The sequence below is a fragment of the Cheilinus undulatus genome, linkage group 8 (genome assembly GCF_018320785.1).
Source record: "Cheilinus undulatus linkage group 8, ASM1832078v1, whole genome shotgun sequence".
In the NCBI taxonomy this organism is placed as follows: domain Eukaryota; kingdom Metazoa; phylum Chordata; class Actinopteri; order Labriformes; family Labridae; genus Cheilinus; species Cheilinus undulatus.
This window is the reverse complement of record NC_054872.1, coordinates 29,933,651-30,042,135: the sequence shown is the minus strand read 5'-3', so window position 1 is coordinate 30,042,135 and position 108,485 is coordinate 29,933,651. Positions and strand designations below refer to the sequence as shown.

The window sequence follows — 108,485 nt, the reverse complement described above, 5'->3', positions numbered from 1 at the left end:
CTGATTCTGAAACTGAGTGTTATTTGCTATTCATGTCTACTAATTTACAGAATGTTATGGCATTGCATGGGTGTGAAATAGCACAGCACGGAGGGAGCGCCACATACACCAGGGATGCTAGATAACGGGGAAAATCTAAGTCAATTTTATTTTGATCTTTAATGACACTATGGTTATTACCCATTAATTTTCACATCATCTGCATCCTATGCATTTATTGAACTTAAACACACAGAGAATTTGTTTTGAAACTGATCAAATATAAAGCTGAAACATCTACAAAAAAATGTACATAATAAAAATAATAAAACTTAAATGAAAAAAACATTTTCAGCCAGTGGCAGTATGCTTTTATGGCCATAATATAACCACAAACTTTTACCACACAAATCAAAGCCTATGGACAAAATGAACACAACACAGCACGCAGCAAAGTGATCACTTAATCTTCATTAGCTTGCTTTCATGGTGGAAAGCCAAAATAATTGTAACAAAGAAACTTGATTGATTTCTCACCACTAACATGCACACACACACCCACACCCACACACCTACACACACACACGCACAATGGTATGCTCCTGACTCTTGGCTCTGCTGATCCTGATGCTTAAACCATTTTTGGGCTGTGTTGCTGGCTGCTTGAGGCTTTTTTAATTTCAGTGTGGTGCATTTGCTTTTGTTATTTCTTAAGAATGTGAATTCTGTGATCTTTTCCACAAAAATTAAGCTAATATGAATAGATTTGTATCTATGCGTTTAGGGTGCCAAGGATTCATCACAGGGCCCAATGTGCCACAACCCAGGACCAACCTAGGGCTGGTCCAGAGCCAAACTCGACGCATGTTGACATATACAGTATTTGCATTGCTCTGCAGCCAAGGTCGAGCTCAACAGCATCCCTTTTGCTTGGGCTTTTTCACCTCTGGTAATACACTCAGAGACCATCATGGTTTTCAGGTCCTTGGGACCTCCTCAAAACAACCTGTCACACCTGTGACCCCTACAATAACAGCATCAGGGACAGAGGATGTGGTGAAAACATCGATGCTGCACCAGGCACCATGTAGAAATGTACATTGTAAAGAGTTTTTACATCACAAATCTCACTTATTAGCTATGATTTTATTTTAAACTGAACTAATTTTATTGATTTTTTACAATAATAGATTATAAACACAACTTTAAATCAGTGACAATTTATCTTTGCTGTTTTGGAAAGCATGCTGGGACACCCCCTTAGTGTGCCCAGGGGTCGTGACTCTGAGTATGTGGACCACTGCCCCAGGCCATACTTACCACATCCACTCCTTACTCCACCCTAAAGGTGTGGACTTTATTATTTTTCCAACAGATTATTTTCCCACGCCCCTGGTAGTATATTTAGCCAGTCTTTGTGCCTTGACCAGAATGTTAACAGCAGTCCTGCCCTCAGATTTGTCTGGACCCCTGAAAACCCAGAGAATGAGCCCTCTCCAGTTGTTATTTATTGATGATTTCAATTTATGTGTGTTGGATTAGTAGCATTGGTGCTAGCATCCTGGCAAACAGTTAGCTCAGTTTGCAGCTGAAAAGTGTGTCAAACTATTATTGGGTTCTGATGGTGAAATTATTTATTTGTGACACTTTTTAACCCCTTTAAACCACTTTTCCCATCCATTCTGCCACTTTTCATCAATTTTGTGGACCTTTTAGCCTCTTCTACTTCTGTACCCATTTTTCATTACTTCCCTCCCATTTTTTCTACTTATAAAATCACATTCACTTCCTTTTCCTCACATTTTCACCACTTTTATATTTCTTTTGTCCTTTTTTAAACCCCTCTCCACTTTTTCTGCCCATTTTGCATCCTTTGACCCATTTTTGCCACTTTGTAATCCTATTATAATTTATTCTGCCCCTTTTAAGCCATTTTCCCTTTTTAAATCCCTTTTCGCCACTTTTCTGCCTTTTTTTGGAACTGTTAACCCATTTTTGCCACTATTAACCTATTTCATTACTTTTTATGCCCGTTTTTGCCCGTTTGAACCACATTTCACTATTTGTTACATCAATTTTTTTTTGTTTCCTTTATCCTCAGAAAGGGGGTTTATATTTTGAGGAAGACTAAATACTACAGCATAAATTACTACAGGATTATTTGATGCTTGGATCGGGGTGGTTATTTTTCATGTAATAAAAATGTGGTTATCACAGATTAACATTAGAATGGGCCTAATTTTGCTGATCTTAGTGGCCCAACATTTGACTGAGCCCCAGAAAGCTCTCTCCTTTATCCCCCTTATGGGCGGCCTTGGTTAACAGTCTGGTTGTTATTACTGACTGAGAAATATTGCCTAAAGTTAATTGTTTCTACAGCTCCAGTGAAGATGATCATACATGCTTTCGTTTCCTGCTGTTTGGACAAGTATTTCCTATTTCTTCTGTCCCAGTAAAACATCCCTGAATCACTGACAATTTCTACAAATGCTTCAGCTAGATACTCGCCAAGTCTTCAGGATTAAGATCTGTAGACCCCACTCACTCTTTAAAAGCAGTTTAAGCATGCTATCTGTTGGGCGTATAGGGATTTCCCCCCTCTTTTCATTGCTTGTGTTTCTTTAATGTTTTTGAAGAGCACTTTTAGACTTTCTGATTATCAAAAGTACTGTATAAAATCTTCTCTGCCTGTTTTATTTGGAAGCTTCCTTGCACCTGTCATGAGTGTGAAAGGACACCTAAACTGGCAACCCCATGTGACAAAAGCATTTTTCCAGTGAACAGTTTTCATATTAACAAAACAAATAATGTGAATGTGAACAATGTTTGTGGAACAATTTGGTTTAAAAATATCTGTGAATTACTAAAATAAAATCCCACAACACATGGCGTGGAGGAGTGTGTGGAAGCAGTAGGAGCAGTGCGTCCCTGTGTGCCTCTAGGACTCACAGACTTCTGTTTTCTGAGATTAAAATAAATTACAAAGAGAAATCTGGAGGGGAAACTGATGATATGGGTCATAAATAACCAAAATAGGGCAATGGATTAGCCTCATTGTTTCTCTTCTCTTATCAGCCAACTTTAGAGCTGCAGCATGGATTTGCCCTTGCAGTAATAAATAAAGTTGTGAAAATCTATCAATTATTAATTAACGCCTTAAGGGGAGAAAACAACAATTCTGATGTTTTATTTATGAGAGGGATTCTCTGATTTCAATCCTTATGGACTAATCAATTTATAATTCCAACTCTGAAGAGCCCATAAAACATAATCCCACGTAATGAGGCTATTCTACCTGCTTTAATCACTTTAAAACGATGCTTCTCTGTGTTCGTTATGGGCATCCTTAATCGGATGAGCGCTGACGTGGAATCGTGGGAGCGGATTAGACTGTTTTCCTCCTAACAGGTCAGCCTATCCTGCGATTATGCAACCTGACAGACATCAATAAAGCAAATCATATGGTATGCTGGATGATTCTGAGCATTATTTATACATCATAAGCCATATGTCAACACTTTACTCGCTCATCTAAAGTGAGAGCACTAATATGTCATCCTAGTACCATATGTTTCACCATGAATATCAAATTTGTTGTTGTTTTTTCTTCTACCTTTTTCTGTTAAGGCTCTTAATGTGCCCCTCTTGATTTGACAGAGGGTTATTCCTCCTTCCTCATGAATAGAAAATAAACACAGTTATGTGTTGTTTCTGCCTCAGGCTGATTCGTGATGGGTCAGTAATGGAGAGTGGCTGCTTCAACAAGCAGTAATTCTTCATAGAAAAGCCTGGAGAAAGGTCTAAGGTCAGATCTGGGCCATTCCAGATCACAGCAGGGACAGAGACAGTGAGACAGAGTGAAAGAAGTAGGACAGACATTTAAGCCTATGGAAATATGTTTTGAGGACTTGTTTTAGCTTTAGACATGCTGTGTCCACACTCTAGCAAGAGAACCAACTACAGCTCACGGTCTGGCCTAGAACTAGATCTAGCACTTAAGAGTAAGGCACCAACCTCTCCAAAAGGAAATGTGCAAAAAGGTGGAAAACTAATATGTAGAAATAACCAGAGAAGAAGAAGAATGGCTGAAAAAATGAAGGCAATACGAAGTGTAAAAAAACTGCAGTTCCTGGAGAGTCCACTTGAGGCCTGCTGCAGAAGCACCAGGAGTCACATACACATCCATGTCAAAATGTTGATTTTTACAGCAGGGATAAACAGGTTTACAACCTGGTATAAAAAAGGATTTTGGTCTGAATCGGTCACGTCAGTGCGGGCATGCATTGAGCAGTAGGGGTTATTTTTAAAAATGAGATATACATTATAAGTGTCATGTCTGATAGCGTATCTGTTTGGCAGGAGGCTTAGGAGCAATTTCCACATATGACAACTGTGCCCCAGTTTTGCTCCGATCAAAGGTGGGCAACCTCACCCACTGGAAGCCCGTCTAGAGCGCTGTATCGTGACACGCAGCCCAGAGATCACGGGAGAACTGCTAGATCCCACAGGAATAGTATGTCAGCAGCAGACTATTTTACCTTTTGGGCTTGATTTATCATCCATTTCAATACAAGTCCATGATAGTATTGCTTCTGCCACTGAATGAGTGCATTAGGAAGTTAAAAGGTTGATGTTTGCTTAAAGGACGTGTGGTTTTATGAGAAATTCTTTGGCTAGATTTCCTCAAAAGTTAACTTTCCCTTGTCAATGGCTCCATTGTAACTCTGTGACCCACTGACCTCCCAGTGACCCTTTGCTCTCGCTGCAGGATGAGGTGTGATGATGAGTGCAGAAAGTGGAACTGCTCTGATAGACTATGCTGGTATTTTGTAGTGACTGCCAACTACAATGCATTGAGGAAAACAGGAAAAAAAATGGAAATTTTGGGTAGACACCTGTCCTGTTACTTGTATTTGGCTCAACCGTGAATGAATTTCTCTTTCCCTTTGAGTCACTGCAGCTGCTACATCTTCCTGTTTTTTCTTGTATCAAGCTGAGGGTGGACTCCATCTTTCTGGGGTAAAGTAAGATAGTGGTTACTATGGGTGTGAGTTCATCCATGTAAAATTGTAGTTATTTTAAATGTACAGTTGTGGGTTGGTCAGCAGGTTTTGTATATCAACGCTGCTCATATTAGTTCTGTAAGTTAATTGCATGTGGTTTTATTTGCATGAATTTCATCACAGTTGCAATATTTTGACCCCCTGTAAAGAGCACCGTTTGCTTCTATATTATGAATTATTTACTTGTTTTCTTTAGTTGAACACTGGGGTTGGCATTGTGCAGCTCAGACAATTTATATGGTGTCTCCTCTTCTGCTTTCTCTTTTTTGTAAAAGACATCAATCAACTTTTCCATCCTTTTTGCACCTCATTTTAAGAGATGTCTTGATTTATCTCAATTTGGAGAGGATGAACATGCTCAGTGCCACAAAAACCTTTATTTGAACCATAATGGTTCCATCAGAGGTCTTTTCTTTTAACAAGGAGCCAAAACCATACTGCACATGTGGATATTTGACCACACCTACCATCATGATGCCTATCAGTCTATTGGTGCACATACTGTATCTAGACCTACATATGTGGCTCTTCCTGCAATTACCTGGGGGTGACTGTGACTCAGTGGTCAGTCTTCCCATGTTTGAAAGGTTCCTGCAGTCACATGTCGAGCAAGACACTTAACCCAAATTTGCACCCACTGCATTGTCGATGGTGTGTGAATGGGATAAGCTAATACTGATGGCCAATTCTCCAAAGTAACTTTTGCCATATCAGTGTGTGAATATGGAGTGAATGGGTGGGTGCGACCTGTGGTGTAAAAGCAGAAGTAGGACGACAAGAAAAGCACCACACAAGCTCAAGTCCAATTACCTGATTTGTGCATAGTCAGACTTTCTTTGAGTACTGAAGTATGTGTCAGTCAGTGAATGGACCTCTCTTTTACTCACATAAATCCAAGGTTTAAAATATGACTAAAGATCAGTATTTTTCCAACCCACAGTATTTTTTTAATACACTGATCATTTATAATTTAGAAGTTGTGTCATTTTAAAGCACATGTTCCAAAAAATGTCGAAACATTACAAACTGTAAAAAGAAAACCCTGTCACACCACTTGTATGGATGAAGAAACCTGATTTTGGAGCTTTTGTCTTGCTTGGTCCACGCCATGCACACAAAAGTAAACATTTCAGGATGCTGCCTTGGGCCTTAGGAAGACATTTACAAGTTTTCTGCCATTTTTTTCATCAAATATTTGATTTATTATCAAAATAAAGTAATAAGGAGATAAATGAATCATGGGCGTAGATAATTTCTTTGAAGGACTGAATGCAAAAGAAAATTTTAAAAACACAAGTGTGTGGTTGTGATTTTAGTTCTCACCTGGACAGCTGGCATATTCCTCTCATTTATTTTTTTTCCTTTATCAGCTAAAATAAAAAGCCTTCGCTTAATGATGAAAAAGAATAATTATGAAAACTTTAATGCCCTGGCAGCAGTTTCTTCACAGCTGCTCTGCCAATATAACACAAATGAGAGAGGGGGTGATTTGACCAACACAATAGAATATAATAAGATGAAATAAATGGGGCTGACGGAGGCCTGGGGACATTAGGACTGACGTTATAGAGAAATGGTGGCTGCACTACGCTGTATATCATTCAGGAGTCTTACTATTGTGGACAGAGGTTAGAGGGCAGCAGAGGAAGATGGAGAGTGTGGAGTAGTAAAAGCAGCAGGAGGGTGACAGAGGAGAAATGATGGGCCCATTGAATGAAAAGGTTAGTCCACAGTCCTGCCCTGCAGCAGACGTTGAATGTATGCTGAGAGAGGTATGTGAACGAGAAAGTGAATAATAGAATACAAAGAGGAGTGATAAAGTGGGACGACAGTTGCTATGCCAACAGGGTAGTATACAGATGAGTTCTCAGTCTATCTGATATCTCCATCTCTCTTTGTCTACTTTAGTGCTGAGGGCCGCATTAAGAGCTTGAATACAGGACATGATACTGTGGAAATCACACGTACAGCCACACAACAGGAGTGTTTGTCAAAACCGTTTGATCAGAGCTTTTAGGGGTTTTGTACTTTTTTCTTCTGATTTGGATTCCTCTGTCTATTTTTCTCCACATGAAACAAACTCCACTTCTGATAAACAGACTTTGATTTTACATCCTGTCTCTTATTATTTTATTTGAAACCTCGCTGTGGTTTAATATTGACACAAATCTGCAAAACATAGCAAAAAATAAATCATGATTGTAGCACTATTTCCTATTTTTTGATTGTCTTCTTTACTATTAATACATTATCCTAAAGAGATGAAAGTCTAACTTAAAAACAACAAAAAGACTACATGGACTTCATGGGAATATACAGGCCTAAACATGTGTGCATGAAGAGAAAACCTGACCACAGAAATGACTAGGCCACTGAAAAGCCCAGTGGATGGGTCCTCCACATCACTGTTGATAGTGGAAGCTATTTCAAATTTAGTCTTAGTCTCTAGATTAATCATTGAGACCAGCGTTGTACAATATCCAACTAGAAGAGACATGGGTTACAAAAATGTTAAATATGTTTTGAACCATAAATCTCAGCCACTTGCTTTTAAAAACAAGTGTCTATTTGGATTTATTGTATATTTTATTCATCATATACAGAAATTTCCCTCAATATCTTGAGCAGAAGCTCATCCCCAGAGGCAAAGCTGCTGTTTTCTCTCTCCAAAATGTTTTTTCTCTCACACTTGTTGACATGTGCTTCACTTAGTTGTGTTTCCGCTATCTTTCGATTTCTCCACTGAGTTTTATTGACAACCAATAAAGGGAGTAGACTAAGAACTCAAAGTAAATTTATACCTGCACAGTTTCTTTGTCTCAGCACCACAGACAGGGCTTTATTCATTCACACCAGGATGATGAGTGCTTTCCTCAATGCAGGTTCTCGCATTTTTGTCATTTCTCCTAAGTGGGCGTGGCAGACACACCCACACCCTCCTGGTGCAGATTTTACTGCCTCATTTTTCATGATTTTGAAATTAATTTTATAAACCTTTTAGATGCTTTAGTTGACTGAAATTTGACCCAGAGATTCATAACACAATGACCTATCATACAACAAACCTAAATACTGATCTATTTTCACTTTACATGGTTTTTAAAAGATTAAATCCACACCAGTATCTCTGACATTAACCATCTTTTTATCCAGTTTTTAGTCCATCTTTTGATCTTCCCTCCTGCTAGCTTAGCATTAGCCACCATAATGTTGTCCTACATTGGTTGCCACATGGTCTGTGACAACCAATGGCAGGCTGTTGAGCCATCCTATCATGCTTTCTTTATCTGTGCATATCTTAACAGTGGAGATGGACTGAATTGCTCATAATGGAGAGAAAGAGAGACAGAAAGCCTGTGATGTGTTCCTCTGTCTCTGCAGACAGGGACAGCTTTGAAAAATGACACAGAGTCAATGTAAAAAAAGTGCAAGGACTTTTTTCATAACGATTATTTTTTCACTTTTGGTCCCCAAGAGATGGGAGAACAAGTTTGTAAAAAAAGAAAAAGTCAGAGTCATTATTGTTTACTGTGTCAAACATAAAAAAATGGGGTTTTATTTCTGTCTAGTTCTTTCTTTTGTCTTTACAGTCCTATTAATTTCTCTATTCTACTGACATCACTGCAGCACACATACCCTTAAAGCCCAGGTTGTCCTGACAAAAGGATGTTTTAGAGCTTGACTGTGCTCCACAGGGTTGATATTTTACAAACTTTTAAGAAAATAAGTCCAGGTGACACAAAATGGTTAAAAGAGGGTTAAAGGGTTAATATATTTTAGTCAAGTTATCATGAACAGTATTTTACCACCACTAGCTTTCAAATTTTTGTATCATGACTCACTATCTTTACACATTTAATTGCTTTTATTCTACTTCTTACTTCTCTGATTCATATTCCTTTTATCCCCCCTATTATTTTATTTTATTGCTCTTACAGTTCTGGTCCTTAGGTCTCCTTTTAGGTCTCTTTTAGCTGGGTTCCTGTGTTGCCTGGATTCATCTAGGTTATTCTGGGTTTTTAGTTTCTGGGTTTTTAGTTTCAGTTATATTTTTATTCTTTGTCTTTAATTCCACATTGGAATTTCATATATCAAGGATTCATTGTGTACTTCCAGCTCGTCATGTTTCTGGACTTTGTAATGGGTCTACTAGGATGATAATGATGTTACATTGCTGGCCTTATCTTTCACGGGTTCCCTGTTGATGTGGTTTTGTCTTTATGTTTTTGCTTGTGTTATGATGATGCTCTGTTTTACTGTGTTTCTGCTTATTGTCAAAGCACTTTGCAAACCTCTGTTTTTAAAGGTGCTATACAAATAAAGTTATTATTATTATTATTAAGTTTTAGTCTACATTCAGTCAGCTAAAATAAAAAAGAATATAAGTCCAGATTTAAAAAGGTAGTGAAAGGACTGTGTTTTTCTGACCTTCGTGGGCTCCACAGAGCTGGGCCCCAGACATCTCCTCCCTCTTCCCTACTTATGAGCAGTTTGATGAAGAATGTTGAGTACTCTTAAAATGATCCTGCTGCTGGTAAAGGTTCTGCAAAGAAGAAATGTATTAGCATTACATGTTTTTTCCTGTACTGATGACTTATCAGTATTTATAAATAACTTCCCCCTGAAGTCAGAGCCTGACACAGACTGTACTATTTTGATAAACGCCAAAAAAAAAAGGGCAAGCACGAGTGAAGTGGTGGAGATATTACCCAGTTACAGTGATTATAGAGCGTTCAAATTCTTTTGAATTTTCCAGTATGAAAAGTTGCTGATTTTTAGACTTGAAAGGTTCAGGGCTGTTTGAGACAGTACATGGTGTATTAAGACATCTAAAAAAAACGAATCTAGATTTTGAAAATGGTCAGAATGGTTACTAAGAAAAGCATTGATGGGTTTATGAAAGGTCATATCATGTAGCTGACAGCTTAAAAAAAAAATCAGTTTTAATAAAAGTCCTAACAGGAAATGCATCTTCACAATATCTTCTCTGTTGTTTCTCACCATATCTCCCATGATCTTGACTATTTGTTTCCTTGGAGAGGCAAAAGCACAGAAACAGAAATAGGCTTAACTTACCTCATTAGTGTGGGCAGTAACAGCATGCAGTGTTGTGGTCCGGCCTATCACAGTGGCCAGACTACTATTAACCTGTTTTCACCAGAAAATAAGCTTTGTTGTCCCGGAAAATGAGGAGTAAAAATCTCCGAGAAAACAACCTGAATCTTCTCTTCGTCGAGGGAATAACATACTCGTTATCACAGGGAAAGGGAGTAAACAAAACGTATGAATGCAGGCATGCTTAGGGGTTCAGTAGATTTTAAACTTTATCCCCTGGTTGAAAGTATAATATGTAATTGAATATTTAAACATTTGAGAAGGGGGCACAGGTGGCCTAGTGGTTTCGGGAGCACACCATGTGAGCGGACAGCCCAGGTTCAAATCCAGCCTGGGGCCCTTTACAGCATGTCTCTCCCCTGCTGTCGTCCCTGTTTCAGACTCTATCTACTGTCCTCCTCTTGCAAATAAAGGCGCAAAATTGCCCAAAATAAAAAAAAATAAACAAAAAACACATTTGATAAGAATTCAGTCCAAATTGGACCTTCATAAAAACAAACATTTTTACTATTTTTAATTTCCTTTTGCTGTGATAAATCAATTTCTGTTGTTTTTTATTATGTTTTTGCACAAACAAGACTCAGTACAAGACAAATAAACGTTAAGAGACTAACAGAAACTGTACTAAAAACATGACAATACGATAACACAGGATCAGAACAAAAAACTACAACAAAAAGTCAGACTTGGCAACAAAATATGCAGCAAAGCTTCAGCCTCCTCGAAGCATATGGCAAAGGATATCCCAAAATTCATATCACCCAGCAGGAACTAGAGTTAAGAAGTGAAAACGTTAAGAGATCTAATAACTGGGCCCCAGACCCTCTCAAATTTTTCATTAGACCCATGTTTGTGGCTACGGAGCCTTTCCAAATGTATACCTGACACTCATTCTTTAATCCATCTTGACAAACAAGGAGCATTGACAGTTTTCCATTTCTTCAGTATGGTTCTCTTAGCTACTAACATACCAAACATAAAAGCCTGTTGAACAGTATATGGGAGTTTCAGAAGAGCTTTGGAGCACCCAAACAAGGTGATCAGTGCATCTGGTTGAATTTTTAAATTATAAATTTTGCAAAACCATCTAAAGATGTCCTGCCAAAAGGGGACAATCTTTGGGCATGACCAGAAAGTGTGACCTAGTGTACCCTTCCCAACATTACATCTGTCACAAGTGTCAGAGATATTAGGATACATTTTGCTCAGCTTTTCTTTTGAATAGTGTATTCAGTGCATAACTTTAAACTGAATCAGTTGCAGCCTTGCATTGATTGAGCCTTGATGGATTCTTTCCATCCCCTCCCTCCAAACATCCTCAGATAATTCAACACCAAGATCAGCCTCCCAGGCAGCTTTGATATGCTCATCTGAAACTGGGTTTTGTTTAGAAAACAATAAAACAAATTTTTACATGAGATGTTTTGTATCAGCTGGTAACTTCATTAATTCATAAAAGGGATGTTCGTTAGGTAAGCTCTCAAATTATTAAAGCTACTCTTGACAAAATGTCTAACTTGTAAATATCCAAAAAATGGGCTTGTGGGAGGGAATAGTTTTCCTTAAGCTCCACAAAGGATGCAAAATGATTATTCATATACAAGTCTGCAATTGTTTTGATTCCTTTTTGCCCCAGTGAATAAAAGCTTGGTCACACTTGGACAGAGCAAAGTTGTGATTAAAACAAACAGGTGAATATATAGAGAATTCAGGTGCATGAACCATCCTTTTCATCTGTTTTAAGATTTTGATTGAGTTATACAGGACAAAGTTTTCTTTAAAACTATTTACTGGGTAATCATTTGTTGCAAACATGAGAGCTGCAAGAGAACTGTTTTCCACTGCTTGAGATTCCAGTTGTAGCCACTTCGGTGTAGGCTTGTTGGGGGGTACTGGTCATGCCAGTATACTAAGGCTCTGGCATTAGCTGCCCAATAATAGTGTTGGGATACTGGGAGGGATAATCCCCCATTTTCTTGGATTTTTGTAAATGGGCCTTGGATATTCGATGGTTTTTATACCCCAAACAAATGGCAATATTATTGAGTCCAGAGTTTTAAAAAAATGACAAGCGGAGCTTAACTGGAATATTCTGAAACAAATACATTAACCTGGGGAGAGAAACCATTTTAATAGCATTAACACGCCCTATGAGAGAGAGTGGCAATGATCTCCAGAATTCAATATATTTTTTACGTTTGTCTAACTGACTACAGAAATTGTTGTTAAATAAGAGCTCTGGATTGATAGTAATAGACAGGCCTAAATACATGAACCGGTCCTTGGCAATTACAAAAGGCAGGGAACCAATGAAATGTGGATCCAAATTTTCTGTTAGAGGAATAAAGGCGCTCTTCTTCCAGATCACAGAATATCCAGAGAGGCTACCGAAGCAGTGTGTGTGAATGAGAGAAGAGGAGGAAGAGATGATTGGGGGTCCGTCATAAAGATCAATAAATCGTCCGCATACAAAGACAGTTTACAGTCAATATTCCCCACTTTGATTCCCTTAATAGCAGAATGCTGCCTTACGCTAATGGCCAAAGGCTCCAGTGCAAGATTAAACAACAGGGGACTGGCACAGCAACCCTGCTTTGTCCTGCGCATCAGGTTAAAGGGTGCTGACCTATAACCATTAGTAAGAATAGCTGCGTTTGGGCAAGCATGCATCATCTTTACTATTGATAGAAAAAAATGGCCATAACGTTTTAAAGCGGCGTGCATATGCCTCCATTCGATCTGATCAAAGGCACGTTCTGCATCCAATGAGATGACTACAGGTGTGCTGTTAACTTTATGTTTGGCATACATTATATTAAATAATTGACGTGTGTTAAAAAAAGAAAATCTGCCAGATACAAAACCATTTTGGTCAGGATGTATTAATAATGGAATGTGTCTATAAAGTCTGGTGGCCAGCATCTTATCTACCACTTTTTGGTCATAATTTAAAAGGCTAAGAGGTCTATATGCCATTGGGTCAGAGTCATCCCTCCCTTTTTTAAGTATTCAACAAATATTGGCCTCATAGAAGGACTGGGAGAATAGTTTTCTCTCGATGGAGTGATTTATCATTCTAAGCAGTAAAGGTGCGATCTAGTCACAAAAAAGACTTATAAAACTCTGCCCCAAACCCCCATACCCATCTGGGCCAGCAGCCTTTCCACTCGGAAATGATTGAATCGCCTCTTTAATTTCTCTTATAGTGAACTTTGAGTCCAGGTCAATTTTAGCTGATTCACTGATTTTAGGTGGATCAACAGAGTCCAGGAATTTTTCTATTTCATCATCTGATGTGGTGCAATTAGACAAATATAGCTGTGAATATAGACTACTGAAATAATTATTTATATTATGGGGATTGGTCAACAGCTCTCCATTTGTGGTCTTAATTTTCAAAATTGCCCTCCTTGCCTGTGCGCCCCTAAGTTGCCTTGCCAGCAATTTATCTGGTTTGTCATTTTGATTTTTTCTAAAAATCTTGACTCATTTATCTTATTATTTTGGCTGGTTGATAAGTAGGTAGGTTGATAAAGGCTGGTTTAGTAAGTAACTCCCTGAGATCTTTTTAAAACAACAAAAATTCACGTAACTATGGGAAAAGCAGAGAAGTATTTTTAGTGTCAAGATGAAATGCTTGTTCCTGGTCAGAGAATGAACGGACCAGTCAGCTTCATTTGTGGAGAAAGAGGCCATTTCTAGAGCTGTGGTTTCGCTGAAAGCGGTCTGGTATAGTTCAGTAGAGCTCGTTGTGGTGACTCCTGATCTTGCTTGGATTTCTACAGCCTATATCCATCCAGCCTCACTTGTGATGAGATCAGGGGTCTCATTTATGAATGTTGCGTATGCCCTAAATGGGGCCTGAAGTTGGAGCGCAACTTTCCATGCAAAGTATGTGATCTATAAAAAAAATAGACCTGAAAGTAAAAGGCTCACCTGTTGGCAAATTCTGACCTATGTGTATGAAGATTTTTTTGAGGCAGAGGAAAACTGGCAACACACGTACAGGTGGTGAATTGAAGCCAGTTTGTGCACTAGTTGTAAGCTGACGTCAGTGCCTTCACTGAAAGTTAACAGCCAGTTACACATTCTGAGTTTTTGTTCATTGTGTCAAATTTACAAAATCCATCAGCCACAGTGATCTAATGGTCATCAAAAGTGTCATAACAGAGAGATTTGTAAATATAAAACATTAAACAGTAAATATATTCCAAATGTCTCTCTGCTCTAACACAGAGCCAGACAGCTTTGCTCTAAGCAGAAGCATTTTTCCAAATCTGAGGGAATTATATGCGAGTCTGTAAGTACGTGAGTGGGCGTGGCTACAGCTCATTCAACTGACACACCCACACCATCCCAGAGCAGATTTTTCTGCCTCATTTTCATGATTTACAAGCTTAATTTTTATAAACTGAGAAATGTTTTTCTTAACTGAAATTTGTCCTGGTGGTACATAACACAGTGGCTTGTCATATAGCAATCCTAAAATAAAGTTTGTTTTTTATCACTTTACAGGGACTTAAAGAGAGAATTGGGTGAATTTGCACATGGTCAGTTTTAAAAATCCTAATCATTTTTGGCACAGGCCATTTCAGAGGTTTGGGTACATGAACACTTTTAGTCTGGATCCTACGTGCTGTCTTTTATAAACGAGACCCCTGAATCATATGGCACAGCTTAGAGGCACAAGAGGTTTCTTGGCTCAGAAACAGTTCTTCATTTGGTTCAATAATGACAAAAATGGAGAAAGGAAACTGGCATTCTCACAGGCATCACTCACAAGCATCAGCTCCTGTGGTTCATCTAAAAACTGCCCGTTCATGAATAACACCTTATAACTTGGCTGCTTACACCATAAGGTTTACCTGCCTAACACTGTTTCAATTAAAAGCATGTTTATAACAAAATGAGTGAGAAAAGCTGCTAATAACTAGCCTCTTAGCTCAGTATAAGACTCGTCAAGACTAAATACTTGATATCTACTGCTTCCACCCTGGCTAAATCAGTTAACCCGGGTGATAAATCTTCTTTTGTGAAGTGCTAGGATCACACCTAATGTAGGTTTATTACCTAGTTTCATCCTGTCTTTTTGTTCAATCTGATGTTTTTCCCCATTTAAGGTCCAAACTTCAACATTTCGCATTAATGAAATTGGAGTGTTTTAATTTTCTGGGTTGCAATTTCTCATAAGGGAGGTATTACTGGATTCTGAGGCTGGAACAGCCTTAGACCCGCTGCATGAGATTAAATACCTTAAGTGGCATCTGTGGAAAATATTCCAACATAAAAAGTAAAATCTAATAGGCTGAGTAATATAACCACGTTCCAATTGATCTCAGCTGTAAGTGCAGAGAGGAAAAAGAGGAGCAGATTTTTCTCCTTCTCTGAATCATCCAGATTTATGATAAACGACTGAGAGTGATGAGTGCATTGCATGGCTGCATGTCCCTTCTTAATAAACCCCTGTGCTCTATCATACCCAATCTATCAAACATACTCTAATTGCTGCTCTACACCGGCTCCACTGTATCCTAATGGCTTAGATTGCATTAGGGGCCAGGAGCTGCATGTGCGGGCAAACCCACAGCCTTAAAACTGGCCACATGTATGCAGATGGATCCCTGCAAAGCAAACAACACTCTGATCCTGCTGCCTGAGAGAGACTAATCAAATACAGAGAGCACAGACTGCAGGGGGTAAAACATACAGTACAGAGAGATGGTGTGGGGGGTGGGGTGGGGGTAGAGCTTGCAGAAGGCTATTAGTAATGTTGTACAAAACATATCGCCTACAAACAACTCTGCCCTTTGAATAAAACTGACACACAAGAAGGAAACACACACAGCATTTCGACACAGCTTTATTGGACTCCATGACAGTTAAGAAATGTATCAAACACCAAACAAAATACTCCCTGCTTCCTGTCAGGTCAGGCTTGATAAGAAGATACAAGGAAATAGAGCACCGTGGCCCCTGACCGTGGAGTCCATTAACAGAGGTTGCTAACAAGAGTGTGCAGCTGCCATGTTTCCAACATTTAAAAGTGTTTGAGCAGTTCAAAGGCTAACTACTGTTTCACAGTGTCAGCGTGATAGCAAAGTGCACGCTGTGGCCGTGCTGATGTCCTGGATGTGTGCGTCTGTGTCAGCTGCCATCTGACTAAAAGTCACTCGTCAGCACAGTAGTGACACTGCCGGATTTCCTTTCATGCACAAGCTTCCTTTTCCTTTCACTTTGACATTCAGGTCCTTCTTTATCCCCTCTGACGATTCATGGGCATTTTTGAAGATTGCCTACTGGACAGCGGTTCTCTTTAACTCCATTCCTACAGGGCCTGAAACCCAGCCATAGATCCGTTGACCTGACTTTGTTCAAGCAGCCCCGGTGGGTTTGAAAGATGCTGAGCTGTCACTTGTGAAACCTGATGAGATGATTTTTTAAAGCCCCCTATCACAAAACCAGAGATGATTGGACATCATATTTTCCAGTTGTCACTCACAATCCTAATTGTTGCTGTGGCCAAGAAGCCTCTCTGAAACACCTACCTGTCCAACTCTTCTCTGACAGCCTTCTGCCTGAAATTCAGGATGATGTTTCTGAGCATGGGCAGTAATGTTTTCTTTTTTTTTTTATTATGCTGCTTCTCCCAGTTTTGATGCCTCATGTCAAAAACAGGTAGTGAAACAGACACACTGCTTTATACAATGCATCAACCAGGGGTTCATAACTGTTCTGGGCATTCAGATACCAATCAATCAATTTGTGTATAGTGCCAATTCATAACCAAAGTTATCCCAGGACACTTCAGAAAGCCCTCACTAAGAGGGCAGGTCTAGACCATACTCTCTGATGTGTAATTGTAAAGACTCAACATGAATCACCATGAGCTCAGCACCAGCTGTATTTAGCCTTTTTCAGTGTTGAAGGAATCTCTTTTACCTCGAGCAGAACCAGACTCACGTTGACAGCAATCTGCCAAAGCTGCGCTGGAGTTGGAAAGGGGAAGAGGGGTGGGGTTTGGGGAGAAGCAGGAAAAGAGAAGAGGGGAATGCAGAGAGGGACAAGGGAAACAACAATACAACTAATGAAAGACAAATTTATGGCTGTCATGGCCATAAACTTATCTCCCATTTTGTAGAATATGGTTATAATGTCAATAATGATGGTAGCAATAAGTGGAAAATTCACAATAACACCCATGATTGATAGAGAACAGAGCAATGCAATATTAGCATTAGCAGCTATGATGACAATGACAAAGAGATATCTATTATTAATAACTATAGCAGTTAATTATTGCTCTAGTAATAATAATAGAAGTAAGAATGATTTTAGTAGGTGAAGCAGTTGTAGATGGGCGGCTCCACAGCAGCAAGCCTTTAATGGCTGTTATGACCAGCTCGTACAGCCATAGCATGAAGGGAAAGGGCCACAGTAAACTTGCATTTAAATCATGGTTTATTTAAAAGAAGCAACATCAAAACAGCAAAGGTCGACTGTCCAGGGAAAGAGAAAGAACCAGCTGAAGAAGATGCTTCTATGTACTTCCACCAGGTACAACGCCAGCCTCTTAGCTTGTAGCTAATTTTCTAAAATTCATTTTTATTGCCAGCAGCTTCTCTCAACACTGCAAGCAGGAAAACCTAGCCATGGTGACCTGCAAATTCCACATACACTGTGTCCACAGTGTTGCAGTTTGCTCTGACTTACAGAACATGCTCTCACATACTTAATGTGTTTTTGGATCGATGCACAGCCCTCAGAGACGAGAGACCACAAGATCATGGAGGAACTACATGATGTCTCTGTTTTCCCTCCAGCACTGCTCTGTGACCAGACATGGTTCTGTGGACCTCCAGTGTAAGATCGGCAATGTTGATTGAGCTGACTGACCCATGGCTCATGAAAGAAGAGGCTCAAGTAAGCTGACCTTGTTGCAGAATGCAAGGTGGGAGGAACACAAGACTCTACTTGGCAGAGGTGGGGACTAGAGGCTTTGAGGGAGACTCAGTAACATGTCTGCTGAAGGATCTAGGGCTACAGGGAGCCAGCCTGTATAAAGCAACAGGAAAGATCTCAAAGGAGGTTGAGAGGGCAAGTGTTTGGCTCTGGCTGAGGTGATGAGAGAAGGTTTGAAAAGCAAGCAATTCCTGGAAGTGTAAGAAAGATGTCCCTGTTGACTGACCCGCCACCAGATGTTCTGTGCTAAGGCAAGAAACATGGTTGAGGTGATGACCCTGCAGCTAACAAGAAGGCACTGCTGGAGCTAGGCCTAGAGCCTTGCAGGAAAACACCTACCTGTTGAGTTAAAAAGGACACATCTTGTTAGCTGTGGTAGCATACAGTTATATATTACTTCTTTTGTACTTTGTCTCGTTAGCTGTGGTCCTGTCATGTGTATGCCTTTGTCCCTGGTACTTTCATGTATGTTTTGTGTCAGTTTTATGTGGGACAACAGATGGAAATTAGCGACTCGCTAAATCTGGTGCAACCATATTTTCATTTACTTTGTATGAATGATCAATGCCATTGCACACTGTCCCTGGATAAAAATAAACATTTTCCTGAGATATGTAGATGTTAACTAAACCCAAATGGTTGGTAGATGGTTGGTACTGGATTGCAGCACAACCACTGGTGTCCCACTCCTGGCAATGCAGACTGTTGTCCTGTATAAAACACATGCTTTCAGAAAAGCCAGATCTATCAAAAAACCCAAGATCTGCATCTCCTATGTTTTATGCAGGGACATGAAATAAATACAACTTGTAGTAAAAAACATAGTTGAGAACAAAAAACCCATTGAAAGCTAAAGAGTCAAGAAGCCTAGGACCATAGATATAAACTCAGTAACAGATGTGGGACATACCGGAAGTAGGAACTTGGCGTATCCCAAGTGGCAACCTTGTCAATTTGAACTATCTGTTAGCGATGCTCTAATTGGTCAAATGTACTTCCCAGAGGCAACCACAGTTATCTGTCAATTCAACACCAGAGCAACTGTAATCACTCAACATAACTGAAATGTACACAGCCATTCAGTTCATTGAAATGACGGCACGTTGATCCATTATCTGGGCTTCAGCACAGATAAACAGCATAAAGCTGTGGTTGTCCCCCTCGTCCACCAACACTCCTCTTTCTCCTGATGATTGAAATGGCTGGGATGGTTGTGGTTATGGCAGGGAATTCTAGTGAGTGAGAAATCTGTGGCCTGTTGTGTGTCCTCAAAGTTCTTAGAAGTGGTGTTAAATTTAGTCTCCTTTTAATGTGTAGGTAGTTAGAAGTCAAGGTCTGAAGCTGTTTGACAAAAGGAATGCTTTATTGTATTTTATGTGCCATGCTTGACTGAGGAGGCAATTAGTTAAATATGCCTTCGAGTGTGTGCATCTGCCCTGATACTCACATTTAGAAGTGCTAAATAAGTTTAGAAGCTAATTACAGTTTCAAAGTGTCAGCATGATAGTAAAGTTTATGCAGGGTTGTTGTTTGTGTGTGTCTGAGAGGCTGCAGTGTGTCTGAGTCAGCTGTCTGCTATCTCTCAGCTAAGTGACATTGGTTGATTCTTGCCAGACTCTTTGTGACACTTTATTCCTTTAAAACGCAACATTATGCAGTCGAGTCAGTTCTACCCAGTCTTACCATTCATTCAGTATAGTGGCCAAATTTCCATTTACTGGCACTGCAATTACTTTTTCATTACTGAAGCATTTAATATGGAAACTCACTGTGTGATGAATAACCACCACCAGCCTCCAGATTTATGTAGGGGAAACACAAACAAACACCTTTAATGTTAAATATAGATATGATTCAGGCAATTATCCATCCCAAAATAAATCTTTGTAGTTTATTCTTGACCCTGGAAACTTCTCTATCTCAACATCTCTATCAGAGGGGGCTTGTTAGTCAGTCTTTCTAGACTGTTGCTGCATTTTCCATGGTGTGCAGGTGTTTTTTTTAAGGTATTTTGTGAGTCTTGTTAAGGCCTGTTTGGTTGGTGTTTATGAGTTGCAGTCATTGAACAAAATGTATTAACTTTAATTTATCCACAAAGGGTGAAAAGTCAAACATGTCCCACTTCATCACCAAACACAGACTCTTTTGAAGTTATGAAAGGCATGGTGGTGCTTGACCTTAAAACCATGGGCACATGTTTCACCCCAAAATCCATTTTTTATGAGTAGGGCGAGTGCTCCATAATGCATACAAGTATGGTATACTTCCTCAGCCCACGTACGGATGGAAGAGGTGTGATTCAGCATGCTATAGGCGCTTGTGCACATAATCAAGCACATGTGCACAGTGTGGACATGATGTACAATGAATACCATTCCTCACAACAATGGTTTTTAAACAGTGGCAAAGTTAGCACAACCACTAATTAAACCAATACACCAGGAAAAAAATGTTTAACAAACGGATTGCAGACATCCAGTCGTTAGTCTGAGATTTTTCTGTGGATATTTATCATGCTCGTTTTGAGCTTACAGTTATCATGATTTCACTGTATCCATGTTGGTAGTTTACATCCCACACATCAGGTAGCTCTGTTGGGCCCTCTAGTGGTGACCTTTAGTGACCTGGGTCTTACGTAGACAAGTATATTTGTAAGGATGCTCATGCAGTTGGACGCATACACCAACTCAAGGTAAGAAAAACATTATGTCTCTGGCCTGATAGGAGAATTGACATAAATGTAACAATATAGGTATGATAAATCAGTCTAATACCCACATAAAGTGTATTTCAGCAAAAGCCATAAATGTCAACCACCTCTCTGTCCCAAAAAAGGAGAAATCAGCAGACAAAGTCCTAAGATTTATCCTACAGCCTTACATTCCTTCTTTCATTTATTTAGTGTCATTCTGACCAGATCACACCATAGTGTGATTATTTTAGAGTAGCAGTAAAAAATGTCCATGTTTATCAGGTGTCATTATTTTGAATTAAGGCGGGTAAAATGGCAGTAGAACTGGGTTTATGTTTTTATGATAGTCATATTGCAGCATGGTTTTCCTTGTGGTATCTTCTTTTTCTTCCTGATACATCACACTTGACTGTCACACCTCTGATGGCAAATAAAAAACTGCACCTGGCTCCACAGGTTCTCATGATCTTGTGTGTTTTAGGCTTAGCTCCTCAGTTATTTCTCTTCACGCTCAACCTTCATGTATTCCCTCCTTCCCTGCTCTCATTTATTACCATTGGAGAGGATCGATTGGCTCGTTTAAGCTCTTCGGTCTGGACTAATATTTCACTGCATGCAGCCTTGTTGCCCTCGTCCATCTGCCGTGCTTTGCTCCTCTCCCTCTGTCATTAGTGTTTCCCTCCCACCATCCAAATACTTGACAGGAGAGATAGCATGGTTCCACCTTGATGGGTGAAGATCTGAATGAAACAACCCTCACTCTTGCAAAAAGGCCATTGGGATGATACCTAATGTTTTTTTATAATTAAACCTAGGCTGTTATACTTTGGGGAAAGTTTGGGGGGTTTTACTGTTTCACATCCTTCTTTAGCATAACACATTGTTCTGGGGCCATTAACAATAACTTGCCTGACACATCACTGATTAGCTGCCAATATTGCTGCCATTATCTTCTCCCCTGATAGAAAAACAATCACCGCTGAAGCGGAGACCGGATTTGACACTGATTCAGAATTAGACACTGAATATCACTATTTGTTCCTGGTGAGAAATCACACCAAGCAACAGCTCGAAATGGCTTGTCTAAATGTTCAGTGTTATTGCACCACATTGAGACACCGCTGAAACAGCGAGCACTATCAGTATTAAATATTCTCATGATTTGACAGCAAAGAGCCTTCTCTGTTTGGTAACTTCTTAACGGCATGTCTCTATATGCATTTTTCATGCATTCTTTCTAAACAGATACTACTTGGAGGTATTTGCTGCCTCAATGGCAACTAAGATGGATTAATTATGCACAATACTTGATGATACCCAGGCCTGCCTACAATATTGGATGGCCCCTGAAAACCCAAGACAATGAGCCTTCCAAAGTTGTGATTTATTTTTGATATCACTGCATGTGTGTTGGATCAGAAGCATTGGTGTTAGCACCCTTTCTAATAGTTACTTAATTTTGGAGCTCAAGTGTGCTATTGTTGGGTTCTGATGTTCAAATAAGTTACTTGTGCCACTTTTTAATTTTTGCCATATCTTTTCCACTATTACTTTTCCACATTTAAATGCTTTTACAAATTTTCCAATAACTTTTGGCCTTTTTTAATGCATTTTGCAGCTGTTATCCCATTTTTGCCACTTCAATCCAATTTATGTAACTTTTTAACCTCTTTTCCCTATTTTTTTCCCCACCCATTTTTGGCTTCTTAACCCATTTCTGCAGCTTTTACACATTTTGCCTTTAAACTGATAATGTTTCACCACTTCCCTGCCAATTTTTCCATCTAACTCCATTTTTGCAGCTATTATTCCTGTTTTGCTGCTGCATTTTTGACACTTTTTAACCCCTTTTCCCTGTTTTTCTGCCTATTTTTCCTGTCTTAACTCATTTCTGAAGCTATTATCCAGTTTTGCCTTTTTTTGTTCAAGAATTATTTTTGGCCTTTATTTGATAGGACAGTGGATAGAGTCGGAAACAGGGAAGAGAGCGGGGAGAGACATGGAGGAAATAGTGCCACGAGCCGGACTCGAACCCAGGTCGCCCGCTTACATGGCGCGCGCCCCAACCACTTGACCACTGGCGCGCCCAGTTTTGCCTTTTAACCAATATTTGCCGCTTTTAACTGATTTTTGCGACCTTAGAACTACTTTTCACCATTTTTCTATTTTTCTGTGTTAATCAATTTTTGCACCTATTATCCTGTCTTACCTCTGTCAACCTATTTTTGACACTTTTCAACACTTTTCCCCATTTTTCAGCCTAGTTTTGCCTTTCTTAGCCCAGTTCTGCAGCTATTCCATTTTGCCTTTCAACCGATGTGAACCCCCTTTTTGCTATTCTCTAACTGCTTTGTTTTTCCACTTTTCTGCCAAAGTTTGCCTTTTTAACCCATTTCTATAGTTAGTATCTTGTTTTTGCCTCTTCAACCCATTTTTGCCTTTATACCACTTTTTGTCGGCAAATTTTTTGCCATTTTTAATCCTTTTGCCAGTTTTGTTTTGTTTTTTCTCCTTTTTTGCAATTTTGTCATTGTTTTCCCCTTATAGTTATTTCAGTTTCTTCTACTTTATTCTCTGGCACTCTGATGTTTGAGCACACCATGGCTTAGATATGAAGTCTGACATTATTTCCCAAATGTTTTAGTCCATATGCCAATCCACATTGTTAACGTCAGGAAAAAAAGGTAATTCTGCTTTAAGAAAGAGAGTTTACATTTTTAAAAAGGCTTTTCTGTTTCTTTGATAAGAGTGGTTATCATTCTAGACAAATCTAAAATATGGTTATCACAGTTTACAATGGACTGTGATTTCTCTGTCCTCCATGGACATCCCATCTCCCCTTTATCCCCCTTATGGACGGCCTTGCTCATACCAACTGAGATACGTTGTCAAATCATGTCATAAACTTACAAAGATAAACATATGTGCATCTGCTTAAGAGATGGAATGTATTTGGTCAAATACTGTGTCATTCTAGGCCTCACACAACCTAAAAGCATCATAAACTAAACTTAATATTTTGTAGAATCATGTCAGCAATAAATTAAGCTAACATGCTCTTCATGCAGAATTTGGACTGCTGCCAAAATATAGGAGCTTCACTCCAGCTGGGAGGGCCAGTCAAACAGATATCTCACATCATTTGTTCCATTAGCGTACAGTTTTTAAATTAGCTGTAGGCATATTTACCTCTGCAACACACTAAGGATTAGTACGTCTCATATCTGCACATCTATCATGAGGACATCTATGGGAGCTCTGGCTGCATGCATTTATGTCTTTGTACATTTTTTTATTATGTGTATAGCCTGAGTGCAAACCAAATTGCCCCTCAGGGATCATAAAGATTTTCTAATCTGATACAATCCAACATACAAACTATTGACTGTAGTAATAGTTGATCTGAGCGCAGCACAGACCTTGATTTTGATCTGGTGCTGATGTCATGCAGCCTTTCTCCACAGGCACTTGCACACAGCCTCCGGTCCTTAAAGCAAGGACATGTTTCCATCTGCTGATCCTTTGGAGCATTGCAATAGGCTCTGCAGGCATGAGGAGAAAAAACTGAGAGCTCACACTGAGGAAAGGAGCCACTGCCAGAGGAGGAAAAATTACAAGACTACTCAAATAAAAGTACAGTTACTGTGGAAGAAACAGAAGTAAAATTACTGGCCTATAAATCTACTGAAGTAGAAGTATTTAAATTAAAATTTACTTTAACTGAGTGGTGATAATGTTTCCTTATTAGCAATAAAAACATAAGCATTAAATGTAATGAAGTACGATATTCAGCTGCAAATCTACTTTAGTAAAATTACTTATTTCAAAGCATCCTCAAAAAAGTACAAGTACACATAAAAGCTACTCATTTATATTACTTAGTCATTTGGGTAAACCTAATTACTTACTTTCCATCCCCTGGCCCATGCTTACAAAAAACAGTTAACTTGCATGTTGAGAAAGTACTAATAAAATAAAATTAGACTCAAATAAGAAAATACAAACACGTCGCTCCGTTAGAACATTCCTACTTATTTTATTTTCTTTGTTTTGGTAAAAAAACGGCATATTCATTGCATTTTTAATTAAAACAATGTTAGAAAAGCAACTGTAGATGATTTACAAAATATATACATTAACCCTATACATATACATACACACACAGACATTAACACAACATTATACATTAACATCCATTTCTGCATAGAGTTGGGGTCCAGAAGTCTGAGTCTGCTACTACTAACTGTGTTAATGATACAAACTAGAAAGCAAACATATATTATCTTCTTTTTAAGCTCATTGTTCAAACACATCTGAATCTGCCATCTTCAATTCTAATATAATCTTAAAGGAATTAAACAGAAAACCCTGTTTGTATTGTAATTTTGAACCCAGTGTAGTAACTTGATAAAGACTTACCCCTGAAAAAAGCTTTTGTCTCTTTATTCAAGTCAAACTTTTAAGTCCACAATCATGTTTATCACACCTGAAGGCAGCAATAAGGTCTGCTATTAAAGGTCATATATTTTACCCTTTTAAGACAAATTTATACTGGTCTCAGAGGTACCCAAAACATGCCTGTGAAGTTTGATGCTGACAAAACACTCCAGCATTGGATCTTTGCATATCTAAAAACCCCTCCATTTCAGCCCTGCTAGGAACAAGCTGTTTCTGTGGGTTTAATGTTGATGAGCTGTTTGACCCCGCCCCTCTCAGAGAATGGATGCAACTTGATGGATGTGGCTCTCCTGATCCTCTTTCTTCTTGGAACTTTCTTAACCTGGGGACGGTGCTAACTACCCTCATAATATCATGAGGAGAAAATCTGAGAACAGCTTGTTTCAGGAGGGGGGGTAATGGATTTTTCTAATTCTGGAGGGGATTGTGGACAGGCCAGGGGCACATATTTTTGTTACAAAAGTCCCAAAAAGTGTATTTTCTACATGCAACCCTTAAAACTTGAACTTCAGGGCTGAAGTAAAAGTACAAATTTTATATTGATTTCACAGAGGCATATCATAAAACGTTATGTTCCAGCTATAAAAAAGGCTCTGTACATACATCAAAGCTCCAACAAAGCATTTAAAGTACAATGGAGTGCTGGCTTGTTTGTTTTCCACAGTAGGCACCAAAAATGAAACCTCTGAGAATAAAGTAACCCATTGATGTACATCTCTCTTACAGGCTCTTTAGGAGTGCTTGAAATCCTACAAAACCGGTGGCTTTTTTCATTATGTTGTGTAGAACAGAGCCAAATTTTGGGGAAAAAAATTTTTAAGAATTCCTGAGCTCAGCTCAGACCAAAGATTTGTGACTTAACAAGTCAATTTTAGAAAACCACTGGTTTCAACTGCCTGAACCAGGCCATGGCAGCTAGAATAAGACTGTCGGATGCTGCTGCCTGTCATTCGGTTTGTCAAATCCCAAACAGCTGGGGTATTTTTGGACATTGCAAAATGTGTAATGGGAATCTTGTTTTGAAAGGCTATAAAATTCTGACAAATATTTAGTATCTCATTAGATAAATCACCATAAATCATCATAATTCACAATGAAAATTTGAGAGGGTTCTGGCTGCAGACCGTTCATCTGAGATACTGTATAACTCAGAGGGGAAGTGCCATAGTTTGCTGGTGGAACTTTATTCCAGTTTTAGATTTTTTTCAAGTTCAACTTTCATCATCATCATAAGCAAAGTCTGGTAGCTATATTCATGAATTAACCACATTGCAAACATTACTCAAAAAATATATATAAAATAAAGCAGAGAAAAAGGTCAGAGGCTTAATGTGGATTCAAATAATACACAGACCCGTTTTAGAAGCAGTTGCATGGGCTGTAGCTCACTTTAGCAATGCTAGCTTTAACTAAAGCTAACAGCTATGCTAGCTATGTAATTAATGTGAACAGATAAGCCAGTGTAGCTAAGTTAGCTTTAGCAACAGGAGCTTTACCTGTAGATAACAGAGCCTTTTTATATCATTGTAGCATTATGGAGATGAGGGAATTCCCCATTGTGGGTCAGTGGCATCACCAGCTCACGTATGTGAAACGGGTACAAAACCTTCTAAAACCAAAATTCAGTCACATGTAGATGTTGTGTTTTTATATGTTTACAGCAACCATATTCCAACATTTTTAGTGCGTTAAGACTAAGTCTATTTTAACAGGGTCTTTAACCCTTACCATAAACAGAAGTTGAATCCAATTTTATTTGGAAAGTTTTAGTGTGCATTTCCATTCTGAAATATAAAGCATCTCAGATGAACGGTCATGAGAGTGGCAATCAGAAATGAAGGGGCTGCAGCCACACTGTGAGTGAGAAATTCAAGGTTGTATTAGCAAAACTTGTTGGTGGGGGGAAAAAAAAAACATTCTCAGCAGACATTTCAGACACAGCTAGCAAAGCATTTTTGTGTTTATATGTGATTTTGCTGCAACACTACAATAGGGATGACAAAGGGGAATTAGTGATGAGCAAGAATCATACAGCTTAATGCTGAACATTATTATGATGAAAATATACAGGGGATTAAAGAGTTAATGTGCAGTACTGTCCTTGTAGAGACAGGTTTATTGCACAGTAACTTAAGAAATTAATCACTTTAAACTGAGTGACAGCAAGAGTCATTACCATGGAAATTATGCAACATCCCCTCCAACTGTGAACTGACTTTTAAAATGCTGAAGAGCAGCCTGTTGTAAACAGATTCAAGTTTCATTTAGTCACTCTGCAAATCTTTGGTCTCACCTGGGCTTTAACTGTTAAACCTTTTTTTCTTTTCTCACTAAATTGTAAAAATAAAAATAAAACTCTGCAATATTCAAACAGGTTCTGCGTTTCCCTCCTAAGAGAATTTTTTGACTCAGACTCAGGCTTTTAGACCCCACCGGCACCTGTGTGTCCATGTGTATGCATAAACCTGATGTATATATTGCACCATCCGTCTGAATGTAATCAAATAAAAACCTGCTCACATACTGTCCTAAACGACAACACTCGGAGAGTTCTCAGGAACTGGCCGTGCAAGGGAGCCTAAAAAGCCTTTTTTTTCTGATCAAGATGTATATGCAGACATGCTGCAGGCAGGACGTTTGAGACTTCCTGGGACTCTCTTTCATGGCAAGCTGCTGATGAACTTATCGACAGAAGTGAAAAAAATATATATTCAAAAACACACAAGAAAACATAAAAATGAACCATTGTAAAATGAACCATTGTAAAATGAACCATTGTAAAATGAATCATTGCCGTGACATCAAAAATTGGATACAAAAGCCCAAAGCACAGACAGTTTATGGGACTGATCAAAGAGGGCCGCTGACCTATTCTATGCAAATGGTAACCATGGCAACAACATTTTGGATGGAAGAACTGCTGAGGGTGTACAGATCATTTAAACTGTACTCAGAGAGGAGTCTGACCAATGGTTTTAGTGTGTACAAGATGCTGAATGTTTTGTTGGTCACTGATCAGAGAAACGTTTGCCTTAAATTCTTCTTATGTACACTGAAAGCCTCTGTTGGCTAATGTTAGCTGGAACTGTGCTGCAAAAGACCCATGTCCAAGTTTACCCATTATTCATAGCTAAAGTTAGTGCAATGATCAGAAGTCTTGCTCAGAGAGGCCCAGCAGCTGCTCTTTTTCCCATGCAGTCACATAAAACAAAAAATAAAAACACTTGATGGCAGGGGACTTAAACTCTAAATTAACCTAAATCACAAACACAAACGCTGCTACAAGGGCGGGCCATGTGAGTTTAAAGCCAGTTAGCAGTACTTGCCAGCTACTTGAGCTCTGGAGTCCAAATGAGGGTGCAAACAGTGGACTGAAGAGGCCAAATCAAACTGATCCAAAAATGAGTTCACACATTGAGTGGAAAAACATGGCAGCTCACACCAAACATTACAACAAATGATGTTTTGAAACCAGACCAGACTTATAAACAGAACGAAGGAAGCTGACACAGTACCTGTGATGAAACATAAACCAGCTCTGCTGCAATGTCTACCTTGTTGATTTATTGACTTCAGGCTATTACCTTTTCATGTAGTGTTTTTTTTTTTATTCTGTACAACTTCTGGACCTCTCCTCAGCATGTTCCTCTCCTTTTCTTCCTCTGTAGCTTTAAACCACATCCCATTAGAAGATACAGTTCTAGCCACCAACATCACTTTGATTGTCCTTCTTCCTTCAAATCCACATTTCAAACCCGTCGCTGCTTGTGCTTTCCCCCCCTTGTTTTTTTTTTTTTAAATTTTTTAAATCAACGCCCAAATACTCCTGCGCCGTTCTATGCTTCTTCTTGCTTGTACTCCATGGCTCCTCCATTTCTGCTGCTGCCGTATCCTGACGGTACACCTGCTCCATTATTCTTGTTTACCTCTCCCGCCTCAAAGCTCTTCTCCTCCAGGGGTTTGCTGATCCAGGCACCGTAGCCATGAAGGCTGAGAGCGCGGAAGAACTGCTGTTTGGCCTGCTGGAAGAACAAGGCCGACATCTTGGCCTGGGAGTAGGAGGGCAACGCGAGGAGGTCGGTGCGGCCGCAACGCTGGCACAGAGAGCGGAAGAGGCAGAACAGGTTGGACTTAGACACTCTTGACGTGCTCAGTTTGTTCCTGGAAAGACGAAAATCGGGGAAAATGTGGTTAGGAGTTTTTAAAGGGAGAGATGATAAAAAACAAAAAAAAAAAAAAAAAAACAAGAGTCTCCAGTCAATTTAAAGTGACAATATCCATCCATCTCATCCATTTGTCTTTTTAAATAAGAAGAAGTTAATCTTCTTCTGTTTGGAAAGTCAGCTAGTTCTCTTGCAACAACAGTTTGTCATGATGCCCCTAAAAACATCTTCCCTGAGCAGACATGGCTATCTCGCTTTCCCCACGTTGTCTGAGCCTTTGAATGACATATAAACAAGCTGTCTGTGTCAGCACTGAACTGAAAGCAACAAACTCATACCCTATTTGCACAGAACTTGTATAATAATTTGTAATAATTGTGCAGGGCTTCTGTGTTTTTAATCCCATGCAAATTAAATTTTGCTGAGTAGAAATTCTAGGGAAAAATTACCAATCATATTGTAGCGCACATATTGGTCCACAGGTAATTCTAATCCCGCGTATATTGCATCGGTGGAAATCATGTATTTTTAGGGTCTGCGTGGCTTTTTGAGCGCCTTTTTCTGACTGACGCACTTAAGCACATGTTGTCCCGTGGAAACTCTGAACAACAGTATGTACAGGACACAAGCAGGAAATGTCAACTGCAGACCACAATGTGTTAAGCATTGTATTTTTTGTATGAATTTAAAAATAAAAATTCCCTGTGAATTTTCAATGATGCAACCATACAGCACCCTCATGGTTTCCTTCAGAAATGTGAAATTTGAGTACATTATAGACTGCACTCATACCGAGCAAGTGTCCTGTACCAAACACTGATGTCAGGGGTAATTCAGAAATTATAAGAGGCCCGCATGTAAAACTAGGCCCATGCAAATAGTACTTAAGAGGGAGTTTGACTTCACTATTATTTCAGAAGGTCGTTACTTCACAATATATGTCCATAGAGTTTATCCAAATTCTTGCTATAGCAACATTCAGAATGCTGAGTGTAATGTCTTTAAATCAAATGCCTTATAACAGGACGTTGTTACTAGCAGTTAAACCATTGAGATGCACAGTGCTAACTGCAGTTCATAACCTTCAGTACGTTTTCCAGAAACCATAAAGTCTTCAAAATGATTGACTTGATCAATGTTAAATGATCAATAACTCATACAGACCACAAAAACCCACATTTTGATAGAGTGGAGGTGTAAACTGAGCCTTTGGAGAAATTGGCTCAAGTATCTGCTCAGGCAGATGATTTATGTGAGTTTGTGGGTGATTTCTACGAAGTTACTGTGAGCCATGAGAGACAGAAAAAAAACCCTGATCAGTGACAGCAGAACCCTATTTCTATTAAAATAAGGTGCTAAGACTGTTATTACAGCAGTGTTAAATTTGGCTGCTATTTTGAACTTAATCTTTAGATTAAAATGTTTTTAGTTTTTTTTTATATTTGAGTAATTTTAACCTTTAGATTTTTAGTCTAGTTTTAGTTGACCAAAAAAACAAAAACATTTTAATCCATATTGGTCAATAAAAATATTTACACTGTACTTTCAGTCACGTTTATTCTCTATGACAGTGATCATCAACTTGTGACCTGGGGGCCATATCCCATCCAGAACCCAAAAGGTTGCTAAGATCAATATTCCTGCTAGTTTTAGCAAGAGAGACTTAACATTTCATCTATTTCACAGAAATCCCCACACAGACATTATCATTTCATTTTATCATTAAATTAAATGCATGATAAACACATACTCCGCAAACCTGCCCTGATTAAATCTTTCTACTTAAAATTCTTTTCTTTTTTTTTTTCTTTTTTTTTTTTGCTGGAGAATTGAAAGGCCTGTTTCCTGTACGTGTTTTCAACCAATCATGGCACAGCGTACTAGTATCAAACTCAGTGATAGTCAACATGAGGGCCCCGGATATGTAGCCTGTAAGAGGGCTGCAGTATGGGCAGTTGGAACTCCTTTCACTGTTACTGCTAAAAATACTAACACTTTGAACAAAATATACAAAAACCAAAAGAGTAGTATGTCAATTTGAGCAAAGTGTTTATATTAGTTGAGTTTATTTGAAAGTCTGGCCCCTGCATCGTCTATCAAGACAAAAGCTGGCTCTTGTACAAATGTAGTTAATGACCCCTGCTGTATGAGCTAATTTAATCAGCCAAACTTTAAAATTAATAGAAATGTAAAACACTCATATCAAAGCACTATCAATACTTGACCATATACTAACAAAAATACTGGCATAATGATACTTTTTAAGGATTTATTTTTTGGCTTTTTCATGCCTTTATTGGATAGAGGAAGGACAGTGGATAGACTCGGAAACAGAGAGGAGAATGGGGAGAGACATGCGGTGAAGGGCCACAAGCCAGATTTGAACCCGGGCCGCCCGTGTACATGGGTAGCGCCTTAAACCACTCGACCATCTGCGCCCCCTGGCATAATAGTATTCTTGATGAAAAATAAGCTTTTATCACCAAGAATCTAATTGTAGCTAGTCTTAGTCTAGTCTTCCTAATGTAAACAAGGTGTTCGGCCAACAATTTTAGTTAGTTTCTGTTGATGAAATTAAATACCCGTCCCGTACCCGTCCAGTTTGCCTTTGGTCCCATCCAGCACCTCCACACTGTGCTGATCAGGAAAGCTCCAATTCACACTGGACTCCTTGGTCTTGCCAATGTGACGGGTGGAGTCATACACGCTCACCCTGCCCACCTGTGGTCCAACCAGGTGGTGTGGGAGAAAGAAGACAGAGATAGAGAGCATACTTGGTTCAATCAGGCTAGTTTAGCCCCTCAGTGCGAGTCAGCATTTCTAAACAGAGCGTGCATAATGGGTGCTGTAATGCATGTGTCAGTGGGACAGCTGTGTCACAGCATGTGTCGATTAAGATGGTGGATACAGTAAAGTCAGTGAGAGTGTAAATGAAGGCCAACAGTGTGCTCCAAATGGCTGAAACAAAGAACGAGGTGAATTTTGCTGGACTGCCAGCTTCTGTTTCTCTCAGTGACTTCATCGGCCGTGTGACAGTGACCTTACCTGCTTTTGGTTAATTGATGGATGAGCTGAATTTAAGAAAGACGAGCGGTGAAGAAACAGTTGTTTGGGCACAAATAAAAGTGTTGGCAGCCTAATTCATTATAATTAGTGAGATGACCTCAATACTCCTGATAAATGTCCATGTGTTATGCTGCCAAAATGTGTGCGTTTACCTCAGGGTGGTTCAGCACGTAGGGAGGAGGGAGGGTCTGTGCAAATGCTTTACCATCTCTGGCCAGCCTACAGCAGACGGCACGTGTCAGGTGCCCGTGGCTGTACAGGTAGCCTAAAACAGAAAACATTTGTAAAGAAAAATAAGTTTGAGTTTAGATACAAGGTAAAAATGGTGATTCCTCTATAATCATTAACAAATTTGTCACATTATTGGTTTTTTGATTAAGTAAGCTAGTTTTACCTAGTGTGATGGACTTAAGGTAGATGGGATTTAGGAAATGGGTAAGCAGCGCCCCCTGCAGACCCAATACGTTCCAGCGCATGATTTTGTCACTGCAGCTCATGGTTCGCAGTCTCTCTCCGTGCTGGATGCCATCCCAGGTGGGCACAATGTCACTGGACTCCACTGGAATAGTTCCCTCTCCTAAAACAAGCAACACACAAACACAAAGCTCATAAATCTTTCTCACAGACAAGAGAATGACTAAATTGCAACCGCATATTTATGAGTGTCAGTGCCGTCTCACCGTTCTCCACTTTGGTGCGGAGTTTGCCTTGCTTGTTATTCTCAAACAGAGGCTGATGACCCTCAAAGTCATCCCCTGCCTCACTGCACGACTTGTCAAACAGAGCGCCGTCCCCACAAGGTGCCGTGCTATCAATAAAAGAGAAAGAAGAGACATAAGATATTGATACGACACAGCGTAATGATCTGCATTTTAAAGGAGAAAGGGGTCATATTGATCCAAACATGAAACATTGATGTATCTGAGTGATGGGTGGGACAGGAGTGAAAGAGGAGAGGATGAGGGGAAGTCAAAGAGGAGGAGAAGAAAACCATCTGACACCCTCACCTGATGTAGAGATGAAAGGTAATATCAGATTTGATTTGCAGCTTGTTTGTCTCCGTTGGCTCAAAGATGCTATCTTCAGCGCCATCGTAATGTTTGAGAAGCTCACTGTACAGAAACCTGGACGCAAAAATAAAATGATGACCGAGATTTTTATATGAAGTCCAGCAGCCCCAAGATTGGAAGTGTTTTTAGAACTGGGAGAAAAATGTTCTCAGTGTGCAGGATCTACGTCTACCGAATGAATCCTCGTCTGGAGATGATTTCAGCGTGACAATCATTCACAGTCTCCCCTTTAAGGCTCAGCTCCTCCCCTTTGACACAGCGGTTTCCTGGCAAAAACAGACACACACATTCAATGTCAAACAACCCAACAATGAAACGCCTCTCAGTCCTGCAGTGACCCAATTCTGTTCGTCACATCACAGAAAAGTGCTGCAACAGATTTTTAATGCACCAACAAACTGTTCCTTACTAATAGCACCCTCAGCTTTGGATGGTTACATGCTTAAAGTGATGAATTTACCAGTTCCCAGGCTGACCACCGTCCCCAGGCCCTCTCCCCTCCTCATGACAATGGTGGCCAGAATCTTGCGTCCCAGCAGGCTGTGCTGGATGCGTGTGGTCAGGGAGTTGAAGCGCTGGTGGCTTAACATTGCTATCTGGTCGTGCAAAGTGCTGCCACTCACTGGAAGCTAGAGTAAAGGATGCAAACAAGACAGGACAGGCAAAGAGAGAAAAAGAAGTCTATTCTTAGCACTGCAAGGCAACTTTAAGAATTTGTTTGTTACTTTTATGGCCATCTGTCTGATTTGGTGTTATTTTGAAAGCTCAAGTTTTGACTTGATTGATTCAACTAAAATGGGGAAAAAAAAGACTTCGTTTATAATATCCAACAACCTTTTGATAAGTAGTTATTAAAGGAGTCTTTGCTAAAAGCATGCTGTTGGAGCCATTTTTTTAACTTGGCAGGCTGAGTATTTTATTCAAAGTACTCTTGATAGGCATGCACAGAACAGGATCACCATTTAGATAAGGCTGCTTCTTTGGCCACAGGGGCTGTCAAATTAATCCAACTCAAGGTTTCTCACATGCTATGTTTAGATGGAACACTTTTAATCTGAAAAATAGCCTGATCAGAATAAAATGCCTCATATAAACACCTCCGATGGAAGAGACCAGTTCAATTAGGCCCATTCAGAAAGAGATTTTATCCCTGTAATAACAAGAGTGCCTTGTATTTGATATTTGGGTTTTACTGCAATGCTAGTGTTTTGGTTTATGTCCCAGATTAAGCTGCTACATTTGAGTAGGAATTGTTGTTTTGAATCTGTATGATTCATATGTTTTTGATCCCGTTCAAGTTTAACTGTTTTGACTTCAGTTTTTTGTGACTAATACAGTCAAGTTAATATGTAACTTTATTTAGTATAGATGGATTATTTTAGTGAAACAGAGCTAATACACCATTTTGAATAAAAATGTGATTTTGTTTTATACAACAATTTTGGCTGCAGTAAGTTGAATGGAATAAGTTTGAGACATCTAGTAGTTATTCTGTTTACTTCAATTATTTTTGTAAACAGAAACAAGTGAAACTCTTGGTATCGGCAGATAATCAATATCAAAAAATCAGATTGAGGCCAAAAGTGCTGATCAGGACAACCCTACTATTTAGGTTTTTTTTCAGTTTTCTTATTGACAGACAAGTTTAGTTTTGTATTACCTTGACATGTTTCAACTGCTAAGCTCCAACAGTCTTCCTCAGAAGAGTCAAGTGATTTTGTTGTGACGTGTCTTATCAGCTGATCTTCACAGCGATACGTGACTCTTCTGAGGAAGACTGCAGGGACTTTGCAGTCGAAACAAGGTAACACAGAACTACTCTCTACTACTATACTACTACTGTCAACAAGAAAACAGAAAAAAAAACTGTTTGTGACGACAGTATGACCTTATTTGGATTAATACTCCATTTACAGTGGATGTAGACATTGAAGTTTATATTGGAAATTTGAATTATTATTATTATATTGATCATGTTTGTGTGTTTAAATCCAATCCAAATTCATCATTTTCTAAAGCTTTCACAAAGTTAAATCCTCCTAGTGAAGAGAACAATTTTGATTAAACATTATTCATTTAACACCCTCCACACCAAATCATAGACCAATTACCTCTAAGCAGTGTGACCATTTCCTGACTGACCCTGGTGTACCTCTAAATTTACATGTGGACATTTAAGTTTTTATTTTACAATTAAACCAGTTTTTCTCTTTTGAAGCTGTTGACTACATGCAGACATTAACTTAAATTAAGCCGAACTTAATCTTTACACACAGCTAATGAGGTAAGCAAAAGCCTTTGTTATGCTCCTGCTGTGTCTTTAATCCCATCATGTACTGCTTTATCCTCATGCTGAGTCAGACAAGTCTCTTTTTTTGTTGGTGCTTATTCAGGTTTCCTGGTCAAAATGTGGGGGAAAAAATCAGTACCTCAGCTGGAATAAGCTCCCCAGTACGAGCTGCCCTCTCAGCTTCTCCAATAAGAACACGTAGAGCAGCATCCGCTGCTTCCTGTTTACCCTGTTTCTTGTTGGATGCACACACTGGAGGGAACCAACGTCCGCCCAGCTTTGCCTGGTAGGTGAACCTGAGCCGGAAGGGCACAGAGAAACATAATGAGAGAAGATTTAAAGATGTTTTTCCACTTATAGAACAAAAGCTAAATTGCAACTTAAAAAACATTAGATCAACACCACTAAAGACTTTATATCTCCTTTGTGTACGTCAGTTGTTTATGTGGTGCACTTCACACATACTTTGGCTCATGTGCAGGTCCAGACTGACCCACCAGTCGGATCTCAGCAGCAAAGCCTCTTGCTCTGGCATACTCCAGAAGACCTGACACTGCATTGTTGTTCAGGTGGTTGATGAGGTCCCCTACTCCTGCTTCGTGTGCTACTCGCAACTCATCAGCAGTCAAAGGAGGCAAAGAGGGACACACAGACCCAGAACCAGTCCCTTCACTGTCACTGGAGGAGCCCAGAGGCAGCTGAGGCTGGAGGAATGAGATGGTGAGAAAAACAGAAGTGAAGCATACTGAGCAGAAGAACAGCTTTTTTCCCCCACCTATAAGCATAATACCCCTTCTTCTTCTCAGATATAGAACTCAAGTAACTCTGACTGCTCACCTTGTTGAGCTGCAGTCTCCCGTCAGCCATTAGTTCTTTGACAGCCTCCTCTGCAGCCAGCTGACGGGCCGCCTTCTTGCTTGGAGCCGAGGCCTCTGGAAACATGTTTTCTCCTACCTTCACCCTGTACATAAACCTGAACATGGGAGAGATACAGGCAGAGAAAAGGTTGGAAAGAACAGACAATGAGAGAACACATCAGTGGTGAATGCATATTTTGTTGAGTTAGCCTGAAGCATACTAGTGACCTAAACAGATGCATTCAGCCTTTCTTAAGCTGATCAGTAAAAACAAAAGCATGTTTTGTAATTTTCCATCAGAGCCCTAAATTGATGGGTTATAAAACAAAGAGTGATAAAGTGAACAAGGAGGGTATTATATCTCCGTCAGCTGACTACAGAGCTGAGGATAGATTAGAGCAGAAATTGCTTTCAACTGCTTCTTCTGAAAGAAGAGTATCACCAAAAAGAAGCTTAGTGTGGTGGAGGACAGATTCAGACAGAGGTGAATGGGCAGTACCTTGGGTCATGTGGTGGGCCGACCTGCCGAGTAATGATGAATTCAATGGGATTCCCACTGCGCTGGCTGTACTCCATCAGAACAGACACTGGATTCTTCCCCCCAGGCAGAGAGCGAGACAGTGGCTGGCGTGGTCCCTCTGCGTTCCCTTCAACACTGCCACAAATTCCTGCCATGCCTTCAGCTGCTCCCTGGTAGAAAGAAGAGATGAAAAATAACCATCTATAAAAGCTGTCTTTATTAGAAAAACAGTGACAATCTAAATGTTCCCTCTTAAACTTGTCTGTGTGTCAAATGTAGAGTTCTCCTTGGGTTATAAGCAGGAGAAGGGCTCAACTTTCATCTAAATTGAGGCTTCAGATACCTGATCAAGGATTTCCTCATCAAATTCTGACACAAACTCACACTGGTGTCCGAGAGTAGATCCATCACATGTTCCAAACTCTCTGTACTTCCCACTTCCCCTGTGTTTCCCCCTCCTTGCATCTCCCCAATCAGAACGCGCAGAGTTGCTGCAGCAGCGTCTTTTTTTGCAATCTTCTTACTGGATGCTTCTGCTACAGGAAACAGCCTTCCATTCAGCATCACCTGCATACGAAATCTGAAAATGAGACACAATATACAGGTGAGAGAGAGACTTAGATCTGATCCGCAGATACAAGATAAATTAAGCAGCAACTACTTCTGTCCAGACTGTTATGCTGCATAATGAGAAAAGTCATTTTAATTTCAAAGCAGCAGCATCACTGAAGCAGATTTATTTATCACAGGTTTGGAATTGATAGGTCATCAGGTGTTTAATAGAGGATAATAAATGTGCTCATGAAAAAACCAAAGCAACATTATGCACAACACAAAACGAAACTAGATGGGCAGCAGGAGGGTGTCAGCTTCATCCAATTGTCCCTTCAATGACAGAGTGGCCTGCAAGGGTGACCAATATATTAGTCTGATTCTAGTTTCATTGAACTTGACTTGGGTCTGCTCCAAACTGTAATAGATTCTTCTGTAGCCTTTGCTTCATCTTTTTACACTTTGGATTTGTGGGTCATATTGTGTCTGTAATCACAATGTCCCTTCTCCAAAAACCTTAGATCTGATTTAGACTAATCATATTAGTTATGTTAACTGAAGTAAAAGAAGTTTCTGGGACTTACAGGTGAGTCTGAGTGTGAATTAATATATGAAACTGATATAAAAACATTGAGCAAAATGCTGTATTTACTGTGGATTGGTCAATAAATGATTTCTTGATTTAAAGTGACTGTTGGCCAGGTGCATCGATGGTAATATTTCAACATTACAGCACAAATAAACAGACGAAGATCTGACTTTACAATGACAAACAAGACAAATAGACCAACCTTGGATCGTGGGACGGTCCCGACTGGTCAAGCAGAAGGAACTCACAGTTCTGACCCAGATACTGGGCATACTCCATTAGGCCACTGACGGGGTTCTTTAGTTTCAGCTCCTGTAGTTTGGCCCACAGGTTCTGTGGAGGTGGAGCGGCCAGCGACACAGCTACAGTTCCAACAGCATTACCTTTTTCTGCTGCCAGTCTCTCTGCATCTGTTTCTCTCCTTATGGCGTTGAGGAACTCTGGAATGTCATCTGTAGCCCACTGTCCTTCAGTAGTCTCTTCCTCTTTACATAGGATGGAGGAAGGGGCCAGGTGGGTGGACTGTGGGTGGAGAGGGAAAATCAGAAGCAACAGGGTTAATAAAATCAAAACAGAAGTCCAAAAGTGGTTTAAACTGAATACATATGGTGAAACAGGCAGTTAGCTTAGTGAAACACTTTACAGAGGAAAAAGATAAAGGGAAGAAATAAATCAACAAAGAAACAACATTAGAAGCCAAGACCCTCCAAGTCACCCCCTGTGCCATTTCAGTGATGTTACTGGTGCTGTTGGTTCTTTGCAATCACAAAAAATATACCCTATGACATATTATATCATATCATAATACAACACGAAGCATTCTATTTATGTGCCTTTCATTAATCTCCAGTAACATTCTTTATCAAGGATAACACAAGCTCAGCAGTTAATTGCAGTTTTATCATTATTAAGGAACATTTACAATAAACACAACACAAAAGTCTGTATTTAGCACAATGAATGCATCAAACTATAGACTGTATGCATGTTAGCCGTTGGTTCCCCTAGATTAATTTGTGCCAAATGTGTGCCTTAAATAGATTTAGTGGTGGTTTTCATGTTTTGATAAGGATTTCCTTATGATGTCTGGCGTATCTATGTTCATAATTATATTCATTAGACATTTAACCCACCTCTTCACTTTGACTTTGCTCAGGTGTCCAGGTCTCTGGCAGTGGCTCCAGGCCTGGTATTGGAGGTAGCGATGAAGACGATAGAAACATAGACCCTCCTCCCGTCTCGGCCTTTATCATCTCCTCAGCTGACACGCTCTGTGCAACTTTAAGACTCCTCTCCATCCTCTCTCTACGGCGATCAGAGAGCTCCCAGGTGGGTGGGTTGACCTCTCCATTCTTAATGACTTCACCTTGTTTCTCCAAGGCATAGAGGGTGGGATTGACCTGCTTAGCATTCTTAAGACCTAGATTCTTGGCTATGACGAGAGCAGTAGCTTCCCTACAAAGTAGAAGATACTGCAGAACCAGCTCCTTCTGTTCTGCCATCATGAGGAGATTAGGTTCCTGATCAGGGGCGTTGGCGGGGTCGGGATTTCGATTCTCCTCCTGCTGATCTTTAGCTGGTGACCGGGGTTCTTCAGAGTCGGACGACTCTAGCGAGGAGAAGTGAGAAGAACTGGAGTCGGTATCAGAGTGCTCTTCTTTGGTCTGTCCCCTGTATTCTGCTGTTTCTGTTTTTGGTTCAGCCTTGGTGTTAAACTGCTGTGAGCTCAAACAGTGATCTGAAGGTGGAGACTGTGCTTTAGAACTTTGGTCTTCCTCTCCTCTAACAGGTTCTCTGTAAAGACTCCACTCAGGAGGGAAGAGTCCTTGCTTAGAGGCCCTCTGCAAGCGCTCCAAACAGTAGAGAGCCCTGTTGACTACACTTTTGGGCAGGTGTAGCTTTTTGGCTAAAGACTTTGCAGGGATAGTTTCCCCAGGCTTTAAAGCAGTCAAAGCCCTGTGTACCTGCTCCTGGATGTCAGGAGTAAGGGTGATGCTAGTCTTAGTGTAGCTCAAACTCCCCGAGGTGCTGGATGAAGAATGTCTGTCAAATCTCTCTGCTCCTCTAGAGGCCCTGCTCTTATGAAGGGAAAGACTCTGAAAATCTTCATACAGAGAGTCTGCTTGGTTGCACCACGGCCTGTTGGAGTAGTAATTGTGGTTTTGATTCGGATGTAGAGGACTTGGGGGGCCTTGGGGTAATCTTAAAGTGGGTTGATACAGGGCACCCTGCGGCTGACCATACACTGCTCTACCTCTAGGGCTGCTTCCAGGGTTTGGATATCTCTGGATGCCCCTACCACCACCTCCTTGTGGATTGCCTCTGAACTGCGGTGCCTCACTGCTATAGCCTCTCAAGAACTCAGCCTGCTGCTGCCTGAATGAATTTGGACCAAGAGTGGGGCTGTTACTGGGATTATATGAGCAATGGAAAGGCACTGGTTTAAAAGTCCCTTTATTTTGGTTTGGCAGAGCAGACTGAGTTAGAGGTGGAGCTGAGGGCTGTATGGCAAAAGGATGGCCAGGACTGTGGTAGTAGCCTGGAAATGGGCTCTGTTGTGGGCCAGATCTGGGGTAGAGTGTTGCAGGACCAGGTCTATGGTAAGTGTCCTTAGCCTGTAGGTCAGGTGGAGGATGCCTGTGGAAGTGGTCTCTGGAAGGCCCTCCTCTACCTCTGCTCATAGCGCAGGGGTTGAGCGTGAAGGGGCCTCTGCAGCTGTCTGTGCAGCTCAGTGTGAGTGTACGTCCTCGAGCAACAACTGCAGACCCTGATGGAGAGTCAGGGCAAGACAACTGCACATTAAGAGCACCTGAAACACAAACAACAGTCAATGTCAGGACAATATCATTTAAAAGTAATGAACAGTAAGCTGTTTTTCACACATAGATAAAAATGCTGAAGCTTGGCAAGATTTGGGGGTTTACTGCATTCAAGAACGCAAATAAATAGTTTTGTTCTACCTATCTTTGCCAGCAGTTATTTTATTCTGCTGGGCCCCTGATAAATTTATGTGCAAAGTTGGGATGAGACAATTTGTGAAATAATTGGGAAAATTTACCATGAGCAAGAAGATGGTGTGATGACTCTTGCATCTTGTAACCAGTGAACAAGTATTCCTAACATTTAGTATGGAGTGGAGCTCCAAGGTCTATTCTGCTTACAGTATGCTCTTTATCACTAATTAGTTGACACGGTAAATGCATCCAGTTAAATTAACACTGATACAAAGTAAGGTAGTCATAATTTACACATTTTTTATGCTTTTAAATACTATGAAACAACACAATTTCTGTTAGTTAGATGAGTGGTGTATCAAAACGGCTTAAAGTTTAACAATTCCATCTATATTTAATGAGAGGAGCAGCGTAGGAGAGGACTTGATCTTAAAAAAAATTGCAGACCAACATCCTTCACACTGTCAAACTGCACAGCAAAAATGACAATGTTTCAGTGCCAAAACATTGCTGATGTTTTAGTGCACATTAGACAGTATTAAGGAGTTTGCCTGCAATATTGTATTCATTAAAAGCAAGAAATGACTCAGTACTGATTAAGAAGGATTTCTTTAGATAAAAATTTGTGATTGGTAACTGGTCACCAAAACAGGTAACCTATGGTTAATACTCAGGTGTCTGGGGCTGAGAGAAGCATTGTGTGTACAGTATAGTAAAAATACAGACTAAGTGAGGCAGGTAAGTCATCCTCATCCCCAAACTTTGTTGCAAGTCCCTTTAGTTAAAATGCTAATCCGATTTTGTAATCCATGTTGATATCTGTGTTGCAACTGGCAGAATAAAAGTTAGTTAGCCACCTAATTCAAGCACTATAACGTTACAATACAAAGTGATTGAGGTTGGGTCAGTAAATTAGGCAATTAGACAATGGTCAAATAAACACCGTCATGATCTAAAATTTAACTTCAAAGGAAGAAAATGTAGTTTTTTTAAGAGAAACTTGTATAGCGGAGTTGTTTGGGATGAAATCTGTTTTTTAGCAATGTAAAACAATTACATCAGTTATATAATGCAACTTGCTTCATGTTCTGAGGCTTATTGCCCTTTACAAATTTGACTATTTGCACTGTTTACCCTATTTTTCAATCTGCCAGAGCACCTCTAATCAATACTATTTAACATTAACTAGTATCATACTGAAGTTTAAAACTGTGAAACAGTAACAACCCTTACACAAATTAAAATAAAAACTGTCATACAGTGTCTGACGCTGTTGCAGATGTTCATGCTGAAAGTGCAAACATGAACTGTCAAGTCAGGAAGATTTTAGTCACACAATCCTACAATTTTCTAGAAATTTTTGGGGCATATGGAAAGGTTTCAGAAAACTGAGTAGAGTAAAAATGAGCTGCAACCAGGGTGGTGAGACAAAATGTTATTCCATCCATTAACACAAGTTCAGAGCCTTCTGGCGAGCCTCCAACCTGCTCAAGTATCATCGGGTAAGTCTGTGAATCTACATCAGCTCCAAGGACACAGTTTTTAACTTGAGCCAATGTACTAACCTTTCTGAAATTCAGAAAAAGAAAAGGAGGTAGACAGTGAAGTATATGAGGATTATAAAACAGAGGTTGTGTGTTAAGGACACACTCAAACACAACATCACTGTAAACTTTTCTGTGTATATCTTCAAATAATAACCTACAAGGATACTGCAGGGTGACATACTGTCCCTCCCAGTCACACTGAAACTTAATCCCCGGGTAAAAGGATGGTGATTAATAATTCAGACCTTCTTGTGACTATTCTGTTTTATTTCTGGCCTTACAAATTATTGCTGGATCTAGATCCATAGCGGAGAGGGAAAGTGAGACACTGATGCAGACAAAAAGGACAGTTCCCAAGGACACAGCGACGTTAAAGGGCTGCCTTGTCAGTGACAAGCTTTGTACTGGAAACCGTTCAAATGCTAGCTGACAGTTCTGACTGTAATGAATGGGATTTGCAGAGCAGAGGGGATTTATTCCTTCCTCCAAAAACCTACATTAAACACTTACTGAGTAGGAATATAGTCCAGAGTATGGCCCAGAATTTCAATATCCTCCTTTGGTACAACACACATTGATTCTGCATCGAATGTCATTTGTGACATCACTCAATAATGTCTATATCATTAAGGCTGAAAACAAGAAGACACCGAATACTGAGTCAGGTTTCACCCCCTCCAGCCCAGTCAGCATCACAGGTCTGTCACATCGCGCTGAGCTAACAGGCCTGAACGCAGACACGTTAATAGAGAACACCACAGTGTTGGTTCATCACTGTAATAGGGGCCGACAGGGCCAGCATCCCAGAGGCTAGACAGGGCTGCAGCTGACTCATCTTGACCCTTGTGCAAGGCAACAGTTGACAGTCGGAATAACATCACTGTGTGTTTCAAAATACACTGACATTATGCTCCTCTTTGTTTGGAGCCTGTGCAGAGTCACAAAGCCAAGACAGCCTACATGACGACTGATGACTAAACTGCTGAACTCTTATTTCAAGACCAATGCATGCAATGTTTGATTTTCAAAGTTACCCTCTACTGTCCAGTGTCATTCTCAGACCAAGCCGAACCTTGATTATCTCCAAGAAATTGTACAAAACTAACATAAGTACAGGCAGGTTATACTGTGATGTGACTGAAAATAACATGCATTCATACGTTTTCTCTTGTGTTATCAAAAAGTAAATATATATGCCATAGCTCTGAAAAGTGCATAAAAGTTGGGCAGGTTGAAGGCAACCTGTTACTATAACTAGCTACTTGATTTATTACTTAAATCAAGTAGCTTTTTGAGCACTTTTATCTCTCTAAATAATACCAGTAATTTTATTCTTATGCAAGTATATTTTGTACTTTGCTACATTTAAAACAGCAAATATTAGTGGGTGAAAATTTAAAAAACTAAAGGGAAATAAGGTAGATCCAAGCATTTAGTCATTCAGACTGACTGACTGATTTGTGTTGCCACAGGATTGTCAATAGTACACAGAGAGAAAACAGCATCCAAAATATCCTGCTGCACATGAAAGAAAGATGCTCTTAGTAAAATAACTAAATTACTTTTTACTTGAGTAGACTATAGAGCAGGAATATTGCTTCTATTTGAGTTAACTTTAATACAAGTAACTTTATATTACTAAAGCAGAAAACCACAGTACTACACCCATCCCTGTGTGCAGGACAAACTTGGGCGTCAACTTTATCCTATTCCTTTCTGAATACTGCCTATTTGCTGTGTGGTGGATATATTAGCTTATATTGTTCTTTGGGTTAGCTTTATTCTTGTTTGGCTATCGCTTTTTGTCATTTTTTTTCTCATGATGTGCAGTGCCACAAGCAGCAAAAAGCTAATATGCTGGGATGCAAATTTCTAATGTGTAAGGACAATGTTAAATCAGAGCTTTTAAGAGCTTAGTGTACTGCGCTTTGTTCTGCTCAAGTGTGGGGAAAAAGTACAGAAAAGTTAAAGATAGAAATGTACAAAGAGAAATGTATGTAAATGTATGTTCCCATTTACTGATTCATTAATTAAAATCACAATAATGCTAACTCAGCTCACACTAAGTGACATGGGGTGTTTGACTGTCTCATTGTGTTTTAATGTTATGTGAGCTGCTGTGGTTTTATGCTCTGTTGGCGTCCTTGTATTGAGAGTTTTTTACGCTGATATGAACCTGTGGGTCTGGAATAAATCAATGTAGCCTATCTTAATAAAGATGTTGTAAGTAAATATATTAGACAATTATAATTTTCACAGTGCAAAAGTCAAACCTTGACAGACACACACAAATTCAATGCACGTGATTTCCTTACCTAAAGTAGCTGAAATGAAAGTAGCACAGGTGATAAGAACCTGGTGATGTAAACGCTGCTTTTCCTGCAACGTCCTAATGAGCGAATGAGTAAAGCTTAGATACACGAAAATCACAATTACTTGTTTTTTTTTTAAACACAAGCTATTCAGCAATCCCGATGAAGTAGGGGTAGAGTCGGTTCGAGACTCACTAATTTGTTGTTTTGGTTGTAAAACACTTAAACGCACAGGCTCTTCCGCTCCGGATAACAGGTCCTTTCTGAAGCTTCAACAGAAACACATGAGATGTTTCTGGCTTTAAATATTGCATGAAGTAGAGTAAAACGCGTCACTGAGATGTAACACCACGAAAGCTAAGGAAACCCTCACAGTTTGACTTGTGCAAGAAAAGGGAAATAGGGTGCAACACTGAAGGAGTTAAGTTTCGTTTTCTTTTCTGGCGAGAAGTTAGGTTTCCATTGTTGGTCACGTGACCCGCTGACGAGGCACAAGGACACGGAAATAAGACATAAAACAGTCTGCCTTGCATGGAAAGTTTAAAAGTAATGATTTCGACGATATGTGATCTTATGCAATATTTCATTTTCCATGTTTGAAATCGTTTCTTTGTGTCTATCACAAACTATCAGTGTGCCGTCTTACTGAGGAGCTACAAGGACATCCTCCCGTGCTGTAGGCTATATGGTACACAGAGAGGGGAGACGCACTCAGATCAGATTCTCACATTAAAAATAAAACGGAATTAAGAAGACTGATAGTAATGTAATACATTGTGGCAGATACAAATATCACACCAAAACGTTCAGATCAAGTATCAGGATTGTATCGGGACAGGGGAACTAACGTAAGAGTACTATAAGTTAAAGAGCTGTCACAGGACCCGAATTTTTACTAACGTTTATGATATTAGTAACAATCAACAGCATCGACACCTCTTTCAATATCCCAGTAACAAACAGCAGTCATAGAGACTCAATACTGGTAGCTTTCTTATAGTTAATATTACTTTCATACACTGTCTTGACTGCACCAATACTTTGCAATGTTTTAGTATATCCTTAGTAGCCTGCTGTCATTCATTACAGATAAAGTACAGTTTAAACATGTGGTATCCAAAAGCATAAAAAAGTAGTGATGATACAAAATGACATCCTTAGTTCAGGGGTAACCCAACTACACATAAGGCGTGCACTGACAAAGCAATTAGTCCATGAAATCTAATATTACGTTGGATGAAATGACTTTATGTTTCAATGGGCTGATTCAACAAATTCCTGTACAGTGATAATGTGACAAAAAATCAAGACAAAATTCATTAAATTAAGCAAATAACCCATTTACAGTCTTCAGGTGTTTCGTTGAGAAGTATTCAACCCTATATATGAAGTATTCTGTGAAATACTGATCGGCATCTGTAAAAGTCTGTCCACAGTTTCATTTTGCGCATCATTTTCACAGTTAGCTCGGCGATTCAAAGTTAATCCGTGACGACGGTTTGATAAGAGGGCTTTTCAAAAACGGAATGGCCGGTGTATTCAAACACCGTGTACACGAGCAGGAGCTTTTTGAAGGTTTGTATCAAAGCTTCACTGAGGTTTCTACCACTTTATACAGAAGGGCACGCTCTTTCTCCCATATCAAAATGGTAAGATGTTTTTCTGAGGTTTTAATCACTTGCAGGTCAAAAGATGAAAGTCCTCTGTGTTATCCTTTCTTTACTGGCACATGCTTTGAAAGACAACACCAACCCTGCGTTTACTCTTTTTAAGAATACAATAGTAAAACTTAAACAGCTACAGGTACGGAAAAAAAATACTGAAACTCGCTTGAAAACACCATACATTTTTTGAGTGTCTGACTGAATACGTTACGGTAACGCCTGACAAAAGGGCAAAGTGAACAGCTGGCAGCAGACAACTGAACATCGTTTCTCCTTCAGCTAACGGGAGCTAGCGCGTTAGCTTATCACTGGCAGCAGAGCACCGCACTGGCACTGCACCATTTCCAACTACCGCCTGCAGCACCGCCAACTGCTTATATTCACTAAAACTACTCTTCACAACAGTCATACAAAATTATAAATAATATAAACGTAAGCTTTAGCTAGTTACCTTTACCCGAAGGGCTCCGTCTCAATGGGCTCGTGTTGCTGTGCAATATTTTAATGCAGGGATACAAACAATCAATGAACTGGTGCGGGAAGATGCACGCTAAATCCGTGCGACAGTTAGAAACTGCCGAACGTCGCGTGTGGATGACGCAGCCGCGTCGGCAAGGTTCGAATAGTTTTCGGATTGTCCCTTCGAAGGCGTTAGCGGCTCAGGCGTCTTCATTGAGATTTTTGCAATTAGTGTTTGATCTTTAACGGTAAACTGCAAAGTTCTTTGACCAAGCTCATCCTTTATTGTGGTCAAAGTGGCTCTCCTTTTTTGTTGTTAACATTTTAGTCACATTTAATTGGCTAGTTGTTCCGTAGCCAGAGCAACCTGTAACCCATGGGGGTGATAAGGCTTTGCATGTTGTCTCTGCCTCTTATTTGGACGAGAATGTATCCCCAGGTAGGTTTGAATTAGATTTCAGTATGTTTACATTGTACCCCACAACAAGACCGCCCAAAAGGGGGATAAAGGGTAAAGCATTCTGGGGCCCAGCGTCGTAGGAGGCCCATGGTGGTTGGCAATGAAACATTCTTTCTTGAATTGAACCAGTGATAACATTTTATTTAAATTCTTCCATTCAGTATTAGGCTACTCATTCAGCACAGTGCTAATTTGGCAGCTATTTTCAATTTTAGTTAAGTCTTAGTCTTTCGACAAAATGTCTTTTAGTTTTAGTCCCATTTTAGAAATTTCTGCCCTTTGTAGTTTTAGTCTAGTTTTAGTCGACAAAAACTCAAGGCATTTTTGTCTAGTTTTCGTCCATAAAACGTCCTCACATTTTAGTCTTTTTAGTCCAAGCATTTATTCTCTTGCCTGAATCTGGTACAAAGTCATGGTAGTGTGTTCTATACACTCTGCTAAATCTGGGGTCCCTGCTTTCTACATCTGAGAGACAGAAGAGATACAGCTGCATTGTTTTTTGACAGATTTACCACCAGTAGAGAAATATCATGGATTTTGTATGTCCAATGAAAACTTCATTACATTTTAGTCTAGTTTTAGTCATCTTGATGAAAACTTAACCTAGTTTTTGGTCAGTTTTGTTCATCACAGGTCTATTTTTGTTAGTTTTAGTCTAGTTTTTGTCATGGAATAAAAGACTGTCGACAAATAGTTTTAGTCATAGTTTTAGTCAATGAAATTAACACAGATTCAGCAACATAAAACTGACATTTCATTTATTTTTTCCTGTTTCAAATGTAAACCTGATCTTCTTAAAATTGTATGCTTTTATTTTGTAATATTATTATGGGTGGGCTCATTGGAGTGTGTATGTTTGAAGGGGGCTGGTGCTAATGCAGCAGATCCCACATGCATCTATTGATTATTAAATGGCATCTGGGGAGGGCCCATTTAGTGGCCCCTTTCAGGGGCCCAAACATTTCTTGAGGTGGGCTGGCCCCAGAAACAAAGTTTTATAACTTTTAAGCAATATGCTTGAGAATTGTCAAAAACAGCAATGCAACACTTCAGAGAGGCAAGGTGCAATCACCCTGGAAGTCTGCAATTATAGCAATTTGAGTAAATATAATTAGTTACTTTTCCTCCTGTAAATGTACAGTAAAGTGACTTTTATAGGCTTCATAGCTAATACATAATTTAAACTGAAGTTTGAAACAAATTTAAGTCATGTCTTGCACCTTACCAGTTTGTCCATTGGGTGTCAGCATTGCTCTTTAAAAACTCTACGTTGACCGTCTAATACACCTACACCAAAGAAAGTAGGCTGAAATATAACAGGCTGGGTTTAATTATAAAAAGTGAAAGTCATGAATGTTTTAATATGTTACATATTGCTTTATTCCTTCCCCAGGTTTTGACTTTTTCTCCCTTGGATGATTGAAACTGTATCATCAATGTCTGCAATTCTCTCATCTGATTGTCAACAGCCTATTGAAGAGGAAACAACCTGCAACAGGGAGTAAGTCCAGGTTAAAATAAGAGTGGATGACTGATGTGAAGACAGATAAGTGCATATCAGAAAGTCTGCAGGAAATAATCACTGAGCAAAGAAGCATGAAGGGTGACTCCGGCACACAGCGTCTCCCTCTTCAGTGGAGAAGTATTCATTTCACTGCATCTCTCACCCACCCTGTCTCCTCTCTCTCTCTCTCTCTCTCTCTCTCTCTCCCTTTCTCCTCCTTTCCCATCTCTGCCACTGCTGGTATCACACTCTCTCCACTTGTTTTCTATCTTCCTCTTCTGAGCTTGATCTGTCCCTTGCTGACATTTTTTTTTAAAACCTCCCTCATCTCTCCCTATTTCTCTGTCTTCCTCACTTTCTCTGAGAATAGAGAGGAATGCAGTATGTGGCAGGCTGTGGCTCTTTGGCTGTTGATACTTTCGACTCTGCTTCGGGGTGAGTGACTGTCATTGGTATCTGTGCATGAACAAGTGTTTTCTGCGTGTACCTAATATTCTTTGCGTGCTTTTTCATGTTGATGCACCTGGGTATTTTGTTCCTAATTACTGTGATCACACTGGCTTAGTTTGGCATGGAAAGCTTGTCTGTTAGTAGGCAGAGATGCAGAAATATGTTTAATTTTCAATATCAATGGAAAATATATCATTTTTACTCCATAGATAGATAGATAGGTAGATAGATTGATAGAGTCAGAGATACATAGATTGATGCATAAGATGATAGAAAGAGATGGGTGATAATGAGGTTGTTGGGGGGTAATTTACTATGACTGGATATTACACTGGGGCTATTAATCTGAATTATACCATCTGTACCTCCATATTGATGATAATAAAGGCCTTGTTAGTGAAAATTGATTTGACACTATGCTCTAAGTGCATAAATCCTGGACAGTTTTGCGCTGCATTTGGTTGTAGGCACACTAAAAACTATAATTTTTGTAAGTCGGCATGCCTTTTGCAGCTTTTTTGCTTTGATTTGATCCAAATGGACACTAGTTAGATAGAAGTATTCCTCATTGAGATTTAAAAATCTCTTTTTTAGTGAAGCCCTGACCAAAATAAAACACTAAGTTTCACAATGAGAACAAACAGTTGAGCAACAAGCAATGAAATATGTCAGGCAATACAATTTGCAGCCTTCAGCTGTGAAACTTTTATTGTCCAGACAGATGCAACACTCATCTTTAAGATGACTCTGTAGCTCAGATCAAGATGATGGAGCAAAAATTTGAAAGCTTCTTTTGCCAAAGACTGAGCAAGTTTGTGGCGTTTCATATTTGATGTGCCCCTGGGATTGAAGGTTACAGCTACTGGCAGTTTTATGATTCAGTAATGAACATAAGAAGGTGAGCCGCTAAGAAGGTGTACCTATGTTCATTCCTTCTTTTGTTCAGGACGACAAACCTCCTTTCATATTGAAGATGCAATAATGCGTGCAGGAACTCAAGTCCTCATTAGAGTTATTTAAAGAGCATGGTACCTTTTAAACTTGTTCTGAGCGCTTTCTACCTTCCACATCAAAGAGATTGCCTCATGCAGAATGAATCAAGAGTGAATCCAAGCAGGAGTTATAGGGCCAAGAATGACAGAGACTGTTGCCCGCTCTCATTGTCGTGAGTGCTGTGTGTGTCTTTCTGGGGTGTTTCAGTGTTTAATAGCCTCACTATTTCCTTCGTAGAATAGAAGTGACATTTTTATGGCTGTGGAAAGACTCCGACTGTCTGCTGATGATCAATCAGAGATGTAATTGATTAGGTGGAGGACCATTCTTCTTCTCTTTTCTCCTGTTCACTCTGTATTCTCTTCTCTTGTCCGCTCTGTCTCTCTGTTTTTGTAGAAGTGACCCCCATCTTTAAACCATTACCTTTCTGCTCTCAAAGCTTCATGTTTTGTTTTATCTTTAACGGAGTGTGTTCACTATCCTTCTATCATTGGAATCTTCTGTTTTATTCACCTGGCCTGTGATTTCTGCACCACTTCTTCTCCCACTGCCCCTCCTCACTGCTTTCTCCTCTGATATGGCTTTGTGTCTATCGCTTTCTTCTCTTGACCTTTTTTTTCTGAAAAGACTCCCCTGCATTAACACCCTGCTTCAGTGTCGCTGCAGGGTCCTCACCAGCGCTTTCTGCTGCGGGAGCTGCTGAGAGACTACAACCCTATGGAGAGACCAGTGGCCAACGACTCCCAAACTCTAACTGTTCAGTTCTCCTTCACTCTGATGCAAGTCATGGATGTGGTATGCAAAGCTTCTGTGGAGAACATTCAGTTAGTTTAGGACTATGCATCCCCTGTAGATTCAGCAATACCTCTGTCTTTTTGTTGATCTTGTATTGTGCATGTCAGTAGTTTTTTTCTGCCCTCAGATCTCACTCTGCTGCCTTTGAACAGTCAAAGAAATCACTCACTATGGATCTTTCTAGTGCAAAATGTAGAAAAAAAAGCTGTTTCAGCAAATCTGGACACTTACACATCAACTCATTCTACAGACATTAAATCATACTTTACAGAAATAATACATTTTCTTCCAGTCACTGCTTTTGAGGTCATACAGAGGCATTGTTTTTCATTTCAGTTTGATTTATAACTGGATGAAAGTTTGTTATAGGAGCCTTTAGCTCGATTAGATAAAATTGTTAAAAAAAAACAGGTTTTGCATCAGAGAAGAAATATTATCAGAAGAAAGTAAATGATCTTTAGCTTGTACAATCAATTAAAAACTAAACATAGTAACAAAAATACACTGTTAAGGCAGAGTGTAAATTCTACCACCAGAGGGCTCTCAATCAAAACAATAAAAAAGATGGCGTGTCTACGCCACTGTTTTCGTTCCATAGATGAATTTCATATGGAAATCAAGAAAAGCTGTTAAAAGTTGCACTCCTAATTTTCCCTGAGACTGCAGTGCAGACCAGAAAGGCCCCTTTTGACAGCCTTTCTTCTTCATCATGTGATATTCATGCCTTATGGAGTGCAGTTTTTGTTGAATCAGAATCTGAATCAGAGTCAGAAGCTCTTTATTGTCCCACAAAGGGAAATTAGTGTTGCAGCAGAGGCACACAAAAGACAAGGTACACAAGTACAACATCAGCAGTAAGAATAAGACCCAGTTAAAAGCCCGAAAGTCAGACATAATAAAAACAACACAATATAAGAAACACCATACACATACACAAAATCACTAACAAAAGTTTAGTCCAGAGCTCATACCAAAAATGGAAAATTACTACCAAGTAATGCAAAAATTGCAATGTGGGGATGTGCAAATGAGCAATAACAGTGCAAGAAGAACAAGAGCAACCTAAGGGCTAACTGCCATTAGATAAATAAATTGCACTGGGGATAAATGAGACCTGTAGTGTTTTAGTCCTCCTCATAGGAGCCCTAAAATGACAGCCTGAGGGCAAAAGCTCAAACTCACTCTGAGGTGGATGATTAGGACAATCCAGAAGAGCATTAGCCCTCCTCAGGACCTGTCTGTTACAAAAAGACATCACCCCAGCCTGCTGACTTCCTGAGATTCTTCCAGCAGTTTTAACAAGACTACCAAGACAATTCTTATTGGACAAGTTCAGGTCTCCAAACCATGCAACAATACAAAAGGTTAGAGCAGATTTAATAACACTTCTGAGAGAGTCATGATCTCAGAAGAAACATGGAAGGTTCTCATTTTTCTCAAAAAGAACAACATTTGCTGAGCCCTCTTGGAGGTGACATCAACATGGGGTTCAAAACACAGCTTATTATCGAGGACCACAACCAGATATTCTGATTCTGATTCTGATTTTGTGCAAACATTGTCACACAAAACAGCTTGGCCATTTTGCTGCAAAAGAACTGCAAAAATGATATTTTCCAGACATTTCTGAGGCTGGACAAAGGGGACATATTTTTTGGGGGGGCTGTTTAATTTCTAGTCGTTAAATGTTGCTTTTTTGATGAATAAATAATGGAAAATGGTTAAAATATACTTGTTGCCTTGAGGCAACACCGTACCATTAAGGAAAACTGCAAACACTGTACTGTTATGGATTCACAATGGTGTTGAATAGTGTTTAATTCAAGACAAGAAGTAAGCATGGGAGGTAGGCAGAGCTGAGCAGCACATTTCTAGCCTACAGAGTGTAGAAAGGTTTCTACATTGCTTAGACCAGTAGTTCTCAAGTGGTCTTGCCTCAGAACCCTGCTCCTTAATGAGCAATCGTGACAAAAATTTCAGATTTTATTTTTTATTTTTTTCTTCCAACCAGTTTTAATTAATGAAACATAGTGATGTTTGGACCTCAGTCCTGATAATTACTTTTGAAAAATTAAAAAAGTTCAGGGGTTCCTTTTGAGTGACAGTAACAGTCCCAGAGAATATTACCAGAAGCCCCTGGGGCACCCACAGAAAACTCCACAACACTGAGGAGAATTTACTCTAAGTTTTCTTTAAAAAAAAAAAAAAAGTTTACAAGGTAAATTCCTATAACAATTTCAGGTCAAGGTCATTCCTTTCTACCCAGATGCAGTTTGGCAAGCATGATGTGACAACAGAAATGCCTGTCATTGGTTGCCAAGAGGATAGTATGACAAAATAATATGGTGACTAATACTAAGCTAGTGGAATAAATGATTAAAAAATGGATTAAAAATGGATAAAGTTCCAGGTTCTCTAGAAAAGCTGCTGTAAGAGCTACAAAGGCACAGGTGGCATCATTAGAACAGCAACAATGGAGGGCTTCAGTGGGAAAAAATAAGTGGCCACAATTTATGGTTCAGAAGTTATGAAACTTTAAATAACCTGCATCTCTTGTCATATATGACAACATCAGGCTCATACGCTTAAACCACAAAAGAAAACTAGAAAAGCACTCAGAGAGTTCCATTAGCCCTGTCTCCCAATAGTGAAGAATCCTTAAAACATTCCTGGATCCAGACAGTGATCTGGATCACTCCCAAAATCTAATTTGCTGATTACTCCCTCCTCGGTGGGGCAAAGCACTGGCTTCGCTATGTTTGGAAGTCATGGCAGAGGGTGAATATTCCTCTATTCCTCCCAGCATTGTGAGTATTCTCGCTACAATTCGCTGCCTTTCTCTCTGTTACGCTCCGACTTGTCTCCTCGACCGGGCATGCATCTTTCAAACTCTATAAACTCTAAAACTTTGAATAAGTTACTCATGTCCGCCATCTCCTGGTGTAAAGTGGGGACATCGCAGACCTATTAGCCCTATCTCCCAATAGTAAAGAATCCTTTAAAAAATTCTTTGATCCAGACGGTGATCCAGATCAGTCCCAAAATCTAATCAGTTCTTCCTTATGCCATTTCTGACATTTCCTGAAAACTTCATGAAAATCCATCCATGACTTTCTGAGTTATATTGCTAACAAACTAACAAACGAACCCACAAACCCCCCCGATCACATAACCTCCTTGGTGGAGGTAATAAAAGTGCGTCATAGACCTCATTGATCATTTCTTTCCTTGCACATATACAATACCCACTGGAAACAGCTCCGCGCAAAACGCTTGGGTCCCGACCCACCAGTTGAGAACCAATGGCTTAGACAGGAGCTACATAATTAACATAAACATGAATGAAGATACAGCAACAGAAAATGTTTGAGGTAAAATAAGTATGCAGCATATATACACATACATATCTTAGGCCAGTGGTTCCAGGCCTTTTTCTCTGGAGCCTCCTGTCTTGTATCTAATAAAAGCTGGGCTATTTTATTTCTAAAAAGGGGGGGAAACTGTGCCCTCTAAGGACCAAAACAAAGAAGGTGAAACATTGTTGTTAAAAATAAACATATCTTTTAAATGTTTCATTAATAAAATCCCAAAAGAATGGATGTCTGTAGTTCTTACCAAAGACCTTTGTGTAAACTTTACACTAAGCTAGTTATAATGATATAAGTTAATATGTGCAAAGCCAATTTTGACAACCTCTGAGCAACCTTTGCCCTCTCCCCCAGGATCCTAGGTTGGGAATCAATGACATACAGTAGACTCAGTTATTGAGAGGCTTCTGGCTGCAGACCTCTATGGTGGGATGTTGTGGACTCATGTGTTGCAGAGCTCTACAGTAGGGAGACCTTGACCATGGGGTGGGAATAGGTGAACTAAACCATGTTTGGCTTCATTAGTTTGTGGTGTGTTATTTTATATTCTCTCCCTCTCCCCCTAACCCTAACTGTAATCTTTAGGGTTCAGGTGCCTAAACCTCTTTGGGTTTTCCTTAGTTTGTGTTGTGTTAGATTTAGATTTATCCGGCTCAGTAAAATTTCCAGTTTTATTCATAAAATTCTGCTGTTGTGAAGCATAGCCGCTTACTATAACCTCTGACAGCGAGCATAAAAATATGTCATTCAGTAGGACATTCTGGTTTCGGCTTGGGTTCTGTGTGTCACTTCCTGTCCCACGGGCAATGTTGCGCCGCCATAGCCATCTGCAGCCAGATCCTCTTGCAGTCATTTGTAAATCAAAAAATTAGAATACACATTTCAGAGTAAAAATTGACATATGGTATTTAAAGCTACAAAGAGAAGATATTGAAAGTTGGTGTTTCTAGACAGACACTTGTACATATAACCCTCTATAGTAGATAATTATATTACATCTCTGCTTTCATTTTTGCTCTGTAAGGATGAAAAGAACCAGATCATCACTACAAATGCCTGGCTGCAGATGGTGAGTTTATTGAATAACTTTAAGTAATATTGACTTTTCTTTTTTAGTGCACATCTATTTTATGCATTCCTTGCATTTTTTATGCAAGCTCAGCTAAACAGAACAATCTCAGGTGATGTATTACATTTTTATGATAATGGACATTTCAGAGTAGGAAGATTTTCCAAGTCACAGATTCCTTCATTTTTGAAATGTCTTATAGTAGGAAAAAAATGAGAATTTAGCTTTCTGCTTCATTTTATAAAGTCATCATATTACCAAGGTTAAATACACAGTATTAACAAATTCATAAAGTTACACCTTGCACTGGACACACTGCAGCATAAAATTCACTTTGTATAGGATTCACAACATGTGAGCACACTTCAGGAGCTCCACATTCACACACTCAGCTATGCACACACACACACAGCTGTTCAGCCCAATCAACTCTGGCTGCACCTGTTTGTTTCCCCCTTGTGCCTCTGTCACTTCTTCCAATGGTGTATCAGGGGCCAGACTCCTTCACTCATCATCCTGTCTCTGTGCGATATACATTGCAGATAAGACAGTACAGGAGCATTAATACCCCACCTTCAAATGGCAGTCTATAAGCACCATCAGACCTGTATGAGATATAGTGTGTGAGGGGGACCCCCAGAGCAGTTAAAGTGAATTTGCAACATAGAAAGTATGATTTAGATCATATGTAAAACCTGTGTTGTGCTCATGTCCCCCAGCAGTGGTACGACCACTACCTCCAGTGGAACCAGTCTGAGTATCCTGGAGTTAAGAACCTCCGTTTTACTCCTGATCAGGTCTGGACGCCTGATATTTTACTTTATAACAGGTAAGTTTAGAAAAACATACACACATATTCAGAGTTGTTTCTGCTGCTGAGCTCTAAACTCTATCTCCTCCTTGTGCTGCTTTCCTTCAGCGCTCATGATAAGTTTGATGCAACCTTTAAGACCAATGTGCTGGTTAACTCCAGTGGCTTCTGTGAGTATTTACCTCCAGGTACGTTCTTAAAAAATACTTTCAATCCAAACTGCATCTTTAGTCATTTTAGTCCAGTTGCAGAAAATCCATCTAAAAGTGTCTGCAGCAATCAAATATTTTCCTCATCACAAACTTCCTGATTGTTGCATACTGGACAAAACATCTTTGATCAAATTAAATTCTTATCCTATCTCAAGATGGTTTATTCCACTTTGATATTAACATCTCTGTTTTTTCAGGAATATTTATCAGCACATGTAATGTGGATGTGCGATGGTTCCCCTTTGACATCCAGCGCTGTGAGCTGAAGTTCGGCTCGTGGACGTTTGACGGCTGGCTGCTGGACATCCAGATGAAGGAGGCAGACGTGTCAGGGTACATGCCTAATGGGGAGTGGGACCTGCTGGGTAAGGCAGGATTTTGACCCTCATAATCACAAACGGTGTTGCTTGGTAACAGTGCTTACATTAGTGCTGTGTTGTATCCGAGCTGTGAAGATATAGAGATGTATTCGATTTTTATGTAGATGTGCAATTAGTCAGAGTGTTCTTTTAAAGCTGATGAAAATGAGATTGAAAATTCAGCATCAATACACTGTTAGCATGGATATTTTTATATTCTACCACCACATGCCACTGCAGTTTAATTTGAAGAAAACAAAGAAATATGTCTTATGTCCCTGAACTTGCAGGCAGTTTTTCATAGAGTGAATTGTTTCCCACTTGTGTTTTTTTTTCCCATCTATATTCAATAACATTCAAGCAAGAGGCACTGAGACAGTTTCATTTTCTCTCTATCATAGCTGTTACTTGGGCACTCTAAATTATAAGATTAAATAACGTACTAGTTACAGCAGCTCAAGAGTGAAGACATGAAAGAAGAACCAAGTTTTAATATCAACAAATACACAAAGTCTACTAAAAATCTTTACAGCAACAATTACTTTGATTATGATTATAATACAGACTCTGCATACACCTTTAACTTAAAGACTCATCTGTCAAGGATGTAAAATGTGCCTAGTGTTCAGCAGTTTCTATGTATGACTGTGAATCAGGGCCACTCTAAAAAGTAAAAAGACAAAGGATCTGTTACTTTAAAGAAAAACAGACATTTTCTGAGGTTATAGAAATTTATGAGAAACCAGACTCAGATTTTTTTGTTAATTTAGTCATAAAGTAATGAGTTAAAAAATAATAATAAAAATGTTGCATATTTACAAGAACAAAAACTTTGATTTTTTGAGATTATAAGGTCAAAAATGATCTATTGTGTGGAAGAAAGATGTAGCTGCTTTTTTATCTTGCATAAGCATTACAGTCTGAATCTAATCTAAATACACTTTGACTGCACAACTGTTTGAATTTTAGCAGCTATTTTTAATTTTAGTCTTAGTCCTTAGATGAAATACTTTTGAGTTTTAGTCACATTTTAGTCTTTTTGGTTTTACTCTAGTTTTAGTTGGTGAAAACTTAACAACATTTTAGTCTAGTTTTAGTCCATAAAAAGTCCTCACATTGTAGTCTTCACTTTTAGTCCAAGCATTTATTTTCTCGCCTTAATCTGGGACAAAATCATGATAGTGTGATCTATGCACTCTGCCAGAGGGGTCCCTGCTTTTTCAAGCTGAGAGGCAGAATAGCTACAGATGCATTGCATTGTGACAGATTTACCCACAGTGGAGAAATATCACAGATTTAGAATGTCTGACGAAAACTACATTACATTTTAGTCTAGTTTTAGTAATCTAGATGAAAACTAAAGTTATTTTTGGTCAGTTTTATTCATCACAGTTCTATTTTTGTTAGTTTTAGTCTAGTTTTAGTAATCTAGATGGAAACTTAAGTTATTTTTGGTCAGTTTTAGTCATCACAGATCTATTTTTGTTAGTTTTAGTCTAGTTTTTGTCATGAAAAAAGGGCACAAGCATTTTTAGTTATAGTTTTAGGCAACGAATTGAATGGAGGTGGCTGGGGTGGAGGAGGGTTGCAGCGTCCACACTGAAACAACAGGCTAACTGCAGAAGAAAGGATGACTGATTTAAAATATGACAGCTGCATGATGATTGGTCAAACGAGGTTGTGGCAGGATCTGATAAGCTTAAAACATAAGAGAGTGAACACCCATAATCAGCTGATCACAAAAGTGGGAGAGTGATTGAGTGGAGAAAGGTAGAGATATGAACGAGTGGTGACCAATGAATGAGTAGAAACAGTCTTTTGCTGAGCTCTATTTTCATCTGCATACACTTTATGGGCAAGTAACCATGTACAGTCACTTCACTGACCATGACTTTCACCATAATAACGAAAAATATCACAAAAAAAGATTTAAACAAAAGTTAAAAAAAAAAACTACTAGGATGTTCAATATTCTAAATTTCAAATTCTAAATTTCCAAAAATTTCAACGAGTGCCCTATGAAGACTTTAACTAAAAAAACAGATTTTGATTTGTTATTTATACACATATAAAATAATGATTAATGTTAATAAAGCATAAAATATGTATAAGCAAGAATTTATAGAGGTGTATATAATATCACTGTTGTATTTCTGTGTCCCTCCCTGTCTCCTCAGAGGTTCCTGGAGGGCGTCATGAAGTTTTCTATGACTGCTGTGCAGAACCGTATCCAGATGTTACCTTCGTGGTGACCTTAAGGAGAAGGACTTTATTTTATGCCCTCAATCTGCTCATCCCCTGTGTGCTCCTCTCCTCCATGACCCTCTTGGTCTTCCTGCTCCCCGCCAACTCAGGAGAGAAGATCAGCCTGGGTGAGGAATAATAACAGAGTGAGAGGGATGAGAGATGGTGTCACATATAGAGAGGTTTAATATGTGAAAATGGAAAAAAAAGAATTTGCATCTGCTGCAAGATGAAATGTATTTTTAGCTGCATAGTCTTGTGGCAGCATGGGGTTATTTAACTCGTTTAATGCGTCTTTTACAATCTCTCTCTATAAACATCTCTCAATCAGCGGTGCAGTGTTTTTGACAAGTAGGTGAAGATGAGGAGAAGCATGACAAAGACAAAAACAGAACAAGCGAAAGGAAAGATGAGAAAGACTAAAAATCGAATGAGTTCTCCTCTGGGTGTCACAAAGACAAACGATCGAAGTGAGAAGTCAAGTGCAGCATACCAAAAATAGTTTTCCACAAAATGTACACTTGTACTTTTTCTCTAAAGGATTCTCTCTTCTTTTTCTCTACATCCCACTTCTCCCCGGCGTCCTGTGTCTGCCTGCAGGCATCACTGTTCTGCTCTCTCTCACCGTCTTCATGCTGATGGTTGCAGAGATTATGCCCGCCACTTCAGATTCTGTGCCCCTGATTGGTCAGTTTCATGCTGTCTTTGCAGATGTGTGCATCTTGATGTGGGTTTTATGGTTTTTAAGGGAGACAGAATCCTGATAAATGTGCTCCCCTTCTGTATGTCTGCAGGTCAGTACTTTGCGAGCACCATGGTGATCGTTGGGATGTCTGTGGTTGCAACAGTCATCGTCCTTCAGTTTCATCACCACAGTCCCAACAGTGGAAACATGCCACGCTGGGTGAGTTTTAAAAAAACACACATTTTAGCCATCTAATTCTGAGAAAACCGTGAGTATGAGACTACACTCTCTTCATAACTAATGAAAGGTTTCCAAGACATTTAATTGAAAATAGCTACAATACAAACATGTTCAGATAATAAAACAAAACAATGTTGGTTGTTGCTTTAAAAAACAGTTTTAAAAAAATCACATTTTTGATATCTTTTAAATTACATTGTCACATATCAGTAGTTCCCACAGATTAACTGTATACTTCTCATGGTGCAAAGAGGGTCTATCAGAGCATTTCCACAGCCGGCGCTCCAGTCCGTCAGCGACATGTCCCTGGAGCGCCATTTCGTTCGAGATATGCTGTGGTCTATTTTCAGTGCTTGCTGCTGCCAAACCACGTCAATTCCCATCAATCAGAAAGCTCCAAAAAGGAAGTCACAAGCTTAGAATATCCAGTTCTTTCAAAATACAACACAATGCACGGACTCCCGATCGCATATCATCACTATACAATGGTGTGCACGGCAGTCGCCCCCCCCCCCCCCGGCCCAACTGTTGAAAAACGCATGCTATAGTGCCCTCTTGGGAGCCAAAACACATGCTAAAGTGCCCTCTTGGAGCCAAAACACAAGCTAAAGGGCCCTCTTGGGAGCCAAAACACATGCTAAAGTGCCCTCTTGGAGCCAAAACACAAGCTAAAGTGCCCTCTTGGGAGCCAAAACACAAGCTAAAGTGCCCTCTTTGGAGCCAGAACACACGCTAAAGTGCCCTCCTGGTTGGCAAAACGCACGCTAAAGGGCCCTCTTGGGTGAAGAAAACACACTAAACTCCAGAAGACCATTAGGACCAAGAAATACTATGACACATTACTGATGCAATGACTTTTATGTTGGGCCCTTTTTTGATCTATATTGAGCCAGAACTATATCTCACAGAACCAGTTTGGATTATCTGGTGCTAATATGGTGTTAAAATGCACTAGAATGGGGCACAGGTGGCAGAATGGATAGGGCGTGCACCCCATGCATGCGGGCGGCCTGGGCCCGAATCCAGCCCGGGCCCCCCGACCCCCAAACAACCCACCAGAGGAGATAAGGCATGCAGAATCGATCAATTCTTTTAAATCACTTCTTAAGATTCGTTTTTATAAACTTGCTTTTATGTGATGTTGTCTTCTTATTCCTTCTTATCATTTTACAAATTTCTCCTTCTTTTATTTCCCTTCTTTTATTATCATCATCATTATTATTACGTATTTATTATTAGAGTGTTTAAAATATTTTACTCTTCTTATTGTTTTAGTTCAGGCTGATCTTTCTGGTTTTGTCTTTTTCTTTTTAATGCTTGTATTGCTTTTTAGTGTGCTCATATTTATACTTTACCTTTAGTTTTCCTTTATTAATTTAACTTAATTATTGTTTTTAGTTCTTAATTTTTATCCTTTAATTACTTTTTGAATCTTTGGTCCTGTTGGTCTCAAGTTTTGAAGTTGAGTTCCTGTTTTTTTCCTGCTATTCATGGGTTCCTATGGTGTTGTGTGACACCTTAGTTCTGTTGATGTCTTGGGATGTTTTAGTACTAACCATGTCTCATGATGCCTGGGTAATACTGTTGTTTAGGTATTATAGGTTGGGGTTTTGTTTCATTTAGATTATCCTACCTAAAGTGAAAGTATTAAGTTGAGGGCATTTTATTCAGCACAGTTACTCTTAACAGTTTATCAATACACAGTTGACTGATTTGAGACAATGAGATAGTACATGCCAATCATACAGATAGTGTGAATTTAGACTCTAACAGTGTGAGTCCCTCAGGCTGTAGCAGGAAGAAACATCTTCCACAGACAAAGGAGCTATTGTACCTTCACCCAGGAGACCTAACAACTTCTATTTACCAGTTAAAGTTGTGAATTCTGACTTTTTTTGGCTATTTCTCAGTTCAGTTCTCTGAGCGAGGAGAACTACTCACAGTGCATTTCTGTTTCCAGAGCTGAGCAGTGAGCACAGAGCCGTTTTTCTCTGAGCAGCCATGTTTGTTTTCAGTTTCAGTGGGCAGTTTGTGGTCACTGAATCTATATTTGGTTAGGATCATTCTGTCTTTGCTGTCTCTGACTGAGTGGAGATATTCTATCATCCTATAGTCTCTGTTTAAAGTCAAATAGCAATTTAGCCAAATGCAGGATTTTGTTTTATTTTTCCATTATTCCAAGAATATTTCTATGATTCGTTTATAATTAGTTTAATTATGTGTTTAGCTTTAGAAAAAAATCTGGAATTTAGGTTTGTTTTATGACAGGTCACTGTGTTATGAACCACCAAGCCAAATGTGAGTCACGCAAAACATCTCTAAGTTTGTGAATTTAAGCTTCTAAATCATGAAAAATGAGGCAGTAATGTCTGCTTTAGGATGTTGGGGGCGTGTTGGATGAATGTGCCAAAGGCACTCCCACTCACAGGAAACACAATCCTGTCTCAAATTTAAAGACTTCATAACCTGGCTGAAGGAATCATCTGTCTGCTATGCTAGTATTTTACAACCTCTTTTTAAAGCAGTCAGAGAAACAATCACAATTATGTCATGACAGGTATAATTTAGAGCTAAAAAGTCTCAGTTTAGTTTTCTCACCCTGTGTTTTACATTTGAATTATTCCTCATATCTCATTATCTGAGTTATGTGAAGTTATGGCTCTCACCTGTTTATGAGACACCTTTGTTGTTAAGTTGCTGCTAAAAAATAAAAAAACTCAATTTCCCGATGTTGCTCTTCAAAACAAAAGTATTCAATAATGATTACCGTCAGAGGCTTTTATTGGACTGATTTGACAGGAATAGAATGAGTCCATCATCAGAAACTTTTCTAAACTTTAGCATGGATATGCTAACAGACAGGAGGGATTGACTGTTCCTGCTTTGAGAGAGACAAAGCCACAGATGGTTACATTAAACCAACCAGAACTAAAGACATGTGACATATAGGTTAAAACACACCTTCATTAGGTAAAGATGTTTGTTCCTGCTGCATCTGGTTCAAGTGAAAAATAGACAAGCACTCCTGCAATTACTCTGCCCAATGACCTTACAGTGAACTATGGCCAGAGCGCAGGTGGCTGGTTCTGTGCCAGAGCAGAGATAGAAGTCTGTTTTCTGTCACATTTCTTTCTGTTATGAGGCTTTAAATGAGCCGTAGGCCACGGTGGCTGATAGATTTGGCCAATTTACCTCCTCATGAACAAAAACACAGCATTCAGCTGGCTGTTAATTTCCAGTGAAAGCAGTGACATCAGCTTACAACAGACTTTTTAGGGCTGCTCTGGATTTTAGATTGTTGTAGCGTTAGGTGGGTGGGGTAATGCCAATAGCGCCCTGTGATGCCAGTGGGGCGCTATATTTGTCCTGCCCAAATTAAACCTACCCATGAAAGAGGTGAAAAATTTGTAACAGTCTAAATCCAAAATTCAGTCACACATAGATCTCTGCATTTTCACGTTTACAGCAACCTTATTTCCATGTACCAGACAATCCACTTCAAAAATAATGAAGAATACCTTTAAAATAAAGGATCTTAAAGGTGGGGTATTAATGTTTATTGTTTTTAACTTTAAAAAGTTTTACTTTTACCTTCTCAATATATTAACTTATTTTTCTGCCTGACCACTTTTGTGTACCTTTGTCTCCTGAAGAAATCTTACCAACCACACAATAACCCTGACTTATTTGTAAGATTGCTCTACCATCTGGCCTGCTCCTTTTTGTTGTAGTCAATCATATGTTTCGCCATCTCTTGTTCTATGTATTAAACTATTTCAAAAGTAACACATTAGTAACATATAAATCTTTCAAGTTTTTTTTACTAGAAAGTAAATCCAATGTCACAATTAAGATTACTTACAAATGGAAACTATACCACATTGAAGTATACAGAGATGTTGATATGTAGCCCTATTAGCTGATGTCAACAGAAGTCCCACCTTATGACATGGCAAATAGCCAGATTTTTGTGTTTGTTTGTTTGTTTGTTTGTTTGTTTGTTTGGGGGGGGCTTTGGATCCGCCTTTAATCAAAATGAACCGAATAGATAACACCAGGATATAAAAAAAATGTGGTTTTAGAAGCAGACAAGTGTAGATATTCAGTTGACTGGATTTTCTCAGGCAGTCATCCCAAAGTCTTTACAGTAAAAGCTTCAGCCTCCTGCTCTTTAACTGGACTCCGCAGAGGCCAATAGGTCAATGATTATGTAAAAGCTTGTAAGAATTTACTACTTCATTAAAATGGCTCTATGTCTGCTCATGCAATGCTTTTAAAGTTAACATTAGTTTCTTCAGGTTAATTCTGAAAGGAACAGATAGGCAGCCATTGTAGAGCAGCATGATCCTAAGTTGTATTATTATTACATCTTGTAGCTATAGTCTCTGAGTTGTGTTTTATTGCCAGTGCAAAGATTTTTAATTACAGATGAAAACTGTACAGGAATAATGTGAAATTGTGATGAAATAACAGCTTGTGAGAGATTTTCAAGACTCAAACCAAGGGCTTCATTCTGATAAAAGCAAGATGTACAAGCTTACTGATGTATTGATTAAATCTTTGCTGGAATCAAAAAAGACTTTACCAAGATTTAAAGCTGGAGGTCAGATGTTATGTGAAAAGAATAGAAGACTACCTGAGCCTTTTTTGAACAGGTGCCTGTTTTTAAATCACTCCCTGAAACACACATACAAAGCTGCTATTCATTCTTAAATTTAATGTTATTATCTTTATATATTCACTTATTTGAAACAGTCTATTCACTTCATTCATTTTTAAACCTCTACTTAAAATTATTTGCTTCCCAGCTTTTTTCTTCTCCTTATTTTGTCAATTGATTTACTTTCTCAAACATAGAGCCCCTTTTAACTTCAAGTGGAGTATATCTGCATGAATAAAGCATTGATTTTAAGCTGCTATACTTCATTGCCTACAAGGTTGGTTAAAACCATTCAGACATCTTAATGTTTCTTTTGATGAGTTTATTTCAAAACGTTTTAAGTATTGTTGAAGTGCCCAGTGCTTTTATGTGCCAAACTTTCCAGACAGTTGAAGAGTTCATGGCTGAGAAAGCAGCATATAACTGATCTAACAATGACAGAATATCTTTGTGACAGCTGTGTGACAGCCCCATCCCAGCATGTTCACTCTTGTGTATCGAAAAGGACAGGACACAGCAGTTAGTTTAGCCTCGCTCTGTGGAGACAAGTGATCTCTGTGAGTCCATCAATAAATCAATAGACAGACTTTAGCTGTAAAGCTCTTTTCAAAGTTTCATTTTCAAGTTAATGCATCTAAAAGAACTTCACAACAAATAAACTCCAGCTCAACCATCACACAAGCACACTGCATGCAATCCCTGGATGCTTTGCAAGTAGCTCACAACGTTAACTGGGAAGGGCACTTTTAACAGCTTTTCTCCCTCATTGTAAGAAATTCATCCATGAAACCAAAATGCTGTTTAGTGAACATACCACATAAAGGGCAGTCTTTGTTGTTTTTGTTGTTTTGAGTCCTCAGTTCAGAACAAGCCAACAGCGGAGGTGGGCAGAGCCCAGCACCACATCTATACTTGCCATCTTTTGTTATTGTTTTGCTCAAGAACCCCCTTGTGGAAAAATGTATATACTCCCTGTTTATAGCTCAGTCCAGACCAAAAGTTCACCACAGGACAAGTTGAAACTGTTTGTGACACACCACTTCGCAACACTTTAAAAGCCTGTCAGGCTACACTTCTGCGACTAGAGAGGACGCTGCATCATTTCCTTGCAACAACTGGTGACTGGTGAAGAACCTGGGCAACAACTTAGAGACAGATATTTGTATTTAGAGCCTGTAAAAATTAGATTTCCATTTCACATTTATCTGCCTGCAATGTCCATAAACCAGCTGTTTGCAATATGATGAAGTGAACCACAGGCAGCAGCATCAAACAGCATGATTCGAGCTGTGACCACTCAGTTCACACAGCTGCATCTGTTTAATGCAATGTTCTAAAATGGTCTCATTACATTGTGAAAAAAAGAAATTTCAACAGCAGTAGAAAACGTGCATGCATGTTCTTTGTTCTCTAACCAGCGTGTGTCCCTGTGGGTCAGGTACATTTGGTTCTGCTGCAGTGGGTTCCCTGGTTCCTGCGGATGAAACGTCCAGGTGAGGGGTCGGAGCCCACCCTTTCAAACAGCCAGGTGGACTGCCAGAGCAAGACACTGTCCTCCCCTACCACCACCACAACCACCACCACCATCCACACACCACTGCCCTCCATCCTCCCCCAAAGCCTCAACTCCCTGCAGGCCAGCCTGGCCCAGCTCAACCACCCTCTACACCATCAACTACCCCACAGACCTAGCACCCAGGCCACTGTGCACCCTAATTCAGGCCTCAGAGATCCCAGTCCACTCCCTCAGCCAAATGGTCACCTGCTGTATATGGGCTACCAGAGCTTCCAGGCACCTGCAGAGCTGGATCCAGTTCAGAGGAGCAGAAACACAAGTCATGGGAGGGTTAACAGCGGACTGGGTGGAGGAGAAGGAGAAGGAGCAGCAGCAGCAGGAGGAGATACACCTCTCCATCATCACCTCCCATGTTCAAAGTTTGGGAGCCCCCCACAGGAGACTCCTCTTTCCCCAGACCCTGACCCCTCCACCACCTCCTCTGGTCAGTGCGGCCTGGATGCCGCAGCCGGATCATCAAGATCTGCAGTTTCCCACACCATCAGTGGTGTGATTCGTTCTGTTGCCGTGGACAACCAGTTGCAGGCTCTTCTGTCGGAGGTTCAGTTTTTAGTGGAACGTGTGAGGGAGCAGGACCGGCAGCTCAGTCTGGCAGAGCAGTGGCAGTTTGCTGCATCTGTAATCGACCGCCTGTTCCTGGTGGGGTTCAGTGTTTTTAACATCATCTGCACCATTGCTATACTCATGGCTGCACCCAACTTTGGAGAGGCGCTGTCAAAAGATTTCCTCTGACTGATAAAAAGTACTGAGAGTGTGAAAAAAGGATATTACAGGTGAGGATTCAATGGAAGCACAACTGCTGTTAGTTACATCAGGACACACAACAGTTATTACTCATGTTTGGTAATCTGGAGCAAACCATGATTTAGAAACTTTACAACCCACTCTTTCTATGACTTTAAAAGTTTTATGAAAGAGTTAACTCATCACTAAACAAGTCTTGTTCATTCTTTTTGTAATGTTTTCTACTTAAGTTTAACTGGCATGTTTCTTTCTTCTAAAAGGAGACAAACAAGCCCTAGAAATCAGAGAAATTCACTCCTGTATTCTCTCATTAAACATACATCAGAGCATCAAATTTCTCATTGAAATACAGACTTTATACTGTGAAAAACATGTAAAATCAATGTTTTTTTTATTTTTGAATATATAAGGTTGTCAAAATGTGTGCTACTTGATACTGTTTTGATACCATGTGTTTAAGAAGATATAATCTCTGTTATCTTTAGGATTGGTTGTATCAAGAAAAGCCTGAAATCTAAAAAAAAACCTTCAGATCTTCAGTCATGTTTTCATTTAAAGCTGCTGTGATCAATAGGGAGAGCACTGTCTCAGATAAATGTCACAATTTAGACCATGTGCAAGAGTTTGCCAGCCTTACCTGATAGTGCATACAAGGGCTTCTATTTTTGGTGCCATGATACATGAATGAATAATATACTCCATCATTTTTGTTAATTTTTACTAGAATTGTATCACAGTTTAAAAACACGGTATCATGAAAACACTTGTATTATGTGCAACTCAAAATTAATTTTTGGCTGGATTTTCTTTTCTTTTTTAAAGACTGTTTTTCGGCAGTATGCTGTTAATTTCCTCATCTGACGCCTACCCCATAGCCAGGGTGGCCATGTGTATAAAATACATGTGTAAAACCATATTTCTCCTTTATGGTCTTGTAGGCTTTTAAAGCCATAAAGAAGAACGATATTAATTTCAGTCTGTTTCATAACCACATAAAATCACCTGACAGGAGCTTTAAGTGTCACGCTATGTTAAAGTTAGGAGCATGGAATTACAGAGATTTACTAAGGTGGTTTTTGTACAGAGTTCTTAAAATCCAAAGATATGACGAAGATCCTCCGAAAAGCTGGAATGATGCTCTGCATGTAACATAACAGATTCTTCTTCATCAGCTGAAACTATGTTTGGATTTTCAAAACTTTGTTTCATGATGTCCTTAATTAAATAAGAACACCACTGAGGAGGTTATTATTCCATAATTAAAACTGCTGTGAGGAATTTTTGGTTTGCTTTGACTTTGGCGCCCCCAGGGGACAAAACAATAACGCTTATACAAAGGAGATTCAGTTTCCAAAGTTTTGTTATTTAAGAATACAGTACGTAGAGTTTTGCTCTGAAATGTCCACATTAATTAAGATCAAATGACCTTAATTGAGGACTCTCAAATACACTATATCGCCAAAAGTATTTGCTCACCTGCCTTGATTGGCATATGAAATTAAGTGATATCCTATTCTTAATCCATAGGGTTTAATATGACATCAGTCCACCTTTTGCAGCAATAACACACAAATGCTTGTAGAAACAGTCTGCTTGCTTAGGTGTTTGATTTTATACACCTGAGGCCATGGAAGTGAATGGAACACCTGATTTCAATTATTTGGATGGGTGAGTGAATACTTTTGGCAATATGGTGTATTTCCAAATGTTTTCAAGCCTGAAATATTTTTGATTTTTTAAAATAGTTTAAACGGTCCTGTCATGGTGGACGACATTAATCGTGGTCATGAAATCCCTGAATCTCCTGTCCAAAACTTTTGTGTTACTGCAGAGTGTGAACTGCTACTGCAAGCTGCTGTTCTGTTGCTTTATCTCGTTCATGTTGTGTGCTGCAAACTCTAAGGTCCACACTTATTGTCGTCCATTGGCAGCGTGTTCTATCGACCCTCTGTAACACACTTAATCCCCCCTACCCTGTGACCCCCTGTAGCATTGTGGCCCCTCGAGACATCCACAAGTTACATGGAGATCAGACGTGCTGCTTGGCTTTGCTCTTCTTTGTTGCTTACTGCTTGATTTGAAATCAGGACTGTTCAATAAAAATTCCACTTCATAAGGTGTATTTGCTTAATAATAAATTACTGATTTTGTTATATAGATAAATTATAAGGGAGAAAAGATGTTAAGCGTCTTTCGTGTGTAAGGCTATGATGAATTGCAGAATGCTCTCAGAGATCACAGCACAAAAGAAGAAGTAAGGAAATGAGCTGGGCAGAGCCAAGGCCGTCTCTTGTTATCATGTTTTGTTATTGTTTTGATTGAGAGCTTCCTACTGGCAGAATTTCCTAGAGAGGTCTGGCTGCACACCACAGACCTCAGACACCCCCTCTTGCAGGCCACAACGGTGAGACACCATATTTGTCAGGACGGAAGGGATGTAATTTGCAGGTACAATGTTTCAGATTTTTTTTTTTTAACTTCATTCATAAAAAGTTACATTCATGAAATAAGCACAGTGCAAACATTACAGACTGAGTTACATTTCATAAATGAAACAAAAAAAGGTTCACTTTAGCTTTGTTAGCTTTTGATAAAGCTAATATAGCTTCACTAGTTACGTAGTTAATGTTGCTATGTAAGCCGTTGTAGCTAAGTTAGCTTTAGATAAAGCTAAAGGAGCTAAAGCGAGCCACCATTAAGGTCACTACATCTAAAACAGGTCTAGCTTGAACAAACGTAGCAGAATCTAATGATGCTGAGACAGACTTGATTTCTTTGCCTTTAGATACATTAGTTATGTAGCAATGTGACATTAGCTTTGAATTTAGCAAAATTGCTAAGTAACCTAAATAGGTTACGTGGCTAACATAGCTTTGTTAACTTTTTGGCTTTTGATATGGCAACTTGAAGTCAACTTTATTCATCAACAAAGTACGACAGTAACATTTATGAAATACTGCAAACATTAGAGACTCAGCAACATTTCATAAATAAAACAGAAAAAGGTTTGATTTCTAATCAGGGATTTGATTATGTACGAATAGTTTAAGATGTAATTACACAAAAAACAGCTCACTTTAGCTTTGGTAGCTTTGATAAAGCTAATATAGCTTTGCTAGTTGAATAGTTAACATTACTATGTAAGTCAATGCAGCTTCATGAGCTTTAGCTAAAGCTAATAGAGCTACAGTTAGCCACTGTTACCATCACTACTTATAAAACAGGTCTAGTTTTAGCAAATGTAGCAGATCTTATAAAGCTGAAACAGATTTGCTTTACATATCTTAGTTATGTAAATATATTACATTAGTTTAAGATTAAGCTATGTAGCTACCTAACCCACATAGCTTACATAACTAACATAGCTTTGTTACCTTTGTTAGCTTTCGATTTAGCAACGTGAATTCAACTTTATTCACAAACAAGGTATGGCAGTTACATTCATGAAATAACCACACTACAAACATTAATTAATGATTAACGAAAAGAGAATGTTTAACAAAACCAAACAAACCTCCTGATAGCGTTTGTCCAGGACATGTAGCTTTGGGTCTGTGCTCTCTCCCTGCTCTGCAGTGCTCCTCTCCCCTGCCACCCTGAGTGCTAACAGCACACAGGTGTGCTGCAGCCACACAGGTAGGAGGAGGAGGGAGACCAAAGAGAGCAGGGAGAGAGGAACCATGGAGCAGCCAGCCACATGTAACAAGCTGAGTTATCCATGTAGTGTGCATAGCTAGTGTAGCTTCATTTGCTTTAGATTTTGCTATGTAACCTCCATAGCTGACATAGCTAAATTAACTTTGTTAGCTTTCAGTGTAGCTATATCACTATGCTATCTACACAGCAATCATGGCTACTTTAGCTTTAGCTTAGCTACAAAGCTACATTATCTATTTAACATATGTTGCTAACATAGTTTCATTAGCTTTAGATGTAGCTTTGTGACCTACATAGCATAAGTAGCTAACATCGCTTTTTATTTGATTTGTTTGCTTTCAATTTTGCTACATAGCTACATTATCTACATAGCTAACATTGCTTTGTAAGCTTTAGCCTTAGTTTTGAAGCTACATGATAACTAACGTTGCTTCACTTGCTTTAGATTTAGCTATGTAACCTACATAACAGCTTTCTTAACTTTATTAACTTTCATTTTAGCTACATCACTACATTATCTATATACAAACATCACTTTGTTAGTTTTAGCCTTAGCTACAAAGCTATGTTATCTATGAAGTGTGTGTAGCTAGTGTAGCTTACATTAAACTACATAACCTACATAGCTTATGTGGCTAACATAACTTTTCTAAATTTGATAGCCTTCAATTTAGCCGGCATAACTCTGTTAGCTTTGTAGCTGATGTAGCTTCATTAACTTCATTAGCTTTCCCTGTATGCAAACTGTTACTTGGTTTCATCAAACAGATTTCTGACTATTAACTTCTGGTGGCCTAACCTTTCCTTAACCCTAATTTTTAAAGTCTAATCTAATTTTATTTTGAAAGTTTAACTTGTATTTTCTGCTCTGCCAGATAAACGTCTTACTTTAGTGGTCATCAAGGGGGGCGTCTGAAATCTACAGTCTGTAGCTAGATGGTCTTTAAATCAACACACTGTTCATTCAAATAAGACATCCTGTTCATTTTTATTTGTACTTCACCTCATGATCATGAATTGCTGGATTTTTTTTCTTTAGGGTAAGAATGTAAAACAGATTGAAAGTCAATCATAAAATAGGATGATAAAAGAAATTTATTTTAGCAGCACCTCCATCAACCATGTCAGCTTCATGTTATTCTGCGCCGTAGTAATTTACTACCTTATTCTTTTTACACAGCAGTGAACCTCCAACTACACACTGCCATATAGATTTTTTTTTTACCTCACTTCATTCACTTTTTATAAAACTAAGCTATGTAATGGATAAAGTACTGTGGTTTGTTAAAGATGTGCTGTATCATTCTCTCTGCTAAAACAGGTCCAGCGTGTGAAGGTAAGAAAAGAGAGGTCACTTCATCACACACCTTCGCATGCTTGACTTACTTACTCTTTAGTCTAACATTCTTTGAAATTAGAAAATATAAAAGATGTCCTTGGTTCTGGCTTTGAATGTAAATGTTTTACATTTTTCAAAATCACTGGACACAGTGCCAATAGGATGTAACAGACCAAGCTGTGAACACTGAGAAATAAAGTCTCTCTGCTTTTGTACTCTCTAGACACGCATCAAGAGTTCTGTTCTTGGCTCGCCTCTCTGCTATCCAAGTTTTAAAAAAAGGACGTAAAAACAGAGGACAGAAGGAATCACAGAGATAGGGTGGGAGTGGAAAAAGAGCAGCAAAGATGGGGGTAATGAAGCACAGCAATAAAAAGACGGGGGGGGGGGTTGGCAGATAGAGAGATAAGAGGGGAGGGTCGGGGCAATGCAGAGGAAGAACAAAGTGGTTGCACAGCTGAGAGACACGAGGGAGGGATGGGGGAAAAGACGTGCTGAGACGGCAAATAGGAGCCAATAAAGTTTTTAACTGATTGGTGATTAATGAGAGAGGAAACGGAGGAGGAGAAGGGTGAATCCCTCCTCCCTCTCCCCATCCTCTTCCTCCTCTGGAATGCTGCTGCTGCTAAACTGTACTTAGAGAAGCATTTAGGGTGACTGGACATATATTCTCAACTGGCAAAGTATGTCTTTATAAGAATTTATGTGAAGGCTGTTGGCAAACAGTCCCTTTTGAAATGATTGACTATGAAAAATGCTGACACTTTATGACAGCTGAATTTGGCTAATTGGCGTCTTGGCACGGCTGCACCCAAACCTTCAAACCTGGAGCTATTTACTCAGCTTTAAACCCTTTTATTCTCAGTACAGTCTGTGCAGCCAGGGCAGTTTACAAAGCATTTCAATGGCCTACTGAGCTCTTTTGTGTGTGCAAGGGGCCGCTGAGTGATGCAATATAGCCCAGGTAATAAATCCAGGGTACTCTCCTCCTGCAGTGACTCACTGGTCCACCTGCTCTGTGTGGACAGCTCACACAGAGACATTTGTTTAGACGAGAGGCAAAGCAAGTCATACAAAACAGAGCAGGAGTGTAGGATGCACACTCTGGTATCAGGAGGCCACTGCAGTCGTCGCACCCACATCACAAGACACGTGAGCCCGTTCACACATCAAGTGGCAAAGCAGGAGACTGCTGCAGAATGCAGTAACCACTTATAGTCTTAAACAACTCTCACACACTTCTTCACACACTGCACACTGCTGTTTATAGAGCTGTCCCCTCTGTGATGTTTGGTCATTTATAAAAGACAACAGAGACACAGAGAGAGAATATAAAGGGGGAAGTAATAGTCTGTGCTGTTTTGATAGCCTCTCACTGATTTAAAAGTGTCAATGACTCAGGGCAATGAAAAGAACACAATAGTTTTCATTTATACACACAGATTTCCCTTTTGGATAGTAAAGAGGAAATAGAATCTCTTAAGTCTTTCTTACTTTGTTCATAACTACAATGTAAAATTCTGAAAGCTTGTGATTAACACTAGTGGAAACCTTGCATTGAAAAATCCAGCCATGAAAGAGTAAATGCAGTTCCCACATGAACCCACAGTTGCCACATGAGGCCGGCTATAAAATGGAGCCAATTCCTGTTAGGCCCAGGTTTAAAATGCCAAGTTTTACAGCAGAAATATATATGCTTATAGTTTGGTTTAAAAAGGTTTAGGTCAGAATAGCTCATGTTTTAGTTTGATTTATACTTATGCGTTGAATATGCCAGTGGCTCCCATCCCCCAAAGACCCACACAAATGAAAAGGGCTACATTTTTTCCAGACATTAGCATCAGTCTTAAAGCCTGTTTTAAGCTTGATGCTTCCTGTGTCCGTGCATCAGATGTGATGTAAAATCTTTAGACATGACCCTTCAGAGAGGTCCCATGTAGGGCTGGGCAATTAATTGCAAATAAGATGAAATCACAACATGGCCTGCTGCAATTTTCCACTTGCAGACAGTGCAATACTTCCTCAACTTGAAATGTGTCAAAGACCAGCTTGACACAACTTTTTTTTTTTTTACAGCCGAGATGTTATGCTCTACACATTATGCATACATTCAAGTGTCTTTTTTTAGAATAGTTTACAAAAATCCTACTTTTCATGTTCGTATATATGATTTTCTTATTCACAACAAGAATAACATTAAAAAATATATTATCCCCATCAGTATAGGAGTTTATATCAAATCTGATACATGGGGAAAAATCGCAATTAGATTTAGTTTTTTTCAAATATTTTTCCCTGATTTAATTTATCTAATATTATATTGGTTATATTATAGAATGATTTATTGCTTGTAATTGTTGAACAATACATAAGATGAGGAAAATTCAAATTTTTTGGAACTGAAATGTTTATTTCACTTTCTACTGAAATCCAACAGCAAAAAACAAATTTCCATAAAATTTAACATTTATATTTTTTGTATTTCATTTGATACATTAGATGTTTTTGGTAACTGATAATCCACTTGAGGGCATTTTTATCATTTAACAGATTGTATTCAGAAGTTTATTTTAGTAATTTATTCATCATATTGATTAGATTAGATTAGATAGAGTTATTATAAAAGTATGTATCAAATATGATACAACAGGTTTTAAGGGGTTACACTGCAATCATAATATTGAGAAAAAGTCATAATTTGATTATTTTCAAAACTCGTTCAGCCCTAGTCTTGTGCAGCAAATTTTTGTGTGGCCATGCATGTCTCGACAGAGTTCCATTAAAACATGTGACGGATGGGATTTTTGAAGACACTGCAAGGAAGAATCCAACGCTTCTAATTGCACCAGATGTTTCTGGGTCACAATTCTGCACGAGCATGTGTCTGTGCAGCCGTCCACACAGAAAGCATAGCCAAGCCTTAGCTGTTCTCACTGATAGAATCCCTTATAGAATAGGCTTACACACAGCTGTTCTAACCAAATGACTTGTATAAGCTATACTATAAGAGTGTGTTAACATTATTTTCAAGACAGTCTGGCTGAAGACCATCCTTTTTTTAATATTCAACCTTTTCCTGAACATAGTCTGGCAGTTACGTTCATGAAATAACTACATCGCAAACCTTACAGACTTAGTACTATTTCATAACTAAAACAGAGTAAAAGGTCTATGGGATTAAATTGTGCATGTACCTGTTTCAGAAGTAGTTCCACAAACAGTGGCTCACTTTAGCTTCATTAACTATGCTGTGTCATTAAATTTCTACATAAGCCAGTGTACTAAGCTAGCTTTAGCAATTTGAGCTTTAGCAGACATTGCTTAAGCTAACAACATAGATAACAAATCATAGAAAGCTGCTTTGAGAGCCTATATAAGCTACAGTATGTAGGCTAAACAGTCAAAGGAGCAACATGTTAGAATATTTTCATGGCTGATGAGCTTTTTTCTTGTAAGCAGACTGTTTACTTGACTTTCTTAAACACTTTGTAATCAGGTCTTGATGGTCAGATTTTCAACTTTTGGTATCCGAACTATTCCTTTAAACCTTACCCTCTAAGTGGAATTTTAATCCAATTTGGTTTTGAGAGTTTTAGTGTGTGTTTCTGTTCTGAAAGAGATTGTGTCTTAGATTTCTGTGAGAGTGACCATCAGAGACGTTCTGCCTGCAGCCAGACCCCTCTTATGTTTTGGCTCATATGCACAAATCGAATGATGACAACCTCAAAGCAGGCAGCGCTCCTCTGAGACTTTTGACACCCTTCCTAAAGGGACCTAAACCCAAGGTTGGAAAACAATTAAATCTGCGTAGCCCTGTACCTACAAGGCCTATTTGCGTACCCAGATGTACACCTCCTCAAAAATTTGACTATCCATTTTAACAAAAGGTCTGACAGACCCATGATTAGTTTGCTGGGTAGCATTGGGACACTGGAAGTCTCCGAGTGATGTCTACAGGTGTACTGTGATGCCCTCTGATGTGAGATAAATGGCTGCAAACATTCACCAACTAATCAAATTTACTTGCAGACATTCAAAAAAATCATTTGTATTCATTCATGTTTTTCGATGGCTGAACAAGCGGTACAAAACTCTGCCTTAGCTACAACTTTACATCTTCTTAGATGTCTCCTGTCTTTTTCCTCTTTGTAAAATCACCTGCTGCTCAGTATTTATCATTTTCAATATTCCGGGTTTTAGTTGCCATGGTTTCATGGATACAAACAAGCAGAGAATACAGCAGGACCAGAACCATACTTTTCAGTGACGGCCTTCAATCATGATGCAAAATAACTACTATAACTACTTTAACTATTGTTCCAATTTATTTTATTGGTACCAAATCAGCTCTTAATGCTCCAGATCTCTAAAAAGAAACAGGATTCCTTTCACTGCAGGAGAGACTGGATGGACATAAATAAAGGCATGCTTTTTGTGTACTTACAGGACTACTGCCGATCACTTTAGCTGACGGGGCAGTCTTTAATGCACATGTTGGGTGTAAATAAGCAAAGACATCTCAGACTACTCCATATGCAGCTTGAGCTATCAGATATCACGAAGATGCTAAACAGATGTTAATGTGTGTTAATGCAATGATCATTTGTTCAAGCTGTAGTTTTATAAACACCAAATTCTTAAATACAAGTTGGCTACAAAAATAGAGCCTCTTAACAATAATGACATGTTAACCTTTTTTGGCAGGCACACATCTTCTCTGCACCCAAGAGACACTTTTGTCTCTCCAAATTTTCTCACCCATGTGATGCCTGATGTAAACGTCTCTTAGCCAGATATTTTGAAGCAAATCAAATGATAAAAATGTAAACTAGCTGTACAAACGTGTCCCCAAATGAGCAAAAAGGTGATGAATGAGCTTTCCTACAAAGACAGATGCTCTTCTGCTCTCTTTATTGTTTGCTCATGTTACAAAAGGGGGAAACTCTAGTTAGCAGGATGTTTGGTGTTTGACTTCAATGTCAGAAATGTCACTGATATTCAGTCATGGAAGTGAATGCTGAAAGAGCAATACTGTAAATCTTCCTTGTCAGTCCACCCATCAACAATGAAGAGGAGGAATGAGAACATTTTTGACAGGTCACTGGCCCTAAGACTTTTTAAAGTAAAACTACATTTGAAAAAAAAAAAGTTTTGGAAGCAAAAGAGTCCCAGCGCAACCAAAGTTTTGGAAGATGAACACTCCTCACTGCAGCCAAGAGAAACTTTTGTCTTACAAAAATTGTAAACCCACTAAAAAAATAGCTCTAGCTTGGTAAAAACTATGACCGAGATAGATGAGAACCAACAGTGGGTGAGAACAGAGCCTCTGAGGAGTTTACTATGGCTGTAAAAAATCAGCAGAACCAAAGTATGCCCAAAAGTCTGGATTTGTCTGTCTGCTTCATCAATTTCAGAGACTAAACACAATTTGAATCTTGATGTTTCCCCACAGCCTGGACAGAGTCTGAGTGATGTCAGTCATTTGGTAAGTGATTGCATAACTGACATAATTAAACAGAGGTCCAGTCAAATGGTGATAGCAGTCTCACAATTAGTGATGTGAGAATCACCTGAGTACAGAGAATGTGTCTCGAGTGATTATAGTATAAAGACAGAAGGAGAAAATCTTGTTTTATAGTTCAATGTACAAAGCATTTTGGGAGCTTGAAGAAGTGCAAGGCTGGATGATATTGGCTTTTTTTTTCCAAGATTTATTTTATGGCTTTTTTAGTTCCTTTATTTGACAGAGGATGGAGTTGGAAATGGGATGAGAGTGGGGAGAGACATGCAACAAAGGGCCACAGGCTGGCTACCCGCATACATGGGTTGCGCCTTAGACCGCTAGGCCATCTGCACGACTGATACTGGCACTTTTAAACATCTTTTTGGTTTCAGTGTGTGAAATTTATCCATATCAAGAAGGGTCAAAAATCTTCTGCTAGAAGAACACAGCTTTCAGAAAATTACTAGGTTCTATCAACAGATTTTTGTCAGTCAGATTTTTCAAATTGACCATGAAGAGGAGAAATGAGACTGCCTCCGTATTTGCCAGCCCCTTTTTTCAGTAAAAGTTCTCCATTCTCATGTTTTGGATCTCAAATTTTCTTTTAAACATAAACAGATTAGTTTCAGCTTTTGAAGGGACTTCTGTAATAAAATAATTCACCCTGATTATTTGATCAACACCAAAGCCTTATCTTGTGCATCACATCAATGCAGACAGTTTCCCTGGCCCTCAAATGTTAGCACTTTCAAAATTCAGATGTTCCCAGATAATATCTCTCAGCACCAACAGTCAATAGCCATTAATTACTGGCTGCAGACCCTTGATGCAGGTCGATACCGAGCGGCTGTTTCCCTGCCTGTTGGGTAATTGTCTCCCAGATCTCATTAACAGACGTAGCAGTTGGGAAGAGATAAAGTGGCCCACGCAGTAGAGAGGAAGAAAGGAAACAGATGTGGGTACACAAAGAGAAAGCAAATATGAAATCATCTTTTATAGAACTACTCTCCCACTGCTCACGGAGAAACTTGTGTGTAGCGTCAGGATTTTTGGCAGTCCTTGACTCTCAACGCCCACCTACTGCTGCAGCTGCTGTTGTCTCAGGTTCCTACACACACAAAAAAAACAAAAAGACCAAGTTTGCTTCAATAAATTGGTTTATTTAAAAGAATATGTTACAATTTATTACAGTAAGCGACGTAACCAAACACTTTTGTCTTAAATTTTACATTTTAATGTCAGAGAACCTGCAGGTTGTCCATGTCTTTCCTCTTCTTCTTAGACTGCCAGAGCATTTTGGGTGAAAAACTTAACAGAGACGCAGAATTCAACATTTAATCTGATTCAAATAAATAATGTTAGTGACACTTTAGGATGAAATATAAAGAAAGAGAGAAGCAGGGAGAGACGCGCACATGAAAGTGGGCAGATCAGATCGACCGTGTCAGACATGGTCCAGTAAACAGACCAGAATCCTGGGAAATCTGTTCTGCCTTTAAGACTGCACAACCAATCACTCAATTCAAGGCTCAAACACATTCAATTAAAGCTCCTTACACCCACACAGAGGTCTGCAGGAGCTCATTAATCAATTAGATGGCTTCTGTGAAGAGCAATGTCATTATAAAATGCACTCATAGTAAGGACAATATCAGTCTTCACTATGGATGTTGTCTTTATCAGCTTGATGGTACTAATGGCTTAGAAATACTTGAATATCATTTTTTATTGTCATTCACTGAAATCTTCACGAACCCTGAGCAGACATGCATCTACACACTTTATTTACTCCATTTTACTGTCACAAGTAATTTACAGTTGATTTTCCCCTAGATTGTGTCTCCTATCTTGTATCTGCAGAGATGCAAAAGTCCTAAACAAATATATAAATAAGCTAAAATCCTCATTAGTGAAGCCTATCACAGTGACAAGCATACTGTTTTGTTTTCAAGGATTTTCAGAAATGTATCCATTATAATGGAAAAAACCATCACTGTTATGCCAAGGTAATGAGATAAATCTATCAGTTGCTTTCACTTTGAGAGAGCAGAAAGAAAAAATATTCAGTTATAATGGGAGAAAATGGTGCTTTTCCTTGATTATGAGGAAAATAAGTAAAAATTTATAAGTGGAAGTGACCTACGAAAAAAATCATTTTCGCAAGACAACGCGATAAGTAAGTCAGGATCTCAAGTAAACTGCTAGAAATTACTCAAAGTAAATAAAATGTATTGGTGCATGTACATTTAGGGCTTCTATATAAATACAATTGGGATCAAGTAAAATGTTTATAAGCAAATTAAGCAATGTATTTTAGGTTTTTTGAGGGGGGGGGGGCTTTTTATAGCTTTATTGATGTACTGTAGACAGGACACCGGTCAGAAACAAAGATGAAAGAGTCAGGAATGGCATGAGTGGCCATCCATGTATATTAGGCACTAGCCCAATCACCAGGCTATCTGTACCATGTAAGCCATGTTTTAAACATGTTTTTGATGGATATCATTACTACCATGATTACATATTATACCAGCAACACTTCAGGTTTTTCATAGATGCACTAAAATCTAACCTTGGCTTGGTCAGATTCAGTGTCTTTCATCAGGAGGATCAATCTCGCAAAGCTTCAAGCCGATACGCTTGTTCACGGACAGAGAATAACCGCATCAATCAGTGTCGTTTAAGGCGGTAGCTACAGGCGTGGTTCAGATGTGCTGCAAGCCTGTAAACAATGGCTGCAAGAAATGATATCAGTGTTGATGGCACTTAGATCAGAACTGGACATTTCTTTGTTAAAAGAAGAGCAAAAGGGATGCAGATGGCATAGCTTTTAGCTCACACCCCATATATACCAGCTACTCTTCTAAGCAGGTGGACCAGGTTCAAATTCAGCATGTGGCTTCATTCCTGCATGTCATTCCCAACTCTATCCACTGTCCTAATCACTCCTAAAAGATGCAAAAGCCCCCAAAATAACTTAAAAACAGAAAAGCAAGGAACCACACTGGATTATTTTCTTGCTGGAAAAAGAGTTTAATTTTCTGACTGTCTCCACTGATAGAGCATGATGGTAGCGGCCGCTTGTTGAGCTAAGGGTATGTAGGATGGCGTCTGCCAAATATTATTATATCAGTAGGATAGTATGAAGACGCTCCATAGCACTGATAAAAGAGCAAAACTGTCTTTAGAGCTGCTCGTCAGCCATGTCTTCATTGTCCTTTTCACAACATGTCCTGCTTCAACAGGCACCTCGTGATGATTTCAGGGTCAGCCTGACATCCAAATTTCAAGAAATTTTCAGGAGTGCATGTGTGAAAACAGCTTTATGCTCATTCAGTGGGAACTGGTTGCAACTGAGTACAATCTGAACTGCTTTTAGACTAAGGGAGTCTTTTAAAACGTTCTTCTAAATGAGTCAGTAATGCAATAAACCTTTTATATTTGATGTATAAAGTGGTACTATCCAAATACTGCACTGAGAAAATCTAAACATTTTATGTCAGCTTCTGATTTTAATGCTGAGACAGCCTGTTATCATATTATTTTGGATCTATTAGTCATACTGAAGTATTGCATCATCAGATGATTATAACTTACACAACATTATTATTATGGTGTTATTCTAGGAACAAGAACATTAACTGGGCTCCTTTAGAGGGACATTAAATTACATTATTACATTACACTGCTGTTGCTACACAGCCTGCAGTGAATGTGAACACTTATCTTCATATCTTTCATGTTGATGAAGGGTGCAAGCTGCCCCTTTTGCCTTAGAGATCCTCTCCCCACTTAACCTGAAGTGCACGAGTGGTTTAACAGTGGAGAAGAGGACCTGCTACTGAGATGAATAGTGCTGCAGTTTGAATTACAGTCTTGTTATAAATCCTGTGGGACCTCTTAGAAACAAAGTAATCACTGGTCGGTGAGCAGGCAGGATGAGAAGGACCCCTGCTGTCTTGTATCGGTAATACACTTACTGTACTACAGTACACTGCTTACTGTCTGATCAGAGACCCATGTCCATGCTGCAGAAAAGCACCAAGTGTTCATGTAATACTATAAATACATTAAGCTTTAATGCATGGCTTTGCATGATGATGCCGTACATGATCATACTGCAGTCAGAATATTAATGTAAACAAAGCAAAGGCTACTTCTAAGGTTATTCCCACCATCTATTTCCTAAGCTTCATTTCCCAAATTCAGAGGTTGTTAATACTGTTGAATAAAGTGCAATGTTTTTCTAAGTGTTAACATGTTTCTGCTCATGTTTCCAATCATCACAGCTGTGAGAAATATGTCTTAATCTTTTAAAATCCACCCTTTCTCTCTCCTTTCTCTCTTCTGCCACATTTAAATGTCAATAATTTCCTTAAAGAAATGAAAATTAGTGTCAAAAAGATGCAAATGTATAATATGGCATAACTTACATTCTGAGGGCCTGGCTCTGGTTGGACCCTTGCATTTTTGGGCCCTGCTGCACACATTGTTCCCATGCATAAACACATTAACACCTGGCTAAAAAAAGAAGACACGGCTGCTTTGTTCTGTAAACTGAGGAGCTTAGTGTCTCCCTGTGGTCAGACCTTCAGTATCCCTGATCAGTGTTTCCTGTGTTCCCTTTTACGAGCACTACCAGTTTCCAGTTAGTCCATCAGTATTTCCTTTTTCCTTCAAGGTTCAACATCTTCAGCTGTCTCCTCATGTGCAGGTAACATTCCACTTCAAGTCACTGCTGAAAAAGGAAGGCATAAATGAATCCAGGAGTCTACCAAGGCCTAGTTTCTTTTTGACAGAGCTCTGCTAAATGCGTGATTATGATGTGCACGATTCAAGAGTTCTGCTTCGTGTGTCTCAAGCTTCTTTATGCTGCTGTTTATCCACTTTGTTCAGATGCTTGTTGGTTTGCGTGTATCGGGGGAAGGTTCAGAGGTTGTTGCTGATGGGAGTGTAAATGATGATCATGTAGCTAACAGATGAACTGAGCGGAGTCGGTGATGTCTAGTTAAGAGGTAACGATCTCCCTCCCTAGGTGCCTCCATCCCTTCTGTGCCTCAGCAGCTGGAAAATATTCTGCAACAGAGGTGTCAACAAAGACGAAGACAAACAAACTCAGAGACAGAGAAAAGAGGAATTCACTCGGGCTATCATCGATCATCAAACGGACAGGCAGGCAAAGCCTTACCTTGCCACACATACCATCTTTACTGCAGTTCTTATTGTCCTTGTCTGTAGCCTCCTCTTCAACCTGTAAGAACATGAGTACATATCAAGGTTACAGAGATGCTGCTTGTAATAAAGAAGTTCAGTCTATCAGAGTATGGCCCTTACCTCCTTCCTCCACTTCAGCTCACAGAAAACTCTCTCAAAGCACTCGTGCATGTAGTTGAACTAAACCATAAACGAAAGGAGGAAAAACATGGATTTATACATTTTAAAAGAGCATAAAGAAGATCAATAACGCTTTCATGTCTGCACTGTGAGTATAATATTGAAGGCAGCAGCTGGTGAGCTTCAATATACTCTAAGACTGAAAACAGAGGGAAAAATCCATCCCTGCCCCATTAAAATTGTTAGAAAACCAACCTATCAGAGCCTCGGTAGATCAGCGAAATGCAAAATGCTTGATAAAAAAAAAAAAAATAAAAATCAAATTATTCAAGACCATTTTATTGGCTGGGATTTTTAATTAAGATATGGTTTAGCTATATTCACATGTGTGAGTAGTTTGCAGATGGATTAAAGTTTAAACAAGTGTAAACAGAGCACATACTGATCATTTTATTAGGTATACCTGCTCAACTGCTCATTAAGGCAAATATCTAATTAGTTGGTTATAAGGCAGGAGGATGTGGTCAAAACAATCAGCTGATGTTCAAACCGACCATCAGAATGGGGAAGAAAGTTGATTTAAGTGACTTTGAATATGCCAAGGTTGTTAGTGGTCTGGTAAACTTGTGTAAACTTGATGTTCCTATTCATTCCTCATTGCTGTCTCACACTTTCTGACCCTCAACTGACATACTGGATCACATAATTGCAAGCAACCTATTGAGTTCCATTAATTTTAACAATTTATTTCCATAAGTCCGGGTGGGCTGTGAAATCCTCCAGCATACAAGCTTAATGAAATATTTTCAGTATGAGGGAAGTGTTCCATACGGTCCAGTCAAAAAGTAATTGATGTTGCTCTATTTGGCAGTTGTTGCTGCTGTTTTATCACCTGCTGTGGTGCGTTGTAATGCACAAGGGTTTTTTAAATCTCTGCAAGAGACCAAGCAATGGTAAACTCCTGTCCCAATGAACATGAAAATCTAAAAAACCCACAAAGTCAAAGACTCTGCAGTTTTTGTTATCTTTAAGACCCCGTAGACACCATGAGATCCCTTTTATTTCCCATTCGGATGCTTGTTTTCAACTTCAGCAGATCATTTTGACGATGTCTTCATACCTTAATGTGTCGGTTGCTGTCATTGGCTGATTATACATTAATATTAATGAGTAGTTGAATAGCTATGCCTTGTAAAATGATCAATGAGGGTGTGTTTCACAACAGTTTCTTAAAATCACAGCAGAACCTCAGCTAAAAATGGACACTCTCTAACTTGAAAATATATTTTGTCCAAATGAATAGTTAAAAATTAAATCAATAGCTCAAAATTCTGTTAATTCATTCATTCAAAGCTGTGAGAAGTTTTTAGCTTGGCATGAAAACTTGGATATTGATGCCTCTGTGGTTTCTACAAAAGCAAATGGGGCCATTAGCACAGTGCTCAGCTATTTGCTTTTCAAAGCCTGAAACGGCTGCTGCAGGATAGGTTCCAGAAAAGGTGAGTGATTGCATGCTGCAGAAAAAGCCCCTTTTTTTAACATTTACCATGGCAAAGATTCTTTCACAAACTTTACGTTCCTTTACAAAAAGAAAAAAAATGTGATTTCCTTGTATATTACGGGATGTGTGAATTAACTTATTTTTGTGATACTCACATAGGGTGTAAAAATCTTAACCCAGCGTGGCTTCTTCTCCCCTCGTGCATATTCAAAGCAGAAGGCCATGCCCTCTTCATCCGTGTCCCACCGCTGCATCTCCCCCCAGTCAAATGCAATCACCTGATTCTGAACAACACTGAAGCTTAAGTACATTTTCTGCATTTCACATTCAGACAAAATGCTTGGTCAAAAACAGAGGAAAAGACACAGTTTCTGCTTTATACCTCCAGCGTCCCTTCCTCAGTGCAGGCATGCAGCTTGAAGTGGTGAATGCTGATAGCTGTGATGACGTGGCCTTTACGTCTGGAGTCGCAGGAACAGTGGGGGAATATGATCTCGTTGTAGCCCTCGCAACTCCTCAACAAACTCAGATACTGACAGGAAAAAAAGAATTTAAGGCAATATTCTTTCTTTTTCTGCTGGAATATGTTGATCTGCAACACAATTCAAAATTAAGATGCATAAAGCACTTGTGATATTAAATTGTATCTTAATTTTTCAGCCATAGAGAAACAAACATTAAAACACTTCAGCTAAATGATCTGACTTAAGCATTTGTAGACCTATTAGACCTAATCAAGGGTTAAATATATTTATGAATTAATACAGAAGAGAATGATGTACAGTCAAAGCACATTACTACACTAAAGCACGCCACTCTCACACTGTCAGCCAACCTCCACCTCCAGAAGACTCTGCTCCTTTGAATTATACCACACAAAGTGCAGAGAGACTGAACAGGTGGGAGACAGGGCATGACATAAGAAAAACGGAACTTTGATCGGTTTCTTTCTGTGGGTATGACATAGGAAAAGTAGTAGACTAGCTGTGTGATGTCAGTCCATATATGAGACACTAACCATAGACATCTTCTTTTGCTCAGCCAGCTTCTGCAGCTGGTAGGACTTCTGCTCTGTTTTGATGAAGCCTTTCTTTGCATCATCCACAGCCTGTAAAAATTGGACCAAATACAGGGGATGTGCTAAAAAATATGACAGAAATGTATTCATTAATAAAGTATTGGCTAATCAGAATTGGCACACACCTGGTGGAAAAAGTAGTTGACAGCCAGCTGGTTGTCACTGAGCAAGATCTCCTCCTCTGTCGTGAAGAGCCACTTGCGCAGGGTGAGGCATGTTCCGGGGATGGCTGAGGTATAGTTCTGTACATACAGTTTGTGGGGGAATTCATTGGGGGCAAGCTTCCGTACTAAGGAAGAAAGAGAAAGAATACAGAAAAGAAAGTGGTTCAAAATGTGTTCTTCTGTCATTACATATTACCCAATTCATCAAACCTATTGTTCTATAGCCTTTCCTTTCATATTTTTTTTGTTTGTTAAGATGACACCCACAGCCTCTCTGGTCTTTACTGCGCTTAACAAAAATAATGTGGCTTCTTTTGTCAGCTTTACATGACTATTTTCCATCCAATTCAGTTAAGTAATTCTAACTTGAACCAATAAATACTTCTTACGTAATGAAATTAAATAAAACTGATATGAATAGACTATGAGAAAATCAGTAAATATAGCTCATAGACTACCTAATGCATTAAAATTGGATTATGTAACATGGTAAATGGACCTGAGGTTGAATAGCAGTTTTCTATTTGTGTACTTACACTGGTAAGAACACACACATATAACACATATCAACTCACATGGAGAATTGAACTTCAGTATTAGCTAATCCCATTCATACACATTTGTACATATTAACACACCACTGACACAGAAGTTAAGTATTTCACCCAAAACAGTATTCAAACCCAGAGTTTTCTGATCATGAAGCATGATGGCTCAGTGGTGGCAAAAGTGATGCCACCATTGGTGTAGCAGAGTGATATGTGATAGACAACAGCTCAGTCTGTCCAGTCATGAGCACATTTTGCTTCAGCATTATAAGCAGCTGGGTAACTTATTGGATATCACCCACTCATGCTGTTGTAATAAAGTACAGGTAACAGGTAAAAACGTGGTTTCTTTCCTCCCTAAGTTTGATGTCTGTAATAACAGCAACATACAGCGAGTGTGCTGGGTTTGTCTTGAGCCCAGCACTGCACATTTGTCTTATAATGTTTTAAACAGTTGTTTAAGGGTGTTTTTAACTCATGACTTGCTTGTTTAAGTCCATGAGTCAAATAACAAGGCTGTGGCTTTTAATGGGGTCAGAGAGAAGTGACAAAGTGAAGATGTGGCACATCTGAGGGCAATATTACTTGTCATTTAGAAACAGGGCCGGGGATCAAAACCCCGGGTCTGTACGGATCCGGTTCTGTGTTTTTAAAATACCTGAAAATCGATAACGTTTCAGCTTATCGATACTGCTATTGAGTCTCGCAGGCTCTGTGACATAACTTCCTTTTAAGATATAACTGGTGTAAAAAAACTTCAGTTCCTTCAGGGGGAACATAAACTAAAAGCACATCAGTATTGTGCATCTCCAGAATAAAGTACCTTCAACTGTCAGCTTGAGGAAGAAAGAATCCGCCTGCGAGTCACACGCAATCATATCTGCCTGCACTGGGAGTAACGTGCTCTCATACCACTATTTCAGCTGCTTCAGGGCAGTTTTCTTTTTCAGCTGCTCAGATAAATGCTGAGAAGTGCTCCAAAACTCTGTAGCAATTCCTGTTTGTTAAAAGTAGCAATCCAGTGTAGAAATCCGTGGTGGAATTTGACAGAATTGAAGTTAATTAGCGAACTTAACAGCTGAAAGACGAAAAATATGATGCATTCAGGTGACCTCAGTAAATTAGATGACCATATGCTATATGTTATGATGTGATCAAGTGTCACATAAAAATGGGAAAATTTAGTTTTCAATGAGAAACTTCAATAAAAACAGTTATGAATATGAAGAATGTGTTTATATTTGAGGGACATAAAATGGATGTTACAGACTGAATCATAGCTTTTTAACCCAAGCACTACTCAGCTAAGACCACTTGGAGTTTAAATATTTTCCCTGATTTTGTCTTGCCACCAAACTATACAAAGTATCGATAGCGGTATCAATAAGGACTCGGATCAATAAGGAATATCAATAACGATATCAATAAAAATGAACAATTCCCATCCCTATTTAGGAAACACTCTTGTCTAAAGCAACATACATCTGAGAGCTCAACAGGAGTCAATGGTATTAAAGACTTTGCCCTAGGGCACACAGTGAGAACTTTACATGCCCTGACCAGGAATTGAACCCCCAACATCCTGTACCAAAGTCAGTGATATAAACCACTGAAATGCCAGCTATACAAATGCTCTTCTTCCTTGGTTATACCTGCTGAACACACAAGAAACATGCCACCCATTGACCGAGCCTGTATGAAATCTCATTTGTTTTATGTGTTTTATTTGAATTCACTCTAAACATCACATTCATTTTATAAATTAATTTATTATGAAGAATAGGTTGAAAATATGTGTAATTGGTTAAAATCAAGTAAAATTGTCCTTATACGCTAATGATAGACAAAAAACATTCCAAAGAGTGTGCCATCTCCCTCTGACCCCGTTTATATAATGCATTAAAAGGGATTTTTAGCTGCCTTACCAACCGGTAATCCTAGAAGCTTCTTATGGACACACCTCAATGCACACTGAAAACGGGTAGTTATTCAGTAGCTCTTCATTTGGTACCATTTTGCCGTTTTACACATGACTGTGAGACAATAACAAAAATGGGGAAAAAAAATGTAACCTATGGTTTAGGTTGCTTCACATGTAATGAGGCTGTAGGCCTCCAAGAGGCAGCCAGGGTTGGAGTCCAACTTGTGGTTCTTGTCCAGCATGTCATTACCCGATGACTCTCCTCATTTTCCTATTTAATCCACGGTCCTATAAACATTAATGCATTAAAGCTCATACAAAAGTTCCTCTGAAAAAAATAATTTAGTCTAAAAAGTGTCAAAATGGAGCACTGGTAGCCTAAAGGTTCTGTCTGGGTGCCTCATGGACAGTATGCAGTCGGGGTTAAAATCCTGTTTGGGCTCCTTTCCTGCATGTCATTTTCCACTGTCTCTCTTCCCAGTTTCTGGCTCTATCCACGGTCCTATCCTATCTGAATAAAGGCAGCAATCCCCAAAATCAATCCTAAAAAGATTGTGACAAAATATTGTGATAATATTGTCTAGAAATAGAATTTTTTTTGTTGAATTGACATATGAAAAACAAAAACCTCAGAAGTAAAACAGCTAATGTTCTTACTTTCAACTTTAAGAATCAACAACCAGCAAATGTTTGATATTTTCACTTGAAGACTGGTTGATGGGCATTAATTATCCATTAAGCTAGGAAATGATTTTCTCTCTGTCAACTGAAGAGTGCATTAAAAACACTGAGCAATGAAAACATTAGAAGACTCTTAGTCTAGTTAAATTCTGCAGCACCATTAAAGCTTGTTTAAGCCTAAAACTACTGAACAATGCAAACACAACAGGGACCAAATATAAGCCAGTACATCAAAGCATTAAATATAGAAGTAAGTGGCGTTACTGAGCTGAAACGGAGGTGCTATAATGAGACCAAGGATAGTCAGCAGAGACTGATGACAGCAATTCAGTCAATTTGTCTTCAGCAGGCTAGAGTTCAATACTCTTTGGCAGAGTCGACGTACCAATTTGGAGATTATTTTTGGGCTTTTGCCCTTGTTTGGATAAGACCGTTTGAGAGAGACTGGGTAAACAGAGAAAGGCATATACCAAAAAAAAAAAAGCTTCAGAATCAGGATTTGAACCTGCAACCAGTGCAACCAAGACTGTAGCCTCTGCATGAGGCATCTGCTCTACCAGCTGAGCAGCACCAGTGCCCTTTGATAGACTGATTGGACTCCAGTTTAACACCAGTTCAACACTTCTAACAGATGCACAGGTACATGACTTAATTTAAATTCCACATGTAATTAAAGGTAAAGAAAGCATCTTCAAACCAACCATGAAACTAAAATTTCTACCCAGTTTGTTATCTTGCATGTCCTCTAGAAGAATTTTAACCTCAGCTTCTTCTCTGTCTCAAAAACAACTGAGATTTGTTGGGGAGTGGGTGGAATGCAAATATTCATTGTAATCCACTCTGCAACTAATAAAAACATGGATGAGCTTTCCCACCTCACTGAAGGATGAAAGATATTTATCTTCTTATTTATTCTTTGCCTGAAACAATTTTGAACTCCTGCAACTCTCATCTAAAAATCAACTGTCTTTTGTCACTGGTGTAGTTATGTATCCCCCCGTCTTACAGTAACACACGCTCAATCATTCAGCAATACTGTGTGGGTTAAAACTAATTTTGATAAAGTTTAATTCAGTTGCTTTCCTTTTGTTTATCAGCCACGTCTCTGCGCTGCACTAACCTTGAAAATGTGCAGTGTTTGTAAACATTGTTTATGAAAAGGGTGAATCAAATCACAGTATGATAAGGAATCCATATACACTGAGCTTATTAGCGTGTTTTTACTAACCAAAGGTATGGTTGATGACCTCAAACAGAGCAAAGTAGCTGGCTGTTACACTGTCCATCCCCAGCTTCATAACCACAGCCTGGAAGGCAGAGAGAGAATGAAAAAAGGGTGATTTTTGCTGCATAACTCTGGTAACATAGAGGCTTGTGGTTACTGTTAAACAGCTCTGTGTTAGTGAGTGTTTACCTGGTAGACTTGGTCTGTGGTGGAGTTTTTGCGGACTCTGACAGTGAGTGTGGTTTTGTCAGGCATGGCTATTCTCAACTCCACATCCGACACGCCGTTATAGTTCTAGGTCAAGAGAAGGAGGAACAAACAGTGCAGTGAGTGACACGTAGAGGAAAAAAAAAAATCCCAGACACTCACATGAAGGATTTTCTTTTTTTACCTCATCTGATTCAGACAGGAACTCCTGCATGATGTCACTTTCTCCAATGACCCGCACAGAGCACACTGCAGATGAGACATGACTGATATTAAGAAAGACTTCTTTTTATGGTAAAGTCTGTCAAATACCTTTGACTCTGTAAATATACGTATCTTACTCAGCTGTATGCCTGTACTTTTTTCTTATACAGTTTAGCTGTTTTTATTGGTTTACACTGTATTCACTTTATCTATTTTTTAGTGTTTTACTATCTTGTTCTAGTTCATTTAAATGTTGATATGTTGAAACCTGATGCTACAGTCAAAAAAACGTTCTTATTCTTATTAATCTACACTCAGATTAATAGAAAATTGAAAGCCAAATTCGTTATTATTACATTTTTTTATCATGTGCATAGATTATGGGTGGGGTTTCCTATGTTGTGTCACATTTTTTGTGGTATAGGAGGTGCTATTCAAACAACAGTTTCACATTAAGACTTCAAACGTTTTAAATACACCTGACCTTTCTCTAGGTATTCCTCCAGGCCTCTGCGTCGTGCGTCCAGCTGCTGCTCTGACAGGGAAAAAGGCCATTTCCCAGGCAGCTTTGGGAATGTAAAGTTGGCAAACTCCCTCTTCAGGTTTTGGTGTAGGATGACAAACTCACGGTACCGCTTTGAGCACAGCTGCCTGCCTGCCATGTACACATTGTATACCTGTAAGAGAGGGAGGGTAAGAAAATTCAATGTCCTGATACAGTAAGTAGCGATCTTTATTTAAATATATTGCACCCACCACAAACTTTTCCTGGTTAAGCTCAGTGTGTTTGTAGCTTGGCACGGAGATCGGGACGGCCTGCTTGTCTGAATAATCATAGCAGGACTGGGCTGAGATGTCATCTCCAGGATCCAGGCAGTCAGCCTCCTGGGGCGGGACAGACAGCACAGCCAGCACCAGCTCTCGCTCTCCAGCCCGGATCAGGTCCACCACCTGCTTGTGGGTCGCTCCCTCTACATTCACACCGTTACTGTTGAAACATGTAAGCGATGAGGAGAGCATCAAAGAGGTGTTGTTTATGTGTTTTAATTTAAGATCAGCATATAAATATGGACAATTTGAATAGAGGAGACAAGAAATGTTTTTGATAGTGTGTTATGACCAGCAGAAACACTGAGGCACGTTGACATTTACTGGGAAGCAGATTTGAAACCCCACAGACCAAAACAAGTGTAAGAGAGGTTACTTTGTGCACTGGTGTTTTAAGAATTTATGCTGATGATTAAAACATTCAAGCCAGATATGAAAAGCCATCTTTAAAAAATGGGAATGAAAGCCTAAATTAGATGACTCATAGTTCGTTATTGGGTTAAAATGAGTGTCATTTTAAACTAATCTTCACCTTTCTTCTATTGAGAGGAAGCCTATTATTTGTGCTACATGTGTAACTAGAAAAGCATTCAGAGAGCACAGACCTCCACCATTAGCCATATCTCCCATTAGTAAAGAATCCTTTAAAAAATCCTGGATCCAGACGGTGATCTGGATCACTCCCAAAATCTAATCAGTTCTTCCTTATGCCATGTCTGACATTTCCTGGAAATTTCATCAAAATCCGTCCATTACTTCTTGAGTTATGTTGCTAACAAACTAATAAACAAACAAACTAACAAACCCTGCCGGTCACAAAACCTCCTTGGCTGAGGTAATTTTGTGATTGGGATTTTTTATCCTTGTTTTATTTTTCAAAGAAAGTTCTCACAAATGTCTTCTTGTAATAGCTATATCATCAGTGTCATTTTACATGTTAATTGTCTAAGAACTGAAATAAAAGAATCAGTTATTCATAAACTGACCTAACTTCTTTTGAGGAAATTGATAAATGGTAGTGCGATCTCAATTACAATTATGGCAAAATAATAGTGAATAGCTGTGCCACATGCTGTTATATAGTGGTGTTGAAAATAATAATTTCCCCCCTGCAGCTGGACCTACCATAAATACTCAAATAATGACCAGCTTCCCTTCCAAACAGGGTTGTTTTCAATGCATTTCAATAGTAGTCTTTTTTAAAATGGCACAGCTTTTCCTGTCTTTATGTTAGCAGTAGTCACACATGAGGCTATTCAACCAATAAACTCCTGTCTTATGAGTCTGCTGGCGCATCAACCTGGAAATACTCTGAGTGCAGTCTGCTAATGGAATAACAGTGAGGATTAGAAAAGAAGGAGACAAAACACACATATGCAGAGCAAACGTACCATACGATGACACGGAAAATAAATGAACTAACAGCCAGCTATGATCGATTTACCACTATCCTTAAACAATTAAACACTACCCAGCAACCTGCCAACAAAGTTCCCTTAAAGTTACATTAGTTAGAGTAGATATGAAAATACTTTTAAAGACACAGCTCAGATATAAAATACTGGTGGGGCAATCTGGAGATTCTCTCAATATTCTTATTGATTCTCTCAATAAGAGATGTGTGAGAGTGATGGCACGAAAGAGAGAAAGAGGTGATCAAGCTGTTTGATTTCAGTATGTAACATTGTTCATTAATAAGTTTTAGAAAACAAGATAACCTACACATTAGGAAAAAGGAAAACAACTTAACTAAACCTTTAATCATTCTTTCACTTATTAATTATATCTGTGATTTTTCATGCAAATGTTTTACTTGAAGTAAGAGAAGAATAATCTTACAATTATTGTTAGTATCATCTAATATCATTCAGTTAAATCATTTAAGTAAAAATGGATTTGTAAAGAGAGTGACATTGGTATTAGGATTTTATATCATATATATAATCATCATATTTAATGTCACTGCCTCGACAGAACTGTTTTCATGTCCAAGAAAATCTGAAAATTTTGCCATCAGTAAACATGTAGACTATCATCACCAATGAAAACAAAACAAAATCAAAAGAACTGAAAAAATTTCTACAATATTTATACAGAAATAAAATCTGTATTCCCACATATACTCTTCCATATCATATTCATTATGTTTTGTGATCTTTTTCAAAGTAAAAGAGCAAAAACATAACATTTTTGTACAATTACAAAAAAAAACCAGAGTGTGAATAAAGTGTTCCAGGGTAAAGCAGCATCTGTTTATGCTTGGCAGAGGGAAAATGAGCGAGTCTTTTGACTTAACATCCCTTTTTTATCCACCTTTCCCTCTCAGGGCTCAAACTTCTGCTTGATGTCAGGCCTGAGTATGAGCAACACAGGGTGTGTGCATTTTGGCAGGCATGTATCAGAGCCATGACAGTTCTGCTGCTGCTGATGACAGTACTGCACTGACCTGACCTGTAGTTAACTTATCTCAAAACAGCAGCCACAGCACCTCGTCTGAACGCTCTCGACATCAGCTCGAGCTGCTCCTGACAGTTCAAAACGCATCCTGACTTTGTGAGTAGGCTGGCAAAAAAATATTCAAACCATGCCAGAATGAGCTCAGGAAACTGTAATATTCAGTGCCTGATGTTTTTCACTAATGATCATGTAATGAGCTTTGCAATTTAAACATTGGCTTGCAAATAGTGGCATGAATGAATAGGTTGGCACAACTTCTACTTGAGCTTTGTCCAAAGGCTAAAGAAGGCAGAGCTGCCTCAAATGCCAGTTGTTAATACATTTCATAACCTTAATGCAACACAGTCAGTACCATAGGAAACTTTTTAATGCATTTAATAGAAAGTTGCTGCTCAAACATTTGGCTCTGGTCCTCTAATAATAAAATGGCTTGTGAGTTGTATTTGCCAAACACTGCTTAACATTACCAACAGCTGCCTACATACTTTTTCAATTTGATTTGCCAGTTTCAAATAAATTTTCCTGGTCTGACCCCCTGTTAAAGACTTAAGATAAAACAGATGTTCTTTCCCTAAAACAGTATTGACTGGTATTTTTTTCACAAATTTCAGGTTAAAGAAATAATGCATCTTCTGCGATTTAAAAATTGCAACAGGCCATATTGCGATTTAATCTCATTTCCGATTAGTTGCACAGCCCTAACTCACACAAGCGTTTGATGTCTGTTATTGAAATTCATCAAGGTAGTCAACGCATTCTGAACACAAATTACAGGGTGACGGTGGCTCGGTAGGTAGAATCAGACATCTCTCAACCAGAAGGTCTAGAGTTAGATCCCAACTTCTGCAGTGCCATGGGTAAGACACTTAATCACCAATCACTCCTACTGCTGCTTCAGCGACATGTGAATGTCTATAGATGTGGATGAGTGGGATAAGTTAATACTAGGACTGTCAAAAGTTTGACATTTTAATCATGAGTGGCTCAGAATTTTTAACTGTGATCAATCAAATCTTCTGAAACGCCGTGTAAGATTCCTCTTTCTTTTGTATTCAAAACTGTTTTGGTATCATTTGGAAGTTTCCTGCTGTATTAACTGAGTATTTGACTTCCTATTCGGATATAGACCTGCTGTAATCGGTAGATCGAAGATTATGACATGAGATTAACCATGGGGAAAGGAACTTTTATGGTTTGAAAGGGAATTAAGGGAGCAGTAAAATGTTACACAATGTGCAGATGACTTTTGACTTGTCCACTGAGTTGTCTGTGAATTTTTAAAAGTGAAATGAGACTTTCAGGAGCAGTGGTGGACTTTCCTTACATCACTTTGACTGCAAGGAGATACTGCTGTGGCTTAACCAAATAGTGTTGAAAGGGGTAATAAATCATGCAATTAAATGTGACAAAATGTGGACATTAATTAATCATGGTTAATTTTGACAGCTCTGGTTAATGCTCATGGCCACTCTACATAGCAGCCGTCGCATCAGTGTGTGAATATGGAGTGGTGTGAATTTGTGACCTGTTGTTAAAGAGCTTTAAGGAGTCACGATGACTGGAAAAGCCCAATATGGGAGGCTAGTAAAGGAACACATCCAAAAGAATGTACAAAAAACAAGGAACTCCATCACACTGATGCAAAATTGCTCAAACTCAGTACTTTTGTAAAAAAGTCCTTGCTTGCTTGCTCACTCAAACCACAAGCAGCAGCAGTGGTATACTCATGACTGTCAGCTGAACTGCAATGTCAGCATTCACTACAATAAAAATAAACGCAATGAAAAGTAGGTATTATGAACTTGGCTACAATAACAACTAGTGTTGGTAAGAAAAGAAAAGAAAGTAGACAGAAAATAAGTGACAGGAGAGAAACACATAAAGCTCTCTTGCAGGTGTGAGAAACAAGAAGTGTGTCCGCCAGCTCAAAATAGGGACTAAGCATTTTGGCAGCTCTTTCACTTTATGCAGCTTTATGACGAGATAATAATCACCCAATGAGGCGGCCTTTGCACTTGTGCCATCAGCACTTTTGGGCATGATAAATAGTAGAGACATGCTCTCTCTGCAGCATATCCCTTGGTTCTTTTTTAGGGCTGAATATTTTTCAAAAAATATTGAAATACTACCTTATGCTGCAAATGCTTAACTCGTTATTCTCATTTCAATTGAAAAAAATCCAATCAGTGTAAACAGTGTGATAGTTGTTTTACATTTTAAAGGGTTTATTCAAAATGTTCAGGGCTCATGGTGGGCCTCCTTGAGTGTGTAGCACCCTCGGCAAACACCTATACCTGATGGTACAGTTGTAGATTTTGCCAACATTTAGAGCCAGAATAAGACGTATGGTCGACAGGGCCGCCCCTGGCCAAAGTGAGGCCCTAAGTAGACTCTGGTATGACATTTAATTCCTGACCAGAACCAGCGCGAGAACTTTACAGAGTTTTATAATAAATTCAAAAACTAAGCCATGGTTGAAAGTGACGTTTGATAAGAAAGGTTGCAGAAGAGCAGGTTAAATTATAGGACAGATGTGATGAGAGTTTCTGTGTAACAGAGAGGGAGAGAGCGGGGCAGAGTGGGCGGACACTGCACGCACATAATTGATCATGGATGGCACTTTCACCAAAAAAAGATATCTTGAGGGTTCATTTACAAAGGTGTGACGACCAGGTAAAGTTTATGTTTAGGCAGCATCGTATATACATAACTTGATCATATTTATCATTCACACACCGGTCTGATATACCGAGAGAGGCCCCCCTGGCTGATGGGGCCCTACGCGCTTTACGTAGTCTGTGTATAGGAAGGGGCGGGCCTGATGGTTGAACATACACTCACCAGCCACTTTATTAGGTACACCTTGCTAGTACCAGGTTAGACCCCCTTTTGCCTTCAGAACTGCCTTCATTCTTCGTGGCATAGTGTCTTTTCTGCCTTTTCTATCTCACCTCCTTACAATCTGTGCTCAGAGTATGAATGGGAATTAATAGCTTATTGATATAAATGCCATTATTAATTCTTATTATCGGTTCAATTCTTTATCAATCCCCTTAATGATTCCTTCCTGTGAATTTTCTTCTTGTAAAAAGTAGACTATATAGGTTTTCACTGTTAACAACTCAAATTCTATTGAGTCTCTTTCTTTTTGAACACTGAACATGATGTATGCCACCTTCAGAATGAATTACTCACAAGCACACTTCAGTTCCTGGCTATAATAAACAGTTTTGATGGCTAAAAATGTTAAAACATCAAGAGTTTAGGAGGAGAACAGGCTAAAATATACAAAATTCTCTTGTTGTTTCAGTTAAAACAATCTCTCAATCTCTGAAATTGAATTAGAATACAAAATTACCACTCATTTTCTCTAAAAGATAAAATCTTAAAACAACAAAACCAGTCAATGGATCATAGATCTATGGACATATAAAAATAAATTGAAATCTTGTACAAAATTAACAGTTCTTGTGCAGGAAGATGCATGCCTTGCATGAAATCACTTTTCCATGGAGGTTGCACTTCATGCTGTTCAAGCTACACTATTGCCTGCTTTAGCCTGTTTTTGTGACTGTCCACCATGTTTACCTCCTTATCTTTCTGCTCTCGTCTTGCTGACTACCTCTCACGAGACCATGTTCTGCAAGGCATGTGGAAGCAAGGCATCGATAAGGGAATCGTTCAGATTAAATGTTAATGATGTGGCTGGGTTTAACCAATTGGATCCGGTTCTCAACTGGAACCACTTCTTGATTCCCATCTCTTGCTCAGAGTTGCATGAAAATCAGCAACCATGACGCAGGTTGGAGCCAATACAACACCACCGTGTCCAAAAATGAATAAACTCCCAGGCATTTACACTCAATGTTGCAAATTCAAGTGTAAACTTCTGCTGCAGAGTCCTGACAAAAGCCGGGAAGCACAGGGGAGAATATTTTTTTCTGCTGCAGCACTGAAGCTAACTTTGGGGCTAACTCCGCTTTTTTGACTCAATAGAAGCAAGCAACAAGCAGTCATGGGAGTCTGGCTTGAGCCTTGTGTCAATTGATATGCATCCCTAATATAAAAAGATTGATATGTATGATTTTGGGGGGTTGTTTGTACAACACCTCTGCTGCACATAGTTGGAACTTTAAAACCTTTTGTATTCTACAGAAAAAAGTTTCCTTGCATTTTGAGTTACTGTGCATCAAGGGCTCAGACACAGGCATTTTTAAGAAAAAAAAAAAAAAAACACCAACGATTTACTGACTGTTTATAGACAAGTGGAGGCTCTGCATCTAATATGACTGCTCTCCACTGAGAGTACACTTGTATACCATGTGCAAACTGTAAAAGCAGAAAGCAGAAAGGCTTCATAAGCCAAATCTTCAACTGTACTGAGATGTAATCACACTGCATGAGGCTGGTGATGCACTACTGTGGCTGCAGAAAACAGAGCAAACATTACATTATTATTTGTATTATTACAGCTTAAAAACCAAGGATTTTAACCACCAGCATGACTGATGAAAGGAAATGCCCATACATTCACAAGCATGCACATAAGGATATAGAAATAATGGGGTCAACAAACTGCCAGGTTACTACAGGCCATCCACTGACAAAGCACTATGTGAAATCCAGCCAATGAAATGCTGAATTTTACAGATGGAAACCAATCAGAACTGAACTGATAGCATCCCTCCCTTTCTGCATCACCTTATTCAACACACAGACACACTGATGGACCAGCATTGATGCTGAGCTGTATGCTGCGTCTTCCTCTCCATAGCAACAGAGCCTAACATCAGCAAGCCATCTTCATGCATACTAACAGTGCCAGTGAGGTCCACGTCTGCCCTACATGCAGCACATAAACACACATACACTGATACTAACATCAAAGTGGTGTGGTTTAGTTTGAAAATTCAGAGTTACTGATGATAATGACTTTTCACCCTCAGGATTAAAGAAAGCAGAGCAAACTGAATCAGATCCAGAGTGTTATGCTGGTAAATTCCACATTGCGTCTGGCTACAGAGATACAGGAGTGTTCAGAGAGTGACTTGATAATGTTTTGCATGCTGTGGATGAGAGGAATGGGTTTCAGTGTGATGAGAATCCCTAATGATCTCTCGATCTTTCCTCTCTGACACACACAGACACTCCTTTCATTGGGATGAACGGCTATTCTACCCCTGCAGGTCCAGAATCAGGATGCAAACACATACAGGGTGTTAAGTGGCACCAGTAAAAGTACAGTAAAAGATGCCCGCTGGTCTCAGTTTTCATCTGATATTATTTGATATAATAAAGTCATTTACATGTTAGTTACAAAAATGCTCTTAGGAGCTAGGATAACAGCAACTTACACCTCGAGAATCCTGTCTCCCTTCGATATACCGGCTCTGTCGGCGGCTCCTCCCGGTAAAACAGCGCTAACATGCTGCAGAGGAGCGTACAGTTCCCCGTTAATGCTCCGCAGCTGCCCTCCTTCACTAACTTGTCCCCGGACGTTGAACCCATAACCAGAGTCAGACTTCACTATCCGGACTAGCCGTGGGCCTGAAGTAACGGTGGTTGCCGTCTGGCAGCTGTCGCCGGTGCCCGGTGTAACGTTACCGCTACCGGAGCCGTTGCGAGACGAAGGGTGAGGCAACGGTGGGACAGTTGAACAAATTCCTTGTCCCCCGACGTCCGCCATTTTTTCTACACTGTTTGTATCATCCACTTCAGTTTAGCTCACAATAAATATTCTACAAACATTAGCTGGTATAGCGGCGGGCTAATCAGCTCGGCTAGCTAACGGCAGAGATCACCGGAAAAAGCCGAAAGAAGCCGATGATTTCCGAGACCGCCCCGGATGCATTCCATGTGGGTCACTTTAGTCTCCTTCTAGAGAGTGCATTGCTGAGAGAGAATACTTCTACTAAGATGAGTTTTGTGATATTTTAGGCTAAATAAGCAGAGTGGTCCGGTTATGTACAAGTCTGACAGTTACTCAGTATCAGTTTTAAGAGGCCTCAAAAACATCACCGAACAGAAAGAGATATAACATTGGTTCCCAGTGGTGGACTTAGCAAATTTAGGGCCCAAGACAAACACAGGCATTGGGGCCTCCTAATTCATTTTTCTACCCTTCAAATCTTATTTATCAGTGAAAGAGCTACTCGTAACTTTGCTTTTAATTAGCCTTCACACAGCAAAGATTTAAGGATGTCTTGGACTGGATTAAAAATAATATAAACAAGTTAAACAAATGCTCTCACTTTTAAACTATAAGAATGTAATTTTCTGTACTTTTTTGACCTGCTTGTCTAATATATTTGATTCTTAATTTATTTTTGCAGTCTTCTAATGCTTTCTGTATTTGTTTGAACTGTTAAATGTTAGGTAGTTATGGCTGTGATATTTTAGCTTAGAAACTTAATGGTGCCATTGCCATATGCCTGATCGTATTCAAGTTAAAATTTCATGCAACATGAACTAAAAATAAGCTTGACACATGTTGATACACATGTGAGTCACCCAGCAGCCAAGGTCAAGTTAGATGGCATCTCTTTTGCCAGGACAGTTTCACCCCTGTGATATGCCCAGAAACCTGCTGGCAGTTTTTCAGCAGATTATTTTCCATGCCCCTGGCAACATGCAAGGACATCCAGAGCAAAGCCTGGGTTGTGCAAATTCTCCTTCCCACCAGATGGCATGTAATGGATTACCTGCCACAATTCAACCCAATGAAAAAACAAAGAGTTGGAGTTGAGTCAGTCAAAAAAAAAAAAGGTCAAATAGGTGCGCACAGCCATTTGATGCAACAATACTGCACTACATCTTTGTACTCACTTGTTGCCATAGCATCATTTTATTTTGGAGCAGATCAACAAATTTACTCTTGCTCAGAATATTTCTGTCTTTCTTTCTCAGCATAACTGTTGAAGAGAACCAGCAAGCCCAGTATGATTTATGTTATTGTCGCTGGAATGGAAAAAAGCATTAATTATGAATTTCATTGTGTCATTGATGATCATTTATTTTAACAGAAAAATCTTATCTCAGACATTATCATTTTATAAACCAATAAATCAGTGCCATGCTACTGTGTATATTGGGTATCAGCTATCTGGTCTAAGTGATAGTAATAATGTTATTTCTGTGTAAAAGTATGATTTTTAGGCTTATTTCTTCTTACCAGAATTTTCTGTGTACTTGTTCACATTAAGCAGATTGAAGAGGAAGGTTTGAGTAGAGAGTAGAGGATGGACACAAACCTTTTAAAATGAAAGTTGACACACTCAGTATCCTGTTTAGAACCAAAAATTGAGTGACACAGCTGCAAGTCATATTTGCTTATCAATTTGCTGTAATAAGGTCATTGCTGTTTATATAAGCCTTACTAATAACTAATATCTGCCCTTGATTTTCAATTGGTGGGGTGGGACCCAAAAAGTGGGTCACTGAGTTGTTTTCAGTGGTTCACAGATGTTTACCTAGGGAAAAAAATGTGGTTGTGTTGTGCTTTTATTTTGGACGATACCTATTTCCTACAGTCCTGTATGTGTGCAATAGCACAGTAGTTCATTAACACCAGCAGGTGGCAGAAATGCACCCTAATGCTGGTTGCCACTGCTACTACATGAAATCAAAGAAAAGAGGTTGAAGTATAGCGTTTGTTTTGATCACCAGGAAAAAGGCAAACAGGATGCTAAAAATGTAAAATATGTTTTTTACATTAGTAACTACAAGAGGAAAGAAAGTTCAGTGTTTGTCAGAATTTAGAAAAGAAACAGCCTCCTTAAAAGACAAATTCTTGACTACCTTCAAAGACCACCACTGTTTTTCTTATTTATGAGGATTTTTAAAAAATATATATTTGAATGGTTGAATTTTTTTAAGAAAAAAAAATCTAAAAAAAAGTAGGGACAGTGATTTTTTTCAACTGTGGGATATTTAAAGTCTTTACAGTTACAGTCCACAAACTTCTGCCCATCTTTACTTCTGAGGGACTCTGCCTCTCTGAAATGCTCTGTTTATATCTAGTCATGTTCCTGACCTGTTTGCTAATTTCCCTAATCAGTTGCAAAATGCTCTTCCAGCTGTTTTTCATCAGTACTACTTACTTTTCCAGCCTTTTTGCCCCTGTTTGGAATTTGGCTTTTAAAATATTAAAATTTCAAAATAATTTTCACATCATTTTGTACATTAAAGATGTTTCATCCATCCATCCATTTTCTACACTGCTTGTCCAGCTCAGGGTCCTGTTGGACTGGAGCTTATCCCAGCTGTCATTGAGCAAGAGGCGGGATACAACCTGGACTGGTCATCAGTCGGTCACAGAGCTGACATACAGCCAGCTACACCCACAGCCAATTTAGAATTACCAGTTAACCCAACAAGCCACAGTACCCAGAGAGAATGCACGGAAGAACATGCAAACCCTGCACGTTACAGGTGTACACTTATATTATGCATAAATGTGGTAATCATGAAACTGTGAATATTTCTCAGTTTATTATTATACCAGCAATATCTCTAAATGTTGCATCCCTAGCCGGGGAGTTAAGCAGCACTGAGGCCCAAACATTTGATTTAGAAACATGCTGAGAGCTTGGCACTTACATGACAACTTTTGTGAACTCAACAATACCACCCCTGTATTTTCCTCTGAGTCAGTCAGCCCAAACACTGACATGATAGGGAATGTTTTTCCAAGTAAGGTGTGGTGACCCAGGAGACTGCAATGCAAATATGTGGTTCCTGGGAAGTTCACTTGATGAGTTTGGCATATTATTCCTTTTGCAAATTCTGGGTCTAACCCCTCTTGGATGTGACCTGAAAGCTCCCTACAGAATGAGAGCAGCAGTCAGCCTTTACAGATGGCCTGGCCCGCAGTTGGGCCTTTGGATGCAAAGAAGTGGCAACAGAATGGCTAAAGAATGCTACAGCAAGTCATCAAAAACTTGGTTTGATCCAGCATTAAACTGTTGATGGTTTATTTTAGAACTTATTTAAAATACAGATTAACTGTAACCAAGATTAAGTGAACATTTTAGTTGGTTGATGGTGTTGACAATGGGGATTTGAGCTAAAAGCATGGACATAATCCTTTTCAAACAAAGGTAGACACACCCTATCCTGTTCTATTTAAATGGTTGTTGACACACCCTGTATCCATGTGCCTCTCCTGCTCTGTCTCTTCAGCCATATGTACATGAAAATGTGCAAAAGCAGGTTGATGTGAGCTCTTCTCTGTCTGCATGATAAATGGATATCCAGACATGTTTTCTTTGCAATATTTGACATAAGTCACTATGATTAAGCTTTTTTACAACTGGGCATAAAGGGAGATGATGGTGAGCCTTTAACTATTAAAAAGGTCCCTGATTGATCATTCAGGAGCCTGATGTCTGGGCTTTTATTTGAAATGAATGAATGAATGAGAAACCTTTGAGCCAAACCAGTATTCATAGCTGAGACACTCAGAATAAATCCACTCAAAGATGGGTGGACATCGCTTAAGCCTGCAGATATCGACTCTGCAACTTATTTAAAAAAAAAAAAAAGAATAAACCACATTTTACCACATTTTATTTGGTCCAAACTGCACAAAAGTAAAAGAAATTTGCAAAGCAATGCAAACAGACTTATTTCATACATGTAGCAAGAGCTGCCACAAAAATGACAAATTCCTTGAAATCAACAACTCCGTCCTTGTCGCTGTTCAGATCATCAAAGATTTTGTCCGCAGCTGGACCACTGACCTAAGACAGAGAGAGAGAGAGACAGTGGAATGGGTAAGTCATTTTTAAAGCATGAAAATACTTTGTATGGGCTCTGACAGCTCTTTGAAGCAACAGTGCCATATCTTTTTGACTCACATTTACGCCAAGCTCTTCACGGAACAGATCTACAAGTTCTCCCTTGGTCAAAGAGCTACAGTCTCCATCTTTTCCAGCATACTTCGCAAAGCAACTTTTAAGGAGTGCCATTGCCTGAATGAGACCTGGCATGGTGTCTGGAACAAGATAACTTGTTTAATGTGTTGTACAGTGACTTAAAAAAAAATCAACAATCAGTTAAGTATGGATTGTCAAACACAGCTTATTTCTACACACCTGATTTTTTTTACTGTCTTTTCTTTTTGAGCAACTGATCTGAAAATAACTGGAGATACCTGAAAATACTGCATCAAGGGTGCAGCAGCTACCACATTTTAGTTTAGTTTAACAGGTAATTTATCTTCTAAATCAATCCATAACATCTTCAGCCTGCTCATTTAACCTCTTTGTCCTCTCAGCGGCAGTGCCTGTGGTCTTTTCACTCGTTTCCCTCTCAGAAACTCAAATTGAAATATTATCATATAACACCACTATTGAATCTCTTCAGATGCAGCACTCCACACATGATGCACAAACCACACCCAAAAGATAAATCATGTATTTTCATGCCACAAAATCTCATAAAGTTTCGATTTCTTGTATAAATGAGAAGCAAAATGATTAATTCTGTAATTTAAATAATCTTATTAGAGGCATTTTTCCACTTACCAATTTGTCTGACAGTGTGTGCAGCTTGAGAAGATGAAAAGAGAGGTTTGAGTAAAGATCCTGTACACAAATGTCTTTATATAAAGGCTGGCACACCCTACATTTAAGTCCCACCCTCTATTCTTTATTCTGCCCCTCAAGAAATCTTACATAATATTGAAATTAAAACATTGTACTATATCCTTTCTTGTTCTCCCTCCAGCATAAGTTCTTTTCACACCAGTTACACCAGTATGTGGGCTTATATGTCATTTGTTCAGGTGTTACTGAATCTCTTTGCATAAATGTGAGGGAACATAGAGAAAACAACTTGTCTATACTCGCACACACAATAAGCCACTGTGTGCAGTTGCCAGTGTAGCAATCAGCTGGGTGTGTGCTGAAACATCAGAGTGGGGAGATAGTATGGATAAGAGGTAGAGACACAAGTACAGACAGGGGAGGGGGCGTAGAAAGCAAGGGGGGATAGGTGTAGTCTAGAAATGCCATGACTCACCTGTGGAAAATGTGCGAGGAGACCAAGATGAGCCTCAAATGAACTGTATTGTGTAAAAGATACAGTGCAATTATCACTCCACAAACACAGATTCAAACATGCACTGAAAAATGCCTGCAAGGTAAAGTAGCCGTTCAGATTATATAAATTCATCCAAACTCCTGTGCACATTAACCCTTTTACTTACTCAGTCCCTCTCCTTTCACAGCTCAGGTTCTCCTGAAGTTAAACTCTTCTGTTTGATTGCTTTATTCAAGTTTTTCAATATTAAGAGTTCAAGGAGTGATGAATGCTGTACAGAGTGTAAAGCCTGAGCTGAATAGTCATATAATTTTTTGTTCTATTTGGTATTTTTTTAAAAAAGACTTGATGAGTGACCTGATGCACTGATGTAAAATTCCCCGATTTGGTAACTGATACAGGGGTACCTCAGGGCTCCATCTTGGGCCATTTGTATTTGCACTGTATATTAATGACATCAATGAAATGATACAAAAGTGTGAAATATATCTTTATACTAATGATACGATTTTATATACTTATGCACTTAGCTCTCTTTCAACTGCAACATGATTTCATTTCAAATGCAGTTATGTATGTATATGAACAATGTAATCGTTGAAATGTTCAACAATTCAAATATTTGGGTATTACCATTTAGATCATACATTCCAAATTTAAATGGAATTAACCAGCTACACTTTAAAACTAATTAGTTAAAAAAGTTAAAAATACTCGTAATTTGAGCTGAAACTGATTTTGTCAAAGTCTGCTGGGGTTGATTTGACGGTTTTTTTAGTCAAACTGCACTGTGGCAACTTTATTACACTGAATTCTATCTAAATTCAATTCATAACAGCGTGAATAATTTTTTAATTTTTTTTTGTAAAGCTATTTGAGTGATCATCAACTGGCAGCCCGGGGGCCACATTAGGCCCCCAAAAGCCCCTCATCCAGCCCGCAAAAGATGATTAAATTCAGAAAGCTTGATGCGCAAAAAGATGTGGTTTTTAGTGAATCTTTTGTTTTTAAATCCCTGCAGCTATCTAAGTAATTTTGAAGCATGATAAACAGGTACTTAAAAGTCCAGTTCTGATTAAATCTGCTGTTCTCTTTGTCAACTTTTCACTTCAGACTCTTGGAGATTGTAAATTTCCACATTAGCATAAAACCAAGGGATGGACAACATGGCAGTCGTAGAAATATGTACAAAAAAATATTTTGATTACCAATAAGCAATAGGGACTGAAAAATTACTTAGATTTTGAAAGAAAATGCAAACACTTCAATAATATGTCATTTGGATCAAAATATGTATTTACTTTAGGTTAATTTGAAAGTCTGGCCCCAAGAGCACCTGTGAAGACAAAATTTGTACAAATGTACAGTAGTTGCAAGCCCCGAGCTACGCTCTTCATCCTCTAATTTTCACTTATTTCTATCACATACTTAAATCTTGAATATTTACGCCACTCAAAGTCGGCCAACTGAAGTTACTACCCTGCACTGAATCAGGAGGTTTTCTTCCATCATGTCTAGACTATCCACTCTCCACAGGCAGGATGGGATGATTAAGGGATGATTGTTGAATAATTAAGTTAATAGGCTACAACTCATTTTAACGACCTTCAGTCTTACAGTTTCTTTAATAATGAATAATAGAAAAAAGATTGTTCAAGCTAGAATACTGCCTAATTTGGATTATAGGAACAATTTCTAAATGATGTCTAGGTGTCCCTTTCTGATGTCTCTCAGTGTTGTTAAAGAACTAGTCTGAACTTTCTGTGTTCTGTGTTTGTACTGCTGCAGGGAACCCCTGGAAAAGAGACCATAGTCTTAGTAGGTTCTCCCTGCAGAATTAAAGGATCAATTTTAAAAGTTTAAGGTAATTACAAGGTAAGAGTCTCAAAGATTAGTCAAACCAGTACTGTCCTCTCAGACTTATTGTGTCTCAAACATGCCTTTACAGCCAGTTAAGTTTCTAAAAGCAGAATTCTGACATGAAACTACTTCAAGGTAAAAACAAAAGCTTTATTTACTTTGCCGTGCTATGTAAATTTAGTTTCCTAGAAGGTAAAGATAGATTTTTACATCATTTTTCCTTTTAACTGTTCAAAATTCAGTCCGGTTTTTGTTAAGCCCGTGTCAAAAAACATCTGTGCTCAATATGCCGTATGAGGCCCTTTATCAAAATGTACTGCTTTAAAGTAGAAGTTCAGGTTTTACAGCCTGGTGCAGACACAGTTTGGGTCTCTGTGCCTTTAGAATAAATGTTTTTCTATCTAACCATGTTCCTGTCACTCTATAGTCATTCTCCCTGGAAAAAAACAGCTGCAGGTGAGTTCTTAGTACAGTAAGTTCCTGTTATTCACACTTAACTGACATCACAAATAGAATCACAAACTGGTAGCAAGCTCCCTCACCAGCCATCAAATAAACCATCCAGAAAACAAAAGCTCACCACTAGCATTGAGCCTTTGTCCAAATTTGTTCACCTCTGGCTCCTGAAAGTCAAAATAGCAGCTTAAAAGGATGGAAAATGATTGATAATGTCACTCTGGCTATCTCACACTTGGTACTCTTTATTGTCATGTTAGCATACATGGTGGTGTGCAGCCACAGACTTTAATACATATTTGTATTCTTTCATAACACATGGCGGCTGCTGGGGTTAAAAGATTAAGCCAGTGCAAGAATGCCAAACTGTGCCACAAGTGTCTATATGAGGTGGCTGTAAAAGTCCAGGTATATCCATTTTTACTTCTGAAATAAACACGTTTGAGGCACAGATGGCCAAGCGGGACGGTCGTGTCCAGGCAGGTTCAAGCCCAGCCTGTGGCTCTTTTCCAGCATTTCTCTCCTTTTCCTCGCTCTATCTACCGTTCTTCTCTTTAAATCTCTAAATTCTGCATGTCTTCACTCTGGTGTTTGCTTTCACTTTGGCATTTTTCCTGGTAAAATCTCTCTTTTGTTTGAACATGTACTTGGAAAATAAAGTTTGATGCACTCACGAAATGAACACGTCAGTCCTTTTGGTTTTGTGCCTGATAAAACTTTCCAGTTCAGAAAGAGTTCCTGATAATTCATCAGGTGTAGTTTGGTTGATTTTATCAGAGGAGAGAACTGACAGATCAACATAGAAACATCATTGTTCTTCTCTAACAGCCTGTTTGATAACGCTACACATTTTCTGCCCTGAGTTTAGTGCTTCTTGGAAGATGAAGCAAAAGTGAATGTACATGCAGTGAAGATTTCATTTTTCTTTTTCTGTACTAATTTTCTAATTCAAAACGATAACAGTGAGATGGTGAACTAAATATTTTATAATTGCAGTATA

General features: G+C 39.1%; 3 protein-coding genes and 1 long non-coding RNA gene across 8 annotated transcripts; 1 reads left to right on the top strand and 3 right to left on the bottom strand.

The window, feature by feature from the left end:
• Positions 1-27,006: 27,006 nt before the first annotated feature.
• adar (adenosine deaminase RNA specific) lies at positions 27,007-47,422 on the bottom strand. Of its 3 annotated transcripts, XM_041792829.1 has the most exons (17): positions 45,382-45,553; positions 45,190-45,263; positions 39,507-41,182; positions 38,576-38,895; positions 37,617-37,812; positions 37,212-37,402; positions 36,693-36,828; positions 36,321-36,559; positions 35,995-36,151; positions 34,026-34,194; positions 33,738-33,831; positions 33,503-33,619; positions 33,176-33,303; positions 32,890-33,072; positions 32,648-32,760; positions 32,023-32,150; positions 27,007-29,427 (listed from the first exon to the last, which is right to left on the bottom strand). In XM_041792829.1, exons 3-17 carry the CDS (start codon positions 41,052-41,054, stop codon positions 29,103-29,105), a joined length of 4,044 nt encoding a protein of 1,347 aa, XP_041648763.1. In that variant the 5' UTR covers positions 41,055-41,182; positions 45,190-45,263; positions 45,382-45,553; the 3' UTR covers positions 27,007-29,102. The 3 variants fall into 3 exon arrangements, with proteins under 3 accessions (XP_041648763.1, XP_041648762.1, XP_041648761.1); XM_041792828.1 differs by lacking the exons at positions 45,190-45,263; positions 45,382-45,553 and adding an exon at positions 47,302-47,422; XM_041792827.1 differs by having other exon boundaries at positions 45,190-45,553.
• A 2,189-nt stretch (positions 47,423-49,611) lies between these two features.
• Positions 49,612-68,934, top strand: LOC121513806 (neuronal acetylcholine receptor subunit alpha-7-like). Of its 2 annotated transcripts, none has more exons than XM_041793782.1 (10): positions 49,612-49,708; positions 51,372-51,511; positions 55,904-55,948; positions 56,671-56,777; positions 56,868-56,947; positions 57,169-57,336; positions 59,508-59,702; positions 60,175-60,261; positions 60,369-60,478; positions 66,598-68,934. In XM_041793782.1, exons 1-10 carry the CDS (start codon positions 49,657-49,659, stop codon positions 67,465-67,467), a joined length of 1,854 nt encoding a protein of 617 aa, XP_041649716.1. In that variant the 5' UTR covers positions 49,612-49,656; the 3' UTR covers positions 67,468-68,934. The 2 variants fall into 2 exon arrangements, with proteins under 2 accessions (XP_041649716.1, XP_041649715.1); XM_041793781.1 differs by having other exon boundaries at positions 56,668-56,777.
• A 10,206-nt stretch (positions 68,935-79,140) lies between these two features.
• Positions 79,141-99,916, bottom strand: snx27b (sorting nexin 27b). 2 transcript variants are annotated; one of them, XM_041794350.1, is made up of 13 exons: positions 99,481-99,916; positions 91,598-91,829; positions 91,326-91,518; positions 90,822-90,886; positions 90,620-90,724; positions 90,434-90,512; positions 86,017-86,180; positions 85,832-85,921; positions 85,196-85,345; positions 84,969-85,097; positions 83,313-83,372; positions 83,167-83,229; positions 79,141-83,054 (listed from the first exon to the last, which is right to left on the bottom strand). In XM_041794350.1, exons 1-13 carry the CDS (start codon positions 99,810-99,812, stop codon positions 83,010-83,012), a joined length of 1,707 nt encoding a protein of 568 aa, XP_041650284.1. In that variant the 5' UTR covers positions 99,813-99,916; the 3' UTR covers positions 79,141-83,009. The 2 variants fall into 2 exon arrangements, with proteins under 2 accessions (XP_041650284.1, XP_041650283.1); XM_041794349.1 differs by having other exon boundaries at positions 83,181-83,229.
• Positions 99,917-103,676: 3,760 nt separating this feature from the next.
• On the bottom strand, positions 103,677-104,692 carry LOC121514078. The gene is made up of 3 exons (XR_005992260.1): positions 104,653-104,692; positions 103,984-104,120; positions 103,677-103,866 (listed from the first exon to the last, which is right to left on the bottom strand). It is a non-coding gene; the product is annotated as an uncharacterized LOC121514078 (long non-coding RNA).
• Between the last annotated feature and the right edge of the window lie 3,793 nt (positions 104,693-108,485).

Coding starts and splice junctions, on each gene's coding strand:
- adar (XM_041792828.1), bottom strand. CDS start 41,054: ATGAGCAGAGGTAGAGGAGGGCCTTCCAGAGACCACTTCCACAGGCAT. Junction 33,073..33,175: donor CCGCACCAAAGTGGAGAACG/GTGAGACGGCAC, acceptor TGCTTGTTTTAG/GAGAGGGAACTATTCCAGTG. Junction 32,151..32,647: donor ACGTGCTGAACCACCCTGAG/GTAAACGCACAC, acceptor GTTGGACCACAG/GTGGGCAGGGTGAGCGTGTA.
- LOC121513806 (XM_041793781.1), top strand. CDS start 49,657: ATGTGGCAGGCTGTGGCTCTTTGGCTGTTGATACTTTCGACTCTGCTT. Junction 55,949..56,667: donor CAAATGCCTGGCTGCAGATG/GTGAGTTTATTG, acceptor CATGTCCCCCAG/CAGTGGTACGACCACTACCT. Junction 57,337..59,507: donor TGGGGAGTGGGACCTGCTGG/GTAAGGCAGGAT, acceptor CTGTCTCCTCAG/AGGTTCCTGGAGGGCGTCAT.
- snx27b (XM_041794349.1), bottom strand. CDS start 99,812: ATGGCGGACGTCGGGGGACAAGGAATTTGTTCAACTGTCCCACCGTTG. Junction 85,922..86,016: donor TCAACTACTTTTTCCACCAG/GTGTGTGCCAAT, acceptor CAATTTTTACAG/GCTGTGGATGATGCAAAGAA. Junction 83,373..84,968: donor TTAAGATTTTTACACCCTAT/GTGAGTATCACA, acceptor TTTATGGTTTAG/TTCAACTACATGCACGAGTG.